Source organism: Odocoileus virginianus, chromosome 29, assembly GCF_023699985.2.
Source record: "Odocoileus virginianus isolate 20LAN1187 ecotype Illinois chromosome 29, Ovbor_1.2, whole genome shotgun sequence".
NCBI lineage: Eukaryota > Metazoa > Chordata > Mammalia > Artiodactyla > Cervidae > Odocoileus > Odocoileus virginianus.
The window spans coordinates 39,237,984-39,382,162 of record NC_069702.1 but is presented as its reverse complement, the minus strand read 5'-3'; the positions used below and the strand labels follow the sequence as shown (position 1 = coordinate 39,382,162).

The following is a 144,179-nucleotide window of genomic DNA, read 5'->3' as shown; positions in this document are numbered from 1 at the left end:
GCATGATTTGTTTGCCAGTCAACTGTGTTCAGCTGCACAATTCCTGCTAGAAGTTTGCATTTGTCTTTGAAGTTTGCCAGCTACATTTGACCATATACTTGATTTGATGGTGCTTGCAAGACTTCGATTAAAATGAGAAATCATGGGTCATCAAGAAAATGAGGATATGATGTACATTATAATGAAATATTTGATATGGCCAATGAGCTATATATCATTACAGTCGTGTCACTAGAAGAAATAAGATAGCAACAAGTTAGGGACAGGAGACTTGGGCATTTGAATTTGAGGGGATGGAAAGGATATGCTTACTGGACATAAGATTCAGGGAAGTGCCATCCAATAAAGATTTATGTGATGATAAGACTGTTCAAATAATCACAGTAACCACTAGCAAATATGACTATTGAATCATTAATATGTGGCTAGTACAACTAAGGAACTATTGATAATTTATTTTAATTAACTTAAATGTAAATACACACATATAGCTCTTGGCTAATTTATTGGACAATTACTAGTCAACAGGATGGATAGAAGAATGAGTGGCTGAGGAAGAGTGGAATAATAGCACAAGCGCAGTCTAGATATGAGGGGCGGGGGTGGACAAGGTGAAAATAGATGATTAGTCTTTACACTTATAGATAATGGATGATTTAGTCTGAGGATGTGTGGCTCAGATCTGGGACATTTTAGAAAAGAAAGAGAATACTCAGGATTCCAGCACCTAGAGTGACAGAGAGTTCTAGTAGAATAAGATGTGTGAGAAAGAAAGTATCCGTTCCCAGAGTGGTATACATCAGAAGTCATGATCTCAAAGGAATAATAAGGTGAAGGAAACCTTCAGGCAAGAGACTGAGTATATATGATACTTTTCTAAAAATAAGCAGGTTAAAGGTGGCATGGTAGAATGATTCTTTAAATTTATAAGAAGTGTGAGTTAGGTTAAAATATTAATAAGCAGTATTTTATTGGGATGAGAATATAGGGAATGAGGAATGACCTGGGGATCCTAGACATCTTATGAGAACTGCTATAACTAGGGGTAAAGAACATAAAGAGCTTAATCCTGACTGTTTCATAACAGATAAATTTTTCTGTACAGTCTTGGAAAGTTTAATATACCATATTTTCATTCCACAAATGCTAATTAACAAATGATCATGTGTGAGATATGAAAATCTCCTAGAAATAATTAGTGCATAAAATAGACATAGTTCTCACCTGTATTATCTGCAAAAAAAATACCTCTTAGAGTAACAAATTCCAAAGATTTATCTTTCAGTTTCTAAGTGAATAATTTTTGTGTGGTGTATTCTTTTCTTTTCAGATATGACTTACATGTCAATTGTCAGTCTTCACCTTTCAAAAAGAATTGGTGGATCCTTTAACTCTCATAAATAATCAGTCGATTTTATCCACTGAGACTGCAAATTCTTTTAGTTGTTCTTTACGAGTCATTCTCTAGCTGTGCTGTGATTTTTAAAACGCCTCTTGATATACAAGGGAAACTTGGAGAGTAGCTATCAGGACTAATTGATACAGAAGAAGAGTGAGGACAAATGTAACAAATTGAACTATTATTCCAAAGGTTAAAGTGCCAACATCAGAAAAACTTTATTCTAAATGCTAATCCATCAGTTTTACAAAATTATTAGAAAGTGTTTTCTGTTTTATTTTTAATCACAAAATGCTGTTGTCCATTTTGAACACAGAAATAAACTGGGCTTTCTTCCACAGAAAAAACACCGTGGTGATTAATATCTTATGTTGGAAAGTAAATATAACATAGGGAGACTTTTAATACTTCCAAGTCTAAATTTTCAATGTCAATAACTAATTGATAAATGCTATAGACTTTTCCTCCCATTATTTTCTGACTTCTCTCTCAACTTGAAGCCTTTGATCTTTCCTCTCTAAAACTATTTTTTCGGACTTTCATGACACCATTCTCTTTTGGTTTACTCACCATTTTTTCTCCGTGTTTATCTCAATGCTTTCTCCTAAAACTTAGTGTTCATGGATTCTGTCTTTCTCCCTCATTCACAAGTATTCATGTTCTCTCTGCTCTATCAAGGTGATGACTCCAGAATGAGTACTTATGATTTGAGCTTTATCTCGAATTTCAAATCTGCCTTGAGTGATCTAGCATGAGATCACCATTTCCAAACATGGACTCATTTTCCCCTTCCAAATATGTATGTTCTCCTATGTTTGTTATTGTCTATAGTAGACATTATAATCCCAGCCATTCTATCTTCAGACAAGAAACCTGGAGTCTTCAGATTTCTATCGTTACGCTTTCCAGATATTTTTTTCTCCCTCTAGATAAGTACCTTTTTTTACAGAGGACTTCCTTCTTTCAATTTCCAGTGAGTGATGTTTAGTAAGGCTTAAAAATGCCTGCCAAGTTGTGTTTAATGACTGAAACACTTAACATCGGTGTTTTATGTTTTCTTCATTCTAGTCTAATTTGTCAATGGTTTACAAAACATTCTCATTTCACAGTTTTTTTAAAATGTATTTTTCAGACTACCTTTTTATTTTAGCTTTTGACCTTTATAATAAATGAAGCTTCCAATTATAGCATAATACTAAATTCACAGATGGAAATTGTTTACCAAAATATATGATCTACTTTGGCCAATTCATCTATCTCCTACATAAATTTATTAAAGTATAACCAGATGACTGAAAGATTTTTGACAAAAAGAAAAAAAGTAGAACTTAGAAAGAAAAAAAATATTTGCAACATAATAATAAATTAATGATTATAGGCTATTTTCATGTTCTCAACATAATAGTTATGCTAAAAGGTAGGTGATGTTTCAAATATATATTTCAAACTTAGTTAAAGTTTGCCAAAATTTAGACAATAAGTTTCAGTCAGTCAGTCAGTCAGTCAGTTCAGTCGCTCAGTCATGTCCGACTCTTTGCGACCCCATGAATCACAACAGCCAGGCCTCCCTGTCCATCACAAACTCCGGGAGTTTACTCAAACTCATGCCCATCGAGTCCATGATGCCATCCAGCCATCGTTTCCTTGTCGTCCCCTTCTCCTCCTGCTCCCAATCCCTCCCAGCATCAGAGAATAAGTTTAGACAATAAATAATTCACTTTAGACAATAAACTTGGACAATAATTAAACTTAGAATTATTTGTCCTTATGCTAAATACATACATATCCTTTCTCTTTTCTGAATGAGATGAAGGTTAATTAGCTTGTGTTAATCTTTGCATACTTAAAGTATACACTTAAAAATTTCAGCCTGATATCACTTTTGTCCCTATCCAGAAAACTATTTTAATAAAATTTGACCCCATCTAGATTTTCAGAGCAAATTTAGCCTCATGTGAGATAATATTGCACTAACTCCTCTCCTCTATTTATTGAATTTAAACCTTGTAGTTTTTAGGGAAAGAATGTAATTTTCCTTGTTCCATTTTTTTTTTTTTCCCCTAGTAGAAACATGTGATTTTTAGATGATGCTAAACTATTAAAAAGGACAACCTCTGGGAAATTCACTATTTTTTTTTTTCTTTCCTCCACTTTGAATTGGCATGCGAAAGTGATTCTGGCTACATGTTTCAACTCTAATGGTGTAAGGTTTTGTTAGGATCTCTCTAAGGTCTAGTATAAGGTAAGGCATGAGAAACAGTAGTGGTAGCCAGCCATTTTGGGCACAAGATAAAGCTTTATTCTTTAAGGAGGTTATCAAAATGGCAATTGGCAGTTTATCATCATTTCTGTGTCCCCCATGTCGTGTTTAACATTTGGTTAAAAACACAGAAAGAAGGAAACAATTTGCTGTTGTGCTAGTGGTTCAGTTGCTAAGTCCTATCCAATTCTGCAACCCCATGGTCTGTAGTCTACCAGGCTGCATTGTCCATGGGGATTTGCAGATAGGAATACTGGAGTGGGTTGCCACTTTCTTCTCCAGGGGATCTTCCAGGACCAGGGATCAAATGCACACATCCTGCATTGGTAAGCAGATTCTTCACCACTTAGCCACCAAGGAAGCCCGATACTTTGTATTGAATTTCTACAATTATTATAGTATCTTAGTGATATAATGGAATATTGAGAAGATGATAAAGAAAGAAAAGGAGAGCATACTTCTTGGCTTTTGACCAATGCCCAGGTGCCCATTAAAAAGGATTCAAGATAGCTTTGATGATGACAACTTGCTTTCTAACAAATATCCTTTGTACAAGTTAGACAGTTATTTAAATAAACACAAAATGTAAGCTTTTCTTTACCCAGTATTTTATACAGCACTTTTTGGCCATTTATAAATTCAAAGTAAATTGTGTTTTCCTTCTCTTCCTACAAGTTTAGATCTAACATGAGTAAAACACTTATAATGACAGTTGGCATTTCCAAAATATCTCTCCAAAATTTCTCCATAAACAGTTACCATTCATGTTTCTATGAATAACTGTATATTAAAAGGAAGAAACCATGATTGCACTGAAATAGCAATGTTTCATACAACACCAGTCTGTCTTATAAAACTTTTTTTAATAAATGCTTTTTCAAGGAAACTTTGTTATTGCATGACCCATGTAGTTCATCCAATATGATAATTACATTGACTATACAATAAAACTAAACACTCTAGACAGAATAGAAAAAACTTATTGTTAAATTTATTATATAACCATTCATCATTCTTATATCTTGGAATGTACTTGATTACCTGCAGCCAAATAATAAGATAGTTAAGAGAAAGGATTTTGCCTGCCTGCATAGCAATCCAATTTCTAAACATTTCTAGCTCTGTGACACTGGTTGATCTGTTTAAACTCCTTAATTCTCAGATATTTAAATTGGAAATAACATTACTTATGGAGCTATTGTAAAAAAAAAAAAAAAAGAACTAGACAATTAAGTTGAAGTTAGATACAAAATAAGTACTTAGCAAATCTTTGCTATTATTTTAAATATCAGGTTGGAGGATAAGGGATCACAAATTATTCATTTTTCCTGGATTAAAAGTGGTTCTACAGAAACTAATCTGGGATTTCCCTGGCAGTCTAGCCATGAAGACTCCATACTTCTGCAGCAGGGGGCCCAAGTTTGATCCCTGGTCAGGGAAATAAGGTCTCACATGTCACATAGTGTGAAAAAATAAATAAGTAGTGCTAGAAACAAAAACAACAATAGATCACTTGCAAATTAATGTCCACACATTGTTTTGACAAACCACAAACTGAATTATCATTTAGTGTTGCCACACTAAGTCAAGTAACTGAATCAATTGGCTTTTAGACAGGCAGACAGGTACACAGTTATACCCAAAAGTCAGTTCCTACTTATCCAACTACAGTAGAATTTTAAATTTCAAACTAGTTTCAAAAATAATGCTCTAGTTAATGGAACAGTCATAGACATTTGTAATAGGAGAAAACTGAAACAGTATTTCAGTGTCCAAAAGACACTTGTTCTTTATTTGGATAAAATGGGAAAATAGTAAGAATTGTTTCAATACACTACCACATCTACCTATAACAATTATTTTCAATACTCTATTTGAACAAGAAAATATTAAGCTGATTATTGGAAATATAATCATGTTTTTTGCATGTAATAATTCTAGTAGTTAAAAATTTTCCTCAAAATATTATCATAAATTATATCAAATAGAGCAATGGTGTCAGTTGGACTCTTTAGGGAAGAATCATGCAGATAGGATCTTGAGTGATATAAATTGATACTGACCAAATGAATCAATTTGTAATTGTTGTTTGCATACTTTGTAGATAGAAAAACATAAATAGCAAATAAGAACAGAAATCCAGGCTAATTTAAGTTTGGAATCCATTTACATTCACCCTTGAATGGAGCTATATGACTATATATGAATTACCTTCAAGTATCTGAACTTGGAAGTATTATAGCTGAATTTCAAACTTATTTCTGTCAATTTCTAGCTTCATCTTTGAATAAACTGTTTTTTTTTCTTAATCACAATTTTTCAATGAAATCATGATATGCATAATGGAAATGCTTATTGAGAACTCTCTACTTGCCAGATTCTAGTAAAAAGCACATTTTTAGTATATGTTCTATCATTTATTTTGTGTCCTCAAACTCCCACAAACAAAGGGAGAAATTCAGAAACTTCCATCCCTGGCTCATTAAAGGAGTCAGGAAACTGGGCAGCACACAAATTACACATTTAGACAGAAAGAAAATGGGAACTGAAATCAGACAGTTAAGTATTCAGTGGAATCTGAAATTTTTTCTTTAATGTCTGGGAGGCCCATGGAAAAATACTGAGTTCTCAGAATTAATAAATTAAAAGCAATAAAATGAAAGAAGCAAGTACCATTACAAAACAGACTTTGCTCACTTATTTTTACTAGTTTTAATTATTTATGATAATACTTCATAATATAGAAATTAATGTTCCATACTACAATGTATGAAATTAATGACAGAATATAAGACTTCTAACCTACACAAAGCTATAAGTCTTTTAAGAAAAGAGTGAAAGAGTTTAACTTCTTGAGAGATAGAATTGGGGTCTTGGAGATTGGTGAAATTAATTGAGTTCAATAATATTTTAACTAAAATATTACTTGCATTTATTAAGAATTTACTTAAAATTTTTATGCAAATGACATGAGAGCTAATTTACAGTAGATGAAAGAAAGGCATCAGAAAACAGTATATAAGAAGTTACAAAGGAATTGTAAAGGCAAATAGATCCAAGAAAATTAAGATTATAAGATTGTCTTTATATATTGCCCTTTATTTTCAACTTGTTTAAGAGAATAAAAGCTAAAAATTTTTACATAAATTTACTTGAAACAGAAGGTATATTTGTAGGTGGTCTAGTACATATAATGCCAAATATAACTTTTTCTTCCCTCACTTGTTCCCATTAAACTGTATTATGAGTGGCATCAACTCTTATCTGTTGAAAATATCTTTATTATAAAATATTTATGAGATTGAAAATGGAAAAGCATCCAGTGAATGGGTGATACAGAAGATACAAGATAAGTAGGGTAGAAATGAAAGATAATTCCTGAATGGTGGGCCGATGATAGATGATTAAAGCTAAGAAAGAATCACAAACACAATATAGCAAGCTATTGAATGTTGTAAGATAAATAACAAAATATATTCATAATATTAACTAGGAAAGAATGGCAGATAACCGTAATGTTAAAATGGTTTCATGCTTTGGAGAAAGCTTTGCAGTACAATCTGAGCTAAAATAAAATGTCGCATTACCTCCTAGGCCATTCTTTTGGAGCTTCTAGGAAAATAATTAGGAATACTCTGGAGGGATGTTACGTGTAATAAAAGTGATAGAGGAATGGTACTGTGAAAGTGGAGGAATGGGATTTATTGGAGCTAATTTCACAAATTCACAGTGAATTGAAGTCTCCAGATGGCAGTGCAACAGAATAAGAATTAGAGAAATAGCAAAAGGAAAGTATGAAGTGAAGGTGAAGTGAAGTCGCTCAGTCGTGTCCGAGTCTTTGAGACCCCATGGACTGTAGTCCCCAGGCTCCTCGGTCCATGGGATTTTCCAGGCATGAATACTAGAGTGGGTTGCCATTTCCTTCTCCAGGGGATCTTCCCAACCCAGGGATCGAACAGGGATATCCCTCATTGTAGGCAGACGCTTTACCGTCTGAGCTACCAGGGACACCCCCAAGGAAAGTATAAGCAAGAGCAAAGGCATATCTTATAAGAGGATGCTAAATAAGTGACTTCCATTTTAAAGTTGTAGCTTAAGATGGAAGGAGTGGCATGGCCTAACATAGGAAATGTCTATCATGAATAGAAGAAATTTCAGATCATGTTATAAAGGCCGCTTGAATATAAAAGTCATTAGTGATGAACTTGGGCGCATGTTTTCAGAAGAAGAAGCACCAGAGGCAGAGGAATTATGAATGATTCTCTTGTTAATGGCTTCTCAGAGCATTAAATGAAACAATAAGAAACTGCTTTATGAATCAGAACAAAAAATGAGTTTTTCCCAGAAGGAATGATGGATGGAAAGACCTGGAGTTCTGCAGTCAGACAGTGAGGGCTACGGGTACTCAACCTCCACATACCATTAAAATACCTGCAATTTCAGGAAGGTTATTTAATATTTCTGTAGTTCAGTTATTTCGTTCTAAAATGGGAACAAAAATGCATGTGTTTCTGAGACAACTCATGAGCAGCAATAAGAAAACATAATAGGTTCTCTCTAAGTGTGAATCCTTTCACTTTGTGCCTTGGCCCTGTTTTATGTTTCTTGTGATACTGCCGTATGTCCCTTCTTCCTGAGAAAAATACCTCTCTTGCCTATTTCATTCTGTGACTGTGATCAACTCCTACTCTGTATCTTTTTTTAAATAACAGCCTTTGGGGGAAAAAAAACAAAACACTTAAACATTTTTTGAGGATAGTTTTATTCTGCTTTATTTTTATTGGAGTTGTTACAATATTAATTTCTGGTTAATTAATATTAATTTAATCACTGAATCATAAAAGTGATTCAATAATTTTGCAGATTATACTTTGAAATTTAATAATAATAAAAAAATGCCTGTATTTCCTTGTGCTATACAAGTAGTTCAGCACATGTTGTATGATTTGACAAATAGGTTATGCTTGAGAAAAAGTCATACTTAATAGTGTTAAAACTATTGTTACTGGTTCTAATAAATATTTAAAACCACATCATGACCAAATTAATCATAAACTTTTAAGGAAAGACAACCAAAAACTCATCAGTTTCGTTATTAAGAATAAACATTTACTATTACTTAACCAGTTATGTACCCATTTTAAACTCATCTTCAAGAAAAAGATATTTTTGTACTAAATAATATATACATTATTGTAAGAAGTGGAAAGAATAGAATTTGCCTTGTAGAGACTAACTGAAATGAATAAAGCAGTTAATCTGGAAAACAATGAGTATCACAATTGAGTGAAAAAAAAAAGAGTATATAAAAATACATCCAGCAATATACTTTTCATGTAGAAAATACTACAGTTTCACCAAAGAAATCACTTCACTAAGAATTACATTTTATATATTCAGTAGTATGCCAGAAATCTGATGACTGGGGATGCTTAACTGAACTGACTAGTCAAAGCTATGGTTTTTACAGTGGTCATGTATGGATGTGAGAGTTGGACTGTGAAGAAAGCTGAGCGCAGAAGAATTGATGCTTTTGAACTATGGCATTGGAGAAGACTCTTGAGAATTCCTTGGACTGCAAGGAGATCCAACTAGTCCATCCTAAAGGAGATCCATCCTGGGTGTTCATTGGAAGGACTGATGCTGAAGCTGTAGCTCCAATACTTTGGCCACCTTATGAGAAGAGCTGACTCATTGGAAAATACCCTGATACTGGGAGGGATCAGGGGCAGGAGGAGAATGGGACGACAGAGGATGAAGTGGTGGGATGGCATCACCGACTCGATGGACATGAATTTGAGGAGACTCCAGGAGTTGGTGATGGACAGGGAGGCCTGGCGTGCTGCGATTCTTGGGGTCACAAGAGTTGGACACGACTGAGCGACTGAACTGAACTGAACTGCACTGCACTTGTCTAGTTGTAAACAGCATGTGCAAATGACAAGACACCTTTATTTGTTTTAGCTGATGTTAGCGCAATGTTTGTAAATATTGTATGAGGACAAGTTGTGTTTAAGTGTAAGATTTGGGGTGAATTTTTATGTGGCTCCAGAGGCTCTATCTTTGTCCAAACTGTAATGAAAAGGGGACAGTTTCAAATATCTATATTTTAAGCCTGCAATTTCTCAGTGGTAAATTAAAGAAAATTGATGAATGAAAGAAAATTGATGAATGAATGTCTCTAAAATCTGTTTGAGGAACAAAGTTTTCTCAGCAAGAAGCAAGAAATGTAGAAATACTTTATTTCATGAAAGCAGTCCCATTATATGAATATGGTCTTGCTGTTCCAGCATTATGATAAATGTTTTCCTTGGAATTTCCAGACAATTTTTGGAATGTAACTTTTGGAGTTACATTTTCAGTAGAAAACAGTAGATGTAATGTTACTGTTAGGCAAACATGCCATGTGTATTCCCCCATTTCATAACCTTTATTCTTGTTGGGCTTCATTCATGTTTCTAATTTGGTGCAAATAGAAAGCAAACATGTCACTGTCTGGCAGGGACAGGACACAGACTGTGACATATTTTCTATTCTTCTCAGTTACTGCTTATACAATGTATGTTGATACTGGGCATTACAAAACAAAGAGAGCCTCAGCTGTCTAAATCACTGAATGGAGATCTCTGATCAGATCTTAATTCCTATTTTCTTCTGGAAGAAGTAATTCTTTATGTTTTAAGTTAATTTTTAATTTGTTTTTATTGTAGCATCTCAGTTTACCCTATATCTAGGGATGGCCCTATATCTAGGTGGATAGGAATAATGAAAGATAGGATCGTGTAACAAGTAATGTGGGCTTCCCTGGAAGCTTAGATGGTAAAGAATCCACCTGCAGTGCAAGAGAACTGGGTTCAATCCCTGGGTTGAGAAGATCCCTGGAGAAGGGCATGGCAACCCAGTCCAGTATTCTGGCCTGGAGAATTCCAAGGACTGTATAGTCCATGGGGTTGCCAAGAGTCTAACAAGACTGAGAGACTTTCATTTTCTCCTTTCCCCAATTAATTTGTGGAGCTGTTTCATGAAAGTTTGTCATCAGAATTTAAATCCCATACTATTTTTTCTCTCTTCTTGAAGTGATCATAAAGTTAGTAGGAGATATGTGGCTGTATTTGTAGTCTTGGAGATACTAATGATTCAAGAAAGCTGAGATAACTGTTGAAAGTGGTTCCAGGGAATTTGGCAAGGGATAAAAAGGGAGGAATATTAAAGGATTTGAATTTTGTTAAAAAAAAGATTTTAATCTGTACACAAATTAAAAGAAGGGATGGATGAAGATACATACATACTGTAGTATAAGGCCCAAAACTTCAAGTGTTGCCTTGAAATCTTTGAGCCTCAAAGGACCCCCAAGACCTAATCATGAGTTCCCATATTCTTACAAGATGTGAGCCATCTCTCTTAGCCCCTGCTGTTTCACTCTGATCCTGCATGCAGCGCCACTGTGGCTGTGTGTGCTATGCTTCTTTAAAGCTATGGATGTGTGTGACCGATAAACTGCGGTCAACCTCATCTGTCCAGTGGAGGGTGTTGTGTATCTGGACACCTCCTACTACTGAGGGTAGGAAATTCCTCCTATACCAAGATGGTGCATCAGAACACACACACACACACACACACACACACACATGCACATGCACATTGGATTAAGCTCTTACAGAATTCAACTAACATTTTTAACAAGTGAAATGTGCCAAACCTGGGAATTGAAAAGAAAAAATAAAAAAACAAAAAGGAAGAGATACATGCTATAGGAAATGTGACCAGATTTAAATAAAAATAAACAGAAAAAAAATGCCTAGCATCCTTTAGAAAGATTGGAAAATGACTGATTTCAGTAAGTATAAGATTATTTTGGAAAAAACTTCATATTTTCAACAGTAGTCAACAATGAGAGGCAAAATGAAATGTGAGATATATTCATAGTTGGAGAGTATTTAAATAGTTATAAGGACATTCAAGAAATAAAAAAAACAACTTACATTTAGATATATTCATAGTTGGAGAGTATTTAAATAGTTATAAGGACATTCAAGAAATTAAAAAAAAACAACTTACATTTAGCATATGGTAACAAACATTTTGAAATATGTCATCAATCAGGATCATAGATAACAGAAAAATTTAAATACAGGGAGCTATTATCATTCACTAAGTAGTCTATAACCTGCCTTTTGTATTTAAAAAGATAAACACTACCTCACTATACATTTTATATAGCTTTTTTAATGTAATCCCAAACATTTTTTTAAAATATATATAATATCCAATGTGAGTTTTGTACCATGGAATGTCTGTTAAATATAATTCCACATAGTAATAGAGTTGAGTATACTTACTCAACTTATGCTTATTTTTAAATGTGAGGACAATATTATAATGAATCATGACAGTTTTCATATGCATCACTACAAGAGATTAAATCAATGCCATTCATTTGATCCAGCTGATTGTTGGAGATTTTCAATACAACTTTCTGTCTGGGAAATAGATTAAATTAATCCTTAAGTAATTTCTGTAGTTGCTATACTTGTTTAAGCATACTCAAGTCATTCTAAGTTTATAATTTATGTATTCAACTCTTCTGTGCTACCAACACAGATATTATAAATAAGCAATATTTATTTATGAGCAATATTAAAAATCAAGCTTATGTCATGTCTCTATCTGACAATTAGTGAATTAATTCAACATTTTGGTTTATATGTATTTGTATGGTAATAAAAGAATGGTAAAGCTTAAGTAGGAGGCATGTTTTAATCAGATGATGGCTTGGCATGTTACCACTGATGCTTCTGTAATATTCATATATTCAGATATCTAAAATATATAACAATATATCACTTCAGAATGGCAAGAATCATCTTAAATATAGAAGACTCTAGAAAGTAGAATTGCACTAGGATTTGTCAATAGACATACCGTGGGAACTTACGGTAGTATATTGAGTACATAGACTCTTTAATAAATTTCTGGTGTGCCTGTAATATTCTGGAATTACACAGTATAGTATACTAATGAAATGTTAGAACTATATTCACCTATATCTGAAACAGTTCCAGTTCTATAAGATGCTTGTGCACCATGCGCAAGTGCTTTTATGGAAAGGAAGATGTTATAATGTGTGTTATGAGCTCTTGCGGGAGTTTCTAGAGGTATTTATAAAGTGCCTACAGTTCTTGTGATGTCATTTACTTAATGACCTTTGGTTAAAGTTTTTAAAAAGTTAAAATACATGCTAATACAAGGAAGAATATTTATTCAAAGCCCCTTGGTGCCACTTCTGTGCAAGCTGATATAAAAACCCACACACACTTCTGGTGTCAACAAACCACGCCAATGCAAGCCCATGCATGGTACCCTCACTAGATCCACCCCCCAAATGAAATGAAACTTAAGCTAGTTTTCCCTCTCTGCTCTCTCAAGCTATTTTCACACCTCTTGAAATTCTGCTCTACTTTCTCCAGAAAGCCTCATTTTTTGAGCAATAAGCTTTTCCACACTCTACTGGTGCATGTGTGGTATCATCAGTCTTGACACTCAACCAACTATTTTGGAAGTGGGGCTTATTCTGATTCTGTAGAATGACTACACAATGAATGAATGAATAATAATTGGAGAAATTTCACACTAAGGAAAACATATTATTAAAATACTAACCAATAAAATTCCTAGGTAGTCAACTATTATGTTTATTTATTTATTTATTTTTTATTTTATTTCCATTTATTTTTATTAGTTGGAGGCTAATTACTTTACATCATTGCAGTGGTTTTTGTCATACATTGAAATGAATTAGCCATGGATTTACATGTATTCCCCATCCTGGTCCCCCCTCCCACCTCCCTCTCCACCCGATCCCTATGGGTCTTCCCAGTGCACCAGGCCCAAGCACTTGTCTCATGCATCCAAGCTGGGCTGGTGGTCTGTTTCACCCTAAATAATATACATGTTTTGATGCTGTTCTCTTGAAACATCCCACCCTCGCCTTCTCCCAGAGTCCACAAGTCTGTTCTCTACATCTGAGTCTCTTTTTCTGTTTTGCATATAGGGTTATCATTACTATCTTTCTAAATTCCATATATATGTGTTAGTATACTGTAATGGTCTTTATCTTTCTGGCTTACTTCGCTCTGTATAATGGGCTCCAGTTTCATCCATCTCATTAGAACTGATTCAAATGAATTCTTTTTAATGGCTGAGTAATATTCCATGGTGTATATGTACCACAGCTTCCTCATCCATTCGTCTGCTGATGGACATCTAGGTTGCTTCCATGTCCTGGCTATTATAAACAGTGCTGCGATGAACATTGGGGTGCACATGTCTCTTTCAGATCTGGTTTCCTTGGTGTGTATGCCCAGAAGTGGGATTGCTGGGTCATATGGCAGATCTATTTCCAGCTTTTTAAGAAATCTCCACACTGTTTTCCATAGTGGCTGTACCAATTTGCATTCCCACCAACAGTGTAAGAGGGTTCCCTTTTCTCCACACCCTCTCCAGCATTTATTGCTTGTAGACTCTTGGATAGCAGCCATCCTGACTGGCGTGTAATGGTACCTCATTGTGGTTTTGATTTGCATTTCTCTGATAATGAATGATGTTGAGCATCTTTTCATGTGTTTTTTTGTCATCTGTATGTCTTCCTTGGAGAAATGTCTGTTTAGTTCTTTGGCTCATTTTTTGATTGGTCATTTATTTTTCTGGAGTTGAGCTGGAGGAGTTGCTTGTATATTTTTTAGATTAATCCTTTGTCTGTTGCTTCGTTTGCTATTATTTTCTCCCAATCTGAGGGCTGTCTTTTCACCTTGCTTATAGTTTCCTTTGTTGTGCAAAAGCTTTTAAGTTTCATTAGGTCCCATTTGTTTATTTTTGCTTTTGTTTCTAAAATTCTGGGATGTGGGTCATAGAGGATCCTGCTGTGATTTATGTCAGAGAGTGTTTTGCCTATGTTCTCCTCTAGGAGTTTTATAGTTTCTGGTCTTACATTTAGATCTTTAATCCATTTTGAGTTTATTTTTGTGTATGGTGTTAGAAAGTGTTCTAGTTTCATTCTTTTACAAGTGGTTGACCAGTTTTCCCAGGACCACTTGTTAAAGAGGTTGTCTTTTTTCAATTGTCTATCCTTGCCTCCTTTGTCAAAGATAAGGTGACCATAGGTTCGTGGATTTATCTCTGGGCTTTCTATTTTGTTCCATTGATCTATATTTCTGTCTCTGTGCCAGTACCATACTGTCTTGATGACTGTGGCTTTGTAGTATAGTCTGAAGTCAGACAGGTTGATTCCTCCAGTTCCATTCTTCTTTCTCAAGGTTACTTTGGCTATTCGAGGTTTTTTGTATTTCCATACAAATTGTGAAATTATTTGTTCTAGTTCTGTGAAAAATACCGTTGGTAGTTTGATAGGGATTGCATTGAATCTATAGATGGCTTTGGGTAGTATAACCATTTTGACAATATTGATTCTTCCGATCCATGAACACGGTATATTTCTCCATCTGTTTGTGTCCTCTTTGATTTCTTTCATCAGTGTTTTATAGTTTTCTATGTATAGGTCTTCTGTTTCTTTAGGTAGAAATACTCTTAAGTATTTTATTCTTTTTGTTGCAATGATGAATGGTATTGTTTCCTTAATTTCTCTTTCTGTTTTCGACTATTATGTTTATAACCTTGTGGTATGCACCCTCATCATACAAAGTTTATGAAATGATGTTGTAAAAAAGAAAGAGCCACATTAGTGATACACAAAACTTTCTGATACTTATACTTTTAGTATTTTTCTGTAAATGTCACTTGCTTGATTATAACTCTGCTAAAATAAAATATAATGAAATTTTTAAAAAATAAATAAAATAAAATACTAACCAATAAAATTAATTATGACACTGTTCATTCTCTATTTTCAATACTGTTTTTGTCATTTATTTCTCTAAGCCAAAGCCAAATATAGCTGTTTGTATATTTGCTTCTGCTTAGGATGTAGAAATTTCAAGAATATCACACCCATCCCCAAAATAAGAAAAAATTGGATAATTTTTTATCCCCCAAAGAACAGGGTTAAATGATCCATTGCTTCTGGGTGATGGGTAAAACTGAAAACATTTTTTTGTTGAAGGAGTGCTAAGAAAATCTCTTGATCTCAGAATAGTGAATCAATAGAAAAAGATAGATAACCTACCTCTACAACTGGTAATTGTAATCATCAGATTTCCTGATCATCAAAGAATCCTCTATGCATAATTTCTAATTATTGTTATTTATTGAGAGTTTTGTCAATATTTATAATACTATATAATAGTATATTTTTTCTTTCTAAAGATTAATGTATCACTATATTTCAATAACGTCAATGCTATTATGTATGTCCTTTAGATTTTATTCTTTTTAACCTCCTTAATCTATCAAGGATCATAATAGGTGGATTTAAATATATTAGTAATATGTTTCTATTTTCCATTGCATTAATGTCTTATTTTTTAATGAAATCTAATGCTTTATATTGTGTGGCATAGATATCTAAGACTAGTGCACCTCATTGCAAATTCCTCACCTGATATGTTACAAACTATCATTTTAAATACATTGAATATTTTTGCCTAATAAAATAAATAATGATTTTTTTTTTTAGTTTTCTGGTTTCACTTTAACATTTTCATGCTATACTTTCCCCAACCCTTATGTTTTCAATATTTTCTAAAGCATTGCCTTAAGAAAGTCTTGTAATGAGAGATTTTGCTTTGACATTTTGTTTTGAGATACAATATGAAACTTATTTTCTTGAGTTTCTGTGTGAGACTGAAGGTGGGAGGAGAAGGGGACAACAGAAGATGAGATGGTTGGATGGCATCACCTACTCAAAGGACATGAGTTTGAGTAAACTCTGGGAGTTGGTGATTTACAGGGAGGCCTGGTGTGCTGCAGCTCATGGAGTTGCAAAGAGTTGGACATGACTGAAGAACTGAACTGAACTGATGTGTATGTTTTTATTTTTCCTGATTGATTGTTTGGTTTACTGTTTGTTGTTCTAGTTGTTGTTGTTTAGTCACTAAGTCATGTCTGACTCTTGTGATCCAGTGGACTGTAGCCTGCCATGTTCCTCTGTCCGTAAGATTTTCCAGGCAAGAATACTGAACGTGTACTGCCATTTCCTCTTCCAGGGGATATTTCTGACCCAGGGATTGAGCCTATGTCTCCTGCACTGGCAGGCAGATTGTTCACCATTGCAGCACCAAGGAAGCCCGGGTTGTTCAAATAGCTAAATTCTAAAACCTAATTTTATGTTGCCTTTCAATCCTTTATTTTGTTGGACAATATCCATCAACTCTTACATGAGCACAATTGGATATTTCCTTTTTAACTTTCTTCCTGTTTCTTTCCTCTGCAAAAATAAGGATTTAGTTATATAGTCACTATCATTCTTTTGCTTTTTTTGAGTTGATTTATACCATAGGGAAATTACCTTAATTTCTATTAATTTAATTGCAAAAACCATCAAACTTGTACTATCTCATGTTTTCATCTTTCTCCTGTAAATCCTTTATAGCTAATAGCTTATCCTCTAATTTAGGTATTATACTATTAACATTTTACTATATAATGATATTATTAATATTTTAGTCTTACTTAAATTCTTACTCAATACTCTAAATTGATTTAGGTTACTTCCAAACTCTTTGCCATTGTTCCTTTTAATATATTAGTTGCTTAAAGTTTGAAATTTAGATATATCTTTAAGAACATATGAGAACACTAAAACCTCAACTACTGCTTATCAAAAATGCATACCTATTTCCTTTGAAATGAAAAATAGCTGAATTATACACAGTTTTGGGGTCACTTTCTTTCCTTAAGGTCTCTGTGGTTTTTAAGGCTGTGTAAAAACCTAGGACTAGCCTAAATTCTTTTCATTATATCTTGGCTTCTTCATAATAATTTAAAGTATTTTTCATTATCTTTAAATTCCAAGAGTTTTTATTTACTTTCAAATTTTATTCTCTTAAACTCTCATGTTTTCAATCTTTTCTGAAGCACTTTTAAGAACCCAGATAAATCCAGTTCCTACTGACTACCAAAGGAACATTTTCATCATCAATTAATTGTGCAAATACATTGGACTACAGTGCATCAAAGGCTTCTCTGGTGGCTCAAAGGGTAATGAATCTGCCTGCAATTCAGGAGGCCCAGGTTCAATCCATGGGTCAGGAAGAGCCCCTGGAGAAGAAAATGGCAACCCACTCCAGTATTCTTGCCTGGAGAATTCTATGGACAGAGGAGGCTGGCAGGCTATAGTCTATGGGATGACAAACAGTTAGATACAACTGAGAGACTAACTTTCCTTTCATACTGCATCAAACATCATAATGATGCTAAAAACAAACAGTTATTCCTTGGTCACTTTTTAATTTACAAGGAAACCAATTCATTATTAAAAAAAAAAGAAAAGACAAACGATTAGAAAGAATGAGCCATTTTTACTGCCTTTTCTGTAGGGTAACAGTGTAGTTGAAGAGAGAAAATTTATCTTCCTAGAAGCACTCCAGGTCCTAACTGAAGAAAGACTTTTGTACCACATAATGAATTAGTTAATCTAAGCAAGGATCATCAAAGGATTCTAAGAACACACACACAAGAATCATACATTTTGCATTTTCTGATGGAGATATATGGCACCTTCTAGGACCCTGATGGGCCACAGTCCATGGGGTCGCAATAGTAGGACACAACTTAGCAACTAAACCACCAAACCACAGCCGTGAAACCATTTTCCCAAAATTTTAAACTCAATAGTCATTTTTCTGATTTAAGTGTCAATTTTTAAGAGATACATCACAAGAAAAGTATATTAAGCCATAGATAGGAAGCAAATCCAAGTCATGAGAAACTTTACAAGGACAATTATCTGGCTTTTCAACAAAAACAACAACAAAAAATGCAAGGGGAAAAAAAGGAAAGAAGTGCAAGGGACTCAAACAGACTTTGAGACAGAACTAATTCTAACATACAAAAAACAAGCAATAGAACAATTTGAGTAATTTGAATATTGATGATATTAAGATATTGTTATTGCAGATTTGGATATGATTAACAATAGTGTTGAATCAAGTTTAAAAAGTAGAGTCCTGATCATTTATAAATACATAAAGCCAATTTATCTATGAAGTTATATAATTTTTTTGAAATTTGCTTCACAATAATATAAAGGGGCTTGGGCTGGTGGTAGAGGAAAAGGCATATTATTTGTGAGTTTGCAAGTTTTGAAGTTTTGTAAAGGGCACATGGACTTACTTTACTATTCTTTTTCCTTTTGTGCAAATGTTTACAATTTAAAAAAAAAAGCAAAAAGCATCATTTCTCATTGACAAATTTGCTCTTATTTTGATAGTCAGAAGGCACAACCAAGAAAAATGTGCTCTACATTTTCAAAAAACAATTTTTGGATCCACATCTACAGCTGTGTTATAGAGTAGCATATGTAGTAATTATGTGCTGCAGAGTAGAACATGAAGTTAAATGAAATAAATGAGCAAAGTTGATATCTACTATTGCATATTAGATGGTTTTTCTGTTATAGGTAAATGCTTGTGTCCCTAATATTATTTTGACATCTTACTTAAATTTTTCAAGGGTAATTGATAAGGATAATATATATATGTTATAATCATCTACTTATAATACCTATATAAGAAAAGATAAAAGCATTATAATGTTTTAGGAAAGGGAAGGATTTTAATGAGATACTAATCCTCACAGATTATATACTTTATTTTCTCACTTAATTTCCACCAGATAACAATAATTTGCCTTTCTAGGATGACTTTCTGTGCAAAATAAGTAATTTAATAAACTCTTCTGATTACTTGTAGTTTTTATTAAAATTTTTGGATGCATTTAAATTTGCCTTTTATGTATGTAAAGCATAATTGCATCCTTTGAAATATGCCTTCTGTGCCTTATAATAAATTTAAAAAATAAACAATCTCTTAATTACTCAAGCATGTCATGATATTGGAAGGACAAGATTTTTTCAAAATTATTCCTTAGATAACATAAATAAAATGCTTGAAATAATAATAAATAAGTGTTGAATTATCCCCTTATGTAGCCAATAATTCTTTCAAAGTATATAATAATCTAAGAAAAAATTAACATGCATTTCTTAATTCCTAGTGAACACTATATTAATCTGATAGTAAGTTCTTAGCTAATCCACTGAAGTGTTTGTGGAGGTCATAGTGATATTAAAATAATTTTATTGTGGCCTTCTTATGTAAGAAGAAATCATTATTACATGGCATTAAAAGACCTTAGTACTGTTACATGATGATAAAAAAAGCAGATTAAATAATGATGAGAATTTGAATTGGGGATCAAAATACACAAAACAAATGCAAATTTTCAAGATATAAATTTATGACACTATGATTATTTTAATCCTCAGTGCTTATGCTATTATTTTTAAATTAATGACCATTTACTTATGCGGTCTGTGTGTGTGTATCTGCTTTGACAGTGGGAGAGGGTAAGGAAGACGGAAAGAGGGAAGGGTGGAAGAGAAAACAGATCAGTGGGTAATTTAGGAGCTCCCTTATATTTCAATAGTAATCAGCTATTAAAAGTTATTATTTTTTAAGATATGCCATGGAATTCTGTTTTCAAGAGGAATCAAACTGTCAAATGTTTTAGAGAGCTATTTTAATTATCTTGGTAATTATTTCTTTACCAGTTCTCTATGACTTCTACAGGCAAAAAGTGGTCTCCTTTTACATCTATAGACAGAATCAATTCTTCAGAAGGTATCTCTGAGGCAAGCTTCAATAAATAGCTCTCAAAATAAATACTAAAGTTTGCCCAAACTAAATTTAAATAAAGCTTTTGCAGCACCATGTTCTGTGTATTTTTTTTAAATCTTTGTTACATAATATTTTGAATGTGTATTTTAGAAATTTCAGACAAAAAATAAAAAAGAAACTTTTATTTTCTTTAAGCATGCTTTATGATTGGGTTTGATTTTTCAGTGATGACTCTTTGTCAAATGTAATCCAACACAGCACAGAACTGAAAGAGAATGCAGCATGACAAAGTAACTTCTCTACAGAGGACAAAAGTTTTCAACTGAGAGAGTAACATTCAGGTATAAAAATACATATATGACTCAAGGAAGTACTGAGAATCCAATAATACAAGATGATACTACTTATCTTGGTGAATCTAACAATTGTCTTACATTAATCTAACTAAAGGGATAACATTTTAGGTGGCATTTAAGTTATTGTCTCTTGGACAATAACTTAAGACAGAACCAATTGTTTTTCATCATCATTTACCTATTTTTCATTTTTATACATTTTTTTCTGGTATTTTGAGAAAATTGCGAAGAGTAAAGAAAATATCTTCAGCATACTGGAAATGGTTTGAACATAAGATGCATTTCCATTTTCCTTGCTTATGCCAAAAGCAGCAATGAACAAAGCCTTTACAGAATAAATCGCATGAGCAATCTCTGGTGTGGAGATGGTAACAGTTTTTCACATCAGGTTGTCAGTGTGTTTGCTTTGGGGAATGCAGTAAAAAGATCAAGTTACCTAAACTCCCCAATGTGCTGCAATGAAATCAGTGCATTCCCTTGAGCAAGCAGAATATTTGTTTTGATATCAACCTTGTTGGGCTTCTTATTTAAGTGGGTAAATTCCAACTAGATACAAACTGTCATCTTTATTATTCTGAAAGCAAATGCTCCCTAGAATGTTGTAAAATAAATAGCTGTTATATGAAGATATTAAAACAGTAAACTAATGACACTCGTTTTAAAGCATCTACTTACACGTTTAAGCAAATTAATCAAAGTACAATAAAGTAAATAGGGTAGAAAAATGAACTACATGAAAAATAAGGAATAGGAAGAGAACTACAAGCAATACTGCTTATATGATTAGAAACACAGTGGTTATGTGTAAAGTACATAGAATTGGTCATTGAGTTCTTTGATTAGTTTTTCCCAATTGCTTGGGTGGTTGAACAGAGAAATTTGACTACTGATTGGGTTATCCAATCTGATTGCTAGGATGACCTATTAGCTAGACCAATCATTTACAGTCCAGTTACTTTGATTACCTCTGTAACTCAAATTGCCCATTTCATAAACTTACCCAGTGCTCAGATCACAATTTGTAAGTGACTGAGATGATCAATCACACAGAAATAATCAGAGCACTAAATTTTAGAACAAAATTGGTGAATGAAATAGAGAAATGAGAAGAACCCTGATTCTAAAACTCTAAAAACTAACATAAGGAAGCGTTCTTTTCATAATATAAATGTCTCAAGTGTTCTTATTTAAAATTTGAAGAAAATTTTTGAAACTTCTTTTAGCTGACCAAAATCAGATTACTGAGAGAAATCAGGAAAAATCAGTTTCTTTCAGTGCATATCAATGAAAAGCACTGTGTTATTTATGACAGTTGAATGGCATTATTTAACTGATTATAATTGTACTACAAATTAGGCATTTGTTTAATCGAAATGTGCCCAAGGAAACATTTTGCAAATTTCTTACAAATCGGGTTACTGCTAAACTTCAATTGTCATGAAATATAAAATACCTCACTAAATATTGTAGGTATCATCACTTCTCTTTGCTCCCAGCAGTTAAAGAATTTTAAATACTTTATTTATTTATTTACTTATTTATTTATTTTTCAAAAGGGTATTGAGGGCAAGAAGGGTATTGTCCATAAAGACTGGTCCTTATAAATTGTGTAGACACAAATCTACCTTGGATATGTTTTTATCAGCATTTTAAAAGTTCAGTTAATGCTATTTTCTTGTATGTGTTCATACTTTAAATTTATAAATCTTCCCCAACTTCCCCCACCTCCAGTCCTGATTTTGGCAGCTTTTCTCACATAGCAACAAACCTCTAGATACCAGCATTTTGCCAGATATACTAATATACTTTCCTTAGTTTTTCAGTTAGATGTTTTCTCAAGAGAATTTTACAAAATAATTTCACCTTAAACATAAAATCTATCCATCTGGTAAGGCAATGTTAGAAGTGAAAAAAAAAAAATAGATCCTCTGTTGAGAATTACATAGGGTTTTTACATCATATTTTATTTGTGTTGCTTTTGTCCAAAAATCAGGGGCTTCCCTGGCGGCTCAGAGGGTAAAGCATCTGCCTGCAATGCAGGAGACCTGGGTTCAATCCCTGGGTTGGGAAGATCCCCCGGAGAAGGAAATGGCAACCCACTCCAGTATTCTTGCCTGGAGAATCCCATGGATGGAGGAGCCTGGCAGACTACAGTCCACGGGGTTGCAAAGAGTCAGAAATGACTGAGCGACTTCACTTACTTTCTTGTCCAAAAATCAGCCAAGAAATTGAGGCATAGAAAATAAGAAATCTTGGTTTTTGTTAAAGAAAAAAATAAAAGAAAGCACTCTGCACCTTCTCCCTGGAGTTTCTCCATCCATTTTTTGTTTGTTTGTTTTTTGATCCAGTGACAAGAGGATACTTGTGGTCTCAGACAAGCACAAAATTTACTTTCCCAATATTTTTAGTGGAGAACAGACCAAAGTCCTACAATGAGCAAGGCCTTGGGGACACTGGGAGAGAGAAATTGAAGACTGGAAAGTGCAGAGCAGCAGTGGCCACACAGACCCTGGGTTATTGGTTTTCTTTTATGAAATATTCTAAGCCTACTGCTTTGACACACAGGTTGTTACTCAAAATTACAGCTAATTTGGGTACTAGCTCAGTTTAGAGCTTAGACCTTTCTCTCAGAGCTTATACAGAGATGCTTACAAATAGTTAATACAAATTTAAATAAACTTTCACTCTATAATCTTTATCGAATCTTTAAGCTCAATCCCTGGGTCAGGAAGATCCCCTTGGAGGAGGGCATGCAACTCGCTCCAATATTCTTGCCTGGAGAATCCCAAGGACAGAGTAACCTGGCGGGTACAGTCCATAGGGTCCCAAAGAGCTTGACATGACTGAAGTAACTTAGCACTTAGCACTACAGCCTTCACTAAAGTACTAACACAGTTTGGATTCCTCAAGAAGCAAAATGTATCTGGAAATGTTCTCAGAAGCAATGCCTGAGGGATAAGAAAAGGAAGCAAAAGTGGACAGAAGGAAGTTGGGCTGCAATGTAGTCACAATGTCTCTGCTGACCTGCAGGAATCTGTGAACATAGGGTAACCCTTCAGAATTATACTCTGTTTTGTGAAGGGGTCAAGTCTATATACTCTCATAACTCTCACAGAATTATTCTACGTGGGCCACCCTAAGAAGATAAAATGACCTTAGGAAGTGGCTCTGTGTAGTCAAAGGAAATTTCCAGAGGACTACTGTTGAGGCTTATAGTCAAAACCATTCTTGGGGGCTAGGAGGATATTCCTTCAGTCCTGAGAGGGCAGGCCTGTGGGTTTAGCAAAATACCATTTTCTACAATGAAAATTCATGTCCACAAACTAAGTTCATTTATGCCTAACTGAAGGTGGAACTGTTATAAGGCAGTAGAGAATACCAAGGAGTGTGCTATACAACATGTGGGGGTGGGTTGGGGATTGTAGAGTAAATGAGAAAAATATTGGATTGACTTAAACCCATTTCTAATCCTTCAGACTTTGAAATGAACAGCTAATTCTTTTGAGAAATGAAGGCAATTATCAAAAGTTTTGAAAATAAGCATTAAGATTTTAAGATTCAAGAAACTTCCATATTCCTGATTGGATAACAAAAAAGAAATATTCAAGCATCAGCTGTAATAAAGATCGCTCTCAGTCATTTGGAGCACACAGTTTGAGTTGTTTTGATGCAGGCACCCTGGTAGGTACTTTACATATGTTAATGTACTGGTCTCCATACATTTTCTTAAAGCTGAAGAGCAATTAAAAGAAAAAAAAAAAAAATTTGAAAAGCTTTGATGGTAAAAAAGGTAGCAAAGCAGCTAGCTGTCCAAAGAATTAAAAAGAGATTAGTAAATCAGTCTTATCTTTCTTCAAGCCATCTAACAAGTATTTCTGGGTTTCCCCTGAGTTCCAAGGAAAATTCTGTTAAATATATCTAAAACATATTCAAAATGTATTTAAATTGCTCATATGAAGAATATCATTGTCTCCCTTAGCATATGTATTTTTTAAAAGCCTTTCACTTCCTCCTTTTCTAATTCTTGACATTCTGAAATTCACTTTCCATAACTTTGGCAAGGGAATCCTTTAAAATATGAATTAGATATTATGATTTTTCCACCTAGTTTCACTTACTAATATGTCCATGACTTATAGAATGAAGTATACCATGTAATAAATGCTCAATAAATAGTTGCAGATGCCAGTGACCCCAAAAGATGTCTTATAATGCTAAATATAGAGTCACCATATGATCCTGCAACATCATTCCTAAGCATATATCTGGAAAAAACTATAATTGGAAAAGATACATGCATGGCAATGTTCATCATAGCACTACTTACAATGACAAAGATGTGGAAGCAACTTAAATGTCCATTGATAGATGAAAGGATAATGAAGCCCTGGTACATATATACAATGGAATATTTTCCAATCATAAAAAATGAGTGAAATAATGCCATTTGTAGCAGCATAGATAGACTTAAAGATGATCATACTAAGTGAAGTAAGCTCCAAAGAGAAAGACAAATATGATATGATGTCACTTATATGTGGAATCCAAAAAAAAAAAAAAAAAAAAAGATACAATGGACTTACTTAAAAACAGAAATATACCCACAGATTTAGAAAATAAACCTATGGCTATGAAAGGAGAAGAGGTAAATTAGAAGTTGGGATTAATATACACACACTACTCTATATAAAATAGGTAAACTAAAGGACTTCTTGTGTAGCACAGGGAACTCAATATTTTTTAATAGTATATAAGGGAAAATAATCTGAAAAAATACCATGCTGTACAGCTGAAACTAGCAAGACATTGTAAATAAACTATATTTCAACAAAATGAAATTTAAAAACATAATTTAAAAAAATGTTGAATAGGAAGATATTGCTCTGCTGTATCAAGTTATTTCAGTTGTGTCCAACTCTGTGCGACCCTATGAACTGTAGCTGACCAGGCTCCTCTGGCCATGGGATTATCCAGGCAAGAATACTGGAGTGGGTTGCTATGCCCTCCTCCAGAAGATCTTCCCAACTCAGGGACTGAAGATCATCTTCATTGCAGGCAGATTCTTTACCACTGAGCTACCAGGGAAGCCCAAGAAGATATTATTCAATATCAATACAAAAAATTCCTGAATGCTTTTCTATCACATTTAGGCTAAAATATTACCCTCAAAGTAAAAGTGAAAGTTACTCACGTGTCTGACTCTTTGCAACCCCATGGGCTATACAGTCCATGGAATTCTCCAGGCCAAAATTCTAGAGTGGGTAGCCTTTCCCTTCTCCAGAGCATCTTCCCAACCCAGGGATCAAACCCAGGTCTCCCGCATTGCAGGTGGATTCTTTAGCAGCTAAGCCACAAAGGAAGCCCCAGGGGTACATCATATGGTCTATTTCTATCTCTTCAGCCTTATATGATATCTAATTTTACTCACTTTATTCATTCTAATATTGAGTCCTAAATATCATAGAACATTCCCTCTTCATAGAACATAATGTTCGTTTTTCATAGGACATTATATCCCCCTTTTCCTACTCGACCATCCAGACTTTTGTATACCTGATTTCTTTGCTATTTTGTTTCATACTAAAAATCACCTCCTCACAGACAATTTCACTTGCCATTTAAAATAAATTAGACCTCAAATAAACTCATACCATCCAATTTTTTTTCCTTGATGGCATTTGTAATGATCTTATTATATATATGGATAGATATAGATAGTTCAATAATGCAACCTCTAAAAGAGCAAAATATATGTCCATTTTCCTTTTTATGCATACCCAGTTTCTCACACATTTGCATATGTGTATACGCATATGTGTGAGGAGGCATTCATGTGTATACACAAACACACTACATGTGATTTCATGACAGCAGGATTTAGTTGAAAGTCAGGGCTAAGTTGGCAGCACAGACTGTGAGAATATTTAAATGTCTTCCTTTTTCTTTAGCTTTCCAAATTGTGAGTGAACAGAATGAGGTTTATCTAGTTCATATGAACACTGCTGAAAATCAGTTAAATTATATCAATGAAAACAATCTCATGATATACAAGTAACATGTCTTAGTTCTGGTTGCTGTAGCAAACATCCGTAGACTGAGGGGCTTAAACAATAAACATTTATTTCTCACATTCTGAGACTGTAAGAAATCAGGGTATCAAGATGGTCAAGTTATAGGGAGGACCCTTTCCTAGGTTTTCTCCTATAGTGAAGAAAGAAGGAGAGGAAGCAGACTGTAGTGTCTTCTTTTATAAGCTTCTTTTGTAGTGTCTACTATTTCTACTCATAAGGGCTTCACTCTCATCACCTAGTTACCTCTCAAATGCCTCACTTCCTAATACAACCACATGGTGGGGGTAGTTAATATTCCAACATATGGACTACACAAACACTTAGTTCATAACAGAAAGCATACTAAGATACCAAAAACATCATGTCCCTTAGAGGACTGCATTAAGTAGATATCATTTTAGAGAACATAAATCCTACATTCTATCCTAATAAGTCATGCTCTGAGAATCTGATCTCCATTTTGTTTGCATAATTATAAGAAAATGAATTTTTTTAAACAAGAGAGGTACAATAGAATAGATACTAGAGATTGTTTCTAGTTTTAACATCTCATTTTATAAATGAGTAAAATATCTCAAAGAAGAAAGTGATTGGTTATGGGCCTCACAGGTAGAAACAGCTGTGTTGGCAATAGAATTCAGGTCCCTTGATGTCCAATATGTTGCTCTTTGCCCTAGATTGCACCGGAATAGGATGAGTGAACAACATGGTTTCTCAGCTCACACTTTAAAGAGCCATCCACTTTATGACAGTAGGAATGTTGTTAATCCAGTACAATGAACATTAAGTAAAATAACAAGGTGGTGTCTAGAAATAGCATGACTTTTGAAAAAATATTTTTAAAATATAACCTTAAAACTATTTGGGCAGATCACTATTCACTTCCATGACCACTTCTATATGACACAAATATTCTTTAAGGTAGTAAATGATCCATTTTCAACTGTTAACCATGTAGTGAGACAAATGTAGCAGTATTTAGTGAGTTGATGCTTTTGAACTGTGATGTTGGAGAAGACTGTTGAGAGTCCCTTGGACTGCAAGGAGATCATAACCAGTCCATCCTAGAGGAAATCTGTCCAGAACAGTCACTGAAGGACTGATGCTGAAACTGAAATTCCAATCCTTTGGCCACCTGATGTGAAGAGCTGACTCATTTGAAAAGACCCTGATGCTGGGAAAGATCAAAGGCAGGAGAAGGGGACGACAGAGGATGAGATGGCTGGATGGCATCACCAACTCAATGGACATGAGTTTGAGTAAACTCAGGGAGTTGGCGATGGACAGGGAGGCCTGGTGTGCTGCAGTTCATGGGATAGCAGAGTCAGACACCACTGAATGACTGAACTGAACTGAACTGAACTGAGTGGGTTTTATTGTTTAACCAAACACATTTTGTAGACCTCAATTCACCTCAACAGGAGAAGTAAACTTTGTCCTATTCTGTCTAATGGAGCTTCCTTATCACTTCAATTCAAAATTATTTTGATAATTTGAGATTGGTATTAAATCACTATGGTTAAAACATTTTACTCTTATTTCCTAGACTATCCTTCCTATATTAAACAATTCAATACAGAAACTGTGGTGTAACAAAAATGGCATTAGAACCAAACAAGCAATTAAAGTTGATTCTTTGTTGTTAATTTACCAGATATAAAATAATTTCAAGTAACTTAATTAAACTTAAAAACCTTTGCACAATGAAAGGAATCATCAACAAAACAACCAAACAAAAAAATCTCCTGAATGGAAGATATTTACAAAGTATATGCCTCATATGGGGTAAGTATCAAAAACATAACTAGAGCTCATATAGGTCTTCCCTGGTGGTTCCATGGTGAAGAATTCACCTTCCAACACAGAAGACACTGATTTGATCCCCATCAGGGAAGATCTCACAAGCTGTGGAGCAACTAAACCCATGCGCCTCAACTATTGAGTCTCTGCTCTAGACCACACAAGTCACAACTAATGAGCCTATGTGCTGTAACTTGAAGCCCATGTGCCCTAAGCCAATGCTCCACATCAAGAGAGGCCACTGCAATGAAAACCCACTCACTACAACTAGAGAGCAACCCCACTCCCACAACTACCCCCGTAAAACAACAAAGGCCCAGCACAACCAGAAATAAATAATAATTAAAAAAAATAAAGAGCTCATACAATACAATATCAAAAAGAATCATCCCAATTTAAAAATGGACAGAAGACCTGAATAGACATTTTTCCAAAGAAGATGTACAGATGGCCAACAGGCATATGAAAATATTTTTGTCATCACTAATAAATAGAGAAATATAAATCATCAGGGTCTTTTCAAAACCAGGAATTATCATCTTACACCTGTCAGAAAGGCATTCATCACAAAATCAATGAATAATAAATGTTGGTGAGAGTGTGTAGAAAAGGGAACACTGTGGTGGAAATGTAAACTAGTGCAGCCAAAATAGACACCAGTACAGCAAGCCCTCAAAAAATTAAAAATACAACTACCATATGATCTAGCAATTCCATTTCTAGTTATATATCCAAAATTGAAAAGGTATGTGAATCCTCATGTTCACGGTTCAGTTCAGTTCATTTCGGTCAGTCATGTCCACCTCTTTGTGAGCCCATGGACTGCAGCATGCCAGGCCTCCCTCTCCATGGCTAACTCCTGGAGTTTACTCAAACTCATGTCCATCGAGTTGGTCATGCCATTCAGTCATCTCATCCTCTGTCATCCCCTTTTCCTCCTGTGTTCAATCAACAATCCAGATTGCTGGCATGTTGAGTGTAGCAGTTTCACAGCATCATGTTTTAGGATTTAAAATAGCTCAGCTGGAATTCTATCACCTCCACTAGCTTTGTTCGTAGTGATACTTCCTAGGTTGGTGATCACACCATCGTGATTATCTGGGTTGTTAAGATCTTTTTTTTATAGTTCTGTGTATTCTTGCTACCTCTTTTCAAAATCTTCTGCTTCTTTTAGGTCCATATTTTTTCTGTCCTTTATTGAACCCATCTTTGAATGAATTGTTTCCTTGGTATCTCTAATTTTCTTGAAGAGATCTCTAGACTTTCCCATTATATTATTTTTCTCTATTTCTTTGTATTGATCACTCAGGCAGTCTTTCTTATCTTTCCCTGCTATTCTTTGGAACTCTGCATTCAAATGGGTATATCTTTCCTTTTCTCTCTTGCCTTTCACTTCTCTTCTATTCACAGCTTTTGTAAGGCCTCCTCAGAAAACCATTTTGCCTTTTTGCATTTTTTTTCCTCAGGAATGGTCTTGATCCCTGCCTCCTGTACAATGTCACAAACCTCTGTCCATAGTTCTTCAGGCATTCTGTCTATCATATCTAATCATTTGAATCTGCCACTTCCACTGTATAACTGTAAGGGATTTGATTTAGATAATACCCAAATGATCTAGTGGTTTTCCCTATGTCCTTCAATTTAAGTCTTTTGGCAAATAGGAGTTCATGGTCTGTGCCACAGTCAGCTCCCGATCTTGTTTTTGCTGGCTGTATTGAAATTCCCCATCTTTGGCTGCAAAGAATATAATCAATCTGATTTTGGTATTGACCATCTCATGATGTCCATGTGTAGAGTCTTCTCTTGTGTTGTTGGAAGAAGGTATTTTCTATAACGATACAGAGAACACTTAGCTATTCCCATTGGGGAGAGAAGAAAGGGAGGGAGGGAAGGATATGGGAAAGGAACTAAGGGTATAAAGTACTAAGTATAAAATAAATAAGATCCAAGGATATTGTACACCTGCAACTAACATTGCAAATCAACAAGTTTCAATAGCAAAATTAAAAGTTATTTATATTTTAAAATGTTTTGAAATAATTTCAAGCTTACAAAAATTTCCAAGAATAGTGAAAAGTAATGTTATGTAAAAACACAATCATTATGTGATTATATTAAGCTATTTCTAGATTCCTCAATTCAATTTTTTACACACATAATTTTGCATATATATAAACCATAAATCACAAATACATGTATATCTGTATGTGTGTGTGTTCATATCCACACATTTTTATACATTCATGTACCTTCCTGGGGTATTATTTGTCAGAGTACATTATTATTAGAGATTATTATTAGATTATTATTAGAGTACATATAGTATAATGCCTTTTTATGCCATAACATTTCATGACTGTTAAGAAAAGGATTATTGTATTAGTCAGGGTTCTCCAGATGACAGAACCAGTAGGGGACTTCTAGTATTAAAAAGGATAGCCATTACTTCACCAACAAAGGTCTGTATAGTCAAAGCTATGTTCTTCTCAGTAGTCATGTATGGATGTGAGAGTTGAACCATAAAAAGGGCTAAGTGCTAAAGAATTGATGCTTTTGAGCTGCGGTGTTCGAGAAGTTTCTTGAGAGTCCCTTGAACTGCACGGAGATCAAACTAAGCAATCCTAAAGGAAATCAATCCTGAATATTCACTAGAAGGACTGATGCTGAAGCTGAATCTCCAATCCTTTGGCCACCTGATGCAGAGAGTCAACTCATTAGAGAAGGCCCTGAAGCTCGGATAGATCGAAGCAGGAGGAAACGGGGATGATAAAGAACAAGATGGTTGGATGTCATTACTGACTCAAGGGATCTGAGTTTGAGCAAGCTCTGGGAGATAGTGAAGGACAGGCAAGCCTGGCGTGCTGCAGTCCCTGAGGTCGCAGAAGAGTTGGACAAGACTGAGTGAATAACAGTGACAAACAATAGACGGTATTTATTGCTTATTTAACTTATATGCAGAGTACATCATGAGAAACGCTTTGCTGGAAGAAGCATGAGCTGGAATCAAGATTGCTGGGAGAAACATCAACCTCAGATATGCAGATGACACCACCCTTATGGCAGAGAGTGAAGAGGAGCTGAAAAGCCTCTTGAAGAAAGTGAAAGAGGAGAGTGAAAAAGTTGGCTTAAAGCTCAACATTCAGAAAACGAAGATCATGGCATCTGGTCCCATCACCTCATGGGAAATAGATGGGGAGACAGTGGAAACAGTGTCAGACTTTATTTTGGGGGGCTCCAAAACCACTACGGATGGTGACTGCAGTCATGGAATTAAAAGACGCTTACTCCTTGGAAGGAAAGTTATGACCAACCTAGATAGCATATTAAAAAGCAGAGACACTACTTTGACAACAAAGGTCCATCTGGTCAAGGCTATGGTTTTTCCAGTGGTCATGTATGGATGTGAGAGTTGGACTGTGAAGAAAGCTGAGTGCTGAAAAATTGATGCTTTTGAACTGTGGTGTTGGAGAAGGCTCTTGAGAGCCCCTTGGACTGCAAGGAGATCCAACCAGTCCATCCTGAAGGAGATCAGTCCTGGGTGTTCTTCGGATGGACTGATGCTGAAGCTGAAACTCCAATACTTTGGCCACCTAATGCAAAGAGCTGACTCATTGGAAAAGACCCTGATGCTTGGAGGGATTGGGGGCAGGAGGAGAAGGGGACGACAGAGGATGAGATGGCTGGATGGCATCACCGACTCAATGGGCATGAGTTTGAGTAAACTCTGGGAGTTGGTGATGGACAGGGAAGCCTGGCGTGCTGCAATTCACGGGGTGGCGAATAGTCGGACACAACTGAGCGACTGAACTGAACTGAACTGACTATTATAAGAAAGTGGGACACAGGATCATGGAGATGAGAATTCCCATAATCTGCCCTCTGAAAGCTTGAGATCCAGGAAAGCTGGTAGTATAATTCTGAGAATCATAGAACTGACGGTGTAAATCTCAGTAGAGAACAGACGAACATGTTCAGGCAGACACAGAAAATTCTCCTTTCCTCTGCATTTTTGTTTCACACATGCCCTCTAAGAACTGGATGTTGCTTACCAAAATTGGTGTCAGCAATCTGCTTTGTACAGTCCACTAAATAAAATGCTAATTTCTGTCAGAAATATCTTCCCAGATACACCCAGAAATCACTGTCACCTTCTGTCCCAGTAAAGTTGATGTACAAGGTAATCATTAGAAATCTATTTCTTGTCAACTTTGCACTCATCCACATCTGTCTACACCATACTTAATTCCAAATAAAGACAAAACAAGGAAGAAGTGGCAAGAATACACAGAAGAACTGTACAAAAAAGATCCTGACGACCCAGATGATCACAATGGTGTGATCACTCACCTAAAGCCGTACATCCTGGAATGTGAAATCAAATGGGGCGGGCGGGGGGGGGGGGGGGGACATTACTTAGGAAATGAAATTCCTTTCATTGTATTCACTGGAAGGACTGATGCTGAAGCTGATACTCCAATCCTTTTGCATCTGATGCAAAGAGCTGACTCATTTGAAAAGGCCCAGATGCTGGGAAAGATTGAGGGCAGGAGGAAAATGGGACGAGAGAGGATGAGATGGTTGGATGGCATTACCGACTCAATGGACATGGATCTGGGTGAACTCCGGGAGTTGGTGTTGAACAGGGAGGCCTGCTGCGCTGCGGTACATGGGATCACAAAGAGTCGGACATGACTGAGTGACTGAACTGAACTGAAGGTCATAATTCTGCCTAATATCATACATCTTTCCTAGTTGTTGTTGTTTATTCACTAAGTTGTCTCTGACTCTTTGTCACCCCATAGACCGCAGCATGCCAGGCTTCCCTGTGCTTCACTATTTCCAATATAGGAGCTTCAGCTTTAGTATCAGTCCTTCCATCTCTCCTGTCTACATCTGAAAACTAACTCTTTCTCTGGAAGGAGAAATGAATTTACCTTGATATAATGTAATATAAATACTATGATGTAAAATTAATAAAACATAAGTTGTTGTTGCTGTTGTTCAGTCACTGAATTGTGTCTGACTCTGCAACTTCGTGGACTGGACACCAGTTTCCTCTGTCCTCCACTGAGGACATAAACATGTAAAACATAAATGCTATTAAATTAAATACATCTTATGTTATACAACAGGATAACAAGAGAAAAGAAAGCAATCACATATATAAATAATACATGTATATATATAAAAGATGTATTAACAAGAACAAAATAGGGAGAAAATATTCATGACAAGTATAGTCCTTGTCTCTGTAATTGGTCATGTAGTTGTAGCAAGTATTTGTAACTACTTTCTTTCACTAACCATTTTGTATTCCTTTTGTCTTCAGCAAACAACTCAGTTTGTCGTGGTTCTTTTCCTGGTTGGGTAATCCAAAATTTCATTCCTGAAGAGGCTTTGCAACTAGTAGTCGTGCCTGTATTGAGATGCTGTAGGTTTCCATGGGTATGGTGATCTAAGGAATGTCCCAAGAGATTACCTGTATTCCAGACATACTCTTCCTTTTCTCCGTTGTGGAACAGCATTTCAGTTTCCTTGTGGTTGTCAGGATCAATCATTCTAACCTGCATAATTCTTCCCTTCATTGCCTGTTGATTATTTTGAGGCATCCACAGTGGCCAGGTGGCCATCTTTACTTTCAGTTCAATAGAATTATTGCTGTGTCTCCTAACAGAACTATTTCTCCCTCAGGAACAAAGACCTCTAGGTCAGCAGAGAATAAGATCATGGCAACAGGAAGCAAAATTGTTGCTTGTGGCTTACTAGGAATAATAGCAAGTGGTGCCACTTTCGTTTCTACCCTTTGGCTCCTAGATATGTGAGTCCTGTCTATTGGAGAAACAGAACTGTATATTGGATTCTGATTCTAAACATACACAGTCTTCTAAAGAACCTTGCCCAGCCCTGAAATGTATTGTTACCTAACAAGACCTGTAATTAAACCTTAAAAGGCCATTTCATTCCTCTACCAAACCAACTGCTTCAGAAGTTAAGCCACATGGTAAGACCATAAATTCCATGAGCTTGGGCCTATTGTTGCACTTCTTTTGTGGTAAAGCGAGTTCACTGATCAGAAGTAATGCCATGTGGAATACCATGATGGTGGACAAGGCATTCTTTAAGACCACAAATGGTAGTTTTGGGTAAAGTAGTTTTGTGCTGGTAAGGCAAATCCATATTCAGAGTAGGTCTTTACTCAGTAAGAACAAAATGATGCCCTTTCCACGATGAAAACTGTCCAGTGTAATCAACTTGCCAACAGGTAACTGACTGATCGCTTCAGGGAATGGTGCCACACTAGGGTGAGCATTGGTCACTGCTGGCAGATTAGGCACTCAGCAGTAGTCATAACCAGGCCAGCCTTAGTGAGTGGAAATCTGTGTTGCAGAGCCCATGTATAACTTCTATCTTTGCCGCTATTGCAACTTTTGTTTGAGAGCCCACTAGAAAATCACAGGGGTAGTTAGGGAAAGAGGTTGGCTGGTATTCATAGAAGAGGTTATCATAGTCTCTTGATTATCAAAATTCTCCTATGCTGAAGTCTCTCTTTGGGGAACATTCACGGACAAAAATATCTTCATGTTTTTTGCCATCTGCATATCTTCTTTGATGAGGTGCCTGCTAAGTTGCTTCAGTTGTGTCTGACTCTGCAACCCTATGGACTGTAGCCTGCCAGCCTCCTCTGACCATGGGGTTCTCCAGGCAAGAATACTGGAGTGGTTGCCATTTTCTCCTCCATTTGATGAGGTATCTATTGATATCTCTTGATCACTTTTTATTGGATTGTTTCCCTATTGTTGAAATGTTAGGCTTTCTTATGTATTTTGGATAAAGTTTCTTTAACATATAAGCTTTTGGAGATATCTTCTCCCAGTGGGAGGCTTGCTTGTGTTCCCTTAATAGTATTTGTCACATAGGAGTTGCTTTTAATTTTACCTCAACTCACCCATTTTTTTTTTTTTCTCTCTTGTGGATCATGCTTTTGGTGTTATATCTAAAAACTCATTGTAAAACCCAAAGTCACATAGATTTTTCTCCCATAAAGTTTTAATTTTGTTTTTTTACATTTAAGTCTATATCCATTTTTGTGCACATGATTTTTCAACTGTTCTAACATTTGTTGAAAAGTTATACTTTTCCATATCCATGAAATAGCTTGCTGAGATTTTTGTAGTTATTGTGTTGAATCTATATGTTGTTTGCAATAATTCACATTTTACAAATATTGGAGTCCTTTAGTTCATAAATGTGGAATATCTTCCTATGTGTTTAGATCTTCATTGGCTTCTTTCATCAGAGTTTTATAGTTTTTCTTGTATATATTCTGTACATATTTTGCTAGATTAACTCCTAATATTTTACTTTTGGTGACTATCAGAAATGGTAATTGAAAAATTCCAAATTCCAATTTTTCCTTGCCAGTATGTAAGAAATAAGTTAATATATAAAATCATAGAATTTTATATATTAACTTTGTATTCCATGAACTTTCCATACTCATTTATTAGTTCTAAGGATTTTTTGTTTGTTTCTTGATAAGCATTTGGTATATTTTATATAGACTGTAATGCTATCTCTAAATAAAATATTTTTCTTCCCAATTTATATGGTTTTTATTTCCTTTTCTAGTCTAACTACACTAATCAGGCCTTCCAGTACAATGCTGATAGGAGCACTAAGAGAGGATATTTTTGACTTGTCCTCAATCTTAGAGGAAAGCATTTGGTTTCTTACCATTAAGTGGGATGTTAATTATAGATATTTACAGATGTTCTTTATCAAGTTGAGGAAGTTACCACCATTCCTAGTTTTCTGAGGTTTTTATGACTATCAGGCATTGGATTTTGTTGATTGTTTTCTAAATCAATTGTTGTGTTCATGATTTTTCTTTTTCAGTTGGTTAATGTGGTAGATTACATGGATTGATTTTCAAATGTTTAACTAGACTTTCATACCTGGAATGAATCCCATTTTCTGGTGATATATAATTACTTTTATACATTGTTGGAATTATTTCCTAATGTTTTCTTGAAAACTTTTGCATCTATTTTCATGAGAAATAAAGGTCTTTAGCTAGGCTTTTTTACAATGTATTTATCTATGTTTAGTATTAAGGTAATACTGATCTCAAGTGTTCACAGGAAATTAAAAAGTGTACCTCTCACTTCTGTTTTCTGGAAAAGAGAGCTGACAACTATTTTAATTTCTTTCATAAAGTTTCAGCAGAATTAATTCACCAGTGAATTATTCTGGGCTTTGCATTTCTTTTTGTGTGTGGATGGATGTGGGTACACATTTTATTTGTAGGTCTTTAAATTTCTTGGATCTGTGGTCTTATATCTGTTAATCATTCGTTATCTCATTTGTTTCTTTCTTTGTTCCACTTCCAGTATTCCCATTAGGCTTATGTTTCATTGTTTTCACTTGTCTCACATTTGTTGTTGTTGTTGTTGTTCTTAAGAAATTTATTTGGATCTGAGATACTGTTTATATATTAGTCAATTAATTTTAATATTCGATGTTCCTTTTCCCATCAAACCTTGGAAGGTTTCTTGGTTTTCTTGAAAGAAACTGCATGAGAAGTCATGCTGAAGGTCTTCTCCTTGTCTTTCATATTCCACAATTTGAATGTGATATAACTAGGAGTATGTGTGTGTTTGTGTGTGTGTGTTGTGTAGCCTTTATTATATTGATATATCTTATTTCTGTGCCCACTTTCTGGAGAGTTTTTACCATAAGTTGGTGTTGAACTTTGTTAAAAGCTTTTCTGCACTGATCAAGAATACCATATGGTTTTTATTCTTCAATTTATTGATGTGGTGTATAACACTAATTGATTTGTGGATATTGAAAAATTTTTGCATCCCTGGTATAAATCCCGCTTGATCATGGTGTATGATCTTTCTAATGTATTGGATTTGGACTGCTAATATATTATCCATCTGGTCTAATGTATCATTTAATGTATGTACTTCCTTACTGATTTTCTATCTAGATAATATATCCACTGATGAAAGTGGGGTTTTAAAGTACTCCACTATTACTATGTTACTGCTGATTTCCCCCTTTATGGCTGTTAGCATTTGCCTTATATATTGAGGTGCTCCAATGTTGGGTGCATAAATATTTACAATTGTTATATCTTCTTCTTGGATTGACCCCTTGATCATTACGTACTGTCCTTCCTCGTCCTTGTCCTTCTCTTGTAATAACCTTTATTTTAAAGTTTACTTTGTCTGATATGAGTATTGCTACTCCAGCTTTCTTTTTATTTCCACTTGAATGGAACACCTTTTTCTACCCCCTCACCCAGTTCTCCTACATTCTTAAATATTCTGTTGCCCCCCTCCCCCATTCTTGTTTTTCTTATTTCAGTTTGGGAAGTTTTTATGGAAATATTTTCAAACTCACTGATTCTTTCCTGGGACAAATTCCATCTGCTAATAAGTCTAATCAAAGGCATTTTTCATTTTTATTACAGTGTTTTAGACTTCAAACATTTCTTTTTGATCTTTTCTTTGAGTTTCCATCTCTCTTATTACATTATTTATCAGTTCTTGCATGTTGTCCCCTTTTTCTATTAGAGTCCTTAAAATATTAATCATAATTACTTTATCTTTCCTTTTGGGCAATTCCAACATCTGTGTCATAACTGATTCTGATGTTTTTTTTTCTCTTTTGACTCTGTTTTTTCTTTTCCTTTCATTATGTGTTTTTTGAAGCTGACCATGATGTCATAGGAACATAGGTGTGTTGTGAGGCTTTATGCTAACAGAGCTAGGGTTAATTTAACCATGTCTAATATTTGTTGTTGTGGGGCTTCCCTGGTGGTTCAGGTGGTAAAAACTCTGCCTGCAATGCAGGAGGCCTGGGTTTAATCCCTGCATTGGAAAGATCCCCTAGAGAAGGGAATGGCAACTCACACCAGGATTCCTGCCTGAAGAATCCCATGAACAGAGGAGCTTGACAGGCTATAATCCAAGGGGTCACAAAGAGATGGCATGACTGAGTGACCAGTTGTAGGTGCCAGGGGCTTCTCAAGTTCCTCAAGCGACTTTGTTTTGTCCCCTCTGTTGAATGTATGCTTACTCTTTATAGGAGTATGTAGTCCATTGTTATTTTACTAGATCCCTATTAATGCGGTGGTAAAATTTGTGGAAAGGGAAGCATACTCTAATTCTAAAGTGTTCTAAAAGCACTCATGATTAAAACTCAGTTGTTCAGTGGGCCTGTGCCACTAGGCTGCGACAATGACAAATGTCTCTTACCTTATCCCCTAGTCCCAGCTTAGGGGAGATAGGTAGGATAGAGCTGACTAGATTGAAGAAATGCCTTTCCTGAACATGGGACAAAGCTCTGGTAAAACTTTTCCCTTGAAATGTTGGTCATTGTTATAAACAACACTTTATAATTATGGAACAATATTTACTTCTCCCCAAACCATCTTCACTGCCAAAGGCAGGAGGGTATCTGTCTTAGGTCTCAAACATGTGCTCCTTACAATGTTGTTCATGAAAATTATTGAAAGCATGTGGGCCCACAATTACTGAAGCTCTAGTAGTTTCTCTCTTTCATTATTATATATACTCAGCCTTCAGCAAGTCATGAAAATGACCATTAAAATGTTGCTACCAACTTATGGTTCTATTAAATTCTGCTCCAAATAAGCAATTTTTGGCTATAAGCTCTGGATTCAGCTGTCTCTCCATTTTTCCTGGTGGTGGTTTTCCCTGGTTGGGTCCAAGAAAAGTTATTGACTTTCAATTTGTTCAACTTTTTCTTATTGTAAAAACAGGCAAGATAATTCCTAGCTCTTTACATAGCATGTGTGTGTGTGTCATGGCTCAGGCATGTCCAACTCTTGCGACCCCATAGATTGAAGCCTGCCAGGTCCATGGGATTTTCCAGGCAAGAATATTTGAGTGGGTTTGCCATTTCCTCCTTCATTACATGGCATGATTGTATTCAATTAACTTTTGAATTTTTCCTAATCTGCTAACAGTTACTGTAGCATGCAATTTACAATATTTCTGTGAGGAAAACTATTAAACTCTAATGTTTATGGACCACTTACTATGTGTCAATGAAGTATGGCTCTAAGCATTTGACACAAATTGATTTAGTCTCTGCAACAACCTATAGGATAGTGATGACTCATATTATCTCTGTATTACAGATATAAAAGTTGTGACCAGAAAGATTAAGCAACATCATATATTATAAGTGGTGTGCAATTGAGATTTAAACTTAGAAGACCATGCAAAATTAATGTGTTATAGAGATATATACTTGCTATTTGTGATGTTTAATTCTATGATATTTAATTTTGTTAAGTGCCAAGACATTTGAAAAAACATTCTGGGTCTCTGTAAGGGTGTTTCTAGATGAGCTTAACATATTGAATCTATAGAGGGAATAAAGTAGATTGATCTCCTGAGTACAAGTGGACGTCATCTATTTACTTTAAGAAATGAAAAGAACAAAAATGTTAAGACAGAATTCTTCTTGCCTGACTGTTTTAACTTTCATGAGTCTTTTCTAGATTTTGGACTTGAACTGAAACATGGGTTTCCCTTGGCAAGTCTATCAGCTTTTAGACTGGAACTTACATCAATTTCTTATAATCGATTTTTCTGTGTATTTCTGCTTTTCTCTCTCTCTCTCTCTCTCTCTCTATACACACACACACACACACACACACACACACACACACACACATACACACCTATATACAAATACAGATCAATCTTCTATTGTAGCTTTTTCTCCAGAGAAATCTAATACACTATTCTTATTCAATCCACAATTTTTAATTCATCCACTCATTTAGTTATCTATTCATTTGTATGAAAAGACTTAATTAGAACCCTCTCTCAACAACTTTAAAGGACAATATTGATAAAATTGAGCATATCAACTTTCCAAAAGGCAAAGACAAAATAATCAATGTCAGAAGAAAAATAATTCACTGTGTGAGAAAATTATTTGCAAGATAAAAGTCTTGAATTCCACAACTCCCAGAAGTAAGTAAGTGTCAGTCATTCAGTTGTACCTGACTCTTTGAGACCCCACGGACTGCAGCCCACCAGGCTCCTCTATCCATGAGATTTTCCAGGCAGGAATACTGGAGTGGGTTTCCATTTCTTTCTCTAGGGGATCTTCCTGACCCAGGGATTGAACTGGGGTCTCCTGCACTGCAGGCAGATTCTTTACTGACTGAGCTACAAGGGAAACAACTTACAGAAAGTTTTTAAAAATCAATAAGAAACAAATAACACACAAAAGAATACTGAAGAGCAAAAGTAGTATGCTTATAATAAGGAAGTATACATTTTGAATAGACATAAGAAAAGTTGCTCTAGGATTGTCTTAAATAATAATTGTAAGATTTTCTATTTTAAAGAGAAACTCTAGTTAGGAATATAATGTCTTTTGATGTGAACTCCTCTTTGGGAGAGAGAAGTTTGCTAATATGCATACATATGCAGACATACACAATCTTACACAGCAATTTTACCACCATAACTGTAATATATAAATTTACTGCTATTAGATTTGCTATAGATCTCACATAATTAAGACAAAATAATCTTGCCATCAATTTAATTTTTAAAAAGGAATCAGAAATTAAAATACATTTTTATGCATAACACTTACATCAAGCACATTAACTTTAATTGAATATAATATGCATGTTATTTGTGTGAACTTTAAATTATTATATGATCCAAACTAAGAAAGACATCAGATACAAAAAAGGAGCATATTTCCTGTCATCAATAATTTTAGAGTTTAATGAGGTCCAAATGGAAATCATAGACAGAAATTTTTTTTAAAAAATGAAAACTCTCCAGTGAGTAGAATAAAGTTGTTATACAGCCTCATGCCTTTGGCTGTCAAATATAGCAGAATAAGGCTTGAGTATGGGGACACATAAGAGAGTCTTGAGAGATGCAGCTGAAATGACAGATGTGGTTCAGATTACAAAGTAATTGTTTTTGGTGTAATATTTGACTTGTACTTTATAAGTCATAGAGAAATCCTTGATGGATTTTAAGCAAGAAAGTGAAATTATTAAATTTAATTTTAAAAAAGACTTGATATTTGTATACAAAAGACTAGAAAATGTAATTCTGCAATACATTCCTATAAAAATCCAATGATATAAACAATAGTTTAAATTTAGGCAATAACCATGAGCAAGAAAAGAACACAGAGAGGGAATTTCAAGGAACAAATGGTCAACTCTTTCACATGTTACTAAAAGGATAAGAAGGATAGTAGTTATAAGTTTTCTTTTGTTTCAGTAACAAAATTATTGAAGATGTTGGTAAGAACAATTTTATTAGTGAAATAGGACCATCAATAAGATTCACACTGAGAAATTATAGAAGGAGAAAAAGTATAATCCATAAGTCTAGATTCCTTTTTCAAGAAGTATATCTGAAAAGAGGAACATTTTTGTGATATTGAGAGGGGACAAAGTGACAAATAAATATTCTTATGTTTGGAGAGGCTGGTGAAGGTTATTCATGGAGAGGAAGGCCTCAGGAATCAAGGAGAGGCTGGGAAAATAAGGAACAAATATCTTCCACTGAGATGAGGGAAAATTGGGAACACCTTGTGTGTACATTGAAGATTAATGGTCAATGTTTGGCAATTAAATAATTTTATGCCTTATGTTCATTCTTTTTCTCTGAGGCACAAAGCAGTTTTATTTTTTAAATGGAAGTAGGAGGGAAGGCAGAGTTAACTTGGTGTTCTCTGAAAATAGAGATTCAGTACATTATTCACATATTTTACTTAAAGCATAAACCCTATGAAGAAAGTGACTTGATTATCTGTATCACTCATGTTTGGCCTTAGAAGCACAGCAAGGCATTGAGAAAGGTAGTTGATGCATTTCCTCAATCATTCCAATCATTTAGAATTTAAAAACAATACATTAATGTTGTCCATTCATATCACAACAGAAGCTCTTTATATTCCAAGAAAAATATACATAAAAGTTTAGAAAATTATAGAAACTATGGTATAAAGATCCCTAAGGAGTATCTAAGCCCACCAAATATCCTGACAACCCAACATCCACTTGGTATGCAGAGAAAAATCTATTACAGTAAGACGTACCGCCAAGCATTAGGCTCAATTTTTCCTATTTAAAAATCAATAAAACTTTCACATTGCAGGAAATGTAATAAATATGTTTTTGAAAGAATACAACTTTCTCATATTAAAATAGCATAGGTTCTCCAAAATCTCTAGCTATATGGATAAATAGATGAATCCATTGTAAATGTAAAATATTATCTGTTTAAGTCAATGGCTATAATTAATTTGCTAAGGCTATTTTAGCTTTTCTTATTTTGATCATTTTTGTTTTTTTATGTTTCACCAGTTAAGCAAGAATGTCTTGTCCTCTATTGTAGCTCATATAGAAAAATGTTATTTCTATGTTCCCTGAAGCAAAGAGAGTACAATAACAGAACAGAAAAGGGGGGAAAAGAGCAAATATATTATACATTGGCCTCTAATCAAAAGGGAATGAAGAATAAGTACTTTTTACCAGATACATTCAAATTCCTTTTCCTGTGCAAAGTCTTCCTAAAACTCTGAACTGCATGTGGACATATGTTTGTTTAATTTTATGAAATACCAGAATATATATCCTGGTACAGTGCCTTGCTATAGCCTTTTATTTTGTGCATATTTCATTTTTATAGACTAAAAGAAAGACCAGAATTTACTTTTATTCCTTGTAAGATTTTAGTTATATCAATTATACTTATTGAACATTTTGTTGAGGGCTTCCAGGCACAGCAATAATACATATTTTTTGTTTTTGGATTTCAAGCAAAGGCATAGTGATATAAATAGTTTAGATTCAGCATTATTATTCCTGGCTCTATGGGTCAGGATTCCATCACAAAAAAAAACTATATTGTAAGAAATGGCTCACACAATTTTGAAGTCTAAGAAGCTTCACAGTCTGTTGTCTGTAAGCTAGAAGTTTAAGAAAGACAGGGGTGTAATTTAAGTCCAAACACCAGAAAACCAGGGGAAATCAACATGGGGCCAGAAAATGGGTGGAAAGGGAACAAATTTTCCCTCCCTCTGTCCTTTAATTTTGTTCAGACCCACAACAGAGTGGATGATGCCAACCCTCACTGATCTTCTTTACTTGATCTATAGATACAAATGTTAATCTCCTCTAGTAACAACTTCATGGATACACCCAGAAATAATCGTTTACTAGTCATCCAGGCATCCCTCATGCCAGCCAAGTTGACACAAAAAATTTACCATCACATCAGCCAATAGGAACAAACAAAAGTGGTTCTTTTTGTTCTGTGCTGACAAACCTACCAACTTTAAGTATCCAAGACTGATAGGAACCAGTTCATCACAGTATTCTGAAATCTAATCACTCTTACACCTACACACAGGCACATACTATACTGTAGTTCCTGGGCCAGATATTTCATGTAAAATCTTTACTTTTCATAAATCTGAACAATATATGGGAGTAGTCTTGTCATCCCAACTTACAAAACAAAAATCCTAGACTTAAATATATAAATACTAAGTAACTTGACCAAGTTTACATCATTATTAAATGGCTGAGTTCAGATTTATGTTCATATTTGGCCAACTGCAGAAATCTATGCTAAATTTATTACAAACACAATGCATATATGTGTTGCTTTGAATACAAGAGTTAATTCCAGCCCTGAAGAGAATTTTGTCATTAAACATAGTACTGACTCATATCCAGAAGATAAGATGGACTGACCAGCCAGTGGCCTCACACACAGAGAGCAAGATTGTTGAGGAACAGATACCGCATGGTGAATCGATGAAAGTTCTGAGGATGTTAACTTAAAATTTCCTCTGTAAAAGGCACTTACCAACCACTGAATTATTAATACATTTAGGTGAAAGTGAACAAATTAGCTGTCACTGTTTCAGTTTAAAAAAAGAGAGGGCAATAATAGACCATCGGAGTAAAAATTAAACAAGATTTAAAATAGATTTCAGGTCTATGAATAAAATGTAAGAAGAATCTACCCAAAGCTTGGTGCAAAATTCAAAGTTTGTGGGGAGTGGGAGGAGTGGAGAGGGAAAGAGAGATTCCTGTAATTGCTGCCAAGATACCAACACACACAAAGTTATGCCCTGAAATGTCATATTTGTGGGAATTAACATAGCTCTGATTATTTTCAAATAAGCCTGAAATAGACTTGAGAGAAATTTGGTAAACTTTCATATATGTATTTAAAGGCTTGGATTCTTTTAATTTGTCTGATTTTTAGAACTTAATTTAGCATTTAGTTCCAGAAAAAAATAAATCTCATTTATGACTTGTTTTACAAACTAGCACTTTAAATAACCCAAAGAACTTATACCTTAAAATTTTAACATCAGCACCTTAGTTGTAAATTAATCAATGTAAATTTTTTCCAATCTCTCACTTTTTTTTTGTCTAGTTAGTTTTAGTCAAGATAAAAAGGTCAAAGCTTTGTCTCTATAGACATTAAACCTCTCTCTCTTTTTTTAAGTTTCACTTTGAAATAATTATAGTTTCACAGGAAGTTACAAATAAATGTATAAGAAGGTCCCATGTACTTTTACCCAGTTTTTCCCAATGATAAGTACTGCATAACTGCAGGGCAGTGCCAAAACCAGAAAATTGACACTGGTGCTATCCACAGAGTTTATTCAGGTTTCATGCGCATATTTTTCGTGCACTTTTATGTGTGTATGTAGGTCTATAAAATTTTATCACGTGTGTAGTTTGGTGTGACTGCCACTACAATCATGAAACTTAACTGTCACCAGAGACTTCCTTATGCTACATATAAATGAATACATTTTCTATGTTTACATTAAGCATTAATGTTAATGTTTACATTAATACTTCAAGTGAAGTATTATGTGAACAGTTTGTCACTATAATAACTGTGAATCTTTACTATACCTTTACAAAGAGGAAATATGTAGTAATTCCTTGCTACACAGCTGTATCCTTTATGATAATGCAAGTATGTGGCTTTTTGAAATTGATTTCACTGTAGGTATACATAAATGTCTTGGGTGTTTCCAAGAGTATTTTGAACCTCATCTGATTTCTCTTCACTTAACTGTGTCAATGTCATGTATTGTATTGTATTATGACTGTATTTGTGAACTAAGCAAGAACATAAAGGAGGGAATTGTATCCTTGAGATCCTCTCAGTTTAAGAATGGTAGCCAAATTGTAAAGGACTGGTTATTTTATAATCATATGTTATAAGCTATTTTGCATCATTAATTTCTTTGTGTAGTCATCAAAAGGAGTTAGAAAAGAATTATCTTTTTAAAAGGTTATGTCTTTATAATTTCTTCTCAAGTTAAAAAGATTTCTGCTGCATCATTCAAATGCTTAAGAGATGTGACTTCAATAAATGTTGCTATTTCTCAGATATGAAGCTATTTTGAATTCAACTGAATTCATAACTGGATAATAAGCCTTTCTCTTCTGTATACTAAGCCTCAGTGCTTTAAAAGAGCATTTTACTATTGAACATTTTATTTATTAAAAAAAATTCAAATTTTAGAAGGACCATGGATATTTTTACTGTGGACAATTCTGTCCTTTTTCAGACACCATTTCCAGTCTCTAAAATAAAACAAAATAACCCTACCAACTGTTAGAAAATCCAACAGTATGGCATTCAAGCAGATATAAATCTCAGGCTTCATTAGAAAAAAGGAAACAAACTGAACTCTAAATACTGACTTGTCAGTATCTAGGAAATCAGAAATCAATTCAATCAATATTTAATGGAAGGAGCTCCCATTCCATTTCATACTTTCAGATTTGTGGAGGTTTTTTCCAAAAGAAATTAATAGATTTGTTAAAGATATAAAACATAGAGACACTTAGTCAATTTTCCTGTCTATTGTAATTTCCAGTAATATGAGGCAAAATGCTGACTTTGAGTGGTAAAGGAAATTTAGCTGTTCTGCTATTGAGTAGTCTTCTATGTCCATATGGCAGGACTTAGCATGCCCACAAAGGCACACGCACACAATAGTCTAAGAACTTTCGAGTTTAAATAAATGAATAATAGTTATATATTTTTGTAACTGTCAGCTAGCGGTGGTGTGACTGAATCTAGCCATTGCTATCAGTTATACTAAAAGCTTTCCTTAAGTATTTCTAGTGTTATTAATAATATCACACATATATAAAATACTTTCATCTTACCTTGTGGCTCAGCTGGTAAAGAATCCACCTACAGTGCGGGAGACCTGGGTTTGATTCCTGAATTGGGAAGATCCCCTGGAGAAGGGAAAGGCTACCCACTCCAGTATTCTGGCCTGGAGAATTCCATGGATTGTATAGTCCATGGGGTTGCAAAGAGTCAGACACAACTGAGTGATTTTCATTTCAAGTATTTCTAGTGTTATTATTAATTTCACACATATATAAAATACTTTCATCTCCTTCTGCAGATTTAGATAACATATCAGATGGTGTCTTTCTGAGGAAAATATAATATCCCACATTTTCTATCACTGATTTAAGTTTTGTTTTTTTTTCTTCAATCCTTGGTTTTCCCATATTTTGACTTCTCTTTTCTTTCCCATTCAGACTACCATTTTCTTTCTATAAGATACACTTCCATAAATGCACCATCACTTGTCTTGACACATTATTGCCTCGTCATATCAAGCTTTCAGTATGTTATTCAACTCTGACTCCAGTTCTAAAAAAACTCCTTTTGTCTCTAATAGAATGTTACCCTATCATCATTTTAGTCATTTTACACTATTTTCTCTTTAGTCTCTTCCACATAATGGCTAATTCCACAAACTAAAGCAGAAAAATGTGATTGCAAAGTTACAAGTGTTTACTAAGATTTCACTTAGTCTCCAGACCTTGCTAAGCTCTGTGGACAAAAAAAAGAGAAACATAGATATGATTTTCTGATGCTGACCCATGTTACTGTAAATAGTACTGAAACCACAATATTCAGTGTCCATCAGTCCCCTGACACATAATTGCCACCTGCTTTATACAGCATTATACTAAATATTTAGAAGTGGCAATATGAGTACATGGGTTTATAATGACAATACAGTCAAATGAAGCCAGATAACATCATCGAGTGAACAATCTAAGATACAAATATAATCAGAACATGATTAATAAGATATAGACCATACCAATAACTTACTTTGTGCCTGAGACTTTAAAAATATCATCTCACTTAATCCTCACAACATTCTAAGTTTACTACCATTACAATCCATGTTTACAGATGAAAAAACCACACTGTAGATTATACATCTCTATGCATTATACTCCTGGAGGAGAAAAAGGCAACGCACTCCAGTGCTCTTGCCAGAGAATATCAAGAACAGGGAGTATGAAGGGCTATATTCATTGGGGTCACAAAGAATTGGACATAACTGAGTAACATGCATTATGCAGGGCTTGAAACCAATTAATCTTACCTTGTGATGACATTTATGCTCATAGTCAGTATATTTTTCCTGCTTCAAGGTGCAGGGATCCAAAATATGCCAACTTGCCAATTAATGGAAATATTTCTGTGACATAATATGCTATACAATAATAAGATAGGTTTTAGATGGCCCAAATGACAACTAGGGATATTTTACAATCACAACTTGCATTTCATTCCTATTTGATAGTCATTTAGCCTTTGCTTCAAAACTCTCAATAGAAGAAAGCTCACTTCCTTGCATTACTGATTATTTCATTATTGGTCATTCATGTCTGTTAATTTGTTCATTGAATCAACATTAATTTTGGAAGAACTTTTATGTGAAGGGCAATCTGTCAAGCACTAAAGGGGACATAATGATACATTCAGACACATTCAAGGAGTTATAGTTTATTACAGGTTTTTAATTTTTCCTATTTTTTGAATAAAAATTAGCTTCCTAATTATTTTCATATGGCAATCTTATAATGCTTTTGAGAGCAAAGTAGAATGAGTTACTGGAGACTTCTACATAGCAGCTCTCCAGATAAATGAAAAAAAAAAAGTAATCTCTCCTTAGCCTCACACTTCTATAAGCTGATCACTTTTTAATCCATCAAATTAGCACACTACCACCCGTATTGGTATCATTTTTATGTAGTACAAATTTTAAAAATGTGGAATTTCAAACTAGAAAAAGTATTTTAGATGTATGTTTATTAGTACTAACTATAATGAGAACTATATGTCTCATAGTTTTAATATTAAACTATTAATGTAACTTAATTATATATTTAATTTGTAACATATCACTCTCATGTTTCATGTTAATCTTATACATTCAGTTCTGTTCAGTTGTTCAGTAATGTCTGACTCTTTGTGACCACATGGACTCCAGCACATCAGACTTCCCTGTCCATCAACTCCTAGCTTACTCAAACTCATGTCCATCAAGCTGGTGATGCCATCCAACCATCTCATCCTCTGTCGTCCCCTTCTTCTCCTGCCCTCAATCTTTCCCAGCATAAGGGTCTTATCCAAGGAGTCAGTTCTTCACATCAGGTGTCCAAAGGATTAGAGTTTCAGCTTCAGCATCAGTCCTTCCAATGAATATTCAGGGCTGATTTCCTTTAGGATGGACTGGTTGAATCTCCTTGCAGTCCAAGGGACTCTCAAGGGTCCTCTCCAACAACACAGCACAAAAGCATCAATTCTTCAGTGTTCAACTTTCTTTATAGTCCAACTCTCACATCCATACATGACTACTGGAAAAGCCATAGCTTTGACTAGATGGGCCTTTGTCAGCAAAGTAATGTCTCTGATTTTTAATATACTGTCTAGGTTGGTCATAACTTTTCTTCCAAGGAGCAAACATCTTTTAATTTCATGGCTGCAGTCACTATCTGCAGTGATTTTGGAACCCAAGAAAATAAAGTCTGTCACTGTTTCCACTCTTTCCCTATATCTTTGCCATGAAATGATGGGACTGGATGCCATGATCTTAGTATTTTGAACGTTGAATTTTAAGCCAGCTTTTTCACTCTCTTCTTTCACTTTCATCAAGAGGTTCTTCAGTTCCTCTTCACTTTCTGCCATCTGGGTGGTGTCATCTGTGTATCTGAAGATATTGATATTTCTCCCGGCAATCTTGATTCCAGCTTATGCCAAATATAAACACAGATTTTCCTCACCTGGATTATTGCTAAGTGACCACCTGAAAATTATGTAAAATGTACAAACATATCTATAGTTTCATATTATCAATTGGCTTAAAATTTTTGTGATATAATTATTAGTATACTTGTTCTTGTTCAGCTGCTAAGTCATGTCTGACTCTTTGCAACCACATGACTGCAGCACACCAGGCTTTCCTGTCCTTCATGATCTAGAGTTTACTCAAACAACAAAGCGTGGTCCATTGAAGAAGGGAATGGCAAACCACTTCAGTTTTCATGCCTTGAGAATTCCATGAACAGTACAAAATTAATATATTAGATAATTCTGAGTATTAATTTAATATGCCTCAGTGATTTTCAAATTTGTTTTGGATCTCATCAGTAACCTCATTGATATGAACATTTATACACATGAGCAAATGCAAAATAATTTAGAATTATCTATTTCATTTTACAATAATATTAGAGAAATGTGGAATAAATAAATAATGAGAAGGAGTTGAAGTTTTCTGGTCTTGTTTTGTTTTTCTTCTAAGAAAATCTCTTTGCTCTTTTTTATGGATAAATAAACTTGTTTGGGTAACTAAGATAGTATTTTAATAAAACAAATGGAAAAATGGGTTGAAGAATCAAACTGATTCTCAAAAGAATATATATCTTTTTCTTTTATGAGTCTCAAAGTATTACTTAACCAACATTTCTAGCTCAGGGTTAAAATAATGTAAAACAAAAACTACACTTTTCCTTCTCCTAAGCCTTCACTACATTTTGTGATCAAGTTTTGTGCATAAACAGACCCCCAATACGTAAATATAAAAGGCTCATTTATATACATTTCTATGTATGGGTTTTTTGAAGCTTCAGTGTAGTCATATTTTCTCAGTAATACCTCTGTGGTTCAATGTTCTCAAATCGAATTCTGTGCATCAATTTCAAAGCACTTCTGCGAAGATTTGTGCACTAATAAAAGAATGTAAAAAAAAAAAAAAAAAGAAACAGCTTCACAATTCTTTTTCTTATAGTATAGGAGATTCCCATACCATGTGTTATAGAACTCTCTCCCAAGATAGTTCTTCATTAAACTGTAGCAAAGTCTAGCATATATAATTAATTTTAAATTATTTTATTCTTCAGCACATAGTATTTATTTTGGAGTTCTGGAAGAGGATGCTGAAGGTGGAGAACCAAGCCTTGTGTCCTTCATCTGTCTCTTCCTCAGCTAGAATATGGATATCTTAATAAGGGAAAGGTTTAGAGTCACGCAAAAAGCACAAAGCTGAGCAAATATTTTTAAAAGGGCCAATCTCCATGGGAGGGTCCAGCCTAATTACTAACAGCTGTCGTCGTCGTTGCTCAGTCACTCAGTCAGGTCTGACTCTTTGTGACCCCATGGATTCTCGCAGGTCATGCTTCCCTGTCCTTCACCATCTCCCAGAGCTTGCTCAAACTCATGTCCATTGAGTCAGATACGCCATCCAACCATCTCATCCTCTGTCCTCCCCTTCTCCAGCCTTCAATCTTCCCCAGCACCAGGGTCTTTTCCAATGAGTCAGCTCTTCACAGAAGATGGACAATGTGTTGCAGCTTCAGCTCCAGATTCAGTCCCTCCAGGGAATATTCAAGACTGATTTCCCTTAGGATTGACTGGTTTGATCTCCTAGCAGTTCAAGGGACACTCAAGAGGCTTTTCCAACACCACAGTTTAAAAGCATCAGTTTTCCAGTGTTCAGCCTTCTTTATGGTCCAACTCTTACATCCGTACATGACTACTGGGAAAACGATAGGTTTGACAATATGGATCTTTGTTGCCAAAATAATGTCTCTCACTGTTTCTATTGTTTCCCTATCTATTTGCCATGAAATGATGGGACTGGATGCCATGATCTTCAGTTTTTGAATGTTGAATTTTAAGCCAGCTTTTTCACTCTCCTCTTTTACCTTCATCAAGAGGCTCTTTAGTTCCTCTTTGCTTTCTGCCATTAGGGTGGTATCATCTGCATATCTGAGGTTATTCGATATTTCTCCTGGCAATCTTGATTCCAGCTTGTATTCCATCCAGCCCAGCATTTCACCTGATGTACTCTGCATATAAGTTAAACAAGCAGGGTGACAATATACAGCCTTGAAGTACTCTGTTCAAATTTTGAACCCTTCTGTTGTTCCATGTCCAGTTCAAAATGTTGCCTTTTGACCTGCATACATGTTTCTCAGGAGGCAAGTAAGGTCATCTGGTTTTCTCATCTGTTTAAGAATTTCCACAGTTTGTTGTGATCCACACAGTCAAAGGCTTTAGGATAGTCAATGAAGCAGAAGTAGATTTTTTTTTTTTAATTCTCTTCCTTTTTTGATGATCCAGTGGATACTGGCAATTTGATTTCTGGTTCCTCTGCTTTTTCTAAATCCAGCTTGACCATCTGGAAATTATTGGTTCATATAACTGTTTAAACCTACTTGGAGAATTTCGAGCATTATTTTGCATGTGGAATGAGTGCAATTGTGTGGTATTTTGAACATTTTTGGCAGTGCTTTTCTTTGAGATTGGAATGAAAACTGACCTTTTCCAGTCCTGTGGCCACTGCTGCGAAATTTTTCAAATTTGCTGGCATATTGAGTGCAGCACTTTCACAGCATCATCATTTAGGAATTTAAATAGCCCAACTGGAACTATATCACCTCCACTAGCTTTGTTTATAGTGATGCTTCCTAATTCCCCTTTGACATTGCATTCCAAGATGTTTGGCACTGAGTGATCACACCATCATGGTTATCTGGGTCATCAAAATCTTTTTTATATAGTTCTTCTGTGTATTTTTGTAACCTCTTCTTAATATCTTCTGCTTCTATTAGGTCCATACTGGTTTCTGTCCTTTATTGTGCCCATCTTTGCATGAAATGTTCCCTTGGTATCTCTAATTTTCTTGAAGAGATCTCTAGTCATTCCCATTCTGTTGTTTTCTTCTATTTCTTTGCTTTGCTCACTTAGGAAGTCTTTCTTATCTTTCCTTGCTATTCTTTGGAACTCTGAATTCAGATGGGTGTACGTTTCCTTTTCTCCTTTTTCTTTCACTTCTCTTCTTTCCTCAGCTATTTGTAAGTCCTCCTCAAACAACTATTTTGCCTTTTTGCATTTCTTTTCTGTGGGGATAATTTTGATCACTGCCTCCTATAACATGCTATGAAATTCCATCCATATTTCTGCATGCACTTGATCAGATCTAACTTATTGAATTTATTTGTGACTTCCACTGTATATTTATAAGGGATTTGATTTAGGTCATACCTGAATGGTAGAATGTGGTCCACTGGAGAAGGGAAAAGCAAACCACTTCAATATTCTTGCCTTGAGAACACCATGACCAGTATGAAAAGGCAAAAGATAGGACACTGAAAGATGAATTCTCCAGGTCGGTAGGTGCCTAATATGCTACTGGAGATCAGTGGAGAAATAACTCCAGAAAGAATGAAGGGATGGAGACAAAGCAAAAACAACACCCAGTTGTGAATGAGACTGGTGACAGAAGCAAGGTCTGATGCTGTAAAGAGCGATATTGCACAGGAACCTGGAATGTTAGGTCCATAAATCAAGGCAAATTGGAAGTGGTCAAACAGGAGATGACAAGAGTGAACTTTGACTTTCTGTGGATCAGCGAACTAAGATGGACTGGAATGGGTGAATTTAACTCAGATGACCATTATGTCTACTACTGTGGGCAGGAATTCCTTAAAAGAAATGGAGTAGCCATTATAGTCAACAAAAGAGTCTGAAATACAGTACTTGGATGCAGTCTCAAAAAAGACAGAATGATCTCTGTTTGTTTCTAAGGCAAACCATTCAATTTCATGGTAATCCAAGCCTATGCAACAACCAGTAATGCTGAAGAAGCTGAAGTTGAACAGTTCTATGAAGACCTACAAGACCTTCTAGACCTAACATCCAAAAAAGGTGTCTTTTTCATTACAGAAGACTGGAATGCAAAAGTAGAAAGTCAAGAAACACCTGGAGTAACAGGCAAATTTGACCTTGGAGTACAGAATGAAGCAGGGCAAAGGCTAATAGAGTTTTGCCAAAAGAACGCACTAGTCATAGTAAACACACTCTTCCAACAACACAAGAGAAGACTCTACACATGGACATCACTAGATGGTCTACACCAAAATCAGATTGATTATATTCTTTGCAGCCAAAGATGGAGAAGTTCTATACAGTCAGCAAAGACAAGACCAGGAACTGACTGTGGCTTGGATCATGAACTCCTTATTTTTAAATTCAAACTGAAATTGAAGAAAGTGGAGAAAACCACTAGACCATTCAGGTATGACCTAAATCAAATCCCTTATGACTATACAGTGGAAGTGAGAACTAGATTTAAGGGAATAGATCTGATAGACAGAGTGCCTGGTGAACTATGGATGGAGGTTCATGACATTGTACAGGAGACAGCAATTAAGACCATTCCCAAGAAAAAGAAATGCAAAAAAAAAAAAAAAAAAGCAAAATGGCTGTCTGAGGAGGCCTTACAAATAGCTGTGAAAAGAAGGGAAGCAAAAACAAAGTATAAAAGGAAATAAATACCCATTTGAATGTAGAGTTCCCAAGAATAGCAAGGAGAGATAAGAAAGCCTTCCTCAGTGATCAACACAAAGAAATAGAGGTAAACAACAGAATGGGAAAGACTAGAGATCTCTTCTAGAAAATTAGAGATACCAAGGGAATATTTCATGCAAAGATGGGCTCAATAAAGGACAGAAATGGTATGGACCTAACAGAAGCAGAAGATATTAAGAAGAGGCGGCAGGAATCCACACACACAAAAAAAAAACTGTACAAAAAATATCATCATAACCCAGATAATCATGATGGTGTGATCACTCACCTAGAGCCAGACATCCTGGAATGTGAAGTCAGGTGGGCCTTAGGAAGCATCACTATGAACAAAGCTAGTGGATATGATGGAATTCCAGTTGAGCTATTTCAAATCCTGAAAGACGATGCTGTGAAAGTGCTGCACTCAATATGCCAGCAAATTTGGAAAACTCAGCAGTGGCCACAGGACTGGAAAAAGTCAGTTTTCATTTCAATCCCAAAGAAAGGCAATTTCAAAGAATGCTCAAACTACTGCACAATTGCACTCATCTCACACATTAGTAAAGTAATTTTTAAAATTCTCCAAGCCAGGCTTCAGCAATATGTGAACCACGAACTTCTAGATGTTTAAGCTGGTTTTAGAAAAGGCAGAGGAGCCAGAGATCAAATTGCCAAAATCTGCTGGATCATCAAAAAAAGCAAGAGAGTTCCGTAAAAAAAAAAAAAAAAACATCTATTTCTGCTTTATTGACTATGCCAAACCTTTGACTGTGGAAAATTCTGAAAGAGATGGGCACACCAGACCACCTGACATGACTCTTGAGAAACCTGTATGCAGGTCAGGAAGCAACAGTTAGAACTGGACATGGAACAACAGACTGGCTCCAAATAGAAAAAGGAGTATGTCAAGGCTGTACATTGTCACCCTGTTTATTTAGCTTATATGTAGAGTACATCATGAGAAACGCTGGGCTGGAGGAAGCACAAGCTGGAATCAAGATTGCCAGGAGAAATATCAACAATCTCAGTTATCCAGATGACACCACCTTTATGGCAGAAAATGAAGAAGAACTAAAGAGCCTCTTGATAAAAGTGAAAGAGGAGAGTGAAAAAATTGTGTTAAAGCTCAGCATTCAGAAAACTAAGATCATGGCATCCGGTCCCATCACTTCATGGGAGATAGATGGGGAAACAGTGGAAACAGTGGCTGACTTTATTTTTCTGGGCTCCAGAAAATCACTGCAGATGGTGATTGCAGCCATGAAATTCAAAGGCGCTTACTCCTTGGAAGGAAAGTTATGACCAGCCTAGACAGCATATTAAAAAGCAGAGACATTACTTTGCTAACAAAGGTCCGTCTGGTCAAGGGTATGTTTTTTCCAGTGGTCATGTATGGATGTGAGAGTTGGACTATAAAGAAAGCTGAGTGCCGAAGAATTGATGCTTTTGAACTGTGGTGTTAGAGAAGACTCTTGAGAGTCCCTTGAACTGCAAGGAGATCCAACCAGTCCATTGTAAAGGAAATCAGTCCTGGATGTTCATTGGAAGGACTGATGTTGAAGCTATGACTCCAATACTTTGGCCACCTCATGAGAAGAGCTGACTCATTTGAAAAGACCCTGATGCTGGGAAAGATTGAGGGCAGGAGGAGAAGGGGACAACAGAGGATGAGATGGCTGGATGGCACCACCGACTCGATGGACATGGGTTTGGGTGGACTCTGGGAGTTGGTGATGGACAGGAAGGCCTGGCATGCTGTGGTTCATGGGGTTGGACACGACTGAGTGACTGAACTGAACTGAATGTCCTAGTGGTTTTCCCTATTTTCTTCAATTTATCTCTCTTTTTAATTAGAGATAAGTTTTTTGAGGGAAGAGACCCTAAAGGAGGGCATGAAAAACCATTCCGGTATTCTTCCCTGGAGAATCCCATGGTCAGAGAAGCCTGGTGGGCAATAGTCCATGGGGTGGCAAAGAATCTGACATCACTGAGCAACTAACACTTTCACTTTCTCTTTTCATGTTTAATAAACATTTACTTTTTATTCATATGTCAAATAGACATTTACATTTACAGAGGACCAGATGTGGCAAGCAATCTTCTAGACATGAAGTTAACCCTACCAACGGAAAAATATATGAACTTGGCCTTACACAGCTGCCAATCTAGTGAAAGTAAATTTAAGTAAAATAAGTAATTATGTATTTTGCTAAGTGATTGATGGGAAATGAAAGAGTGCTGAGTGACAATTATGGTGAGGGACATCTTCACTGAAGAGCTGATATTTAAGAAAACACACAAAGGATTAATAGGAATTAACCGGGTCAAGAGTAAAGCAAAACAATACTCTAGATACATGGAAAAATGAGAATTAAATTCCTGAAACAAGAAATGATTTTAGCGCATTAGAGTGACTGAATTATTATTGCTATAATTTAAAACTAATTTATTATTTATATATTTGAAATTATTGAAGCTATTTATTTGGAAAGTAAAAATGAGTTACAACACTATTTAAATAATGATTTGGTTCCTTCCATCTGTACACCTTTTTGCTGGCTATCTAATTTTGCAGCAATAATTTCACAGATGCAATTATTAATTAGATTTAACAAGGCCAAAACAGAAGAATCTTCTTAAACCAGGCTGTAAGTTTGATAAAGCAATTCTCATATGTAACTCACTGTTTTCTGTCTTTTCCTGGGTCTCAGGCTTTGGAAGGAATGAAGTGACTATTTGGTTTATGTTCCCCACAAGTTTCTAGCCTCAAACCCCATTAGACTCTATGAAGTGTTTAACCATAATTGTCTCTTAAGCAGTTGATTACCTAAGTTTCTTCTTTCAGAGATGGCAGTTTTCATCAGCAACTTTATTCACTTCTAGAAAGCATGTTAGTTGTTCTCTGTGACTATTCCCAATGTCTTTTACTGGTTCCTTCTGTTACTCTTGGCAGTTCCCAGCAGCTGTGAGTAGCATTGCTCCCTGGGGGTCACAGATCTCAGAAGCTCTTACCAGAAGTTCTTCAGCAGCTCCTCCTGAGAGTCTCAACAGGGTCTCAGAAACAACCTCTAATGGTAACTATCTGCAGCATGATTCTTTAAAAACACACATCTGAAGGAGCTGCTTCAAATTGCTTTACACTTGTGTTAAGGAAACAGCTCTCTGGGTCCCCAGCTGTTTCTCTTTTCATAGAGCTTTTAGGGATTTTTGCATTTTGAAAATCCTTGACATGTAAAATAGGATATGGCATATCTGTAAACTACCTGCTGATGAGACATACAGTAAATTTGCTAACCTTATTTATGAAGAGAGGGTATAGCTAGAAAGCCAGCCAGTTTACCAACTGAATCTGAAAAACAGACTGGGTGGGCCTAAATAATAAGTGGGAGAACAATTCATGTTCTCTGACTTCTTACGTGATTCCACCAATAGATTCACAATCTGCTTAATTGCATCAAGTTAAAATCAAGATTCATCAGTGTATACAAAACAGGCTGCATAAAGCACTATGAAGTGCCAATTATGGAAAACTGTTACACTTTCTCTTTTCTTTAAAAATAAAACCCTAAAGCCAGTTGCAGTTAATATTGGCAGAAACAAAGGGAGAACTGATTTTGCGGTTTGCCTTTTGTGAATTTTCAGTGCTATCCAGGCTAAATAGAATAAAATATAAAGTGATGGTAGGACATCTCTAGTATACACCAAGGGGCTGTATAATTTCACTCATATGATTTCAATTTCTAGGGTCTGAGGGTTTTTCAGATACAGTGATGATAAGCCAGATTTCTCAGTGTCTAACTACCCAAAACATTCCTTTTAAGCAAGTTTGAAAGCTGCATTAACTCTTTCAGTGGGTAATTTCCCCAATGGTACCCTAGTGACCTGAAAGGCAATGTAGCTTTCCTACATTTTCCACAATTTCAAGGCACAAGTCCAATCAGCCTTTTAGCTGCTGGAAAATGTGCTTATGTGAAATTGTTCCAGATGTTTTTCAGCTTATTGCAGTTTTATGAAAGGTCTAAGATCTATAGGAACATATTATCAAGCATAATTAGTAATCAAGAGTGGATAAGATACTCTTTAAATATCTGAATCCCAATTAATATTTTTGGAAGATTTCACATTAACATAAAGTCTAAACATCTTAACAGGTTGTGTGACCATTTGTCTAGTCTGCTAAAGACTGTCTTGACTTAAGTTCATTATTACAGCATTATCATTAATGGTACCCTTATTTACTCTTAAGATGCATCCTTGTTTAGATGAAAATTTATATGACCACCATTATTATTGTGCCATAAAAGCCCTGTGATGAATTGGCCTTGTCTAACGCTGCAGACCCACTTTGTATCACCCATCTTGTTTTTAGTAATCCAGCCTCACTGAACTTCTTGTGATTGCCTGAATGTGAGTTGCTCTCACAAATTCGTGTTTTTACTTGTGGATGGATCACCGTGCATGAAACTCCCCTTATTACATGATTTTTATTAGTTTTTCAAGGAGAAATTTCCCTGCCAAGTCACCCTAAGCTTTTGTCTATTCCCCTGGTCAGCACCAACATCTCTGATAGGCTCTCCTTACACCTTATCCATGGCCCTGCTCTTTCTCAGCACATATGTCTATTCTCCATGTCTGTTTACTGACCTGTCTCTCCAGGACATAACAAACTTTCAGAGGTCAGGGATATTTGGCATCATTGTACCCTAAGACCCTAAAAAGTGTTAGTTGCTCAGTCTTGTCTGACTCTGCGATCTCAAAGAACATAACCCTCCAGGCTCCTCTGTCCATGGAATTCTCCAGGCAAGAATACTGGAATGGGTAGCCATTCCCTTCTCCAGGGGATCTTCCTGATCCAGGGATAAAACCTAGGTCTCCCTATAGCCTGCATATATTTAAATATTATCAAGTTTTATACATGAATAAGAATTGAAAGAAAAGAATGGGCAATTGTTTATTTTTAAGTTCATAACTATATTATGCCTTAATAGTAAACATAATAACCTGGTTATTGTCTAATTCTATCTTATCTCCTGAAATAAATACTCTTCATCAGACTATAACAAATTCTCTTTGGTATCACTTTTAGGAGCTCAATATAAAAACTTCTGGATTTGTGTTACACATGGATACTTTAAGACATTATTACTGACTTTAAACAAAGGATTTTTTTAAAAAAACAAACTCCTTTATTGGAATCTTGAATGTGAGTTAATTTTAAAAATATTGACTAATATACACTACCTATTAGCCATATATATATATATATATATGTACACCTTAAAATGAGGCGTATCTTCAGAGATAAATACATATTTAAATAGATGTCAAAGTATTTTTTATCGATAGACTCCATAACTCTGACCAGTCATCTATGTAGAAATAAAAATGATTTTGAGAGGGCGTCCTTGTGGCTAGCAGCATTGATAGTTTCAGATATCAATTTCCCACAAGCCATCAACACCATCTGTCTATCCCCAGGAAAGCATGATGGACACACTCCCCCACCCAGAGTATTCGTCATTCCACCCATGCCTTCCTGTACACAGACATCCTGTACACAGACTTCTGCAAGCTGTTTTAGCAATTGTTATAATTTTATAGTATCTCAGAATTGTCTGCCACCCTACATTTAGCCTCTTTCAGTATTTTTACGAGTTCAAGGCTTAAAAAATAGGAACAATTAAATATGAGCTATGGAAGCTTGTATGTGATGTGCCAGGGGATGAAGGGGTCTGTCAATCTATCTGTTTATCTCTTTCTCTCTCCATCTGAATAGATATAGATATATAGATATAGATAGATATGTAGATATCTGTATAAATATCTCTTATACATATATATTTATATGTATGATTTTTTATATATTTACATGTATCATCTATCTACCAATTTCCATCCCCTGGATGATCACATCACACTTTCTTCATTCATAAATATATCCATATTATAGATCCATGTAGTACAGTATACAGACTTCTATAGCTAATTATCATTTAAATTCTATAAGTTGGATATATTTGTTCCCATTTTAAGAAGGACAAAATGAAAACTAGTGACAATAAGATGTGTGTTCAAAAGCAAGATTTTTTAGAAAACAAGCAAATTGTGATTCAAACTTTATCTATCTGCATTCATGATTCTATTGTATTTTTTCTACTATGTGGTATTGTCTTTCCTATTTCTTATGTACAAATTACAATCTTCTAATGAAGAAATAGGACTTAGCAGGTGGTTCAGTGGTAAAGAATCTGCCTGCCCAGCAGGAAACATGGGTCCAATTTCTGTGCTGAGAAGATCCCCTGGAGAAGGAAATGGCAACCCACTCCAGTATTTTTGCCTGGAAAGTCCCATGGACAGAGGAGCCAGGCAGACTACAATTCATGGTGCTGCGAAGAGTCAGACATGACTTAATGACTCAACAACAACAGCAAATGAAGAAAAATCAAAATCTCCAAACAAATTCTTATTCTTAGTTCTCTTATTCTTAATTCCATGGAATATTCATGAACTTATAAAAATAGAAACTACCCAACATTTAAAATTGTGTATTTAAATGTCTATTACTTACCCCAAAATATCAGGATCATTTAAAAAATTCCCCTATTACCACTTTCTCTTTCATGTGATTCAAGAGTCTGAACTAATTTCATCCTCAAACACTGAGACAACGTATTCAGAAATTTATGAAAACTTGCTTAGATATCATTTGTTTACAATAATTAAAGTTACAATACTTTAGTGAATCACAAGGACAAATTGAGGAGAATTGAACCATAATGTACTAAAAACCTATAATATACTAAAAATAATCAGATTCATTTTCTGTTCTAGTTAGAAGAATTAAATGATATTTGAGAGTGACCCATACTAAGTGAGAAGTTATAAGTGAAAATATCTTTGTCCTTAGCACAGTATTTAATTTTTATCCCTGTTTTCTTTTTGTTTCTCTTTTACTTTTTATTTATTATGGAACAACCTTGAAATTAACAAAAAAGTGAATGCAGTTAAAATATTCTTTTTTTTCCTCTGAACCATTTAAAAAAAGTTTCTGTCAGGATGCTGTATCACTCTCAATTTCTTGTATGTATTTCCTAAGTCTTCTCCTACATAACCACAAGTCAACCATTAAAATAAGAAAATTGTCATTGATACATTGCTAGCATCTAATCCCAAGACCTTATTCAAGTCTCTCAAATTGTGCCAATAACATCCCTTAGAGCCAAGCTCAGACCCATGTGTTATATTTAGATGCATTTCAGCTCCATCAGTCTGGAACAGTTTTCACTTTTTCTGACTTTAATGGCCTCGACACTTTTTGAAGATTAGAGATGGGTTATTTTGTAGAATGTCCCTCCATTTGGTTTGTCTGATGTTTCTCCACAGTTAGGTTTTGTAGATTATACATTTTTGGCAGGAAGGTAACTTTCATTTTATCCTATCAGGTGGCACTGCTTCAATTTTCCTATTACTAAACATATCCTCTTAGATCCCTTAATTCAGTTTCTACCTGTCAGACTCCTGCTTCTTCAGTCTGCTGCTCACGAACTTCCGCTCCAACCTGCTGTCCTTTACGGATACTCTCCCTCAGCGCCCCAGCTCTGACCGCTCGCGTTTAGTGGCTCCGCGCGCTACTCCCCATCTCTCTAGGGTTCAGCCCGTCTTCTCTGGGCTGTACTATTGCATGAATGCCCTTATTACACGGCTCAGTCTCTGACACCTGGAACCAACAGCCTCTCACACCCTTTACTCTTTTACCCTTTCTGGTCCCCCTCCAGCACTCCCAGTCAACTTGCTTCCCTGCAACTGCTCTGATATCCTTCACTGAGGTCCTTTAAAATCTCTAATGGGTTCTGACGTCTCGCAGCTGACTGGCCCCTATGTGAAAGCCCTACTCACTCTGCTTGGACCTCATGGCGCTCTCTGGGCCTCACTCACTACCACTTTGACATTCTCCCCACTTCATTTGGGTTCCGACGCCCTACTCTGAGCTATCGAACCACTCTGATACTCTGCTATGCATAATCCAAGCCAGCTGCCCCGCTTTGCATTTAAGTTCCAGTCTCCTGCAAGGATTACTTCCGTGTACTGCCACCCTCGATACCTCTCTCAAGATCACACACCCCGTGCCAGCCCTCCCACACTCCCACCCTAGTGGACCCTGTCCTCAGCCCACTCAGGATACAACTACTTCACTAGGCGGCCATCCTGTGGTAATGTTCCTTTATGATGTTCAGGCTCTGAGTTGCCTTTGTGTGGAAGCCTTGCATGCTCAACTTATGCCCCGGCACCGCAAGCCAAGCTATGTTCTAATTCACTGTGTAGATACCTTGTCTGGACTCTGACATTTGAGTCTGGACCACTGCTCCTCCCCATTCCCTAACGTGCTAATTTACTTATTCTATGTGACTCCATCCAATGCTTTTGGATTGGATTGAAGGGAAGAGAAGGAAAGAGAAAGGAAAAGAAGAGAGAATAAAGGATTGAGTACTTTTACTTTATGCTGTATTTTATTTAAATCTGTAAGATACTGTAAATCTTATTTTTAAGTTACTCATGAATAAAGAAAATAAACAACTTTGATTTGAGTGAGCTATATATAGACTCAAAGGCATTACAATCATGTTCAACAATTTGTGTCAGAAAACTGTATTTATCAGAATAATGCTTTACAAATTTACTGCTCCAAAGATGATTCAGATTCAAGCAAGGTTCTCTTGGATAAAGGCCAGTTTTCCTTTTAAATCTCTAGAAACCCTTACCTCAAATTTCTTAAGAAAACCACAAGTTGAACTTCCACTTCATAGTATTTAATCATATGATACTGACAAGAACTACTCTGATTTAAGAGCAAAGGGCAGTGATAAGCAGAATGAAATAAATAGTGATAAGCAAATAAAATAATTATCCTGGACATTTAAAATATCATCTCTTTCAAGAGCTACTGGATCAAATGCTAAATTTAAAAAAAAAAATAAGCTTGCATTTAATCCACTTGCAGAAAGAATATTAAGGCCCATTAAGTGTCATTCTATAATGGGAATGGAAAGGTCATAACTAAATTGGAGAGAGGTTTTTATCTGTTAATGTACAGATAGCAGCACCTGCTACACCACTGCATGAATCAGTATGAGAAGTTCCCATTAGACTGGAATGCTAGCAGATTCCAATTCAACATGTTGAGACCTAGCCACAAGTTTTTCTACTTCTATACAGATACCCACAAATGCTCAGGAAAATAACTGAGATAGAATCTCTAAGAATTCTACTTGTAAGGTCGCAACTGCCTCCTCTCAGTTGTCCACTGATGAGGAAAGTCCCTTCTCACCTTCCCTCCCTTCCCTGCTCTCACCTCTTTCCTCCTCCTATTCTATAAAGGCACACCAATATCCTTTCCTTAGAAACAAATTGCTCAGCTTATACATTGCTGCAAAACAAAACACTTTTAAAAAGTGGCTGAAAGTAGCAACAATCTCAGGCTTCCTAAATATTCATCACCTGAAAAAAAAATAGTGAGTTAGTCACTCAGTCACATCCTACTCTTTGCAACCCCATGAACTCTAGTCCGCCAGGCTCTTCTGTCCATGGAATTCTCCAGGCTAGAATACTAGAGTGGGTTGTCATTCCCTTCCTTCTCCAGGGGATCCTCCTGAGCCAGGGATCGAACTTTGGTCTCCTGCCCTGCAGGTAGATTCTTTACTGTCTGTGCCACCGGGGGAACCCCTACTCTTCTTGAATTCAAATGCATACTATTAAACTGTGTTCTCTCATTTTAATCCTCAAGATTCATTCTGAAGATAATCTAAAATTTTGCCACTATTACTATAGGTTTTCCTCCAAATTTGAAACTCACATTACAATGCCACACCAAAATCATCATTGTCCTCCTAACCTCATTTTGTGATTCTGCCCTCCGCTTACTGCTGTCTCTTGTTGATAATATTAAATCAGCCCATTGCTCAAGCCAGAAATTCTGCTACTCTCATTCTCACAACCAGTCGGTCAACAAGTCCTCTAGAACTTAAAATATTCCTCAAAATCTGCCTGTCCTTCTCCATCTTGTGTCTGGCCGGGTCAATTGACTCCTTGTCATTTGGAAAAGCTATCTGATCATCTTGTTTCTATTATCTTCCCTTAGAAATCTAATGCCCATTCTAATTACCCTTCAACCATATATGTCAGTATCTTTACTATAGAAAATTTTCAAGTACATCTGATGAAAAGTAAGTCTAAAAGACTTGGCATAATAATGATCCTCTGGTATCAATGACATCCATTCTCAGTGACTCTCCCATCTCCTGCATTATGCAACTAATTTCATGTCTTTCCCCCAATCTCATATATCAGTGACTATCAAAAGAACTTTTTCCCCTCTATTAGAAATAACTATAGTGCTTCTTTAGAACTTTTGCCATAATTTCCTCACAGCATTTATCAATTGGCTTTATATTAAATTTACCTCTTAATATGATGTTTCCTCATTATAATTATTATTCCATATTTATAACTTTCCCCTCAAGTATAAAAAATGGTGAATTTGTCATCTCAGTATGTTGTATCTCAGATGTTTCATATATACTGAGTTAAAATGTGACTATGAGGTTTATGGCAAAAGTGACAATGCAATGGGATGTGAAATGAACTGACTTTTTGGTAAGCAGTAAAAGTCAAATTGATGTCCATGTAAAGAGAAATAAATCTTTGCTCCTACTTTTAATATAGGTACAAAATAATTTGAGATAGATTACAGATCTCAGTGTAAAAGTAACATAATAAGGCTTAAAAAAGAAAGCACAGGAGAAAATCTGAATAATCATAAAGCAGAAAAAAGTATTTTGTAGGATACAAAATACTGGTAGTAAACACTACCCAGAAAGATTATAAAATTATAAATTGAACTGTGAAAAGACACCATTAGGAAAGTTAAATTGCAAGTGACAGACATAGAGATGATATCTTCAATCCTGTGTCTGGTTAATGATTTTATCTGAAATTATATAGTGAATACCACACATTCAGCTAGAAACAAAATACATAACACAATAGAAGAATAGATAAAATACTTGAACAGGTATTTCACAAAACCAAATATTTTAAGATGGAGTGGGGAATAAGCTTTATTACTCATCCTGGAAATCCTACTTAAAAGAGTATGGGCCCAAATACCAAGTTCAGATTATGTGGAGTAAATAGCACTCATATAAGATGCTAAAAGAAATGTAAAATGGTCAAACTTTTCAAGAAAAAATGGTGATATTTTAAAAGCCTCACTTATGTAAACACTATGACTTCCCAGGTGACACTAGTGTAAAGAACCTGCCTGCCAATGCAGGAGACATAAGAGACATGGGTTAGATCCCTGGGTTGGAAGATACCCTGGGGGAGTGCATGGAAACCCGCTCCAGTGTTCTTGCCTTGAGAATCCCATGGACAGAGGAGCCTGGCAGTCTATAGCCCACAGAGTCACACAGAGTTGGACAAGACTAAAGTGACTCAGCACCCACTAGCACACCACAAGCCCCATACCCCAGAAATTTTACTCCTAGGTATATACCTAACAAAAGTGTCACCAAAATTCAGGTTTATAAATTCAGTAATCATGACATTACCAACCCGACACTATCCAAATAGTCATCAGTGGTAGATGAGATAATGCTATGGCTCAATCACACAGTTGCATGTCATACACCAATGACAGTGAAAAACCACAGCTATATACAGCAATAAGCTGATCTGAAAAACAAAAAAAGAGTAAAGAAGCCAAAGAGAAATTGTATGATTCAGTCTCTATAAAACTGAGAAACAAGGCAACTACTATTTGAAAATATATCCAGAGGATGGTTAGCTTTGGCAGAAGTTTGTGACTAGAAGATGGCATAGGGAATCTTCTGGGAAGCTAGTAATATTCTGTGTGATTTTTATTGTTAGGCAATTTGTTTTGTTATTTTCATTATTTTTTATCTGGGTGCTGATACACAGATGTGTTCAACTTGCAGAAATGCATAGATCTGTACACTTACAATGTCTATGCTTTTTAACATGTATGCTATACTGGAATACAATTTTAAAACTTCTACATAGAAAAGTATTTACCTATCTGGACATAATTAAGTAAAATATAAAGATATATCAATCTACAAGCTGTCTTATAACTATAATTACAAACTGTAGCTATCAGTTCAGTTCAATTCAGTCGCTCAGTCGCTCAGTCTTGTCTGATTCTTTATGACCTCATGAATCGCAGCACGCCAGGCCTCCCTGTCTATCACCAACTACTGGAGTTCACTCAAATTCATGTTCATCGAGTCAGTGATGCCATCCAACCATCTCATCCTCTGTCATCCCCTTTTCCTCCTGCCCCCAATCTCTCCCAGCATCAGGGTCTTTTCCAATGAGTCAGCTCTTTGCATAGGTGGCCAAAGTATTGGAGTTTCAGCTTCAACATCAGTCCTTCCAATGAACACCCAGGACTGATCTCCTTTAGGATGGACTGGTTGGATCTCCTTGCAGTCCAAGGGACTCTCAAGAGTCTTCTCCAACACCACAGTTAAATTTGGCGCTCAGCTTTCTTTATAGTCCAACTCTCACATCCATACATGACCACTGGAAAAACCATAGCTTTGACTAGACGGACCTTTGTTGGCAAAGTAATGTCTCTGCTTTTTAATATGCTATCTAGGTTGGTCATAACTTTCCTTCCAAGGAGTACGCGTCTTTTAATTTCATGGCTGCATGCTTGCATTAACACTAGGGAAGCAGAAATCATGAGGAGTGTCAGAGAACTAGGATGCCATTCTAAATATTTTGGATGTATGATGACCCTAAGGCATGCTGCACGTTAGGGTCAGCACGGTTGTGTCCCTGGCCTGAAATTAATTGTATCTGTATTCCAGGCTTAAGAAAGAAATTATTTGGAATCTTCCTGTCATTTTCAGTGGCCCAAAGAATAATAATTTTCTTCAGTTACTATATGTTTTGCTTTTATGCTTAATTTTGTAAATATCTTAGATTCTCAAAAATACTCTTCATTAACTTTGAGTGTAGAGTGCTGAGCAGTTGGCTATTTAATAATCAGGAAAAATTCTACGTACTCTTCTTGGGGAAATAAACAAAAAATGATGTTCTTTGACCTATTTATTTTCTATAATTGGTTTTAAAGATGTCTTGCCATTAAAAGCCATTCAATTTTTCCATCTAAATATTTTATACTGAATTTTATACTGAATTTATGTAGCTGTAATGACACCTAAGTTGGTAAGATAAAAATTGCGATGAGTTAAAGTAAATATGACCCAGGTCTAGCTTCATATTGTTTATTGGTATATACAATAAAGCATAAGAAAATGGGATTCAAAATGAACAAATGAAAGCAATTATCAGTAATAGTAAAAGATTATTAATATATATCTTAAAATAAGACACAAATTCAGTTTGGGTCATGCTTAATACATGGATTGCCAGCATACAAAAAAGTAAAAAATTCAGCAAAATATTCTGTATTGTAATCCTTGAATGTATTTTACTTTAACCTACAGAATTTATTTTTTTTTAATTTCTACTATCTGATCATCTTTCTTCTACCTTTTCTATTAGTTTTAAAACCTCTGAGAAGCAAATTTGATGTCCCTTAGAAAAAGCCAAATAACTTTAACCTTCTTTTATATTGAGATGTCAACTGGGTAATTAATACATTTATTTTACTATATAATTTGGATATACTTGTATAATTCAAAAGGTTGGGTTTTGAAGGAATAAATATGTAAGTTTTATTCATGCTAGCTGGTATAGAGTCTCTGGATGCCTTAGACACCTTTGTGTGCTCCTGTGTGTGTATGTGTATACACATATACTATATTGCATGCATTTATTCAAATACTTATATAATTACTAACATATATGTTTTAGAAAAGAAAATAATCTTCCCTTTATCATTCTTCTATTAATACTAAAAGAATTAATATTCTTTTAGTATTCTGGAGAATATTTCTTAGTGTATGTCTAAAGCAGAAATGTAAGAGGTAGATTCTGTATAAAAGAAGCATATAATCATTTTTATCATTAATCCTTTCAATTTCAGCCCCAAATTAACTGATATAATATTAACATCAAGTGTCTACTTATAAATTTTTTTCACATTTCCTTCCAAACACATTTCCTTCACTGCCTTTTTCAAATTTTACATTAAACTATGAGTGCAAATTTAATAAAAGCACATTTCAGTGGAAACACAAGCTAATTAAGTGACTATGATGTGTGCATGCTTAGTAGGGGCGATGAGGAAGTAGCTTAATCTCTCTGAATAGGTGATACATGGTTAGCACTATGCTGAGCATTTAACATCACTTCACCTCATTTCATTTATCTGTAGAATTTAAATGAAGATACTTTGGGTTTATAAAAGAGCTTAAAATCAGTACAAGGTAACTACTATCAATAATAATGATAGACTTTAAATATTTGTTGTTTACTCTTCATAGGCAAGTGAAATATAAAACAGAATGACTACGAAGATGAACAGATATATCTGAGGTATATATTAAAGAAATTTTAGGTTTATTATCAGATTACCTATTTTCTTCTCATTCATCATTTTACTCAGAATACTTATGGGATACTTATCAATTTCTAGTCAGTGTGCCAGGCACTAGTAATATAAGAATGACAATTTAAAAAATTCACATCCAATAGAGGAGTAAGACATAAACCAAACATTGAAATACAGTATGAGAATTGCTGTGGTATATATACAGATAGGGGTTGCATGATGGTGGAGTAGAAAGGCATCTAAAAGAGGGCAAAGGAAATGAGTCATCAGGCAAGGCTTTTCAGGTGATCTTAGTAGTGTTAGCTGCTCAGTTGTGTCCCACTCTTTGCAATCCCGTGGACTGTAGCCCGCCAGGGTCCTCTGTTCATGGGATTCTCCAGGCAAGAATATTGGAGTGGAATACCATTCCTTTCTCCAGAGGATCTTCCCAAACCAGGGATTGAACCTGGATCTCCTGCATTGCCTGCAGATTCTTTACCGATTGAGCTTTAGGGAAGCCTGAAGGTGATAAAATGCCTCAAAAAACAAGTAGGAGATGGGTACTTACAGGAATGTGAAACAGTAATGACAAACTCACAATGACTTAAGAGTAGGTGAAACTTTGTGTTCGTGGCATTGGACTTGGTCTGCTTCTCTGTGGAGATTGGTGAGAAATGCCACTGAAGGTAAACAGAGGTCAGATTATGTAGCGCACCCTTTATATCACACCAGAGCCTGGAAGTGTTTCTTCTATAGGTAGCAGGAAGCATTAGAAAACATTAAATAATTGGATGAATAATCATTATACATTTTTAAGTAAGATACATTACAAAGAAAAAAATCTATACTGATGGAAAAAATCCTTTCACAATGTATACATAGGTTAAATCATCAGCTGTTCACTTTAAATATCTTACAATTTTATTTGTCAAGTATACCTCAATAAAACTGAAAGAAATACTAGATTAAATAATTGCTATTTTAATTGAAATTGTTGCATATGACTGACATGTTTTGTTGAGAAACCAGAGATCAAAATTAAGCAAAAAGAAGGATCAAAAAATTATTATATGATATTATGCAAGTTATCTATCAGTTTCCTATAGCTGAAAATGACCATAGGAGCAGGAGAAAGAGAAAATAATAAATACAATACTAAGACAGTTAATTTTAGTCCAGATGAATACCTTTAATACCACTGGATTAACAGACGAAACTATGGATGGCATCATGGACTTAGTGTTTAACTCTCTTGAATATTCTACTGAGTTAAAAATTTAAATATAAAAATAAAAATACAAAGACTTGTAGACTGTATGTTCCCCTACTAAGAATTTTTTAAAAAGATAAAGCACTCCACTGATCACAACAGAACAACTTATGTCAACATAACACCTGAAAAATAGATGCCTTTTGAGTAGTTCATCTTAACTTGGATTGAACTCTGTAAAATTATGACTTTGGGTCAAAACAATATTAGTCAATTGAAATGGATACATTTTCCTTCTTATATGTAAGAGAATAAATCAATATCTTCCTAGCTAACTCAATAATATAAATGTTGGGATGAAACTTAGGAAGTATATTGAGGTATTTTCTTTATTTGCATATTCAGAAAGGACTATTTAAATAATTAGTTGCTTTCTAGAACCAATTTCTTATTAACATATACATATATTTAATATATACATATATATTATATGTATTACATATATATGTATTATATAATATATATAATATTTATATATTATATGTATTATATAATATATAGAGTATATATATATTATATGTATTCCATATATATAAAATTGGTGATGGGTCCCTGATAAGCTCAGCTGGTAAAGAATCCGCCTGCCATGCAGGAAACCCTGGTTTGATTCTTGCGTTGGGAAGACCCACTGAAGAAGGGGTAAGCTACCCACTCCAGTATTCATGAGTTTCCCTGGTGGCTCAAATGGTAAAAAATCTGCCTGCAATGCAGCAGACCTGGGTTCGATCCCTGGGTTGGGAAGATCCCCTGGAGGAGGGCATGGCAACCCACTCCAGCACTCTTGCCTGGAGAATCCCATGGACAAAGGAGCCTGGTGGGCTATAGACCATGGAGTTGCAGAAGTCAGACATGACTGAGCGACTAAGCAAACTGAAAAATGCTTGCAGCACACTGGCAAGTGCTCGTGTATGGAAGGATAAGCACTGACCGAGGTCACCTACTATGCTGAAGACTGATGTGAAACCAATTATTTTCCTCACCTATCTATGAAATGAGATGAGAAAATGTTGAGGAAAATTATTCAAATATCAAAGTACAGGTTGTAAGAGCTGGTACATGATAAGTAAGAGACAGATTAAACTATATCTCTGAAAGGACTAGTTCTTTTAACAAAATCAGACCATTCAGTCAACTGCTTCCATATGTACATCTGAATAAGAAGTCCAAACCATTAGAATATTCAGGTTCTTATTGTTTTGTGTTTGTTGGGTGCAAATTACATCTTTGCTAATTCAATTTGTACTTCACTAATAATAAATGTGAATTTGAGTATGAGTATGCATTGTTTTATGTTTCTCAACTTGAACTTCTATGAGTCATATATATGTGTGTATATATATATATGCATATATATACTTATATGTATATAATATGAACCACACATGGTGTGGTTCTGAGAAATAGGATCAAAATTAAATTTTTGAGGTGGATCACTAACTGGCCACCTTTTACTGAGAACCTCATCTTTTTGGCAACTGGAGGGGAAATCACACCTAGCATTTGTTAAAACTTTCTTTGGATGATGACAACATAAAGGGATGTACTGGTTAGCACAATAGATAGACAGGAGGGAAATGCTATCTGTATGGAAAATTAACTAGATTGTTGCCAAGCAACACAAGTTTACAGAAAGAGAAAGTGACAGGTAAAAGAATATTACTACTAATTCAAAGCAAATTGTGAAAGTCCAAGGGACTCCTTGACAACACACAAGGAAACCCCATTCTCCTACAGAGAGGAGATCTATACTCAGGATTGAAGCCTAAACATGATACATCTTCAAAGAAGTTAAGCTCTCAATGCTAGCAGGTCCATGAGGTTAAGAGCAAGATCAAACAGAGAAGGAATGAAACCTCTAGACTTTGGCTGGAGATATCCGGGAAGATCCAAATGAGAATCTTGACCTCACAGATTCCCTAGGAATACTGCTGTCTGAAGATATGACTCACTCTTCCTTCTTGAAAGATGGTAGAATTGCTCCTATAGTGTAGGATAGCAAGCCTCACTCCATATTGCATCTGATCCTTTAGCTCCAAACTGTGCTCTGACATGCTAGCTCTGCATCTTTGTAAAAAAGAATATTGCCCACAGCCTGAAACATACATGATAGCCCATTCTCAAGGCTCTTCCTCCCAGGCTTAACCTCTAAAGGCATAACACATTTCCTTCATATAGAGATAAAAAGTTTCCTGCATAGAGAGACAGAAAGAACAGCAAATAACATTTGGAGGTTTATAGGAACATAGTGACCTGACTTTTGCCTTTTCACAAAGGGATCTGTGGAAATTCACTCAGGTAACCACACACTGAAGAAAGAGACAACACCCTAATCTTTCAGGAGTTATTAGTTACAGATACTAATTTTACATTGTTAACTAATTTATAGTACAATTTTCATCTCCTTATAGACTTATATGTCCCAAAGAAACATTCGAAAGTCTGGGGGTTGACATCAGGAGCTCCTTCAAATTAAACCAAATAGTGGCCCCAATCGCAGCTGCTTTGTGAGAACTGGTATCTCTTTGAAGACAAGTTTAACACAAACTTTGATGCAAGTCTGTTGAAATTGATCTGGCAAATTTATTTTTTTCCTTATCCTATCAGGAAGGAGGAAAAGGAACAATTTGCATCTAACTGTGATGAACACTAGAAAGTATTTAGAGTCTTGGTCTTCGAAAGTGTTGTATCCAAAGGGACCTGGGCTAATGGACTATTCACAGAGCATCACATTGGTTCATGAATGGGAACAGAGGACAAGAATCTGAGAGTACACTGGAAGCCTTCACGAGGCACATATGTTTAAGGTGGTGGGAGATAAACATAGATACATCACATTAGTGAAGTTATGATGATTTGGGGCATGCTTGACATCCCCTCCAAACTATAGAACAATACAACTCAACTCCTGCTTCTAAGATGGCAGCTTAGTAGTTACAGTTATAGGGCCATACTGAGTTCTGGAGCATATTTCAAACTGGAGAAGATTGTTCTAATTTATTTCTGGGTAAACTAGAAGGCCAGCAGGTTTGAGAGGGACACAGAGAACTAAAGAAGGTTCCTGTAGCAAGTGTGTGCTCTAGCGCAGGCAGATCTGACTTGTAAGCCTTATTATCATTCACACCTTATGATACTAAACCTAAACTTACCTGTGGTGGGAAAAAACTGCCTCAATAACAGCATCTCAATTTTAGGGGTATGTGTGAGTTTATGGAATCAAATGTGTTGATTAAAACATTGAAATTTTACAACATTATATTTTGTCTAGTAGGGCTGTACCGGTCATAGAAGGATGTATTACAAAGGATCAAGGATCTTTTGCAATATAGCAATGAATTTTCATTTTATTCCAATCATCTTTGATTTCTGAATGATTTTGTTTTATATATTTTGCCATTGTGTTGTGCTATAGTGTAAACAACTGTGTAATTATGACTTACTTTATGAATTGTGATTTAGAATATCTGTATGTCAAACAAGCAGAAATACAACATTAAATGACAAAATAAATAAAGAGGACGATATATAAAGTTTATTTTAGGAAAGCCACAATTTTTAATTCAACGTATTTCTCAAATCATTCTCTTTTTGGACTCAATAATGATTCTAAAGAAATGTAAATGTTACAGAATTTTTGAAAAAATGCCATTTTTTTCTGCATTAATTAGCATTTTAATCCTTCAACTTTATTTTGTTCATCTTTTCAACTTCAAGGCTCTGATATAGTTTACTTTTATAACCATGAAATATGCAGACATACATAATTATAAGTTTATATTCCCAGATCATTTTAGGAAATTGGGACAAAATTTTCAAGAGGGAATTTTCAAACAATTAAGCATAAAAAAAATCATAATTTAATATTAACCAAAGGAAGAGAGGTCTAAACATATGCGTGATATGCAGAAATGTGCTGATTCATTTTCACTTAATTTGTTACAGTATTTCAAGGCTTATATTTCTACGTGAAGTAGAATACTAGTAATTCACCATTTCATCTTTTGTTCCATTTCTCTCATATTTCTATATTTAATACAGTTGTATGAGTTTGACTGTATTTACTTATTCACAACAAAGTGAAATGTGGTTAAATGACTACTGAAATAAAAATAGATTATTATATGAATACCATTCATTTGTAAGTGCTGGAATTAACAAAGTTAATTTCACTTTTACTACAAGGGCATTAGGGAAGAGTCCACTTGTTACCATTAACAAGTCATCTATTATACTTGCAATTAAATTGGATGATTAGTAAGTTAACGTGCTGGATGTAGTGAATGAAGTATTCCCTATGTATGCATAATATTGAGTTTTTCTGATTGTAAGGTAATGTGAGCTAATTGTGGAAGTGGAAGATATTGAAAATATACCAATTATAAAAATTAATTGGAATGCATGGATGATGGTCTCTGCCTTCCTTCCATACTGGCTTTGTCACCAGCCTAGCTTCTCTCATGGTTTTAAGAAAGCTGTTAGCAACAACTGAGGCAATGTGCTTTCTTGTTTGTGCCCAAGAGAAGACAGATCCCAGTTCATTTGGGCTAGGTCGTATTTCCACTCCTAGACTAGTAATATTTTCCAGAAGGAAGACCTGGAGGTTGTTAGTAACAGTAGAAACATAAAAGGGATAGAATTACAATCATAGATTTTGCACATACTGCTCCCTTTGCCTGGAGCATTCTTTACCAAAGTGTCATGTTTTCCTCTCTTTGCATTATTCATGTATGAATTCAGTTGTCACCTATTAAAAACTGTACTTCTGAATTCCTTACCTAAAATTTCTTCTCTAGGTGCCCAATCACAACATACATTTCATGTTCTATTGATTTTCATAATGTTACTACTTAAATCCACATTGTGTATTATTGCATATACATATTTTCCACTTCCTTCACTAGAATGAAGGAACCATGTTTATAGCCCCCCTACCAGAATCTAAGCAGCTTAAAACATCTCTGCCTTGTTTATTGCTGAATTTCTTGCATATGACATATGCAAGAAGTACAAATAATATTTTTAGGAAAAAAGAGAAAAATGATAAGAAAAAGAGACAAGGAGGGGAAAAGGAGACAGTGAGGGAAGGGGGAAAGAAGGAAAGAAAGAGAAGAAAAAGGAAGGTAAATATGTGAATATATATAGATGATAAACCCAAAGAATTTCACTGCTTTCTTTCTCCTCTAGGTGGCCATATTAGTACCTTAATAGATATTTTGATGATTGATATTATGTGCTGAATAGACTGGATTAAGGAATGCATGGATTGCTTGTAAAATATTATTTCTGGGTATGTTTAAGGTTTTCTGGATGAGATTAGCATTTGAATCAGTAGAATATATAAACCAGATCCCCCTTCACCAAAGTGGGTGGGCATCAACCAATCTAGTGAGGGCTTAAATAGAACGAAAAGGCAGAGGAAGTTTGAATTTTGTCTTTCTTCTTCAAAGATGGAACATCCATCTTTATCTACTCTGAGACAGTGGAGTTCCTGGAGACATTTAATCTCTGAGACTTTGAACTCCAAGATTTATCCAGTAGCTCCCATGGTTCTTAACCTCAGACTTGACCCAAATTATACTACCTGCTTTCTTATTTCTCCAACTTGTGGGTTGTATATCACGGTTTATCTAGCTATTCATAATTGTATGAGCCAAATTCCATAATAAATTTCCTCTTATATATATTCTGTTTGTTCTGTTTCTCTGGAGAACACTAATACAGTTTTATTTTCCTGTAAAACAACTTACTTCAAGATTTATCAAGGCAAGCAATAAACATTCAATATCTCAAACAGTTCTGGAAGGTCAGGAATTTGGAGTTAATCTAGTTGGATGGTTCTTGCCCAGCTCCCTTTTGAGGTTGTAATCAACATCTGAAGGTTGACTGGGTCTTATGGAACTGCTTCATGCTCATGTATTTGGTTGCTGACAAAAGGGCTCAATTCTTTTTGTCATGTGTAGTTACCTTAGAACTATTCAAAATATGACAAATGGATTCCCCCAGATGTGTAACCCAAAGGGTGAAAGAGGAAGCCACTAAGCCAGAAGCCAAAATAGTATCACATTGGTGGTCAAGTATGGATGTGAGGGTTGGACTATAAAGAAAGCTGAGTGCCAAAGAATTGATGCTTTTGAACTGTGGTGTTGGAGAAGACTCTTGAGAGTCCCTTGGACTGCAAGGAGATCCAACCAGTCCATTCTGAAGGAGATCAGTCCTGGGTGTTCATTGGAAGTATTGATGTTGAAGCTGAGACTCCAATATTTGGGCCACCTGATGTGAAGAAATGACTCATTTGAAAAGACCCTGATGCTGGGAAAGATTGAGGGCCGGAGGAGAAGGGGATGACAGAGGATGAGATGGATGGATGTCGTCACTGACTCAATGGACTTGAGTTTGGGTGGACTCTGGAAGTTGGTGATGGACAGGGAGGCCTGGTGTGCTGTGGTTTATGGGGTTGCAAGGAGTCAGACACGACTAAATGACTGAACCGAACCGAACTGTTATATTATACTAGAATACAACACTCAAGCAAACCATAGGATAATGTGATAGAGAAGAGCATAAGATATAAATAACAAGGAGTTGGATCAGTGACAGCAGCCATGGAGGCCAATATTACAATTCACCTCCTTCCGTTCAATGATTCTTTTCATTCAACCCTTCCAAGTCCCACAATAAACTAATTCTGTTATAAGATCTGGTCAATGTCCAAAATGTGGTCTATATCAGATATAGGTGCAAATGTGGCTGCCTAATTTATCAAGTACTGTTCTTTGGGTACAGTTCCTCTCAATCTGTAGAAGTATAAACTTAACAGACAACACATCATATAAACATACCACAAACACACACAAACACATAATGATAAAATAGGCCTAGAATTCTTAGCGGAAATATTTCTACTCAAAAAGAGCAAAATGGTAGGCATACAGAAATGACTTGTACATTGCAGATTTGAAATCTAGCTAAGCAAGTGTTGAATATTCTTTAATTGGGATTCAATTCTATTTTTGTCTAGGAGATATTCTCCATAGCTTGTAGGTCAGCTCTTAGAGGCATGCTTCCTTTTTTTTTTTCCACCTAAAATAATACATGTGTGTAGTTAAATAGTTTCCTACCTGTTAGTAGAATTTGAGGCATGGAACATCCTCTTTTCCTTTGGTGTGATATATGTACTTTCAATCCATTCTGGAAAATTTTTTGCTGATAAATATAATGGGCTTCCCTGGTGATTTAGCAGTATAGAATCCACCTGCAATGCAGGAGATGCTGGTTCAATCCATTGGTTGGGAAGATCCCCTAGAGAAGGAAATGGCAACCCACTCCAATTTTCTTGCCTGGGAAATTCCATGGACAGAGGAGCCTGGCAAGCTACAGTCAACACAAAGACATGGACATGACTTAGTGGCCAAACCACCACCACCACCATATACATATGTATATGTGTGTGTGTTTGTGTGTATGTGTGTGTGTATTTCCTTTGTAAATATCCTGGGGCTCTTACTGGTGTTCACTCTGTTTGACAAACCCATTTTCACAAGTCTCTTTTTGGTCCTAACGGAGGTGCAGCACCCTTAAGCATCTTAGTAGCTCTGTTGTTTAATTGATACAACTATGAATCATACCCTTAACACTCTTAAAAGGGTACAGCCTCAGTGCTCTGAGGAACCATCTGTCATCATTCTGAAGCTTTAACAAAGGATTTTAAAGGCACAAATAATGCGAGATTAAAGGAATTTAATTTTCTCAAATTTTCATACTTTGTGAGTTCTATGGATAAGGGCAGGGGAAAGGAGATAGGGAGAGGTTTGAGTTTTTGAAAATGCTATCATATGCAAATAGGTTGAAACAATACAGTCGTATTCTGTGTTGTCTTCAAAAGAGCATGATTTTCTCCCTATATATGTATCTAAAATATCTCAAAGAATAACTGATTATACCTTGAGTCTTGAAAAGTAGATTAAAATAAGTCAATACCTTGTGGATAAACTTCACAATTTTTTAAACAATTATTTATAACCTGTAATACAATGAATTGACCCATGCTTTCAAGACCTGATAATTATTACGGAAATTAAATATGCTATAAGGAGACTAATGAAAACAGTAAAGATAGAACTATTTTGATGAAGTAAGCAGTATCAGCTTTGAATTGTCAGCACATCACATATCTGTTTGGAAGAATGCTATAAATCAGCAGTTCATACTGTGATATCAATTAAAACCAGAAACTCTGAGGAAAATATCACTCCCTTCAAACCTTGCTAGTCCTGTCAGAATATCAGAGAAGGTGCACCGAAAAAGCCAGAAAGTCATGTTCCAAATATTTTTTAAAAAAGGCAAAACTATGAATAATGAAATTAAATATGGAATGTAGCAGACAAATTTCACTAATTTCAAATTCTAAATTTTGCCTTTACTTGTGTATTTTCTTTTAACTTTACTGTACAAACATTTTTAATAGGAAAATTTGATCTGGTCATGTAGAGTTTTGAAAATAAGGTATATTTTAAAGATAAAAACAGTATATTCCTCTTCCATATGACTTTTTAAATAATTTAGTTTCTCTATTACCTTGCTGATTTAAAAATCTATAATTTATTTTGTGTATTTATAACTATTGTATGTGAATACATCAGGTAATTACATATCAATTTCAAAACTAACTTCTAAATTTATACCAATTCTCTTTTTTCCTGAGTAATATTTACAAGATAACTCAATTCCATCTTTATTAGGATAATTTAGTTTATATAGTATGCAATTTCCTGAAGACAAAATTATATATATCACTGTCTATCTTCACATGCATACTTTACCCTGTAAATTTACACTGGTAAATCATATATTAGAGTAAAAGAAAGTAATATAACAAGTATTAGAAGTTAACCCTGTTACAGCAGTGAATATATATGACTGAGGACCAACTGTAATTTCTATCACTCAGTAAATTATTATGACTATAAATTAAATTCCTCTAGAGTATTCCATAGATATAAGACTGTTGATTATACAGCAATCTGTTAGCAATATTATTTAGGAACAAGTTTCAAAGTAAATGAAAAAAAGTGAAGTTGAGAGGAGGTGATTATTTTAATTAGCATGATATAGGGAGAAATCTTTGTGGTAAAAAAATAAAAGTTTAATGGGAGCTGTCCTCAGAATTGCTTAAATTCTTCAAGGCTTTCTGTGCTATAAACAAGTGTCCTGATTATGACTGGATAAAAATCTTCATTTAATGGACTAGGGGACATTTTTGGATGGTCCATGCAGTATGCCATATATTAAATGAATTCCCACTATTTGTTTCTCTTGTACTCACCACAAATATTTTCTCTAAATATACTCTTGGCTTGCTAAGTATATACTTCCAGTTTGTTGTCAATTTTGTGGCCAATGGGAGTGAGAGTTTTCTCTAACTGTAGTGTACATCAAGGCAAATTAACACAAACCAAGTGCATAAAGATGGATGATGAGCATAACTCTATAAGTTGGTCTTCTACTTTCATTAAAACACTAAGAAATAAAAGATCACTAAAATACTGTCTTTCTTCTGTCATTCAAACATTCTATACTATTATAAATTATAATGTGATATCAAACACTAATTTTATTTTTTGATTCATATCTTATGAATTCTAGGCTATTAAGAAACATGTAATTTGAGATAAACAATATAAATTATTTTGCTTAACTAAAAAGTGATCATGTAGTACTCTGACATGGAAAAGGCTATTAAAGTGAAGTCAGGTGCAAGGAAAAAAAAATTAAATTTAAACAAATTTAGAAATTGAGAAACAATAAAGACTAATAAGATCATAAAAATGTGTTTAGATTCTGTCCATGATATTAATTTCAATTCAATTCATTGCAAATGATGAATGTATAAGCTGTTTAAAACTAAGAAATGGTTACATTTTGCCCCAACTTTGAGATAAATTTATTTGCAGTTTAGGAAGATATTTTAAGAAATTATCAAATTTTCAAAATCGAGCGGTATAGCAGACACTACTTAGGACTGACTTAATATCCATTCTCCCCTGGTCCCCCTTTCTAAGTTTGCAGCAACTTGATGTTACTCTGGTGTCAGTCACAGTTGAGCTTAGAAAAGATAAGATTTTCCCCAGCCTCAGGGAAGAAATCACAGTCTGACGATCATTACAACAATGTATCCTTTGGAAAGGTTGTCTGACTTATCCTCTAGCTATTTTCAGGTAATGCTAACTCTGCTGGAGAGCAAGAGTTACTTGAGCTTCATCTCATCAAAATAACCATAAAGAAATATTAAATGAGCTTGTTCAGCTAGGCACATTATCTACCACCTCTCAGGTTCAGTCTCTTGCTTTTTACATCTTTTAATTGCAATTTATCTGGTATCCCTGTATCTTCCTTATTCCAGTTAAATTCATCTTTACAGTTTTCAGAGTGAAATATTAAAAATGCAAACCTGACCACATTAATCCTTCTTAAATTCATTCAGTCACTACCCAATTATCTACAAGACCCAATCTTCATCTTTCAACAGTAAATCCTTCCATACTCCATCTCCTTTTCCCCAGAATGGTTAAAATATTCAGTTTTCATTATAAATATCGGTGTATGTGACTTCTCAGGACAATGTGAGTTTCTTGACTACAGTGGTAATTTATTTATTTCCCTATTACAGTGGTAATTTATTTATTTACACAGGACTGTACATATAAAAGAAACATTATAAATACTTGCCAAATAGTGGGACTAATAAAGTAGTTACAATTATTTAAAAGGAACTATTAACTTCAGTTATTAAGATTTAAGTAGATCTCCAATCAACAAGGAAAATAGATTTTGGGGACACATCATTTGTCACAGCATGCAGTATCATCCATGTCTGTGGTATGGTACTTTAAAACCATTTCACACTCAATTATGGAGTCAATTTGAGTATTATGTAACCTGATGCGAAATTCTGAGAGGAGATTTTGAGCTTCAGAAATTTTAACTCCCCTTGGGACATGGGAAATCAGAAAGGAGATGGCTATATTGTATTATACTCTCCTAAACTCTCTTTGCTAATACAAATGTCTTACATATAAGCTTCTAAATACATTTTTAGTCAAAATGTGTTGCATCTTTGAGCTATTTATACTGTACTTTATTCCATCTTGTGCACCTTAGTTGGAAATATATCTTTAATTCCAAAGAATTTATAGCATCTGTACTATTCTCTCTCTCATCTCACAAGAAAAAAAAAATAAACTTTCAGTTCTAACAGCCATAGACTGAATAGACACCACTGAAAACAGAAGTGGCAAAATGCTGAGACATAGCCAGTCACTGTTTCAGATGATATGGCTGAAGGAAAAAAGTAATCAGCTATGCTAAGAAAATTTACTTATTAAATCACATTGACATATTCATCTTTTAGTGCCAGGTCATTCATTTTTCATGCACTATCATTTTTTTTCCCAAGATTGTCTTCTTTTCCTTTAGTAAAATTTAATGACATTTTACTTTAATTATAAGTGCAAATTTCAGTGACTTTTAACAAAGTAAATACATTAATGAAACTGCCAGTCTGGTAACATATTTTAATGTTGGCATCTTTCTAGAAGTTGCTTTTCTATATGCCATACAGAAATACTCTTCTGGCTTTTATCACCATGAATTAGTTCCCTAATTTTTGAATTCTAAGTAAATAGAATCCCACATTATGTCATATTTTATGGCTGATTTCAGTTGCGTAACATTACCTTTTAAGATTTCTACAGATAACTGAAGGTAGTGATGTTTTTTCTTCTCATTTCTACATTAAACATTGTTCGACAACAATTTAATTTGTTCATTTATTTTACTTTGAATGGCTATTTCAGTTGTAGCCAGATTGAGGCTAATGCGTGTGTGTTCAGTCATGTCCAACTCTCTGCAACCCCATGGACTATAGCCTGCCAAGTTCCTCTATCCATGAAATTCTCCAAGCAATAATACTGGAATGGGTTGCTATATCCTTCTCCAAGTTAATGAGGCTAATGAGGATATCCCAAGTACAACATTCTAGAGCATGTGTGCTGGTACACAAATATGCACATTTTATTTGTATATATTTAGAGTTCAAATATATACATATGTATATATATATGTTTTAAGGTTCAAATTATTGGTCCACATAAAATTCATAAATCTACTTTAACAGAAAAAAAGAGAAGCAGTTTTCCGAAGTGGTTTGTATTGATTTTAACTTATACCTGAAGTATGTAAATCCTCCATTAATTCCATAGTATTGCGAAAAGTGGCAAAAATCTTCCTTTTTAAATCATTCCTTAAAAATTACAACACAAAAATGATTTAATTTGCTTTTCCTTGGTAAAGCATAAGGTTAAACACAATACCACATGTTTATTGTCTATTTAAATATCATCTTTTGAAATATGAAGTGGCTATTCAACCTTTGCCCATAAATTAGGCTCCTTTTCTCTTTCATGTTAATATGTAGGGGTTTCTTATATTTTCTGTATTTTTTTTTTTAATTTTCTGTATTTGAATCATTTGTCAGATATTTATTTTGGAAATTATTTCTATGACTTCTTTGACTTGTATTTTTACACTTAGTGATGTATTCTGGTAAATGTAATTTTTTTCTATAAATATATTTTAGTTTATAGATTTTTAATGGTTAATATAGTTTTGTCTGTTTATAAAATCTTTTCCTTTTCAAGGACATAAAGATATCCTCTTATGTTAAATTAGTAGCTTTTTTCCTCCTTCTCCTTTATGGATACTTTGTTTAATATATATGTATTTATCATGTAAAGTGTATGACAGTGCTGCATGATATGATAGCCATGTGCACTATGTTTATTCGAATTAAAATTAAAGCTTAAAATTTAGTTTCTTTCTCTGTTACATTATTCACAAATCAAATTCTCAACAACCACATGTAGCTACTGGCTACCATACACAGGAGATGTAGACCATTTTCATCATACAGAAATTTTTGGACTGTGCTGGTTTAGAGTCACTTTTTTTCCCCCTTATATATAGTTAATAGCCCAAACCATTTCTGTTCTTCCCAAATCTATTTACAAAGAATATTTGTCATAAAACAACTGTCAATATATGTGTAAAGAAAACAATGCTGCCTCCCATTCCAGTTTTACAAGGATCAAGCCAGTAGCCACTGCAGTCATCAAAACAACTGAGGATGCATCCTGAAGGAACCTCAGGATGGAGAAAAACAGAAATATATCAGTATCTATATAGTTACGATACACATATAAGAAAAAAATTCTATGACTCTAGACTCTGTCATTTTTCCATATACAGAAAAGCACTAAAACCCACTAACTTAAGGTGTTTATTCTTTGTGATTAGCAGTAATCTTTTTTATGCTGAACTACTCATTTCTCCCAGCAAAAAGACATCATATATACCCTTCCCTCATCAGAGCATTTCCTCAGAGCTTTGTTGCCAACTGTCTCTCAGGTCATGGTCCTCAGTAAGGTTTCCAAGTAAAACTTAACTCATAATTTTTATGCTGTGGTTTTATTTTACTTTAGTCCACATATGTGTAGCTTTGTCTGTCTTCTCTATGCTTGCCACTGAATTATTGTCAGCTCTGGTAACTAAACCATATTTGATGTGTTCTGCATCTTATTATTATTATTATTTTTGCATTATTTCAGTGAATTGGAAATCTAAGTATTGAATAAAGATGTCAATAGTAAAAATATTTTTCTTATTCCTAATCTTGAAAATAAAATATTGTTTTTTCACCATTAACCATTGTAACAAGTTGAAAAGCTCTACCCTTAATCCACAATCCTCACCTTCACATTGTGGTCCATAAGAATCCTTATATCCAACATCTGCATCATTAATGAAGAGAGATTTTCCCCTTGAAAACTACCAAGACTAACCATTTGGCAGGCTTGGAAAGGCCAGGAAATTAACACCTCAAATAAGCAGTCCTTAACTACTGACTGAATCATAGAGGTATGTAAATATTCCTTTCCTTAGAGACATGTGTTTTGAAGCATTTCCCAGAGTTTCCCCATTGAGTTAAGCTTCAATTACCTACTATGTAGCCAGCTCAAAACCTCTCTCTTTATGGATTTCCTTCTCTATATCAATTTCCCTTATTCCTACTGGTGTAGCCTACAACACCCAAATAAACTATTTCCTATTTTCTCTTGGATCCTTGTCTCTGCCTTTCACTTGGAAGCAATGAAAACTAAGGGAAGTATGATTTTTTTCTTCTACATTTTATCAGGCTGAAGAATTTCCTTTCCATTTTTACTTGTTAAAGTGGTTTCTTGTTTCTTTTTCATGAATGGGTGTTAAGTTTAAATAAGTTTTTCTTCTTTATTCTGCGAATGTGGTAAATTATATTGGTTGGTTTTCAAATAAATAAGCAAATTTGCATTTTGGGAATAAATAAAAGCTGGCTATCACTTATGACTTAATAGATCATAAATTTGTTTGCTAATAATTTCTTTAGAATTTTTGCATCAATGTTTAAAAGAGATCCATCTGTAGCTTTTCTTTCTTGCAATGTATATGCTATCATCAGAGAAATATTGTACCAAACAGAGTGCAAAAGATAAGGGGGACTTTGTTCAAGATTATTGCAAAAGGGGAAAAAGATTGAACTGATCTCCACTAAAATAAAAGGTATAAGTCTTTAATCACTGAACTAGTGGATAAGTACTGGAGGACACTAGGGAGAGGCTGGTCAATGGTGCTTAGGCCACCTTGTTGGTTAAGTAGTTCCTATTAACAGAGGAGACTTAAGAAATGCAAGTTCAATCCCTGGGTTAGGAGGATCCCCTGGAGAAGGGGATGGCAATTCACTCCAGTTATCTTTGCCTGGAGAATCCCATGGCCAGAGGACCCTAGTGGGCTACAGTTCATGGGGTCGCAAAGAGTCAGACATGAGTGAAGCTAAGACAGTAAAGAGACCATACCATTAACACTTTTCTCCATGATTCCATTTCAAAGAGATGCTCCTAGGTTCTTAGGAAAGAAATTTTTGGACTGCAGACTGGCTAGAGGTTGGAGAAAATCAGCACCTCAAAGGTGAGGCAGGAGATAGGTGGTCCCTAGGCTAAGCAGCTGTAGCTCATACGCCGTGGACAGATAACTCCAAAATAGCAGGCAAGAGAGCATAGCTAAGAGCTAACCCAGGTAAAAGACCACATATTCTTCAAAGTCAAGGAAACCTTCCTGACGACATGTGCCCAGAAAGGCTCTTTGGAAGTCAAAATAGGTTGGGTATCACCTCATAGTAAGTAATGTTAACCTACATATAGACCTCTTTGCTAGAATCTGTCTTGGCTAAGAGATGCGTGTACATACAATGGAGGATCCTGACATATACCGAATATAAATCCAGAGCCTGGCAAAGCAATATACTAACCAAAGGAAACCCGGAAGAAACACCCTGTATAAGTGATTCAAACTACCATGAGGATGTGATTCTCTCCGAGCCCACCTCTATGTCTATATACATGTACTTCTTTTCCTCCTAGTAAACACTTAACTTGTTTCACTATTTCTCTCTGTGGAAATTCATTTCTACACAGCTGATGGGCCAGGGCCTTGTCACTTGCCACTGTCTCTGGTGGTCTAGTGGCTAGGATTCAGCACTGTATCTGCCATGGCCTGAATTCAATCTCTGACCAGGAACCAAAACCCTGCTTTAAGTTGCTACAAGCCAAAGTCACTGGAGATCAAAGGGATGGAGCAAAGATTGATAATTACAAGTTTTTTAAATTAAATTCTGTCTCAAAATGAAGGTCAGAGCTAGAAACAAGAAGAATCTTATTTAATATTTAATCAAAGTGAGAGGACACTGCAAACTTTGTTTGGAAGCCTCCCAGATTCTACCCTGTGCATCTTTTATTTTGATTGGCTCTCATTTGTATCCTTTTGTTGTAATAAAACTATAACTATAACTCTTTCCTCAGTTTTGTGAGTCATTCTAGTCAATTATCAAATCTGATAATATAAAATCTGAGAGTAGTTTTTGCCTCTCAAACTTGCAAATTGTGACAGAAGTCTTAGGTAGACTTGCTAATCTAGAGAGCAGTGTTGCTTAACACTGAGTTTGGCTAATTATAAATATGCAGATTAATCAAATACTCTTATTCCACCTACCTTTATTACTATATTCATGTTCATTCTTTTGCTTTTCTTTTGATATTTACCCTAGACTTTCCATGAGATCTCAAAGAATTGGACATGACTGAGCAAATTTCACTTTATAATGTGCATAACTGAGGCACTATCCTTTTATTTTAGGCTGTTAACTATAAATACTTTTGGTTTTTATCTGCCTGAGTTACTTCATTTTTGCTTCACAGTTGAAGGATATTATCAAAATCCTTCCCAGTGGCTCAATGGTTAAGAATCTGCCTGGATTACAGGAGCTGTAGGTTCAATCCCTGGGTCAGGAAGATTCCCCCAGAGAAGAGCATGACAACCCACTCCAGTAATCTTGCCAGAGGAGCAAGTAATCTTGGACAGAGGAGCCTGCCAGGCTATTACTTTTATTTTCCTATTGAAAAATCGTTGATTATTGCTTATTTGACTATAATGAGTTTTTATTTCTGGCTTCATTTAAATGTTTCTTTTTGTTTTTCATATTCATTGTTTTACTATGATATGTCTCAATATTATTTTGTTGTAATTTTATTGCTTGAATTTGTTGTTCTTTTTTGAATCTGTAGATTGAGATTTTTATCTTCTTTGGAATATGCTCAGTTGTCATATCTCCAAACATTGTTGCTGACTCATTTTTCTACTGTTCTCATTCTAGGACCCCCAAATATGCAAACATTCAAATTTCCTCAAATTCTGATATAGTCCTTGCATTGTTTTTGATGTTTCCAATGCATTTAACCCTCTCTGGTGAAATCTGGGATTTTCACCTATTTTTTTCAATCCATTGCTTTTTTTTCTGTTAAAAAGCAAAATCTATAGCCAATTAAAGAGATGGGTTTATTCAGTTTCCGAGATAGAGAGCCACTCATTGATAAGAACCATTTCAAAGAAAATGAGGGGAAACTAGAGATTTAGAGGCAGACTAACAGGATCATCCATGAGTCTTGTACTTGGCATGAGGAAGGATAGAGGTGGGCCTTAATTTTGTCCCTAACAAAAGATGAAATTGAGCCTTGAACTGGGAGATATGAAAATACAGTGTATTTTTCTCTTTTTCATAGTGAGATTTTCAGCTCTCCTTGCTATCTGAGAACACTGGGCATAAATAAAGTTCAACACTGTCATCACTAGCTGTGCTTAATCTGTTTGATAAACTCACACCATTCTGTTGTTAATCTCACTGATTTTGTTTCAAAGACCCAAAGCATCTATTTCCTTTTTTAAATAGATTCCACTTTTCTAGTTAAACACATATTTTCATTTATTTCTTTGAACATTTTAATCACAGTACTTTCCAAATATCTACAGTATAATGCCTCCTATAGCTTTGCTATTTATTGCTACATTTCTTTTTTTTTTTTCCCTTAATAGTATTCTTTCTTGGTGTAGTTGCTAATTTTTTATTGATTTTAGGAAAAGTTAAAAAGACCTTTTAAGATATTGTCATTCCTAGATTAAATTTTGTATCCTCTGTCAGGCAGCTAGTGTAGAAACACCTTTATCCCATCAGTGATGCCTACTTCAGGCATATAGTCTTAGAAGACTCAGTAAAACCTTATTTTACTTTATTATTTTAAAATGTCCCAAGCGGAAGTTCATGGTTTTTAGTATGACCCCTCTTCCTGGACCCCTGATCTCCTATTTTTGTCTCTTCAAAATTACATTTCCTTTAATTTTTTTTCCTGTTTTTAATTTACTTTTTTCTATGGTTTTAATCTCTTGTCTTTCACAGATTCTCTATTTCTGTCTTCCTGGAGCCTCCTTCTTGAAATAAACACACTCCTAAAGTATTGGCTGCTTTTCCATTTTTATGATTCCTTTACATCAAACCTATTTCTAAGTTAATTTTTATGGTTTTTCTAGTTGTTCTTGGCAGAAGCAATGCCTATGACAAGCTACTCCATCATGGGTAGAACAGGAAATCACTTCCACTAATTTTTTTTTGCTACTTTTCTTAAATTGAAACAAAATAGCTTTTAAAATAGTTCAGAGATATGCTGACCTATGATTTGCTTTTATTGCAGTGGCAAGTCACTCTGTTTCTTGATGATTGTGCTGAAGCATATTTGCTAAAATTTCAAGTTTCATTCAGTCTTTAAAAAAAAAAAATGCAGAACCATTGTAAGATTATTTTTATAAAACAAACCAACTGGACTGAAAACAACAGCCTATGTCTTTTTATAGTGTATAATTGTTTTCCTTGGGTCATTAATGCTTCCATCCATGAGTAGAACTATTATGTGCTTTGAATAATTAAAAAAGATCTGTTTCTTGTTGATTTTGGATTTGTTGGCCTGAAATATTGAATTAAATTTTCAGTTAGTGAAAGACATATGGCATTTCTTCACTGAAACATCGCCAATATGCTTTTTTCTTGGTGCACAGACCTAGTTCTCAACCAATTTTATAAGCTGTGCAGAATAAGTGAATTCAATAATAGATCATTCAAGATTTATACATCACATACATTCAATGATTGTCTTCTGCCACAAAGTAAATCCAGAATCATGGCTAATAAATATTTATGAAGATGAAAACCTTTTCAGAATTCTAAATTTAGAAATCATATACTGGCTAACTGCTTTATTATAACTTTTTTTTGTCTTTGCTAGTTTCTCCTGGACTGCGCTTAGTCACTCAGTCCTGTCCAACACTTTGGAACCCCAACGACTGTAGCCCGCCAGGCTCCTCTGTCTGTGGGGATTCTCTAGGCATGGATACTAGAGTGGGTTGCTATGCCCTCCTCCAGGGGATCTTCCCAACAGAAAGATTGAACCTAGGTCCCCTGCATTGCAGGTAGGTTTTTAATGAGCTGAGCCACCAGGGAAGCCCTTTGCTAGTTTGATATTATCTAATACACAACACTTTTCATGGTTCCTCACTAGATTGATTTTGTTTATTGCTATCAGTACAATTTTGCCTATAAAATGCATATCACTGTGATATTAAATAAATTATTAACTAATCAAATTGTATTTCTATCATATCTACATGTTCAGTGAATAAGATTTTGGGTTATATTACTATTCTTAGAGGATTTAGCATGATGTTTTATCATATATCGTTTGGGTAATTCCCCATATAGAAGTACCTCAATAAAAATTAAAACATATAGAAGAAAAATCAATGGAATAATATTAAATATCATTTTGTGTAACCATGTTAAACCTGGTTAAGACTGATAATAAATACTTTTTTTTTTCTGAATTTCTTGGTATGAGTATACTAGATAATCATGATAGGAAATGCAAGAGTACAAGAATACTCCTGGAAACAGATCAATGATGACATTTTAAGTCCTTTGAAGGTAAGGGTACCGGTCTACAGAACTTGGTCATGTAGTTTCCATGTAACCCTGTGCTTTATGCATACTAGAGCTCAAATACATGTTTTATATTTATGAAATAATATTTCATGAGATTTCCTTAAAACTTAGCTGCAACTTAGAGACAATAAAGATACATGGCTTTCTGGTACTCTTGATCAGAAGGAAATAATTTTGGTTACTTCCTTGGTCTCTATTCTCCTCATTTACTTATGGGAACATTACTCCCAATGTGGTGACTTTATATGGTGTCTATTTTGCTATATTACATTTCTTAGCTTTCCCCTTCTCATAGGTTTGTGAGTAATGCTACCCATAAGGGAAATTTGAGTGATGTTTGGAAGCCTGATGTGAATAGATTTTTTTTTTTAATATTCTAAAGATTGAAGTAGAGCTAAGACCTTTTCAGCTTACTCAAATTTTCATCCAACTGCCCCTCTTGTTGGTGTAGAGAAGCAGCCAGGCCCTTGGGTTTCGAGACTCCTGATATATGTGTGCTTCAGCTTCTGAATGTATCAATCCACACTCAAGTACAGCTTTGTCATAATGGGTGCACAGATTATATTAATAACATAGGTTACTCCCATCAATATTGGAGGCAATGAATCACCAATATGGGTTCTACTTTGCTGTCATTAGTTCCATTTTGTCCTCATGAGGTCCTAGTTGTCTCATAGGTTCCTATTTATTCTCATGGATTCCAGTTTTCCTTTAATCTTCCCAAATTTAAATCCACCATTTCTTCTCATATCCTTGTCCTGATTTCAATTCCAACATCAGATGCAGAAGCAAAACTGTTTAAGCAGCTGTGGTACTTATGAAAGGTCTAATATCTATAACAAATCCTTATCTATTATGACTCATTGTGGTTCTTGCTCTCTAATTAAAGCTTAATTTATACAAAATTTGGCACCACAAGTGATTCTAGGGGATCAGAACCTTAAGAAAAAATTTTCTGAATTGGTTTCCCAGAACTATTTCTGTGGTCTAATTAGTTTTAAAGATGCTAATGACTCTGTTTCTAGCAGCAAGTGGATCAGTAGAAGTTCATGCTATAAAATGACAAAAAAAAAATTTAAGTTATCATCTAGAGATATCTATAATCAAGTGTCATAGAAGGTAAGTTTTTGGTTTGACTATGTACTAATAGTTGCTGCCATAAAACATAGTAAAAATATGGAGTACTACGAGGTTGGTTGGTTATTTCTAAATATGCAAGTAACTTGGGAAAGAAACTGATGAGTTTAATAATTTAAAGTCTTAAGTCTGGGTCAGGTAAGGGACAAGAATGCTTCTATGACCTCCTGAAATGAAACCCTTGTATCCTCTACCCATGGAACTCTGATTTAAATATAAAACCTTATTCTACAAGTGAATGACTTATAATGCACATTTCATTTCTGATATCATGGTTGTCCTTTGATTAACTTAGAACATTGATCTAGAATAAGAGCTCTCAAAATTGGTAAGAATCCTTAAGAGAATATTAAGATGAAACTGGGATTAAAATCCTATACATAACCCTGAGATGCATTTACCACTATAAGTAGATATTCTTCCCTTATGAAGAGGTTGGTCTCGTTTTTCTTGAATAACCTGTGATGGCCTTTTCTGAAGCATTTGACTCACATGGAACTATTTATACTCCTTAATAACTACCCCCTTCATCTCTCATTGCTTCTGAACTCATAATCAGATTCAAATCCTGGGAGGCCGAAAAGGGTAAGTCTAAAAGTGGGAGACATGAGAAAGTACAGTAAGAATCACAAAAAAGGTAAGGTTCAAGCTTTAGGAATTGGTGACAGTCAGGGAAGCCCGGTGGGCTGCAGTTCCTGGTGTCGCAAAGAGTCGGACACGACTGAGCGACTGAACTAAACTGAATGCTAATTTGTTTTCAGCAGAAACTTTGGGAACAGTTTAGGAGCATCTTCTAACACTACTGGAACATAGTGGGACATATGGGTTGAATTTTTTTTCATAAATGCACTAGGTAGAGATTCTGAATTCAATGTACTATCAAGAAGTGAAGGGCGGAGAATTATTTTAGCATTGTGCTTAGCAGACGAAAACATAGATCCAAAGAGAGCCTACATCAGCAGAGTTGAAATGCCAAAATTTTCTTGGTAAATTATAGGGGAATGCATCTAAACGTTTAGGATGTTTTAAAGGCTAGAATTAATTTATCATATAAGGCTTACTCACAAACACTCCAATTCCATATTAACCACATCCACGTAGTACAAATGATGCTCCCTTCGCCAAGACGGTAACAAACACATATTGAGGGAAACTTCAGAATTCTTAGGAGCACTTCAGTGTCTGTGCCCTGTAAGTAGAAGCTAGAGGAGCTGCAGGTACTGCTCGTAGGGTTGTGCCGAGCCAGGCGCTGCTGCAGTGAGCACACATGCCCGCTGCTCCGCTGGCTCCGTTGCTGCCACAGAGGAGCAGTCACATGCTGGTGCTGCTATAGAAGCTATGGGACCCAGCTCTGACTCCTGCAGTTCCTCCAGCTTCCACTGGATAATCTCACTCTATTTCTCCAAATCCTGAGCCAGGTATATATGTTACTCAGTGGTGATGCATTTCCTGCAGATAGCTCACGTTAGTGAGATCTGAGTTCATCAGAGACAGGTGTGGTTTTCAGTTAGAATTCGAACATACCCTTAGGAGGTCCATATTTTTCCCTGATCTCCCTCACTTTAAGTTTATCTTTTCTTTCCAACTGTCAGCTTGCTGACTTCAGACTTCATATCAGCTGCAAAAGTAACGATCTTACATAGAGCATGAAACTAGCTTCCAAACTTTGTAAAATCTAACTCCTATTAGAGATGTCTTATTTTGCATTACTCATAGGCTCTGATTCACTGATAAATTTTAACTGATACATCTGTCTATAGTACTGAAATACAGGGATTATACAACTGGTTCTCTTCAACACCATTATAACATTAAAATTTAATATTATGTAGTTATTATACTTAAAATAATTCAATGCCTTATCTGTAGCTCTGTGAATGTGGTCTATTAGCGAACTCCCTGTCTTCAAGTATGATAAGAAAACAAGTCTGGGAAGAAACCAAAGTGAGAAATATAATTGGGAGGAATTGTGCTTATTAAAGAGCAATTAATAATAATAAAATAAATAATAATAAAAATAAATAATACAAGTAATAATAAAAGTCTTGATCACTTTTAACTTTATGGGCAGTGACACTGAGGAGTCATCTTGAGAGATATTGTCCACATTATGGGTCGATAAATATGTCTTGAGAAGTGTCATATTTGGAAGAACAATTTCTTAAGGATAAAGATAATATTTCTATTCTACAAAGTCCAATAAAAGAACAGTCAGAGATATAACTAGGAGTATATTTGAATGTAGAACGGTTTATTATTACGGCCCATCTTCTGCCCATGTTCATGTCCTAAAAGATATCAGGTTCTAAAGTTTCTACAAAAAAATGAAATAAAATAAAGTTCTTACAACTGTTGGAACTGTGAGGGTGAAAAAGGAGAGTGATAGACTGAGGATTGGAAGGCAAAGTTGGTTGGGGAAATGGCAGGAAACCTTTTATCAGGAAGCAAGGAAATGAAGTGTAGAATGCTGCTTCCCAAGTATTCCCCTAGTCAATTCTCCTTAGGATATATTAATAAAATTAGTGCCAACTAATTGGGAACTCCAAGAATTTGTTTCTACCATTTGGAATTTCTAATTATTCACAGGACTAAAACTGTCCCCACTGATATGAAAGCCTGATTAGGTAACTACCAGTTGGTATTGCCAAAACACAACCAGGACCAGGATAGATTACTCCCCTAGTCAGTTTTCAGCAAACCACCTTCATAGACTCATCCAGGTTAATTAATTAGGCTCTGGTAATTTAACTCCATATTTCTTAACTATATGTTTTGCACTCTGCCAATGTTTCTTTGCATTTGATTGATTTCTTCTCTTAAGCATAATAGCTGTAATACTAGGTAACCAAAGTGTCTGATCTATTAATACTTTCAGTTAATAGAAGAAAGAAAAAAAAATAGTATATGCTGAAAGCTTTCTCTCATCCATTTCACTCCTCTTGTCAGAAGAAAAAAGAATGGTATTTACATTCGTAAAAGTGAAATTGTGTTTGATTCTAAGGTATTATCATTTACTGAATAATAACAGAAATAAGTAGTCACTGAAACTTCTTCAGGTTTCCTGACCATAGAAGACCTTAGCTGTGGAAGTAAAAGGGTATAACATTAAGTAATGTTAAACTTAAAAATCATCACATAAGACTGCACGTTTGAAATTACCAAACTGAGATAATTTCAATTTAAAAAGACTGTAAGATTATCTTTCCCATTAGAGTTACCAGATAATCATGGACACTTACTGAGATCTTAGCTGAGAGCAGGGAAACAATAATTTCACTGAGTAAATAGTTTACAATACCCCCAACCCATGCTTACTCAAAGTTGTGCTTAAATACTAAATATAAACAAATCTATTTTATTAAAAATATGTGCTAATATAATAAGTATATGTTTATCTATCAACATGTATGATATAAAATGTATCTAAATCTCTATATATATTATTTCTATAATAGCCATTGTAGCTATGTTTGGATATAGATAGAAAATACATGGGCTTCCCTGATGGCTCAGCTGGTAAAGAATCTGCCTGCAATGTGGGAGACCTGGGTTCGATCCCTGGTTTGGGAAGATCCCCTGGAGGAGGGCATGGCAACCCACTCCAATATTCTTGCCTGGAGTTTCCCCATGGACAGAGGAACATGGTGGGCTATAGTCTATGAGGTCGCAAAGTGTTGGATAGACTAAGCGACTAAGCACAGCACAGATATAGATAGAAAATATATCTATATCTAGGTATGTATCAAGTATTAATATATAACATAGGTCTATATTCTATATATATATATACACATCTCTACACATATTTATTCCTGTATCCAGATATAGGCAGATCTATAATCTATATATGTGTGTGTATAATTACATAAACACATATTTGTAAATAAAAAATAGATTTGCTTTTAACTAGAACTTTGCATAAGTATGACTTGGGGATATGCTAAAATATTTACTCAGGGAAAACATTTTTTCCCTATTCTTGGTTAAAATCTCAGGAGCTGTCCAGTTTTATCTGGTGATTTTAAAGGAAAAGAGTCTTACAGCCATTTTAAGTTGACAATACTACCTCAATTCAATTTCAAATGGGTAATCTTATGTAATAGACATGTCATACCTATCTATATTATATTTAATATCTATACATAAAATCTTTTAAATACAATATATCCATAAGACTATTTATATCTAGATATATAGCAATATAGAGATATATTGTACAGAGATATGTAGATAGATCTAAATATTTATATCAGCCTTGATATAGATATACACACAAATAGATCTAGATAGATATGTATATATATATATATTCTGAACTAAGTATTGGTAATAACTGGAATGAATAAAAATTAATATTTAAAATATCCCTCGAACTTTTTTCTAATGTATCTAAAATAGCGTATAGTTAAAAGCGCAGATTGTAGAAACAGAGAGGCTGAGTTTGAACTCTAAGTTTACAATATGAAATTTCTCCATGTCTCAGTTTATTTATCTCCATACTGGAGATTATAACAGTGACTGTTCCATAAGGTAGTTTTGAAGTCTTCAGGAGTTCTTAATAATTTAAGATCTGAGAATAGTATTTAGCACATACATATTAAATTCTATATGCATAACTTATTTGATCTTAACTTCAGTATTTTTCTTTCTCTGCAAAAATAACATCAGTTCATGTTTTTTAAATTACGGATATAGAGTTAACTCTGGAGAAGGAAATGGCAACCCACTCCAGCATTCTTGCCTGGAAAATCCCATGGACAGAGGAGCCTGACAGGGCTACGGTTCATGGTGCTGCAAAGAGTCAGACATTACTGAGTGAATAAGCACGTGAATTTAGCTCTCAGAAGAATAATGCAGTGCAACTTCCTTACATGGTCTCATTTTCTCTGTATGTCTATTGACAAATTGGCAAAAAGAAACAAAAACTCTTTTTAAAATGTGTGGTCTCTATGTAACACTCCATTACCCAAAATTGGCTATGATAATTATTAAATCAACCATTTTTTTTCAGCAGACATGATGTTGAATCCAAATGTCATTTTACAAAGGAATTTGATTTTCCCCACTGATTTATATAGATGAAGCTATTTTGACATTGCATAAATTACAATGAGACAATTATATAACTCAAAAGACTAGAATTAAAACAAATTGTATCTGGATTAAAGAAAAACAGCAGTTGGAAAGTTGTTTTACCCTTGATGTATTTAAAAATTAAAGGCTATTTTGCAAAGGAAAGATACAACTTTTTAGTTCCATTTTAAATGATTTTTACCAAGACAAATAAAATAAGATGGAAAAACAACAAGTGGAAAGATGTATAAGAAACTTCTTTTTTGCTCTTGTGTATCTTTGAAATTAATTACTGTTCTACCTGCTTTAATATTGGTTATCATTAGAAATAAATATGCTCCAAGAACAAAAATATGATAAGTTCAAAATACAGAGTGATAAGCATAGTTATTTCATGTTTGCAAATTTTTTGGATATTGGTACAGCTCTTCCTGTATAGTCAAGTAACTGAAATCCTTAAAACCAAAGTACAAAGTTTGATACTATTTATTAGGAATGCATATCAAATATAAATATATCTAATGAATCCCTATTTTATGTATATAAATAAGCTATGTCCTAAGAAAGAATGAAAAAAAACTGGTCTTTGATATACAAGAATATTAGGGATTTTTTTTCCAGAAGAAAAATTAGAATCATGTTTTCTCGTGTGTGTGTTTCTGTGTGTCTATTTTAGCTACATAATCCTATACGTGTCAGTTAACATTTTGCTTACATTCCCTGTCCATAAGATAAAAACTGTAGTACACTCTCCGATCTCAGAATAAATGCTATGGGAAATCATATTTATTTATTGGAAGGAGAGAGTGTATAACAGACAATATATCCATCAGCTGGGTGGCTCTCATTGGAGGAAGGAGTAAGTCATCTTTTCTACTTGCCAGGAAATATTAGTGTTAAATTCTTCACCCTCCATATTATTTTTCTTAGAAAATATGATTAATATAATTTACTCATGTTTCTGAGGAAAAGACATTTTAAATGAGATTAAAATAGCAAACTGAAATATTACAAAAAATAGTACAAAAATTCTCACTTCTTAATTATGTAACACAAGGAGAAAAGAAGTCAATTAAATTAAATCACAGCTTTTCTTTAAGATTAAATGAGTTCCTGACATTAATCTTTATTACCATGACTGATGGTAAATTACCAATTCCAAGGATTCTTTTTATTGGACATAATTATTCAGATTTATCAGGTGTCTCTAAAGAAGATGTTATCAAATAAATAATTTATTCAACTTCAGTGTTGTAAATAATTGGGACAGGATGGTTTTCAGCCAAGGTAGTTTAAAAAATAAATAGAGCATGCAGAAATGTCTGACAGGGTAATATGTCCATAGAATCTATCAGCTTTCCTGAGGCACTGAAAAATTTCTATTGTCAGCATGATATTCATATCATGTCTATATCTGAACATAACTCTTCTTTAAGAATGAATACTTTGAAATATATCTAGGGTATGCTTTTTTAAGATTGGAATTAGAGCTAACAGAATTGAAATATTTTGAAAGTAGATAGTCTTCAAGTGGACAACTTAATAAAAGGAGAACAGAAAAAGTGTGTTATTTCCCCTTCTCTTGGTAAAAAAAAAAAAAAGGGATTTCAACTTTTTGAAAAATTCATTTTTCAAATAAAGTTTATAGTTGAAAAGAGTTTTGCTAAAAACTTGTCCTCCTATATTTGTGTCTCCCACAGCATAAGAAGGAAGGGACCTGACTTTTTCCTACATCTACAGAAATATCACAGTTTTTAGAATAAGAGCATGTACATGCAATATGAAAATTTTTGCAAACTAAAACAAACTGACCTGAGAAAAGTTAATAGCTTGATTCAAATAAAAATAATTTTGAGAAGGTTAATTTTAAAGATTAGATGTTACAAAGTGAATTTTAAGAAAGTTCTATTGATCCTCAAATCAGCCATAATGTATTGTTAACCTGCACATTTGGTAGACAAATAACTATTCAAATTTTCCATCAGGACCCCTGTGAGATTCTGTTTTTTCAATAAACTGGACCTCATCACTAGTTCACCTTAATTTATATGTCCTTTGAATTCCCTAAACACTATTTATCTCTTCCATTCACTTGTAAATTAATCATGGATCGCAGGATGACATTTATTTAAATCATGCCATACTAATTAATTTTCTTATATGCTTTGTTTTACCTGTAAGGTATTAAACTTCCAGATGGCAATGAGTTTTCTCTCATTTTTTCTATTAGGGTAACTTGCCACATATTTTGTTGCTCTTAATACCTCTCTAGCTTGTCCTTGTACATGCACATAAGCATTTAACTGTTTTACTTCAAAGAGCAGCATAATGTAAAATGTGTAATTAAGCACTACTTCACTAATATCAAGAAATACTAGTTTATCTTAATCTCAATTTCATTTGAAAAAAATTCTGCCAAATGCACAATATGTATGAAAATTGCTAATGACCTCATTTATTAATTTTTTAAATTGCTGTGAAGCATGTGGGATCTTAGTTCCCTCACCAGGGACAAATATGTGTCCCCTGCGTTGGGAGCCTAGAGTCCTAGTCACTGGACCACCAAGGAATTCCAAGTGCCTCATTGTAAAGAGGGCTTCCCCGGTGGCTCAGCTGATGAAGAACCAGCCTGCCAGTGCAGGAGACGTAAAAGATGCGGGTTCAGTCTTTGATTCAGGAAGATCCCATGGAAAAGGATAACGGCAACTTGCTCCAGTATTCTTGCCTGGAAAATTGCATGAACGGAGGAGTCTGACAGGCTACACAGTCCGTGGTAGCCTGTGTAGCATTGACAGAATGCACACACATTTTTAAAGATAAATTGCTCATGAGATTTTTCTCTCTATTTAGCATCTCCTCCAAAACCCTATGCATTTGGGAAAAGCAGATCAGATGTCCCCTCCTCCAGGAAGACTTTACTAGTCCTCACTCCTAGTGAGGACTCACTCCTTTCCGCCGTGTTCTCAGATATACTCCCATAGTTGCTGCATATCTCGTTGCTCAGTCCTGTCTGACTCTTTGCGACCCCATGGACTGCAGAACGCCAGGCTTCCCTGTCCTTCACCATCTCCCAGAGCTTGTTCAAACTCATGCCCATTGAGTCGGTCATGACATCCAACCATATCGTCCTCTGTTGTCCCTTTCTCGTTCTGCTTTCAATCTTCCCCAGCATCAGGGGCTTTTCCAATGAGTCGGCTCTTTGCATCAGGTGGCCAAAGTATTGTAGCTTCAGCTTCATATCTCATAGCACAAGTCGTTTTGTAATATACAACCTCTTCCATGTGTTCCCACTAAGCTGTCACTACTTTCAGACAAGATTCCCACTTCACTCCATGCTTGGTGTGACACCCAATATCTGGAACATCAGGCACTAAGCTACCTCCAACTAAACTGTGGTAATAGCAATTAATTTATCCCTCCAGGAGTCTAGCGATATATACCTACATATGGCACTATGACTGTAAAAATATCATCAAATGCACATTTTTGTGTTATAATCATTTTTACATATTTCTGAACAATCCATTCTGAACTGATGGATATTTGAGGAGGTTCTGTAAATAGAACTATTAAATATAAGACAAAGGGTTAAAACTGGGTTGAAAAGCAACAATACTGCTGAGGACGCTGAAATATTGGAGAAAGGACTTATTCTTCGAGTAAATCCTACTTTGTACAAGCTAGTGCAGTTAGTTGTAGGTTCACGGGACCACAGGAACTGCTAGACCAGTGAAGGCTTCTGCTGTGTGTGTGTAGCTAGGTGGGGCAGTTAAGGGTTATCTAGAAAGTAGAAAAGTTTTGCTCTCTGCAAACAGACTGGCTCTACAGAGAGAAAAAGAGGAGGGAGGTAGGCTGAGAGGGACCACATTATTCTCCCCAAATTACCAATCTGGCATAATTTTCCAACTCCTTTGATGCAGAATGAGTGACAGCATAGAGTCCAATCATGTTTATTGAACTTTCTGCATATGGAAATAAATAGCAAGAGCAGGGAAGGCGCACTGAAAGACTAGAACAAGTAAAAAATGTATTTCTGTCAGATTCTTGTGTCAGGAATATTGCCATGAAACTTCACCATCTTTTCTTTTTCTCTCAAGTGAGTGATCAGTAGTGATTGAAAACAGGAAAAGACAAAAGTAGCAAAATATGTAACTTCAGATCTGATTCTAGCAAATAGCAGAAAGTGAGAAAACATACTATAACCTAGACTCATGTTCCATATCTAATGGACAGTCGCTATAATACAGTCAACGCTTTTTGATATGGTTCTTGCAAGTAAGTATGACTGTTAAATTTAAAGACATTGAACATTTTCCAAATGTAATTCACAGTTTGTAAACCATAAATTCATTCTCAGCCAGCCTCTTGTTTCCTTATATTTTCCTGCTGTCTCTTGACTCTTTTCCACTTCCATAATTACCACATTCTGTCTTTCCATCTAGTCCAAAATCAGTTATGTTTTGACTTTCAATATTCTTTTTGGAACTATATAACTCTATCAAGTGTCCTTCTCCAAATCCCTGGGAAGGTGTGCATATGCCTATGTAACACACTTGGACTAAGCTTCCTTAATAGTATGTTTTTTCTTGTAGTTCAGTAACATTATACTGCTCTATTTTACAGAAAGCAGAAAATTTTATGAGTTCAATTTAGTTTGCATTACAAAGCAGTAACTGAAATCATGAATTTGCTTACAAATAAGCAATTTATGGCTTGAATGAATTCTTTTGGTGTTTATAGGCTTCAGCAGGAAGACATGGTATTTAATATCTTAAAAATAACATGCCTCCAGTAAATTTATGGACCTATATGATGAATTATATGAGAAGAGTCTTATTGAAAGGGCCAGAATTTGTTTGCATCACATGAAAAAAATTACTATATAAGAAAAATAGTGGTGATATTATTGTGGCAATGTCCTGTCACACCCAGATTACTCACTGAAATAAAAGGTGCATATTTTACCTAATTGATAGGAAGTCTAAAGTATGCAATGATGGTGTGAGAAAACTCTATTTTGAGCTGACTCTGAGGAAAACATTATGTAAATGAAGTATCTCAATATAATGTTCAAATAGAGATTAACTTCTTACTTGCTTTTTGAATATAGTAACTAGTCCTGTTTTTACTTTCTGATCATTATGAGATCTATGATTTTGGTGAGCCACAGTGTGATGTAAGTTACATCTAGATGTATGAGTTTAAAAAGAAACAAATACTCCATCTCATTCATATTTTTAACTTGAAATTTTTTTTGTTTCTAATTACAAGTAAGTAACAAATTTAGCCTCTAAGTATGAAGTTAAAATCTTTTTAGAGAAAATATTTGTTTCTCCATTAATTTAAAATATATTACACTGCTTTCTGAAGTCTTGCTCCTACAAACTTCTATTGCTGCAACATAAATAAAGTGGCTAAAGTGCTTCAGAATGTATCTTAAAATTTTTAGAAATTTAAATTTAGTGTAAGATTTTAAAAGCCTCAGCATTACTATTTTATAAATTATCAAAAAAAGTGCAATGATCAAATGAGATTCTATAATTGAATCCCCATGAACTGGATTATTTAAAATGAAATTTAATAAATGATATGCTATTTTTATTGGTTAGATTAATTTTGCTAGGGGTTTAGCTGATATAACGGTGATCATAAGAATTGCCTAATATGTGGGTTTTTAATTTATTTGTTAGATGTGGCCATGCCATCAGATGTCTAATAACTCAGTATATAGTATTGATTTAGAGATATGGATTGATTCAATTTCCCATTTTCACCAGTCTGAGTACTTAAATGCTTTTTTTTTTTTTCCTATGCTATAATTCTGAAGCAATGATTTGTGAATCTGAGGTACTAGTCAAATTATTTAATTGCAAGATAATAAAGCCTTTCTCATATTCCTGGAACATAATTTATTTATCCATTCTGCCAAGTATTTATGGCAATTGATAATAGAACATTACCACTTTTTATTTAACCATGACCATATGAAATCTAGAAATATGTTAGAATTAAACTTAAATGCCAATTGTTAACTTGAATAACTTTACTGTCCCCAAGCAGCAACAGACCTTCACAGAATATAGGCAATTCAGCTACCTACATTTGTCACTAATAAGTTTTGCTCAACACTCAGATAGTTCACAAGACATTCCTCCTGCCAGAATGTTAAATAAGATTCTCTCCAGTTAGTCCTTTCCCAACATAACATCCATTATATTTAATGAAATAGCAGAATGGGGTGAATATCACCAGAGACTGGATAAAACTAGTTTTCAGATGCTTTTCTTTTGTTTTTCAGTCTTAGGAGAGTCTCTCATTTTATCTCCATCAGCTTTTTTTAGCATCTTGCAATTCTTAGCATTAGCGGATAAGAACTCAAGACTCTGACAAGTGGGTTCCTCTTGATAGGTCAGAAGAATGTGAGAACAGAGAGGCAAGGAAAAAGATAAAAATATTGCAAGTTAAGCATAAGAGCATTTAGCGTGGGGAAAGGGTGAGTTATTTGAGGAAAATTAGTTTGGAGACTATAAAATAGAATGAACAGGAGTCAAAACATTGTATTTCTTGATCGCAGTTGCTTTTGTGAAACTCCAGAATATTAATCAAATTTGAGTAAAACCACCCTGTCATAAATTTCTTCAACTTCAAAAAACTCAAACAAAAATGTGACTGACCACTCTGTTTTAGACAACTGGGAAATTAACTAACAATGATGTTTGATAGAAGTTCTCAAGGGACAAATGCCTACAATTATGTAAACAGAGATTAGAGATTGGTTCAAGATAGCAGAGTAGAAAGATGTGTGCTCATCTTCTCCTGCAAGAACACCAACATTGAAACTAGCTGTTGAACAACTTTCCACCAAAGGATGCTGGAACCCACCCCCCCCAAAAAAAAAAAAAATAAAAAGATACCCTATGTCCAAGGACAAAGGAGAAGCCACAACAAGATAGTAGGAGGAGTGCAACCCCAAACAAATCAAATCACACACCTGCCAGGTGGGAGACCCACAACCTGGAGAACAGTAATAAATAATTTCTCACACTGTTGTGAAGGTTCTAGACCCTACACCAGGTTTCTCAGCCTGAGGATCTTGGAGAGGGACTGGGAATCCCCAGGGAATCTTATCTGAAGGCCAGTGGGATTTGACTACAAAATTTCCACAGGACAGGGGAAACAGAGACTCCACTCTTGGAGGGCGCAAACTAAACCTTGACCCGGAGAAAGGAGCCAGTAACCTCACAGAGCCTGAGCCAGACTGCCTGTGAGTGGTTGAGGGTCTCCTATGGAGACATAGATCAGCAGTGTCCTGCCACAGGGCAGAGGCCCTGGCAGACTAGTCCTGGGAGGCTTTCATTAGAAAGTCCTCTTGGAGGTTGCCAGTAGCCCTACCATAGAGCCTGTATGCTCCAAGACAGGGTAGCCTCAGGGCAGATAACTAACAGGGAGGGAGCGCAGCTCCAACCATCAGCAGACAATTGGATTAAAGATTTACTGAGCACGGCCCTGCCCACTAGAGAAAGACCCAGTTTTCCCCACAGCCAGTCCCTCCCATTAGGAAGCCTGCACAAACCTCTTATCCTCATCCACCAGACGGCAGACAGAAGGAGCAAAAACTATAATCCCACAGACTCTAGAATAAAAACCACAATCACAGAAAGCTAATGAAAATGATAAGAAATAGGATTATGTCCCAGATGAAGGAACAAGTTAACCTCTCAGAAAAACAAGTAGATGAAGTAGAAACAAGCAACATTTCAGAAAAAGAATTCAGAATAATGGTAGTGAAGATGATCCACGATCTCCAAAAAGAATGGAGGCAAAGACTGAGAAAATGCAAGAAATGTTTACCAAATACCTGGAAGAACTATAGACCAAACAAACAGAGATGAAAAATACACTAGAAAGAATTAATAGCAGAATAATTGAGGCAGAAAAATGGATAAGTAATCTGGAAGACAGAATGTGACCTGGAAGACAAAATCACTGCCTCAAAACAGAACATAGGAAAAAGAATGAAAAGCAATAAGGACAACCTGAGAGACCTCTGGGGCAATGTTAAACACATGAACATTCAGATTATAGGGGTCCTAGAAGGAAAAGAGAGAGAAAGGACTTGAGAAAGCATCTGAAGACATAATAGCTGAAAACTTCCCCAACATGGAAAAGGAAATAGTCGACCAAGTCAAGGAAGCACAGAGGCTCCTAAGCAGGATAAACCCAAGAAGGAATACAGCAAGATACATAGTAATCAAACTGACAAAAATTAAAGACAAAGATAATATATTAACAGATTAAAAAGAGGGGAAAAATTAACATGCAAAGGAAATCTGCTAAGATTATCAGCCGATTTCTCAATAGAACTCTAAAAGCCAAGAGAACAGCACAAAATACTCCAAGTGATGAAAAGCAATAACCTACAACCGAGAGTATGCTACCCAGCAAGACTCTTGATCAGGTTTAATGCAGAAAACAAAGTTTTACAGACAAGCGAGAGTTAAGATAATTCAGCAAAACTAAATCAGTTTTACAATAAATGCTAAAGAAACTTCCCTAGCCAGAAAATACAAGAAAAGGAAAAGATCTACAAAAAAAAAGAAGAATAAATAAATAAAATAAACCCAAAACATTGAATAAAAGGATAATAGGGTCAATATTGATAATTACCAGAAATGTAAATGGATTAAATGCCCCAACCGAAAGACATAGACTGGTTGAGTGGATACAAAAACAAAACCCATACATATGTTTCTACAAGAGACCCACTTCAGACCTAGGGACACTTATAGACTGAAAGTAAGGGGATGGGAGAAACTGTTCCAGGAAAATGGAATTCATAAGAAAGCTGGAGTAGCAGTACCCATATTAGGTAAAATAGACTTTAAAACAAAGATGGTTTTAAGAGACAAAGAAGTTCACTACATAATGATCAAGCATTCAATCTAAAAGAAAATATAGCAGTTACAAATATATATGCACCCAACATAGGAGCACCTCAATATGTAAGGCAAATACAAATATAAAGGGAGACATTGATAGCAACATCATAATAGTGGGGGTCTTTAATACTCCACTATCTATCAATGGACAAATTAATAAGAAACACAGGCCTTAACTGACACTTTAGATGAGCTGGACTTGATATTCATGCATTCCACCCAAAAGCAACAGGCTACACATTCTTCTCAAAGGCCCATGGGAACTTTCTCCAGGATTAACCACATGCTGGGCCACAAGGCGAGCTGTGGTAAAGTTAAGTAACTTGGAATAATATCAATCATTTTTCCTGCAATCTCAATGCTATGCAAATAGAAATAAACTACAAGCAAAACCCATATATATATATACATGAGGAAGCTAAATAATATGCTCCTCAACCATTGGGTCACTGAAGAAATCAAAGAGGAAATTAAAAAAAAAAAAAAATACCCAGAGACATGTGAAAATGAAAGCACAAAGATCCAAAACTTACAGAATGGAACAAAAGCAGTTCTGAGAGGAAAGTTTATAGCAATACAATCTTACTTCAAAAAATAAGAAAAAATCTTAAACAAACAGCCTAAGTGTACATCTAAAACAACTAGTAAAAGAAGAACAAGCAAAACCTAAAGTAGTAGAAGGAAGGAAATCACAAAGATCAGAGCAGAAATAAATGAAATAGAGACTAAAAAAAGCAATCTTAAAGATCAGTTAAAATAAAAGCTGGTTCTTTGTAAAGATAAACAGAATTGATAAAACTTTAGCCAGACCAACCAAGAAAAAAAAAAAAAAAATGGAGAGGACTCAAATCAATAATATTAGAAATTAAAAAAGAGAAGTTACAGCTAACTCCATAAAAATATCAAGGATTATAAGAGACTACTGTGAACAACTGTATGCAAAAAAAAAAAAATAGACAACCTTGAAGGAATGGACAAATTCTTATAAAGGTACAGTTTTTCCTGGTAGCTCAGATGGTAAAGAATACACCTGCAATGTGGGAGACCTGGGTTTGATCCCTGGGTTGGGAAGATACCCTGGAGAAGGGAACGGTAACCACCCACTCCATTATTCTGGCCTAGAGAATCCCCATGGACAAAGGAACAAATCAATAAAATTAGAAATTAAGGAGGAGAAGTTACAGCCAACTCCACAGAAATACCAAAGGTTATAGGAGACTGCTGTGAACAACTGTATGCCAATAGAATAGACAACCCGGAAGAAATGGACATATTCTAAAAAGGTACAGTCTGCCTAGACCGAACCAGGAAGAAACAGAAAATATGAACAGACAAATCACAAGCACTGAAATTGAAATGTGATTAAAAACCTCCCAACAAACAAAAGTCCAGGACCCAACTTCATGGGCAAATTTTATCAAACATTTAGAGAAGAGTTAACATGTATCCTTCTGAAACTGTTCCAAAAAACTGTAGAGGAAGGAAAACTTTCAAAATCATTTTATGAGGCCACCGTCACCTTGACACCAAAACCAGACAAAGATACTACAAAAACAACAACAACAACAAAAAGGAAATAAAATTACAAACCAATATCACTGATGAACATAGAATTAAAAATCCTCAACAAAATACTAGCAATCCATATTCAACAATATATTAAAAAGATCACAAACCATGATCAAGCAGAATTTATCCCAGGGATGCAAGGCTTTTTCAACATCTGCAAATCAATCACTGTGATTCATCACAGCAAAAACTGAAGAGTAAAAACCATGTAATAATCTCAATAGATGCAGAAAAACTTTTGACAAAATTCTGCACCCATTTATGATTAAAAATTCTCCAGAAAGTGGGCATAGAGGGTACATGCCTCAGCATAATAAAGACCATATATGACAAGCCTACAGCTAGCATTGTACTCAATTGTAAAAAGTTGAAAGCATTTCCTCTAAGATCAGGAATAAGACAAGGATGTCCACTCTCACCACTTTAATTCAACATAGTTTTGGAAGTCCTAGCTACAGCAATCAGAAAAGAAAAAGAAGTAAGGGGAATCCAAATTGGAAAAAAAAAATCAGTTTTGGAATACATCAAAATAAAAGTAATAATTAAGATATCTTTATAAAGTTTAAGATGAGCACAGTAACAATAGTTCTTGCCAGTTTTAGTTTTCAGCATCATTCCTGCTTGATCTTATTAACCCTTAATATTTTTAATATTTGAAGTATTGGAACATTTACAATATTTCCTAATAGAGTCATCTTTGAGTAGCTGAAAAAATATTTGCAAACAATGGTAAAGTCCTAATTTATTGAATACTGATTAAACTAATTATCTAGTGTTTTATATATGAAATTTAATTAGCTATTGGATAGACTGTTGAAATGACCTAGCAACTTTTGTGGGTTAGACCAAAGGGAAGTTATGAGATAAGGATGGAATGAGTATTTATATAAGCCAATGATCCATGAAACACTTGACTTAGTTACTGACTATAAATGTGGAACTCAAGAAACAGTGTGAAATACAATTGCTTCTCCATGTGTTGGTAACTACTGCTCATGAAAGCTCATCTTTTTATAGAACCTGAAATCTTACCCCTATGGATATAACTCCATGCCATCTATCAACTATATGAATGTCCTAGATTCACTTAACATCCAGCTTGTCATCTTTTCCCAGAATCCAGATTCTCTATTGACATTCCAATTGATATTCCAATATTCTACTATTGACATCCTCAGTAGTTATTCAACTGCAGAATGATACATTGATTCTTATTACTTCACTCACTCCACTATATGATAATGCTTCATCTCTCATTCCACGCTCCTGTAGCTTATTTTGTCTTCCTTATTGCCATAGACTTCTGTCATCATCTGTGCTTAATGTATTGGTTTATGCCTGAACCCAAAATTTCCACATCTAATTACTTAACATTTATTTTTAAAATAAATAAACTTTAAAAAATTTGGAACGTTTAACATCTAACATTATAGCTTTTTTAAAAAAAATGTTATTTACTCATGTCAATCTTTGACTTAAATTCTTTCAATACCTCACTAAAATCTCTTCTGTGGTGGTTTGTGTTTTATGTTGTATTCCTGTATTTGCCTTTCTAATCTTATCTCACTCTATATTATAAAAAATTTTATTACAACAAAATCAGTATTCATATTTTTCTCAATATTTACTGGGAACAATTTGTAGATACCTTTGTGATTTTTATCATGTCATTCTTCTCACCTGAAATAAATTATTACTTATTTTCCCTTCCCTAATACCTCATTCTGTAATAAAGCAAAATAAACAAACAACCAAACAAAACCTCATCAGCTATATCACCTAGACCATCAGCATCCTTGGAGGGTGCATTTCTTTCTCATTTACATTTAACATAGGCATGCTTACATGGTTCATCATTTTTATTTTGTTGCATACACGAACTTTTTTCTTTCAGCTTAGCTCTTTAGAGAAGAAGCAATGTTTTTCTCCATATGTCTGTTCCTAAGGCTTAGACTCAGTGTCCTGCAATATGTAGTCAGGGAAAATATTTTAATCTTAGAGATGACTGGTGATAATAAATACAGGACAGTCAACTACCAAATAGTCTGTGAATTATTCTCTGAAAATATCTAGTGAATTTTATCTCTTCTTGAGGATAAGTGAGTGAACCTTGGATTTAGATTATGTATATTTTAAGATGAACATTAAACACAGCCCTGCATATGACAGCCTGGGAGTTTAAGCATAGTTCTTCTACTGATAACTCTATAACTTCAGTTAAGTCATGAAACTAGTTAAATATAGCCAGTACTGAAGTATATAGATGATAATACTACATTTGCTTGCTAGTTTAAGAAAAATGAGAAGAAATGTATAATATCTGAACTTGTCAAAGGACAGTGTAGTCAGAATTAATTCAAAACTACACTGATTTTAATATTTTTTCAAGATTAAGTATACTAGAATAAAAGTATTTGCATAAGCTGTCACCATAATGCTAAGAATTTTTAGTTCATTTTATAATACTTTAGATGTTAAATTATAATTCACATATCTTTTATGAGTGCAAACTTTCTGTAAAAAAAATCTCTGCTCAAAAATGCTGCCAATATTTTTTAACAAGTTCACATTTGTTTATTAATTTTGCTATAAATCTTCAATATCAGTTGCCATATCTGCAGATGGCATATCACATGAACAAGCAGAAGAGTAAATGGGAATGATTTAATGATGACCTGTAGAATTCAATAGAGATAAATAGATACAGCTTAAAGGTTTCAATTCACTTCCTACTTGATTATATATGGGAAATAATAATTGAAAAAATAACAATTCTGCTTACTAATACACTTTCTAAAATTTAATGACTATCTATTGCATATAATGCATACTTCTTAACATTTCAGGTTACCTAAAACTGAATAGAGCATCTTTAGCAAGCAGAGTAAGCCCAGGATTAGATAAATCAGACTGTAAAAGTAGAAATGAATCAGTACATTCTTATTCAGCAGATTGTGTGAGAATCTTCCTTACCTCCACTTCTTCCTCAATATTTGTTTAACTCTTTTCCAGAATTTAGTGTTTATTAACATGATCTACAATCTCAAAATTGACCTCATTTTCTAAAATGGACATGTTTCTGGATCCTAAGAGTCTCTTCAATTTTTTCCACTCTCCATTTCAGGATACCCTGTCCTGCCTGATGGACACATCAGTGAAATGGCTGTGTGTTGATAAAACTGCAAAGTTATGTAACATAACTGATGAAAGAAAGAATTCTTTCTTCAAGGTTCTCATATCTAATAGAGGATCAAATAAATAAGCCTGCAGTAGAGCATAAAATAAATAACTTTCAAGAGTTGTCAAAGTCTACCAGAGGACTTCCTTATAAGATATAGCCATGATATGCAAGGTTGAATACCTTCAAAAGTGGAAAAAAAATTATACCTAATAATTATAAATAAATGTAGGCAACATTTATGTAACAGTTAATATGAATTTAGCGCTATGGTAAATTATTTACTGAGATTAATTTATGAGAGTATAAATGTTCCAAGGTGGCTCAGTGGTAAAGAATCTACCTGCTAAGCAGAAGACCTGGGTTCAATTCCTGGGTTAGGAAGATCTCCTGGAGAAAGGAATGCCTACCCAGTCCAGTAATCTTGCCTGAGAAATCCCGATGACAGAGGAGCCTGGCAGATTACAATCCATGATGTTGCAAAGAGTTGGACAATAATTGGTGAATAAGTAGCAGCATCAGTAGCAGGAAAAGACAGTTATGCACAGCTGATAAGAGGCAGAGTCAGAACTTCAACTTGGACAGCACAACTTGTGAGAACATGCCCCTAGTAATAATATTAAATTTGAATAATTAATAAGAATTCCAGTAAAGCTATAATTTTCCTCCAAATTGTTTTTATGCCTAATATATAAACATTTCAAGTAAAAATATTAGAAAATGCTTTTATTTAAAAAAACTTTTGCTATAGTTTACCTGTTGCCTTCTTGTGGAACCCATAGCTAGTATACTTACTGGATAATACAGCACTATGAGAGAAGTACATAAAGGTTGCTTGCTACATAGTGTTACTTAGAAGCTGTTCATATCAAGAAAGGGATGGGTAAAAAGTCACAAAATACAGGCAGAAGAAAGAATATGTGCATAATAGAAATACATTAAATGACAAAAGTGGAAAGTGCAAATCATACAAGGGTTATCAAGTGAGAACAGCACAAAAATGAGTAAAACACTGAATAAAGTAATAATTCAATGAAAGACTTAAGAATAGCATGGTCAGAAAGGTCAATGTTAGAAAGATCTCTCTGACTAAAGAATATTATAACTAAATATATAAGATAGGTTGTGTACAGAGCAAAATTGGAGTAATGAGGTTTGAACTAAAACAAAGGCAGGAAGAAAATGAAAATAAATTTATGATAGAGACCAAGAATAATGTATTACTGTTTTAAAGACTACTTGAACTGTGAAGGTAAATTAGAAGTCATGCAAGACTTTTGGCTTGATTCAGTGGATAGATTATAAAAAGGGTCACCCTCAGTTGTGTCCAACTCTTTGTGACACCATGGGCTGTAACAGGTTACTCTGTCCATGTTGTTTTCCAGGCAAGAATATTGGGTGGGTTGTCATTTCTTACTCAAGGGGATCCTCATGACCCAGGTATCCAATGTGCATTTCTTCTGACTTCTGCATCAGCTGGCAGATTCCTTACTGCTGAGCCACCAAATTTTAAGCCATCAAGATATGAAGAAAAAGAAAAGATTTGGGTTGGGAGGAAGAGTATGGATTCACTCTGTCAGCAAATATTTTCAAGCCTAAATTATTTCAGTCATTTGAGTATGATTCTAGATTTATAGTGATTTACCAAAGAGGACTGTTTTTAGCTTCATGAAAAATAAACTTCATGAGGTCATATACAAAAAAAGCTTAAAAATAGATATGATCACATTACATGATTCATGCAAAAATGGTAAAAAGAGAGTTTAATGAGAAAGTGTAAAGCTGAGGGCAAGATAATTAAACCTATTGGTTAGCTAGTTCAGTTAATCAGTCATGTCTGACTCTTTGCCACACCATGGGCTACAGCACACCAGACCTCTCTGTCCATCACCAAGTTCTGGAGTTTACTCAAACTAATGTCCACTGAGTCTGTGAGGCCATCCACCATCTATCGTCTGTCATCCCCTTCTCCTCCTGCCCCCAATTCCTCCCAGCATCAGGGTCTTTTCAAATCAGTTAGCTCTTCACATATAGTGGCCAAAGTATTGGAGTTTCAGCTTCAGCATCACTCCTTCCAATGAATATTCAGGAATGATTTCCTTTAGGATGGACTGGCTGGATCTCCTTGCAGTCCAAGGGACTCTCAAGAGACTTCTCCAACATCATAGTTCAAAAGAATCAATTATTGGTGCTCAGCTTTCTTTATAGTCCAACTCTCACATCCATACATGACTACTGGAGAAACCATAGCTTTGTTTAGATGGACCTTTTTGGGCAAAGTATTGTCTCCACTTTTTAATATGTTGCCAAGGTTGGTCACAAATTTTCTTCCAAAGAGCAAGCATCTTTTAAGTTCATGGCTGCAGTCACCATCTGCAGTAATTTTGGAGCCCCCAAAAATGAAGTCTGTCATTGTTCCTGCATCTGTTTGCCATGAAGTGACTGGACCAGTTGCCATGATCTTATTTTTCTGAATGTTGAGGTTTAAGCCAACTTTTTACTCTCCTGTTTCACTTTCATCGAGACTTTCTAGAACTAACACCCCAAAAAGATGTCCTTTTCATTATGGGGGACTGGAATGCAAAAGTAGGAAGTCAAGAAATACCTGAAGTACCAGACAAATTTGTCCTTGGAATACAAAATGCCACAGGACAAAGGCTAACAGAATTTTGACAGAAGAACACACTGGTCATAGCAAACACTTTCTACCAACAACACAAGAGGAGACTCTACACATGGACATCACCAGATGGTCAATACTGAAACCAGATTGATTATATTCTTTGCAGCCAAACCTGGAGAAGCTCTGTACAGTCAGCCAAAATAAGACCAGGAGCTGACTGTGGCTCAGATCATTAACTCTTCATTGCAAAATTCAGACTTCAAATGAAGAAAGTAGGGAAAACTATTAGATCATTCAGATATGACTTAAATCAAATCCCTTATGATTATACAGTGGAGGTGACAAATAGATTAAAGGAATTAGATCTGATAGACAGAGTGCATGAAGAACTATGGGTAGAGGTTTCTGACATTGTACAGGAGACAGTGATCAAACCATCTCCATGAAAAAGAAATGCAAAAAGGCAAAATGGTTGTCTGAGGAAGCCTTACAAATAGCTGTGAAAAGAAGAGAAGAAAAAGGCAAAGGAGAAAAGGAAAGATATATCAATTTGAATACAGATTTCCCAAGAATATCAAGGAGAGATAAGAAAGCATACCTCAGTGATCAGTGCAAAGAAATAGAGGAAAATGATAGAATGGGGAAGACTAGAGATCTCTTCAAGGAAATTAGAGATACCAATGGAACATTTCATGCCAAGATGGGCACAATAAAGACAGAAATGATATGGACCTAACAGAGGCAGAAGATATTAAGAAGAGGTGGCAAGAATACTCAGAAGAACTATACCCAAAAGATCCCTATGACCCAGATAATCACGATGGTGTGATCACTCACCTAGAACCAGACATCCTGGAATGCAAAGCCAAGTGGGCCTTAGGAACCATTGGTACAAACAACGCTAGTGGAGGTGATGGAATTCCAGTTGAGCTATTTCAAATCCTAAAAGATGATGCTGTGAAAGTGCTGCACTCAATATGCCAGCAAATTTGGAACACTCAGCAGTGACCACAAGACTGGAAAATGTCAGTTTTCATTCCAATCCCAAAGAGAGGCAATGCCAAAAAATTCTGAAACTACCACACAATTGTACTCATCTCACACTCTAGCAAAGTAATGCTCAAAATTCTCCAAGTCAGGCTTCAACAGTACATGAACTGTGAACTTCCAGATGTTCAAACTGGATTTAGAAAAGGTGGAGGAAGCAGAGATTAAATTGCCAATATGTGTTGGGTCATCAAAAAATCAAGAGAGTTCCAGAAAAACTTCTCCTTCTGCTTTATTGGTTATGCAAAAGCCTTTACCTGTGTGGATCACAACAAACTGCAGAAAATTCTGAAAGAGATGGGAACATCAGACCACCTGACCTGCCTCCTGAGGAATCTGTATGCAGGTCAAGAAGCAACAGTTAGAACTTGACATGGAAAAAAAGACTGGTTCCTAATTGGTAAATGAGTATGTCAAAGCTGTATATTGTCACCCTGCTTATTTAACTTCTATGCAGAGTAGATCATGCAAAATGCCAGGCTGATGAAGCACAAGCTGGACTCAAGATTGCCGGGAGAAATATCAATAACCTCATATATGCAGATGACACCACCCTTATGGCAGAAAGTGAAGAAAAACTAAAGAGCTTCTTGAAGAAAGGGAAAGAAGAGAGTGAAAAAGCTGGCTTGAGGCTCAACATTCAGAAAACTAAGATCATGGCATCTGGTTCCATTACTTCCTGGCAAATAGATGGGGAAACAATGGAAACATTGATAGGCTTTACTTTTTTGGACTTCAAAATCACTGCAGATGGTGATTGCAGCCAGGGAATTAAAAGATGTTTACTCCTTCAAAGGAAAGCTGTGATCAACCTTGACAGCATATTAAAACCAGAGACATTATTTTGTCAACAAAGGTTCATCTGTTCAAAGCTATGACTTTTTCAGAGTCATGTGTGGATGTGAGAGTTGGGCTATAAAGTAAGCTTAGCGCAGATGAATTGATGCTTTTGAACTGTGGCTTTGGAGAAGATTCTTGTGAATCCCTTGGACTGTGAGGAGATCCAGTCAGTCTATCCTAAAGGAAATCAATCTTGAATATTCATTGGAAGTACTGATGCTGAAGTTGAAACTCCAATACTTTGGTCACCTGATGCGAAGACCTGACTCATTAGAAAGACCCTGATGCTGGGAAAGATTGAAGGCAGGAGGAGAAGGGGATGACAGAGGAAGAGATGGTTGGATGACATCACTGACTTGATGGAGATGAGTTTGAGTAAGCTTTGGGAGTTGGTGATGGACAGGGAAGCCTGGTGTGTTGCAGTTCATGGCGTTGTAGAGAGTCAGACAAAACTGAGCAACTGAACTGAACTGAATAGTAGTCAAATTTCTATTCAACTATCATAGGTATGGTGTATAAAAAAAAAAATGTAACAGGTTGAAGAGGATTCTTCACTTGAGTAAAGAGTGTATATATTTTGGGGAAGCTATCTGCTTGTTTTCGTTGTATTTGGGATAGTTGCATCACAATATAAGGGGCTTTCCATGTGGCTCAGATATTAAAGAATCTGCCTGCAAAGTGGGAGACCTGGTTTCAATCATATTATATAGAAGCATAGTTTTGGTATTGTCTGTACTTGGAAGTATAGTTTTAAAAGAGTTATGAATGCCAGGTTGACAAGAAGCAGTCAGTACTGTCTTTGGTATATGTTTACATTGTTACTGTTTATTCACTAAGCCATGTCTGACTTTTTGTGACCCCGTGGACTGTAACCCTCAGGCTTCTCTATCCATGGGATTTTCCAGGCAAGAATGCTGCAGTAAGTTGGCATTTCCTTCTTCAGGGGATCTTCCTGATCCAGATGTCGAACACACATCTTCTGAATGGCAAGGCTATCCTGGTATGTTCCAATTAATGTCCACCTTCCCCAGAGTGTTGATTCATGGCAACTTCAGGTAGAATATCAGATACAGTGGACAGAGTCTTATAAAAGTTTCTTCAACAGCTCTCACAACTGTGAAAGGCCTGATCTTTATACCATATTCATTATTTAATATCACTATTAGTGGCTTTACTTCTCTGATTGATTCCTATCTGATAAAGTATTTCCTCCTTCCAGATTTTGAAAGAACTTGTGTGAAATAAATATATTTTTTAATGATTGATATAATTTATCCATAATATGACCTATACTAAAATATTTTTTTGTAAATTCTTCTTATTACAAATTTAATTTCTTTAATAAGCTTAAAGCTAGTCACATTTTATGTTTCTTTATGAAAATCATGTTTTTCAAAGAGTATTACATTTAATTTATGCTATAGAATTTATTGGTATATAGTTTTTCCTCTTTCAACATTAACTTTTCAATATCTCTAGTATATAAATGCATGCACTGCTTCATTTGTGATGTTGGTAATGCATTTCCTCTATTTTCCTTTTAATCAGGCTTGTAAGGAGTGTGCTATTTTAATATATGTATTTTTTAAATTACCAACCTTACCCTCTGTTAGTGCTCTCTGTTTTCTGTTGGTTTTCAGATTAATCCAAATTTCTGCTTTTCATTGTTTTTATTTTTTTCTGTATTTATTTTGTGCTTATTTTTATATATTTTCCTAGTTTCTAAATAGAAACTTTGATCATTGATCTTATATCTTTGTTCATTTTTAACATGATCATTAGAATGAAAACATTTGCTTCAATCATTGTTTCAGCTGAGTGCTACAGTTATGAAATATTTTATTTTTGTCACTATTATTGACATCAAAATATTTTAGAATTTCCATTATGCTTAAGTAATTATTCTCAGGCAGTCCAGTTCAGTTCAATGGCTCAGTCATGTCTGAGTCTTTGTGACCCCATGGACGGCAGCATGCCACCCTTTCCTCTCCATCACAAACTCCCAGAGCTTGCTCAAATCGTGTCCTTCATGTCAGTGATGCCTTCCAACCACCTCATGGTCTGTAGTTCCCCCTTCTTCCTGCCTTCAATCTTTCCCAACATCAGGGTCTTTTCCAAAGAGTCAGTTCTTTGAACCAGGTGGCCAAAATATTGGAGCTTCAGCTTCAGCATCTGTCCTTCCAATGAATATTCAGGACTGATTTCCTTTAGGATTGACAGGTTTGATCTCCTTGAAGTCCAAGAGACTCTCAAAAGTTTTCTCCAGCACCACAGCTCAAAAGCATCCATTCTTCGGCACTCAGCTTTCTTTATGGTCCAACTCTCACATCCATACTTGACTACAGGAAAAACCATAGCTTTGACTATATGGACATTTTAGGGTAAAGTAATGCCTCTGCTTTTTAATGCGCTGTCTAGGTTTGTCATAGCTTTTCTTTCAAGGAGCAAGCGTCTTTTAATTTCATGGCTGCAGTCACCATCTATGGTAATACTGAATCTTACCTCATAAGTATCCTTTTCTCAGGAATTTTTATCTGGCCCTGCCTGTTGTCCAAAGTCTGAAAACAAGGACTTGAATGGACTTTGTTCAATTAGAGATGTTCATGGTGGGGTGACTAGTTTTATACGAGCTATCCCATGATATGAGAAAGCAATAATCCTCTGATGTGTGGTTTTTTATCATGAAAAATAAAATTTATTCATAGGACAATTTGAAAAGATAGAAGAAACACTTTTGGCAAGTTGAAAGAATAAACGAGTAGTAACTTTTACCAAATCTCTTACAGATATGTAGAGTATAAAACTTGTTTACTAATTTTGAAAGTAGCAAACATGGTATCTCTACATACACAATTTTTAAAGAAATGCTGGGGAATGTTCCCTCTATTTCCAGTTTGTGGAGAGTTTCTAGTAGTGTTGACTACCATTTTAGAAAATGCTGTCTAAAAAAGTTTGACAACATCTGAGAAAATCTGAATGTAGATTTGATATTAGACAACATGGCACTATTGTTAACAATATGGCACATTCTTAGGATTTGGTATGTTGTTAAATTTTTAGGTTCAGCATGCAGAAAATATTGAGTGAATGGTCATATTATTTCTAGATTTCTTTCTAAATGATTCAGATTTATGTGTATATATGTGTGTGTAAGTGTATTTATATATATATATGTGGGGAGGGCAGTGTGTGTATCTAAATCAACTCTGGAACAGTGCTAATACATTTTTACTAAACATAGAGAATAAATGAGAACAGGTTGTCTTTACTCTGTATTTTTTTTTTTTTTTAGTCTATTACAAAAATTCCCCCAAAAAATATTGGAAAAGGGAATTATGAAAGGTAAACCCCTAAGACTTCAACATTATTTCACATAATTCCTAATATAGTCTGCTGCCTAGAATAGTGCTTGAAACAGAGTAGGTGCTTAGTAAATATTTGTTGACAAAAATAATTAGAGTTAATGTGCTACAGTCCTTTTATATATGTTTAATTATGAAAATAAAATGTATTTTACCATTGAAAAGTTAATAATAAAGCTAAGTTTTAGAATATAACTGTATTACTATACATGCAAAGGAACAGGAAATGGCAACCCCCTCAAATATTCTTGCCTGGAAAATCCCATGGACAGAGGAGCCTGGCAGGCTATAATCCATGGCGTCACAAAGAGTCAGACACGTCTGAGCAACTGAGCACACATACCTATAAAACTGTGGTTATTTTATTTATAAACATTTTATTATTTTTATTATAATAACCATTATTGTGCTATCATCGTGTCCTTTGGTCTCTACAAAAATCCTCTAATATGTAATATTTAGATACACTTTTTACATCTGAAGAGACAAAGGATAACTTGTCTTAATGCTGTGTGATTGTAATTTAGGGGCTTGCCTGGTGGGTCAGATGGTGAAGAATTTGTACGCAATGCAGGAGATCCAGCTTTGATTCCTGAATCAGGATGATCCCCTGGAAAAGGGAATGGTTACCCACTCCAATATTCTTGCCACATAACTGATAAGTGGTAAATCTCAGACTCCATCCAAACCATTTTGACTCTGTTACTATTTTACTTTTTATCACATAACGCTGCTACTTTCTAAGTCTGTGTTTATTTTATTTTAAAACCAGGCAAATTCAGCTCACAAAGAATGCTTGACTTGAAACTTATAGAAAAAAAAAGTTATATTTATTCTTGACAGGGGAAATATGTTTGAGCATTTAAGATGTGAACCCTTATTTAGCTGTGGCTCCTATGCTGTAGAAGTCAATGTCAACAGAGTCTACAATTACTTTACCCATTTGCCTCATTTGACTGACAGTAATTGAGTTTGCTAAAGCTTAGGAATATTTTATCACCATAAGGGAGTCCTCTCATTTCACTGCTTAGAATCTCCTGCTGCTCTAGATGATGGAAGTGAAAGGGACATTTTTATTGTGGCTCTTTACATGTAATTTTTACTTTCAACCCACTGAGGTTTAATTTATGGAAATCAATAGCTTTTACCAGAACACTACTGTAAGTGGACAATCAGCAACATAAAGATTCATTTTAAATCAGAACTGAAAAATAATATATTTCTCCTGAAATTCTTACATATATATTATATCACATAATGAAGATTAGAGAACTGAAACCATGAGAAAAAAACAAAAGAAACCATCTTAAAGATAAAAGGGTCTCCTCACACCAAGTGAACATCACTTTTTGATTAACAGCCATGAAAGTACCAATGTACAATAGTACAGACATTATTTTCTTCTTTTGTGGATGTTTTGCTGACTATTTTATTGCACTATTTTAATTCACTGTCCATTGACACATTCATACTTAGATGGAAACTTCAAATAAACATTTTTCATTTATCACTTTTTGCTACTGGTATTCAGTACTCACTACTCATTTTTATACTCATTACTCTAAAAAGAGTAACATCTAAATAGTGTCTACTCAAGAGTTAAAAGAGTCAGACTCAATTACAAGCCTAAAGGAGGTTTAGATATACTGGTTATAAGAATTACCTAAGGGAGTTCTGTCAAACTGAAATATCAAGAAGACTGGAAAAATAAATATAATTTTTTTTGAATTTTCATACTGAAATTTTAATTAATCTAAACACAGAACTTCTCTCTCATAATAAAGATCATTGATATTCCATATATTCTATCATTTCATGGTTACAGACTATAAGGCCAAATTACATGCAAGAATGAATGGGCTGGATCATACTCACCATAATTACAATTTAACACACTTGGAAGACTGTACTGGACAGCTCATATAGAATTAAAGTAGTTACAAAATAACTGCATATTTTAGTAGGGGAAATGTATATGGTATGATCTAAAAAAGAAATGCCCAATCACAACTAGAAATTTGAATTTACATATTGATTTATTTTTGGTGTATATTTATTTATTACTTTTTAATTAATTAATTTATTTATTTTACTTTACAATATTGTATTGGTTTTGCCATACTTTGACTTGAATCCACCATGGGTGTACATGTGTTCCCCATCCTGAGCCCCCCTCCCACCTCCCGCCTCCTCCCATCCCTCTGGGTTATCCTAGTGCACCAGCCCTGAGCACCCTGTATCATGCACTGAACCTGGACTGGCAATTCATTTCACATATGATAATTTACATGTTTCAATGCATTCTCCCATATCATCCTGCCCTCGCCCTTTCCTACAGAGTCCGAAAGACTGTTCAATACATCTGTACCTCTCTTGCTATCTCGCATAGAGGGTTATATTACCAACTTTCTAAATCCCATATATATGTGTTAGTATACCTTACTGGTGTTTTTCTTTCTGGCTTACTTCACTCTGTATAATAGGCTCCAGTTTCATTCACCTCATTAGAACTGATTCAAATGTATTCTTTTTAATGGCTGAGTAATATTCCATTGTGTATATGTACCACAGCTTTCTTATTCATTCATCTGCTGATGGGCATCTAGGTTGCTTCCATGTCCTGGCTATTATAAACAGTGCTGTGATGAACATTGGGGTACTTGTGTCTCTTTCAGTTCTGGTTTCCTCGGTGTGTATGCCCAGCAGTGGAATTGCTGGGTCATATGGCAGTTCTATATCCAATTTTTTTAAGGACTCTCCATACTGTTCTCTATAGTAGCTATACTAGTTTGCATTCCCACCAACAGTGTAAGAGGGTTTCCTTTTCTCCACACCCTCTCCAACATTTTTGCTTGTAGACTTTTGGATAGTAGCCATTCTGACTGGCGTGTAATGGTACCTCATTGTGTTTTTTTTTTTTTTTTTGAGCTTTTCTTTTTTTTTTTTTTTTTTATTAGTTAGAGGCTAATTACTTTACATCATTACAGTAGTTTTTGTTATACATTGAAATGAATTAGCCATGGATTTACATGTATTCCCCATCCCAGTCCCCCCTCCCACCTCCCTGTCCACCCGATCCCTCTGGGTCTTCCCAGTGCACCAGGCCCGAGCACTTGTCTTATGTACTCAACCTGGGCTGGTTATCTGTTTCACCCTAGATAATATACATGTTTCAATGCTGTTCACTTGAAACATCCCACCCTCGCCTTCTCCCAGAGTCCATAAGTCTGTTCTATACATCTGAGTCTCTTTCTGTTTTGCATATAGGGTTATCGTTACCATCTTTCTAAAGTCCATATATATGTGTGGTTTTGATTTGCATTTCTCTGATAATGAGTGATGTTGAGCATCTTTTCATGTGTTTGTTAGCCATCAGTATGTCTTCTTTGGAGAAATGTCTGTTTAGATCTTTTGCCCATTTTTTGATTGGGTCTTTTATTTTTATGGAATTGAGCTGCAGGAGTTGCTTGTATATTTTTGAGGTTAATTCTTTGTCCCTTCCTTCATTTGCTATTATTTTCTTCCATTCTTAAGGCTGTATTTTCACCTTACTTATAGTTTCCTTTGTTTTGCAGAAGCTTTTAATTTTAATTAGGTCCCATTTGTTTATTTTTGCTTTTATTTCCAATATTCTGGGAGGTGGGTCACTGTTTGCAGATGACATGATCCTCTACATAGAAAACCCTAAAGACTCGACCAGAAAATTACTAGAGTGAATCAATGAACATAGTAAAGTTGCAGGATATAAAATTAAAAAAATCCCTTGCATTCCTATACACTAACAATGAGAAAACAGAAAGAGAAATTAAGGAAACAATTCCATTCACCATTGCAATGAAAATAATAAAATACTTAGGAATAAATCTACCTAAAGAAACAAAAGACCTACATATATAAAACTATAAAACACTGATGAAAGAAATAAAAGAGGACATAAACAGATGGAGAAATATACCATGTTCTTGGGTCAGAAGAATCAATATAGTGAAAATGAGTATACTACCAAAAGCAATCTATAGATTCAATGCAATCCCTATCAAGCTACCAACAGTATTTTTCAGATAACTGGAACAAATAATTTCACAATTTGTATGGAAATACAAAAAAACCTCGAATAGCCACAGCAATCTTTAGAAAGAAGAATGGAACTGGAAGAATCAACCTGCCTGACTTCAGGCTCTACTACAAAGCCACAGTCATCAAGACAGTGTGGTACTGACACTGAGACAGAAATATAGATCAATGGGACAAAATAGAAAGCCCAGAGATAAATTCACGCACCTACTGGCACCTTATTTTTGACAAAGGAGGCAAGAATATACAATGGAGAAAAGACAATCTTTTTAACAAGTGGTGCTGGGAAAACTGGTCAACCACTTGTAAAAGAATGAAACTAGAACACTTTTTAACACCATACACAAAAGTAAACTCAAAATGAATTAAAGACCTAAGTGTAAGATCAGAAAGTATAAAACTCCTAGAGGAAAACATAGGCAAAACACTCTCTGACATAAACCACAGCAGGATCCTCTAAATATAAATTTAAATATGGGTGCATATTTCTCTTGCCTTTTATAGTTTCCCAACATGTGTGTTGTAATATGTGGTATGAAATTAGATAATCAGGAAGAATGTCATTCTAATGAATTAGTGGTTAGTTAAATAAGTTGAGGGACTTCCTCAAAACAATGATCATATCATATCACTCCCACTTCCTAATGCATATCATGTTATAATGTAGGAAAATCTGTATGCATTTTCACATAACAAAATACAAATATAGTGTATAATTTATGAAAGTCCCATGTTTCAGATAATTATGTCATTATTAACTGGCACTGACTCCTAAATCAAATAGGGTCTTTGTTACTTAGTCTCATACAATTTTGTCTTCATCAACTTATTAACATGTGATATGCATTAGCTGGGGCTTCTCAGGTGGAAAGTGAAGTCTTCCAACTCTTTGGGATCCCATGGACTGCAGCCTCCCAGGCTCCTCTGTCCATGGGATTTCCCAGGCAAGAGTATTGGAGTTGGTTGCCATAGTGGTAAATAACCTGCCTGCAAATGCAGCAGACATAAGAGATGCAGGTTCAATCCCTGGGTCGGGATGATCCGTTGGAGGATGTCATGGCAACCCACTCTAGCATCCTTCCCTGGAGAATCCTATGGACAGAGGAGCCTGGAGTGCTACAGTCCATGAGGTCACAAAGAGTTGGACCTGACTGAAGTGACTTGGCATGCCCACAAACCCATATTAACAATTTATTATTTTTAATGTGCATTTATATCTCCCTAGACCACAGCTCTTTGGGTTATGCACAGTTAAATCCTAGTGTTTAGCACAGGGCTTAGCACAAAATGAGAACTTAATAAATGTTTGTTAGATGATGACTGAGTCAATAAATAAATAAAAATATCCCATCTAATAAGAAAAGGAGAAAAAATAATTTTGGGGGTAATCACTAAAATCATGATTGATTTTGTTTATGCTATAAGTCTTCCCACTAATAATAAATAAAGATTTAATTTATTTACTGATTATCTGCAGCTGACTTCGAGTTTCAATAGCTTCAATGATAAGTAGCTGTGACAGAACCTGTCTAGCCCTCAAAGCCTGAAATATTTATCATCTAATCTTCATTGGCAATAAGAGTTTGCTGGCCTTTGCTAGCTGCTTGTTGAGAGAATATTTAAAAGAAAGTAGCTCTAAATTTTGTCAAATTCTCCCAAGTATTTCCTAAGATCTGTGAATTGTTAATTAATAGGTTTTTAGGAATAAACATTTTCAAAATAACTTTCTCAATGCACTAGTCTGTATGTTAATTTATAAGGTAATATCATAAATCTAAGCAGTTTGTTAAAAAAGTATGAATCTTTTACAGGACACTACTACTCTATTGTTGACTTTATTCTTATTTTGAAATTTATCTTAAAAACAAGACTAAAAGCTGATAATTACATATGTAAAAATGTTTATTACAATATCATTAATAAGTCGTTCACCCAGGTATGTTTGCCTATAGCCAGAATACTACTTATGATGCTTTTACTTAATCAACTATTGTAGAATTAAAAACATGAAAATTACATAACAAATAACCCATAACTAAAGAAAAGAAGACAAAAGTGTATACAAACTATATATGATGAGGGACAAAAATGTAAAAAGTCAAAGGATAATGGGTAATTTTTTTTTCATTGGCATATAGTATTTTGTGTTCATGTAGTTATTTTTTAACATGTTGAAATATTTCACTTTTATATTAGTGTTTCTTTTAAAATCTTCATGAAAAAAATGAAGTACAAAATAATGTTTAGAGTTGAGTCTGAAGAATTACTTGTGTATGAATTATTGGAAGATCTCAACCACAGTATATAAGAAACTCTTAGAATGTAAAGGTTGGAAATAAGGGTTGTTTTCACTTATATTACAGAGGAAAAAAATAAAGTATAAATATGGTTATGTGACTTGCCTGAAAGAGAATTACTTGTTAGTAGTTAAAAATGATCTATAGCTGAAACTTGCTATAAGTCTGTCAGGTGTCCTTATAACAAATATCATTTGCTGCTGATTTCATTTTAATAAATACATGTAACAGAAAGAGAATATTTTGCAATTTCTTTGTTATTCATTCTTATATAAGTGATTTTTTTGGTTTCTAATTTTAATAGAAAATTTTGGATGTTTTTAGCTTTAGGCAAATCATAAAAAAAAGAGCACTGAAATCTATTAACATAAGCAAAAATAATACCATATTACTCCTTTATTTCAGTTTCTACATATGCCTGTCAACTGTTTTGATTTTGGGAAAGACAGCATTTAATACCTCTTTTCTTTATCTGTAAACAGAAAATTATCTTTACTCTCAAAGGAGTGTTTTAAAGAATGCACAGTCATATATTGAACAACACTGTCAAAAATTCATTATTGTAGTATATTTAAACATTTAATTCTTTAGAACACTAACACAAAATAGATTAAGAGAAATAAATAATTTTATATTTTAAAATTGTAAATCTTTTAAACAGTCGTATTTGTCATTTGACAACACTATGCTGAATATATCAAATATAGGATGCACTTAAATTTTAAAATAGCCCTATTTTATGTTCTATATATGTATTTGTTCATAATATTCATTAATTCCAAAATAGTTTAAGACAGTTCACAAGAATCTATACACAAAAAATTAATTGCAACATAATGGAGGAGGAGATGTCTAGGGAAAATAGAAGCCAGAAATAAAATTAGAACAGAAAATATGGTTTAGAGTAATGGATGATAAATTTAAATCTAAATTCACTAACTTCCAAGGGAAATATAGAAACAGGTCAGTTACAAAATCTGTAATATTTATAAAAGCTAAAGGCAAACAGTTAATGAAAAACACAATTGTTTCTTGTATAGATACCAGATGGATCCTCTCATGCTTTTTCCTGTGAAAAATAAAGTGGAAATAATATCCTCAATAGGTATTGCTAATATAAATATAGGAAGTAGTATATATATCCAAAAGTTAATTCTTAATCTATGTGCCAAGATTTAACAAAAGATGCCAAAGAAGTGAACCAGATTTTAATCTTTTTGACAATTTGTATTATTTACTGAGAGATTTTAGAATGCCCAGAATAACAGACATTTATTTCAGAAAATCTCTTTGTGTTTATCTCACTTGAAATTTATATTATGAAGAGTCACAGTAAATTTAAAGTTGTACTCCTGACAGATTCCTAAAATTCACAAAATATCAGTTCCTAATAAATGTTATCACCACATGTCTTAAAAGTGAACTAAGTTGAAAAAGAATTTGACATTCACTTATAAAATTGACCTGTTGAATGAGAATCTGTGACTTAAAAGCTCACATTGCCTTTTCTAAGAAGTGAATAAATAAAATAGCCATAGGAAAGTCTAAGATTATCTCAAATAATTAATTCTTTGTAAATGCAAAAAAAATTGTTTCAGAAAGTAAAATAAACAGACAACAATGAATGCCCATCTTTGCACTAAATTCAAATATGTAAATCCCATTAAGAAAATGTCTTTTGGAAAAATAAAACTTTCTAATGATCCCCACAATGGTATCTGGTTAAAAATCCATGCCTGGTCACAGAAAATAAATCATTACTTAACATTATTAACTACCAGCAATTAAAAGTTACAGTGAGATGGGCATCAGATAACCTTGATAACCTTGAGGTAGAAAAGTTGATTATCAGTAAAAGTTGATTATAGTAACTTTTCTGTGTGAGTTTGCTAAACTTCACCCACTGTTTCACCAAACCCTGGATCCACATTCTTTGCAATGTGACTTCACAAAACTTCTCATCTTGATATGATGCTTATTCTCCCATCCTTCCAACTTGATTAGTCTTTTAATTTACTTAAATAGGAGGCAGGAAAAGTTTCAGTTCCATTTCTGAGCATAGGCCTCAAGAGGTCCTATACAATTCTGTTTCATCTTTGTAACTTGCACTGCCATGTGAAGAAGCCTGCACTAGACTCTTGGATGATGAAACAAGGGTGGACTGGTTATTTCTGTTATTCCAGAAGATAGCTAGTTATACATTAGACATGACTGAGGCCTCCCTTAACAAATCATATTCAGGCTACCTACCAGCTTACCAGTTGACTACAGACGCATGAGAAATCATTCAAGCTTGGCCAAGAGTAGAAAAGTCAAGAAACTGACCTATACTCTTTCTAGCAACATGTGTGTGTGTGTGTGTGTGTGTGTGTGTGTGTGCTCAATTATGTCCGAATCTTTGTAATCACATGTAGTGTAGCCCACCAAGCTCTTCTGTCCATGGAATTTTTCAGGTAATAGTACAAGAGTTGGTTGCCATTTCCTCTTCCAGGGTATATTCTTGACCCAGGATTGAACCCCATCTCCTGCATTGGCAAATAGATTCTTTACCAACTGAGCCACCTGGAAGTCCATGAGTAAGACTATATGTTTACTATTGAAATCTGCTGAGGATTTGGGGATGCTTTGTTACCTAGCAATAGCTAACTGATACGTGTCTTTTCCAAAAGTGAAAAAGAAATATTTTGCATTGAATATTTTTTCATGGAGTATTAAACGATTTTGAGTAATTGATGATATAAGGCCATGCAACTATAACATAATTTATAAGACTGTTTTGTCTCTTCTTTTTTGTATTTTCCTTTCCTTATTTAGGGTACTCCCTGATGGCTCAGAGGTTAAAGCATCTGCCTGGAATGCGGGAGACCCAGGTTCAATCCCTGAGTTGGGAAGATCCCCTGGGGAAGAAAATGGCAACTCACTCCAGTACTCTTGCCTGGAGAATCCCATGGAGGGAGGAGCCTGGTAGGCTACAGTCCATGGAGTCGCAAAGAGTTGGACATGACTAAGCGACTTCGCTTTCACTTTCACACTTTCACTTTCTTTATTTAGGAGAATATGGATTGTGGATGATATAAAATTGTTAAGAAAACAAACAAACAAACAAACAGAAAAGGAATGTTAGAACACATTCCTGTTTTACTCAACTTGGAGTCCTAACAGAATTTTTTTAAAGCATTTTTAATATCAATTTATGTTTAATTAATTGATGACTGGTTTACAATATTGGTTTGATTTGTGTCATACATCAACATGAATCACCACTATGGAAGACAGAATGGAGATCCCTTAAAAAAACTAGAAGGTAAACCACCATATGACGCAGCAACATACCACTTCTAGGCATTTATCCTAAAGAAAACAAAACTGAAAAAGACACATACATGTACCCCAATGTTCATTAAAGCAAATATTCTTTTAAAATTCTGGTATATGGAAAATATTGACCCTGAAACAGAAATTATATATTATGCTTATAAAAAATAATGAAAATCAAATCAACTGTGTAAAACTTGGAGAGATTTTCAAATATTAAAACAAAAGTACAATCATTTAACAAAAAATTAGAATATCAACAATAAAGGCATAATCTAATTCATCCTAGTCTTCTCTAATATATCAAATATATATAAGTAAAGAGTTGTATAGATTTAAGGAAAATGTTAGAATTGGGAATTATATGTTATTTATAGAATTTGAATATATCTAAAGTATACACACACATATTTTGAAGTTATATACACGGCAATTTAATGCTGGAGTATGAATCCATAGAAAAGGAGCCATCCTATAATCAACAGAGAGTAGAGGTATAATTTATTTTTAAATATCTCATTGCTCCAACATCTGTGGGTTTCTACCAGTCATAGCTGAAATCATTTTAGCTGATAGAACTTTTTTGAAAATCACTTTGCTAATTTCTTGCTAACCTCATCTGTATACACTCATTTTAGATACAAACCAAATAGGCACAGGCCTGTCTACAGCATTCAATAACCTCTATTTGACCTCATGTCAGACCTTCAACTGTGTTGTTCCCTCAATATGAAATAGTCTTAACTTTATTTTATTTAATTTTTACCTCTTATTTAGAATCCAGTTAAAAAAATTGAGCTTTTCAAAAATATTTATGCTTAGTACTGCTTTACTAAGACCTTTTTCTCTTCTCTTCTTTTTTTTTTTTTTTTTTTGCATGATAAGTATTCTTGTTCTGCCACGGAACTCTGAATATGATATCATCATGGTGTCCATGACAATTTTTAATTTGATCTTCATACTGTGTTCTACTTATAGACTAATACTTTTTAAGAGCTGAGAACATTTTTCAATAATATTTTACTACCAATATTTTACTACTAGAAAAGTTTCAAATTCACAATGAATGCTCAGTAACTATTTGTAAAATATGTGAATTAAAGATTAATTTAATATTACACTTTCTTAGTGACTGTTTTAGAGTATGTTCCACATCATACTAAGTAGGAAAACCTGTAAATCATGTATTGTTAATGCTAGCTGGAATAAAATATAAATCCTAAAAATATCAGTGGTTTAATATAATGGATTATTTCTCATTTGTAAAGGATGAAAACATGTGTCCCTTGTTGGCATGTAGCCTCATGGAAGTTACATTCCTCAACCTTGACTCTGTTAACATTTTTGACCTATATAAGTTTTTCTTATGGTAGACTGTTTCTATAGGTTGTATAACAACATCTACAGTCTCTACCAACTAAATTCCAATAGCACCTTCCTAGTTATGATGACCAAAAATATCTCCATAACTTGCCAAATGCCCCCTAAGGAACAAAATTTGCCCCAGTACAGCACGACTGATAAAAATGATTACAAGGAACCATGTTACTTCAATCCATGACTACAGTGTCTTCAAAACATGGCTTCCAGGTTATCCAAGCTCCTATGCTTCAAGATGTCAAAGGAATAGAGCAGGAGAACCAAATATGAGAGACTTCTACAGCCAATGCATGAAGGTGGCACAACTTCCTTTCACTCCCATTCCACCGGACATGCTCAGTCACATTGGCTGTTGTCATTCAGTCACTACGTCATGTCCAACTCGTTGTAACCCCACGAACTACAGCACACTAGGCTCCCCTGTGCTTCACTATCTCCCAGGGTTTTCTTAAATTCATGACCATTGAGTTGGTGATGATAGCTAACCATTTCAACTTCTGCTGTCCCCTTACCCTTTTGCCTTCAATCTCTCCCAGCATCAGGGACTTTTCCAAAGAGCTGGCTCTTTGCATGAGGTGACCAAGGTATCAGATCTTCAGCTTCAGTGTCTGTCCTTCCAGTGAATATTCAGGACTGATTTCCTTTAGGATGGACTGGTTTGATCTTGCTGTCTAAGGGACTCCCAAGAGTCGTCTCCAGTACCTCTGTTCAAAAGAATCAATTCTTCAGTGCTCATCTTTCTTTATAGTCCAACTCTCCCATCTGTAGATGACTACTGGAAAATCTTAGCTTTGACTATACAAACTTCTGTCAGCAAAGTGATGTCTCTGCTTTTTAATATGCGGTCTAGGTAGGTTATAGATTTCCTTCCCATGAGCAAGTGTCTTTTATAAAATTCCATGGTTGCAGTCACTATTCTCAGAGATTTTGGAAACCAAGAAAATAAAATCTGTTACTGTTCCACTTTTTCCCAATCTATTTACCATGAAGTTATGGGACCAGATCTTCCCTGGTGGCTCAGATGATAAAGCGTCTACCTGCAATGTGGGAGACCCGGGTTTGATCCCTAGGTTGGGAAGATCCCCTGGAGAAGGAAATGCAACCCACTCCATTATTCTTGCCTGGAGGATCCCATGGACAGAGAAGCCTGGTGGCCTGCAGTCCGTGGGGTCGCAAAGAGTTGTACATGACTGAGCGACTTCATTTTCCTTTCCTTTTATGGGACCAGATGCCATGATCTTAGTGGTTTGAAAGTTGAGTTTCAAACCAGGTTTTTCACTCTTATCTCTAACTTTCATCAAGATGCTTTTTAGGTCCTTTTCATTTTCTGGCACTAGAGTGGTATCATCTGTGTATCTGACATTGTTGATATTCCCTGGGCAATCTTGATTCCATCTTGTGAGTCATCCAACCTGGTATTTTGCATGCTGTACTTTGTATATGGGGCTTCCTTGGTGGCTCAGTGATAAGGAATCTGTCTGCAATGCAGGAGACTTCCTGCAATGCAGTAGACATGGGTTCAACCCCTGGGCTGGGAAGATCTCTGCAGAAGGAAATGGCAAGCCACTCCAGTATTCTTGCCTGGGAAATCCCATAGACAGAGGAGCCTCGCCAGCTACAGTCTGTGGGGCCCTATGAGTTGGGCACAACTTACCGACTAAACCACCACTGCTACTCTCTTTATAAGTTAAGTAAGCAGGGTAACAATATGCAGCCATGCCATTACTCCTTTCTCAATTTTGAATCAGTCACTTGTTCCATGTAAGGTTCTAATTGTTGCTTCTAGCTGTTGGTTCTTCACCCACATATAGGTTTCTCAGGAGATGGTTAAAGTTTGATGTCCAGTTCTAGCTGTTGCTTCTTGATCTGTATACAGATTTCTCAGGAGGCAGGTCAGGTGGTCTGGTATTTCTATTTCTGGAAGAATTTTCCACAGTTTGTTGTGATCAACACAGTCAAAAGCTTTGGTGTAACCAATAAATCAGAAATAGATGTTTTTTCTGGAACTCTCTTGCTTTTCCGATAATCCAGTGGATGTTGGCAATTTGATCTCTGGTTCCTCTGCCTTTTCTAAATCTAGCTTGAATATCTGGAAGTTCATAGTTCACATACTGTTGAAGTCTGACGTGGAGAATTTTGAGCATTACTTTGCTAGTGTGAGAGATAAGTGCAATTGTGCAGTATTTTGAGCATTATTTGGGACTGCCTTTCTTTGGGATTGGAATGAAAACTGAATTTCCAGTCCTGTGGCCCCTGCTGAGTTTTCCCAATTTGCTGGCATACCGAGTGCAGCAGTTTCACAGCATCATCTTTTAGGATTTGAAATAGCTCAACTGGTATTCCATCACCTCCACTAGCTTTGTTCATAGTGATACTTCCTAAGGCCCACTTGACTTTGCATTCCAGGAAGTCTGGCTCTAGGTGAGTAATCACATCATCGTGACTATCTGAGTCTTGAAGAACATTTTTGTATAGTTCTTCTGTGTATTCTTGCCACTTTTTAAAATCTTATGCTCCTGTTAGGTCCATATGATTTCTGCCCTTTAATGTGCCCATCTTTGCATGAAATGTTTCCTTGGTATCTCTAATTTTCTTGAAGAGATCTCTAGTCTTTCCCTTTTTATTGCTTTCCTCTATTTCTTTGCACTGACCACTGAGAAAGGCTTTCTTATCTCTCCTTGATATTCTTTGGAACTCTGTTTTCAAATGGGTATATCTTTCCTTTTCTTCTTTGTCTTTTACTTCTCTTTTTTTCTCAGCTATTTGTAAGGCCTCCTCAGACAACCATTTTGCCTTTCTTTATTTCTTTTCCTTGGGAATGTTCTCGATCACTGCCTTCTGTACAATGTCAAAAACCTCTGTCCATAGTTCTTCAGGCACTCTGTCTATCAGATCTAATCCCTTGAATCTATTTGTCACTTCCTCTGTATAATCCTAAGGGAATTGATTTATGTCATATGTGAATGTTTTAGTGGTTTTCCCTACTTTCTTTAAGTCTAAATTTAGCAATAAGGAGTGCATGATCTGAGCCACAGTCAGCTCCTGGTCTTATTTTGGCTGACTGTCTGGAGCTTCTCCATCTTTGGCTGCAAAGAATATAATCAATCTGATTTCAGTATTGACCCTTTGGTGAGGTCCATGTGTAGTGTCTTCTTTTGTGTTGGTGGAAGTGGGTGTTTGCTATAACCAGAGCATTCTCTTGGCAAAACAGTGTTTGCATTTGCCCTCTTCATTTTGTACTCCAAGGCCAAATTTGCCTGCTACTCCAGGTGTCTCCTGACTTGCTAATTTTGCGTTCCAGTTCCCTATAATGAAAAGGACATTTTTTTTTTTTTTTTTTTGGGGGGGGTGTTGTTCTAGAATGTTTTGTATGTCTTCATAGAACCATTCAACTTCAGCTATTTTAGCATACTGGATGGGGTATAGACTTGGATTTCTGTGATATTGAAAGTTTTCCTTGGAAACAAACAGAAATCATTCTGTTGTTTTTAAGGTTGCATCTAAGTACTGCATTTCAGACTCTTTTGTTGACTATGAGAGCTACTACATTTCTTCTTTCTACTCTTGCCCACAATAGTATATATAATGGTCATCTGAATTAAATTCACCCATTCCAGTCCATTTTAGTTCGTTGATTCCCACAATGTCGATGTTCACTCTTGCCATCTCCTGTTTGATCACTTTCAATTTGCCTTGATTCATGGACCTAATATTCCGGGTTCCTATGCAATATTGCTATTTACAGCATTGGAATTTACTTCCATCACCAGTCACATACACAACTGAGTGTTGTTTGTGCTTTGGCTCTGTCTCTTCATTCTTTCTGGAGTTATTTCTCTACTCTTCTCCAGTAGTGTATTGGGCGCCTACTGACCTAGAGAGTTCCTCTTTCAGTGTCCTATCTTTTTGTCTTTTCATACTATTCATGGGGTTCTCAAGGCATGAATACTGGAGTGGTTTTCCATTCTCTTATCCAGTGGACCACATTTTCTCAGTGATCATATTTAGGAGAAATAAAGTAATCCATAGTCAGCCCTCCAAACCCACAGGTTCCATATCCACAAATTCAACTAACTGTGGATGAAAAATATTTTTTAAAGTTTCCAGAAAACTTTAAAAAGCAAAATTGATTGGGTGATGTAGTGGTGGGGAGAATCTTAGGAAGACAGTCGAAAGGTACAAAAGTCCAGTTATAAGATAAATAAGTACTAGGGATGAAATTTACAATATGATAAGTATAATTAATTAACCCTGCCATATACTATATATGAGTCTTTAACACAGCAACGCCTGTTTGTTATCACAAGAATACTTTTTTTTTCTCTTTATTGAATATTGTACCTAAGAAATGATTCATATTCTATAAATTTATTGTGGTAATAATTTCATGAAGTAAATCAAATCATTAACACCCTTATGGCAGAAAGTGAAGAGGAACTGAAGAACTTCTTGATGAAAGTGAAAGAGGGAGTGTGAAAATGCTGGCTTAAAACTCAACTTTCAAAAAACTAAGATCATGGCATCTCGTCCCATCACTTCATGGGAGATAGATGGGGAAACAGTGAAAACAGTGACAGACTTTATTTTCTGAGTCTCCAAAATCATTGCAGATTGTGACTGCAACCATGAAATTAAAAGACATTTGCTCCTTGGAAGAAAAGCTATGACCAACTAGGCAGCATATTAAAAAGCAGAGACCTTACTTTGCTGGCAAAACTCCGTCTAGTCAAAGCTATGGTTTTCCAGTAGTCATGTATGAATGCGACAGTTGAACTATAAAGAAAAGAGTGGATGCTTTTGAACTGTTGTGTTGGAGAAGACTGTTGAGAGTCGCTTGGGCCAGAAGGAGATCCAACCAGTCCCTCCTAAAGGAAATCAGTCCTGAATATTCATTGGAAAGACTGATGCTGAAGTTGAAACTCCATACTTTGGCCACGTGATGCGAAGAACTGACTCACTGGAAAAGACCCTAATGCTGGAAAAGATTGAAGTCAGGAGGAGAAGGGGACCTTTCATCCAGAGGATGAGATGGTTTGATAACATCACCAATTCGATGGATTTGAGTTTGAGCAAGCTCCGGGAGTTGGTGGTGGACAGGGAAGCCTGGCTTAATGCAGTCCGTGGGGTCACAAAGAGTCGGACACAACAGAGCAACTGAACTGAACTGCATTTAACCTTATATAACATATGTCAACTATATCTCACTATATTGGTGGAAAAAAGCAGAACTTCAATTTGCTATGTACTGGCAACTGTTTACACAGTATTTACATTATATTTGCAATAATTTTCAAAATATGTTCATTTTATTAGGCATTATAAGTAATATAGAAATGATTTGAAGCCTATGTGAGAATAAGAGCAAGCTTTATACAAATACTGTAGCATTTTAGATAAAAGACTCTATTGTCCACAGATTTTTGTATCCCTGCAGTGGGTGGGGTGCTGTAACCAGTCCCCTATTGGTACAAAGGAACAACTGTAGCTGACAGAAACCAAACTAGTAAATGTTACGCTCTTGTAATTGTCTTCCTTAAATTCATGTGTCACCAAACAAGATCGTCTTTGTTTAATTAACCCTGAAATTCAGGGATCATAGAGGAACTGAGTAATAGAAATAAGCCTTCATTTCAACAATGCATTACCAATGTGACTAAAAAAGAAATTGGTGTTGACTGTTAAAAGCAACAGCAGAAAAAAAGTAACAGCAATTTTTTTTTTCATAATAAATAATTCAAAAATAATAAAATAGCCCCTGGAAGCATCAGAATAACTCTCAGATGTTTAAGTTATTACATCTTAAAACAGATGTCCAAGGAAATAATGAATCAATCAACACATTTTGCTTAATTTCATAAATTTGATTCACCAAAGATTCTCTTTTAAAGTATAGCACAACACTCACAAAATGAAAGACACTTTTTCTGGGCCTCAGTATTTATGTTACAGAGCAACTTTCCCTTCTTATTGCTGTATCTCTCAAAATTGCAAGAATTTTCTTGTTTGAAATTTCTCCAGTACTTAGTAGAAATATAAATTTTTCAAATTCAACACAGAGATATTTTTATAAATTCCTTAATATTAGAAAGTAGGTTCAGAGCATAAAAATATCTTTTCTGGAAACTAATAAGTTTTTCCTTGATTTGAAAGCTAAATTATAAAATATGTATGAATGAAGATACATTTTAAAAGTTATTACTTAAATGTATTGTTTTTAGATTTAAAAACATCACTAATGTAGTAAAAGCTTCCTTTTACAGATTCAAATCACTGTGCACACCTATTCACAAGCTCCTTCATGTTGAAATTCTAAAAGAGTGACTCTGAATGAAATCTTAATGTGTGCTGAGTAGGTTCCATTATTGAGAACATAATTACTATATACAGTGCCTTGCCCAGTTAATAATGCAAGAAAACTAAATGACAGGGCTGCAGTGAGAGGTGGTCACAGATTTAATGACTATCCAAGAGGTTTCATTAACCTCCCCTAAAATAAAAGACTAACTCCTAGAAAGAAGTGGCATTACAGTTGGGAAGAGCTGGCTGAACTGATTGTAAATAAATTGAACTATAATATTCACATTCATCCACTCTAAGTAATTTTTCTCTTAGTATTTAGGGAGATATCTATTATTTGGTCCTTAACTCAGAAAATGAAGGATATATATAGGATATAGAGATATACATACATTTATATCACTATATATGTGCATATTCCCAGTACATGTTTATGTATTACTTTTGTGATTTTTCCCATTCTATAAACAGAATTATACTTGAATGACACTTGAAATGAGTTTGAACAATTACCATTTTTCATTTAATATATGTTTTAGAATGATAATTTGGCATGTGCGTAATCTTTGCCACTGAAATGAATGCATATATGCTTTCAAATTCTAGGAAAAATATATTTATGAATTTAGAGATGCAGATATTTTGTAATTAAGGTGCTGCAATTGCCTTTCAATTAATTCTCCATTTAATAGCAGAAAAGATATCAATTTTTTTGTCACAAACAGCACAGCAATTTCTCATGGATAATGTATTTTTATATTTCCAGAGTGGACTTTTCTACAAGAGTTCAAAGCAGGAAACAGAAACCACCATAAGCATTCTTAAACATGAGGAAATTTCATACAGGAAATTTTGTGCTTACAAGAGCATTGCCAAGACTGAAGCAACAGTTTCTAAGCTGAGTCTCCTGGAATAATTCCTGGACCTGTACAGAACTGACTTACTAAAAGAGCACTACCTCTGAGGTCACAGCTGGGAATATGCCAGAAACAAGGTTCACTGCCTTTGCCAATACAGGCCAACACTCAGGAGGCTGCAAAATGTGCTCGTATTGCCTCAGCCTGCTACACCAGGCCAAGGTGTTATACCCTTTGCTTGTCAGCATCTAGGAAGCTGGAGTTGGGACCCTTCAGAATCACTGTTGGCAATCATCATATTTCCTGAGTGTTGTTTGACATTAGAGCTCAAAACCACAGGAAGATGGTTTCTGATTAACTTGTCCATTTCAGATCTTGCCATAATACATACTTGGTAACCAAATTGGAAATTAATTTGCATTCAGGACTTTAGCTGAAAGGGATTCTGGGAAATGTAGGTTTTGTAGTAAATAAAGGTTTAGAGAAGACAATGAATTCGATGCCTAAGGTGAGTTACACATAACCGGCATAATCTCTACAGGTGAATATGTTTCAAATATACTGTAACAGCCTATTATACTAATATTTCCTCCATGAAAATTTAAGCTATATCTTAAATTTCAGAGCATTCTCTTCTGGCAAGAATAACTATTCCAGTAGAAAAATAAAAATGCATTTGTCAAATAAAGAAACTGAATAAATAGTTAAAATAGAAGACAACACAAGAATATCCAAAAAGATTCTTATAGAGTTTGATAGATATAAATTCAGTGTATTTTGAGATCAGTGGCAACTGGTGATCATGTGAAAATAAAAAGTCTAACTCAGACCACTCAGGATTAAAGATAATTTCCTAAATGTTCACCTACTCAAATGTAGAAGGTAGTGGACATATATGGAGGTGGAGGTGGGCACATTTTAACTAGATATTGACTATTGATAGTAATGTTGTTGTTCATTCACCAAGTCCTGTCCAACTCTTTGTGGATCCATGAACTGTAGTCTGCCAAACTCCTCTGTCAATGGATTTCCCAGGCAAGAAGTGAGTTGGAGTGAGTTGCCATTTCTTTCTCCAAGGGATCTTCCTGGATCAGGGATGGAACCTGTGTCTCCTTCATTGGCAGGCAGATTCATGACCACTGAGTCACAAGGGAAGCACATTAGATACCATTAATTAAGCTCAAAATACATGAACTTAATTTTTTATTTTTCATCTTATCTGTATTTTCTATAAGATTCCATACATGCATGCTCAGTCACTCACTTGTGTCTAGTTCTTTGTGACTCCATGGATTGTAGCTCATCAGGCTCCTCTGTCCATGGAATTTTCCAGGCAAGAATACTAGGGTGGGCTGCCATTTCCTATTCTAGGGATAATAACACACTGAGCCTTTGAAAAATAAATTTTTCAGTGGAAATTATTTTATCTGCTATATTAGTTTTCTATTGCCTCTGTTATAAATTATAAAAAACTTAGTGACTTCAGTCAGTTCAGTTCAGTCACTTAGTCATGACCCCATGGACTGCAGCACACCATACTTCCCTGTCCTTCACTATCTCCCAGAGTTTGCACAAACTCATGTCAATTGAGTCTGTGATACCATCCAACCATCTCATGCCCTGTTGTTCCCTTCTTTTCCTGACTTCAATCTTTCCCAGCATCAGGATATTTTCTAATGTGTCAGCCCTTCATATCAGGTGGCCAAATTATTGAGCTTCAGCTTCAGCATCAGTCCTCCCAATGATTATTCAGGATTGATTTCCATTAGGATTGACTGGTTTGATCATCTTGCAGTCCAAAGGGACTCTCAAGAGTTTTCTCCAACACCACAGTTCAAAAGCATTAATTATTCTGCACTTAACTTTCTTTATGGTTCAACACAACACAAACCTACTGTCTTACAGTTTGATAGGCTAGAAGTCTGACACAGATCTCACTGAGATCAAATGAAGGTGAAACCAGGCCTGATTGCCTTCTCCCCAGAGGCTTTAGAAGAGAATCTGTTTCCTGTGGCTTCCAATTTCTCAAGGTTTCCAAAGTTCTTTGGTCCACTTCCTCTCCTATCAAAGACAATAATTTTGCAGTTTTCTGTGACTTTGCTTTTCTCTAGTTACATGTCTGTCTCTTCCATCTTAATAACACTCATGATAATATTGGTCCCACCTGGATAACCCAGGAGAACGTCCATATTATAAAGTCCAGATCCATAATCATAGTTGCAAAGTTCCTTTTGCTAAGTGAAGAAGCATAGTCATAAGTTCTGAAAATTAGGACATGGGCATTTGGGGGCACTCATTATCTGCCTACCACATCTGCTAAGAGTAATAACAGCAGAAATGAAATTTCTTATGCAAAGAGAAGCTCTTCATTGTGATATCTAACTTAGTGTCATTTTATATATCTTATTACATGTTTGATAAAAGGGATATATTTTAATATAACCTTTGACAATATCTGAAAGGCCATATTCCATTTTTTTAATCAAATATGTACAGTTTAGATCAGTCTAGTTGGAACATGCAAAAAGAAAATTCACTTCATAGTAATAACTCCATGTGAAAAAAATATTTTGCTTTTAAATGATTTTATTAACAAAGATCAGTTTGCTTATATGCTATGAAAACTGTTTCAGGGAACTTCTGAATGTCTAAACTACTTTCTATCATTCAACTGAGGTTAACCTAAGACTTGGATCTACTTTCTCACTACCTCTAATATAGAATATCACTGCTACAAAATATTTAGAAATGTGCCTATTATCTGTGTCGGTAATATTCTGTCTATTTGAGGATACTGATTTAGAAGAAACTAACCTTCAGGTGACTTAAATTTGGAAGAAACTATGAGTTACAACATGCAGTTTTGAGGTTATAGTTTTAGGGGGTAAAGAAAGACTCTACTGTTGACAGAAACATTAACATGGAAATGTGAAGGGAGAGATTAAACAGGGACATGGAATAAGCCCTGCTTAGTACGTGTAAACTGATAAAATACAGATGTGTGACCCAAAAAAATCAAGTTAGGTATGGACAAAAAATATCCAAATGCAATGTGTAATTCTCAGAGGAGATGGAAATATACATGTTTAATTCACATTTCTGTCTAAATGGATTAACTAGCAGCACTGCTGTGAGTGGAGTTTCCACAGGCCTCACCAGGCTATGGGGTACCACAAACAGGGATAGCACATTTCTCAGGGCATTTTCCCCACTGGTTAATTAGAACAGCCTCCCTCCTGGTCCCTGCTCTTTCCATCTAAATATCTTGGATTTCCCTGACTGTCTCACACGGAGAACAAATCTAGACAATGGCAACCTCTGTCACTTCTGTTGGGTATTGTTCAACTGCTATTACTCCTTGAGGTCGGGTCTACTGGGAAAAGACTTCCAGAGGCACTTCTTCCTTCTAGACGTGATGATTCTTTCCCTAGACACCACCCCAATCACTGTATCCCAGACTCCACAATGGATGAAATTGCAATATCCATAAGATTTTTGGTAGAATAAAATGGGAGAATGTCTTACTACTTCTTCAAGTGTTGCAATCTGTTTAAAACCTACCAAATCCTTATGCTCAGGTCCTGAAATACATAATTTTGTTGAAACACTTTTCTCTATTTGCTGACAGCCCTTCTTTTCCTTGGACTTAGAGGAGAGAGGTTCACATGACTATTTTTTCAAATTCATATTATCTCTTCTCTCCTATAATCAGGGCTTTACTGGGTTTTTGTTTTTGTTGTTTGTATTTTTCAGTTAATTCTTTCAGGATATCCTCAAACCTAAATTCAAGAAAGACATCTATTTAGACTTCCCCTTTCATTCATCATATAGGCACTCACTTCTGAACAATAAGACACAGCTTAAATTTAAAGGCTGAAATTTACATACATAGGTAGCATGTATCACATTCAATATAAGGACTATTGCAGGACAATGCTGAATCTTTAAAAGAACTTGGATATATAAAAAAATGCGTGAGCATACTCTATGGATTTTAAACTGATAATACAGTCATCAAATATCAAATTTATCTAGCCAGTGCTGGGAAACTATTAATCCAAGCATGTAACAACCATAAGTCTCCCATTTCCAATTTTGGGAGGAGTAAGTTTCTAGGATATGTTGGGCATATCTATGTCTGAATAATAAGGAAACAATTTCTAAACTTATTCTCACCTTACCTAGACTTGAGGAATGTCCCGTTTTGTGATCATATCTCATCCTGCAGAATCTATGGACAAATTCCCAGAATAGCTCTAGAGTGAAGGGATTTTCTGGAATTCACTTTATCTCTGTGAAGCATTTATGCATTGAAATCTCCTACCTGTAATATATTTAACCTCTCTGCTGAAGAAAATATTCTGTTCATGAAATTGGATACAATTCATCTCTTATACATACATTTTAAAAGATTTAGATCTGACATCATCTCACTATTCTAGGAAGGAAATGTTTTGTAATAACTGAAAAGTTGATTAGCTGCTTAATATTAATACTTGACATACTTAATTTGTATATGGCCTGTGGTTTAAAATGTTAAGTCAGATATTGGGAAGGAATAAAACTTCTCCTAAATATATTTGAATCTAACAATATACATAGTAGAGTAACTTAAAAGAAGTTGTTAATTGTGTTGCTTTCCCCTTAAAAATATTACTTTGGGGGAGGAGATCAATATAATGGAGTAGGAGGATGCTGGACTTGCTTCTGCTCACAAACACATCAAAATTATTGATACAATAGTTATAATAGCATATAATATAATATATAGAGTGATTCATACTGGAATTGACCTCAGAATTAGCAGAGTGCTTCTTCAATCAAAGCTGTATCCAAATGAAGTCTGGTAGGAAGGGAAGAGAAGTGATCTGGTTAGAACATGCATCCCTAGCAGGGGACACAGAAAATGGAGGGATACCAAAAGGTTGGGAATCATCCTGGGTAATAAGAGGTTTGAGCTGTATATGAAGCACCTAAACCCCAGATCCAATGCGGAGAAGATGAGCTCCCTTAGCTGATTTGAAAACAAGGGGGGCTTACTGGAGGGCTATAAGAGACCAACAGTCTGCTCTAGAGAAGTCCATTAAGTTTTGATTATTCCCAGTTACAGCGTGGAAGCAGCAGATTGAAAACTATGTGGGGATCTGGTTGGCTTACTAGGACTACCCCAGCCTCCAGCTCTAGCCACTCTTACTCTGGCACGGCTCCCCACTAAGGAGGGGGTTGCTCTTTCCAATGTGAGCATGTATGCATTGAAGAAATAGAACCAGCTTAGAATCAGTCCTGCCTCTGACCAGGGTGGAGGTAGCCGTTGAAAGCTGCCATGTCCCTGCACACACTCTTAAGGAATGGAAGCTAGTTCTAGGGCAGACTCTGCCATCATGAAGTGTACATCCATGCGGGTGTAAGAATGGAATGCGGCCAGTTGAGTGGTGTGGCCCCAGTCCCTCTGGCCCTGACTCATCCTGTAAACAGGAGACACACACCAAGAGAAAATAAAACCAGCATAGAAGTGCAGCCCCAAGCCCTCAAGCCCTAAATACCACTCAAACCAAGGCAGAGACTGCATCATACCCAGGAGAGACAATGACACCAGGGCTCCTGTTCTAGCTTCTCAGACTCTGAACTAACCGTGATAGGATTGTGATGGGTACTGAACATTGCAGAAGCCCTGGCTTGCACGTGGTTCTGTCCCCTCCAAATCAAGTCCTACCCCCTACAAAAGCAATTAGCCTATCTATGTTCACTTCAGATCCAGGTTTCCCACCAAGGCCACTGTGCACACAGATTTCAGAAGGACACTCACACACAGGACACCACTTCAAGATCAGGAAAGATAAATATTTCCTCTAATTTTATAGGTACAGAAAAAATCAAACAGAATGAGATGATAGTGAAATAGGTTTTGAAAAAAGACTGAGAGAAAGCCTTGATGAAACAGAGATAATTTACCTGATATATTTCAAAACAAAAGTAATAAGAATGCTAAATAAACTGAGGAAAAGAGTAGAGGAACACAGCAAGAATTTCAACAAAGAACTAAAAAATATAAGCGTGCAAAACACAATAATTGAAATGAAAAATACACAGGTGTAAATTAACAGCAAATTACATGGCACACACACAAATGCATAAACAATCTAGAAGATAGAATAATGAAAGCCACTCTATCAGAATAGCAAAAGATAAAAATGAGAGCAGTTTAAAGGACCTCCAGGACAACATCAGGTATACTAATACTTGCATTATCGGAATCCCAAAAGAAAAGAGAAAGTGGTATAAATATATTTGATAAAACTGTGACTGAAAGCTTCCTGAATCTGAAGAAGGAAACAGATATTCAGGCATGAAGCACAAACAGTACTATACCAGATGAACCCAAAGAGACACGCACCAAGACATATAATTAAAATGACAGACATTAAAGATAAACAGAGAATTCTAAAGACAGCAAGAGAAGAATAATGCTATGATAATTTTTCAGCAGAGCTCTCCAGGCCAGAAGAAATTGGCAAGATACGTTTAAAGTGCTAAAAACCCTGGTCACCCTATCCAGTAATTTTATCATTCAGAATTGAAGGGAAAATAAAGAACTTTTCATACAAGCAAACTTTGAAATACTTAAATGCTGAATGCTAAAGAGACTTTATAAGTGTTGCTAAAGAGTCTTCTTTAAATAAAAAATAAAAGGCTACAATAAAGAAATTATGCAAAGGGAAAAGTTCCATTGGTATAGGAAAATACATAGTGAAATCTATGGTTCAACTGTTTAAATAAGTTAGTGCAAAGATTAAAAGAAAAAAATATGAAATCAAATATAACTATAACAAACAGTGAAGGAATAAATATGAAGATGTAAAATATGACATCAAAAACACAAATATTTGGGGGAGGGAGTGAAAATATGTAGATCTTTTAGGATATGTTTGAACTTACACTACTAACAATTTAAAATAAATAGATATATTTATAGGTCAACATATAAAAAGGGCTTTTCAGGGCACTACTGGTAAAGAACCCACTTGCCAATGCAGGAGACATAAGAGATGCAGGTTTGATCCCTGGGTCAGGAAGATCTCCTGGAGAAGGGCACGGCAACTCGCTCCAGTATTCTTGCCTGGAGAATCCCATGGAGAGAGGAGCCCCACAGGTGGGCTACAGTCCATAGGGTCACAAAGAATCAGACACGACTGGAGTGAGTTCACACACACACACACACACACACACACACACACACAAAACGTATATAAACCCCATTGGAATCAGAAATTTAAAAAAATCTATAAAACCTGTAATAGGTTCACAAACACTAGAGAGAAAGGAACACAAGCATACCACTTAATCAAATTATCAAATCACAATGGGACAAACTAAACTAAGAAGAAAAAGGAGAGAGAAGAGACTAACTTCAGAACTAAAGATGCACACAAACTGAAAGTGAAGGTATGGAAAAAGATATTCCATGCAAATATAAATTAAAAGAAAACTGAGGTAGAAATATTTATAGCAGACAAAGTACACATTAAAACAAAATCTAAAATTAAATGCAAAGAGAGGAATTATATAATATAAAGGGAACAAAACAAGAAGAGATGATGTTCTTAAACATATATGTGCCTAATATAGGAGCACATAAATATATAAAGCAACTATAATAGCCATAAGTGGAAAAACTGACAGGATTACAATAATAATATGGAAATTTAATGCTGAAAGAGTCATTTCCTAGGCAAGTTGATGAGAATTCTAGAGGTCCCCAAGAAGAGAGGGGTCTGGAATTCTCAAGTAGGAAGAAAGGACAAACTTTTTTCCCTCTACATTACTTAGGGTTCTATAACAATAATATATCCTGCCTGAGGACAGTCTCTGGATTAAACCTTCTGGCTAATCCTGTTATTTTAAAATGTAAATTATGGGAGTAGGTCTGGTCTTTACAAGGATTATGTAACAATAATGTATCCTGCCTGAGGACTGTGTCTAGATTAAACCTTCTGGCTAATCCTGTCATCTTAAAATGTAAATTATGGGAGTGAGGTCTTTACAACATCCAGACATTCTTTGGATTCATTGGAGAGTCTATAACTCCATTGCTAACACTAGCAAAGGGGTACTCTTTCTGCTCCCTTCTGACATCTATGTCAGAAGCTTTCTCTGTCCCTTTTATACTTTAATAAACTCTATTGCACAAAAGCTCTGAGCAATCAAGCCTCATCTCTGGCCCCAGATTGAATTCTTCTCCTCCGGAGACCAAGAATCCCAGCATCTTTTCATGGGTTCAGCAACAACCTTTCAATGCCCCACTAATATAGATGGGTAGAAAATTAATAAGGAAAGAGTAGTCTTATATGACACATTAAACCAAATGAACTTAACATGTATCTAAAGGACTTGCATACTTTCACTTTCAAAGGATATTTCATGAAAAAACATCAGAATACACATTGTTTTCAAATGCACATGAAAACTCCTGTAGGATAAGTTACATGCTAGGTCACAAGCAAGCAT

At 35.1% G+C, this 144,179-nt stretch overlaps 1 long non-coding RNA gene across 1 annotated transcript; it reads left to right on the top strand.

Annotated features, from left to right (window-relative positions):
* The first annotated feature begins 34,591 nt into the window (after positions 1 to 34,591).
* LOC110147232 (uncharacterized) lies at positions 34,592 to 136,016 on the top strand. Its single transcript, XR_002316787.2, has 3 exons — positions 34,592 to 34,677; positions 57,387 to 57,507; positions 135,584 to 136,016. It is a non-coding gene; the product is annotated as an uncharacterized lncRNA (long non-coding RNA).
* The last annotated feature ends 8,163 nt before the right edge of the window (positions 136,017 to 144,179 follow it).